Source organism: Coptis chinensis, chromosome 2 (genome assembly GCF_015680905.1).
Source record: "Coptis chinensis isolate HL-2020 chromosome 2, ASM1568090v1, whole genome shotgun sequence".
In the NCBI taxonomy this organism is placed as follows: Eukaryota; Viridiplantae; Streptophyta; class Magnoliopsida; order Ranunculales; family Ranunculaceae; genus Coptis; species Coptis chinensis.
The window spans coordinates 48,368,899-48,513,077 of record NC_141457.1 but is presented as its reverse complement, the minus strand read 5'-3'; the positions used below and the strand labels follow the sequence as shown (position 1 = coordinate 48,513,077).

The following is a 144,179-nucleotide window of genomic DNA, read 5'->3' as shown; positions in this document are numbered from 1 at the left end:
ACTCGATTTCACAAAAATAGCAATCTGTTAGCACCCGCCAGTTAAGTGATGATGTGTCCGTTAAATGATGATATGATGTGCCCATTAAATGATGATGTGTCCATCAGTTAACTGATGGACACAACATCATGTAATGTACACATCATCACTTAACTGATGGGTGCTAACAAATTGTTATTTTTGTGAAATCGGGCATAGTACATTGATACGTTTGTTAAAAAAAATTGTATGTTGATACAAATATTAAGAGGACCTAAGTATGTTGTATATTTATGTAATTAAACAAATTAATTATGATCTCCTACTCCTACTAGAGTCTAGTTATTAGTTAACTAACTCCTTTATTTTGTGGGCATCTCTACACTTATATATGTGTAGATATGTACAAGTTTGCCCCACTCATATCTTATCCATCAAGCAACCTAATCTAGAACCTTCTTGTGCTTTCTAGATTTGAGTGGATATGACCAAGCCTTTTGGGCCAAAGCCCATATCTTTGGAAATTTGAGCCTTTGGTCTTTTGAAGCTTTAGGTGCTTAGCCATTGTCTTGCAAAGGGTTGAGCCCTTGGTCTTTGAAGTCTTTGAGAGTTTCTTGAGCTTTTGAGTTTTTAGACCCTTGATTTGACTTTGACCTTGACTTTTTGGTACTTTTTCTCAGTTGTTCCATGAGGTCCCTTTTATGCTCCTTTCGGCTCAAGAACACGTCTTTTAAGATATTTGGTCTAGAATAGGCTTGTATCCTAAAAAATCAATAAGAACACGAGTTTTCTACATTATTGATCATATAATTTGACTAAATTGAAGCATTATAAGAGAATAAAAATGCATATTTGAGGATTGATCAACTACCCCCAAACAGCATTTTGCTTGTCCCTAAACAAAGATGAGAAATAAGAACAGAAGAAGTCAAATATGTGTTTATTATACTAATCTCATTTCGCAGAGTGCGATTGCATTGAACGTATGCAACAAGGCCTTAAACTATTAGGAATTCCCTAGTGGACAAGCTTAAGCCTCGTGAGAGTTTTCCAGATAAGGTACTCACAAACTTCCTCTATCTAACACAAAGGGCCTTGTCTCCTTATTTATTCTCAGAAGTCCAAACATCTCATTAGCGGGTGAATAAGGACAAGTTCCTTTGAACTTAGGATAACATATGTACAATAATTTAATCATCTAAATATAAAAACAAAAGTAGAGTTGTTTCCGAAACTTTTGGAGAATGTCTTTAAGGTGGGTTCTCACAGGGATGTGTTAAAACACAAACTCTTTGATAGATTCACTCAAGTTTCGTTCTCTCAAATGCAAAGAGCACTTATATCCCTCAGATACACGAATGACGTATAAGAAAAACTAGGGTCGATTGATCACAATTGCCACTTACTATCACACCATCCTATTCCTAGTCGAGCTAGATGTCTTTTATTAGGAGTTGCGGGGCTAAGGTGGTGGTTTAGAAATAAAAATTGAAGGGAAAACAAAATCTGATAAGTTGAGAAATTGGGTATTCAGGATACTTGTGACTAGAGAAGAACCTCGTTTTGTTCTTTGATTCCAAATTGTGATTCATTCTTTAGCCCTTTGGCTTTGTGACTCCATATGATGTTGATTTTTGAAAGTTCTAACTTTGCTTTTGTTTATTTTGAAATCGACTCCATTTGATTTTGAACTTTTCGGAGTTTCGATTTTTTATATGAATCTTTCTTTTATTTTCTTCTCTTTTCGAAACAACTAACTGTTCTATTTTTATATAAGGTATTCTCTTATCTTTTTACTATTCATCCAATTTTTAACTCGTCAACTAGGTAAGATTTTTATTGTTCGTTACATCGGGTTAAGGATTTGATGGCGAAGAATAAAAAGGTTTATTGAATTTTTGAAGGCTAAAAAAGGGGAATCTAGAGGAAAAATTACTTTTTTAGGATTTTTAATGTTTAGTTGGCTATATTGATCCAAAAAGGGTCTAGATTCTCTCATATGATATGGCGTAGTGATCAAGCAAGTGGACGTGTGGTCTTTCTATCCGGACATCCTTTGTGTCATTACTTAGTAAACATACATATGAGGCTTTTGGCAAGATTCTTACTGGATATGGAACTTAACTGTTCTAACCTTGGTCTCAGAAACTTACTGCTATATACAATCAATGATGCTTATTGAAGTAGATCTAGTGTTGAGTATTTCAAAGTTGTATTGAATGAGGTTCACCATAAATTATTTGGAGCTTGAATAATTGGGAATTTTAGAAGGAATGAAGGAAGGTAGGTTTCTTTTAGGACTTGTTTAGTTAACTCTAGTTGAATGAAGAACATTAGAAAAACTTGTTGAATGAAGGATTGAAAGCATAAACATTGAAAGGAAGAAATAACTTGAAGAAATGAAGAACAACTTTAAGGAAATAACTTGATTGAAATGAAACAAAGAAAAAAATAACTTGATTGAATTGAAGAACAAAAAGTAAACAACTTGAATGTAAATGACTTGAAAAATAAATTCCTACACTACTCCTACATGACACTATAATAAGTCTAGGTGCATTCTCTCATCCAACTTTTGAGTTCTTATATCCCTACTTTTACAAAAGACTGATTTGCCCTCTCCTTCTACATTTGAGACACCTCACCAAGTTTGCTTTATGCTTTTCCTTTTTGCTTTTTGATGTCTTCTTGATCAAGCTAGGTTTTAGAGAAAGTCTTCTTTTGTATCAAGGACATCTACCTCTGGTCTTTGGAGTTAAGGATTTGACTTTCAGCTTTCTTGTTTGGAGTCCTTGACCTTTGACTTTGACTTTAACTTTTTCAACACTTTTTCATAGTAGGTTCGAGTCTTCATAATAAGCGCAAATAAGGTTCTTTTATAATAAGTGGTATGAATTGCTCTATAACCTGAAAAAGACAATAAAAGGAATGAGTTATCTTTTCATTATTCGTAAGAAGGGCTGTAATGTAGTAATGTAAGGGTAATAAAACGCACATTTGGGAGTTGATCACCACCCCTAAATAGCATTTTACTTGTCCTCAAGCAAAGATGAGAGAAAAACTAAGATCACAAATGAGTGATTTATTATAAGTTATACTAATCTCGTTTCGCAGAGTGTGATTGCATTGACTATATGCAACAAGGCCTAAAATCACTAAGAATTCCCTAGTGGACGAGATTTAAGCCTCGTGGGAGTTTTCAAGATAAGGTACTCACAAACTTCCTCTATCTAGTACAAAAGGTCTTGTCTCCTTATTTAATCTCAGAAGTCTATACATCTCATTAGCGGGGAATAAGGACAAACTCCTTTGAACTTAGAATAACATATGTACAGTAATTTAATCATCCAAAGATAAATGCACAAACATGAGCAATGAAATGCAAAAGCAGAGTCATTTCCAAAACTTTTGGAGAGCGTCCTTAAGGTAGGTTCTCACAAGTATGTGTAAAAATATAAACTCCCTGATAGATTCACTCAAGTTTTGTTCTCTCAAATGTAGCGGGCATTTATATTCCTCACATACATGAATGACATCCAAAGGAAATCGGGGTCAATTGATCACACTTGCCACTTACTATCACACCATCCTATTCCTAATTAAGCTAGAGGTCTTTTATTAGGAGTTACAGGGCTAGGGTGATGTTTTAAAAAGAAAAAGGAAGGGAAAAACAAAAATCTAATAAGTTGAGAAATTGGGTCTTCAAGATATTTGTAACTAGAGAAGAACCTCCTTTTATTTTTTGCAAACTTTCCAAAAACTTCAAAGTCAGAAATGAATTTTTGCAGATTGTGCATCATTCTTGTTTGAGCATTCATGTCTTATCAATATGCATCGTAACCATCATGGAATTACAATGCAAACTCAGAGCCATGTTCTTGCTGTGGTAGTCCTTATCATTGGGCGTCTCAATGCACATCATATACCGAGTTTGAGCCTCCTATGGAATATTCTTACAATTACGAACCTTAATTTTCAAATTTCCATAGTACCCAATATACACCCCAGAGTTTTCTAATAATGGAGACAATTCATGGGATTCCACCACAACTAGTCAACCATCATTCAATCCATATGGTCAGTCAGAGTGCGGTTTCACCCAAAGCCCATTACCATTCACATCACCATCCATATCTAATTCATATCCCTCTCCACCATCTATCACAGACCAACTTTACCAAGCAATGGTTGAGCAAACAATTCAAATACAACAAATAGCAAAGACCTTTTGATCTCTCCAATCCATTTTAATTAATACTACGTCTGAGACTAATGTTCTTCCCGCCAGTCCAAAAACCAACCAAAAAGAGGAACAAGGTGTTGCTATAACAAAACCAATTGCTAAAGCCCATCATGACATTTATGACCAATTAAAACCCTATCACCATCTACCTGACTATCGTGTGAATTCCAGTTCTTATGATGATTACATGCCTAAAGTTATAGTTTATCTCATTTGTCTTAATACACCCATGGATGAGCCCACTCTGGTAGAAGAAAATCTAGAACATGTGTTGGAAAATGACTCGACACACTTGGACAATAACAAAGAGGACAAAGAAAATGAAGTTTTTGGAGAAGAGGATATAAATTCTAAAGTGGAAAATGGATCTAATTTTAGTTTGGCCGTTAAAGACTTATCGTTGGAACAAATCTGTGACATCCTTAATATTGCCTATAATAACCACAAATTTGTGGAAACGCCAAAACTATATGAAGAATTCTCTGAGTACTCGAGATCAAATGAAGAACCACCACCCGACCATCATTCCCCCAAGTTAACATCTCTCAAAAGCCAACATCCTTTCATAAAAAATCCACCACGAGTTACCATACGAAACAAATTAAAATTTTCAATAGAACACTAATCCACAAAACCATTTGAAGAGTAGGTTTTGGTAGTGGTGAGAAGGGTGTTGAAGTTCATCTTAGACTCTTTGTTTAGAGGAAGGTTTGTGATGGATAAAACACTAACTTTTGTAACTCTTCTCTCCTATTTGGCTTTTGTAATTATTCTCAATCTTAACTTGTATTGAAATGATTTAGAACTTGTATTGAAATGATTAGAACTTGTATTGAAATTATTAGAAAACTTGTATTAAATTGATTAAGAACTTTGGTTTACACTAAAGCTTAAAGAAAATGAAAATGGAAAATAAGGAAATAACAATTTAATTTAAAAACATTAAACCTACTCCTAATGACCGAAGATTAGATCTAGGGTTCTACTCCTAACAAGCCAAATGGTTTGGACCCTAAAACTTGGATAACTATTTCTCTACATCCCTTTGGTTTATATAGGTCACCATTTACAATTATACCCTTCCCTCTAGAAACAAAATTATTGGCTTTTGACCTAAGCCCATACACTAGAAGTCTTGAATTTGGCTTTAGGTCCCTAGGTCAGTAGCTTTTAGTCTTGAGTTCTTAAGTCATTGACTTTGACAGTTGGCTTGACTTTTGTCTTTGACTTTTTGACACTGTTGCTCCCAAGCTGGAATCTTCCCAAGCAGCTTAAATAGCCATCCTTTTTGTGCAAAAATGCAAGTATTAGGAATATGCATCCTAAATGGCTTGTATCCTGCAAATGATAGCAAAAGCTATAAGTTGTATGTTCATTAAGCATAAGAAGGGCATATTTGAAGCATTGTAAAGGTAATAAAAGACACATTTGGGGACTGATCAACTACCCCCAAATAACATTTTGCTTGTCCTCAAGCAAAAGATGAGAGAGAAAAAAACTAAGATCACAAATGTGTGATTTATTATACTAGTCTCATTTCGAAGAGTGCGATTGCATTGACCATATGCAACAAGACATTAAACCACTATAACTTCCCTAGTGGACGAGCTTAAGCGTCATGAGAGTTTTCCAAAGAAGGTACTCACAAACTTCCTCTATCTAGTACAAAGGGTTTTGTTTCCTTATTTATTCTCAGAAGTTTATACATCTCATAAGCGGGGGGAATAAAGAAAAACTCCTTTGAACTCAGAATAATATATATACAGTAGTTTAATCATCTAAAGATAAACATGCAAAACATGAGCGGTGAAATGCAAAAGCAGAGTCATTTCCAAAACTTTTGGAGAGCGTCCTTAAGTTGGGTCCTCACTGTTATATACAATCAAATGCTGACGCATGCCATTCATGAAAAGGTGCAGAAACTATTGTATATATATTAGTTTAAGTTCGAAGAACAAATCATTACTCAATTGCTATAATGAGACTTCTAAACCTTTTATTTATCATAGAAAAAGGAAAACAAAACTTTTAGTACTAAATAGAAAAATATTTTTGGTCTTTTCGAAATATTTTAAGAATGAAAGAAATATAGAAAATCTATCTAATATAAGAAATGCTAATAAATGCCTAGGTTTTGTGAAATGTTACTATACTACCCCTAAATAGAAATATGCTTTGTCCTAAAAGTATGAAGAAAAGGAAAGAGTTTACCATAGGGACATGAGCAAAAATGGCGGGAACCTGTACTCTGTTCTACGTTATGAAAATATACCACCTCCAAACAATTTTGGAATGTGGGTTGATAGAAATAGAACAAGAAATACATGGGTTAATTATACTAGGGATTTAAGTAATTATTCTATTATGAAATACTTAACATGCATGCAGAATTATGCTTAGAAGTTAAGAAATAAAGAGATGGGATAGGCAAGTATGTAAACAACTATCTATTTAAAATGGGTGTGAGTGTGAGTGTGTGTGTGTGTGTGTGTGTGTGTGTGTGTGTGTGTGTGTGTGTGTGTGTGTGTGTGTGTGTGTGTGTGTGTGTTTTTTTTTTTTTTTTTTTTTTTTTTTTTTGAATCCTATTTTTCTCAAAAAGTATCTCTAACCATATAGAGGGTTTTTGCAAGAAGATAAAATCATACGTTTATCCAGTATCATTTTAGTTACTCTGGGGGCATAAGATTTTAATTTTTATATCCTCAAGTTATTGAAAAACTATGTAGAGATGTTTTAAAGATACTCATACTCAAAAGCTGTGATTTCTAATACTAGGTTTGAAAACAAAACAAGTGATCTTAAATTAGGCAACTTTCATGTCGGCTCTTTATTGAACCCAATCTAGTCAGACTGTGGCTTCAGTTATGTTTGTTGTGAGATTTACTGCGTAAAATGTAGTGGGATGGTTTATCTGATTGGACACTAGTGGATGGTGGAACTAGGTCTCTTTGGCGGATTTTGGTAGTTCTGGTTAAAATGGGGTGGAACCAATGCTTTGTTTTGATTGCTGTAGGTATTTTGTCCTTGTCTGAATGTAGTTGGTGATTTGACAAACCCTGGAAGTGGTTGGGTTTGTGGCTTTGGGTGGTGCCTCCATGCTGCATTCGGTATATTGAAATAACAAACTTCTTGATGGTATGTTGGAGCGCAAGGGATAATTTGTATCTATGTAGGTTAAGCTGAGACAGAAAGTGCATGGTGATATGAGCGACCCTTAATAACACATAATTGATCCTCAAACCGCCTTTAGAAGAATGGAGATTGTGTATTTGTAAGGGTTGGTCTATGTGTAATCTATTGTCTGTGTTTGTTTTTGAAAAATCACATAACTATTGATGTATCGATAAACTCTATTATAAGCACAGAAAAAACAAGAACTTTTATGAAAAGTGGAGAGAAGGTTTTTTCTTTTTGGTTTTTTTGGATTTTTGGGTTTTTGTTCCTAAATACTATGACAGAAAAATATAAGCTATAAAACTACTAAGAAAAATCACTTTCAAAAATCACTATGACGAAAGTGATTTTTCTTAGTAGTTTTATAGCTTATATAACTAAGAAGATGCTTGAAATTAAGTGATTCAAATTGAGAACCTGTATAGGGTTTGGCTTACCCTAGATTGTGCAGTTCCTTGTTTTGCAAGAAAGCGAATCTAGTGAAGAGGACTAGTTCTATTGCTAGATAATCTAGTCTTTCCTCTCCTACTCTCTAGTTAGCCCTATTTTGTAGCTATTCCAACCAAAGAGAAAGACGAAGCTCGAAACAATTAGAAATCACCCAAAGAAGGAAAACATTTTCGTAATCAAGGGCTCCAGCTGCCAACCATCCCATGGTTTGACATGCCTATAGAAGACGAGACATGCTAAACAACCATGAGAGATAACCGTAAGACACCTTCACACAATCCCCATCGCCCTCTGCTTTGTTTCACATCTCTTCTTTATAGAGGAAAGACTACTCATCATCAAAGGTGATGATGGAATGAAAGAACTTATGTAAGACAGAAAACTGGGAAATGAAAGTAAAGACAGGAATTGTAAATGATAGGAATAGAAAAGCTATTCTAAAAAGAAGTGTAAAATAAAGAAAAGAAAAATTGTATACTTACTCCATAGGGGTACACTACTCAAATCATGAGTAAAAGTGCAAACAAGGAATATGCAAGTATATGTGGACTCATGGCTCCGGCACTTACAACAACACACTCCAAGTGGAGTGGTCTGGTTACCTTGGTTGATGCACTCCCATGGAATGCACCTGGGAAACATAATATGAATATTTTATAGTAAGATATTCAAGACTATATGTTGGGTCGTTTTAAGTCAGATTCCCCAAGACTATGAATATGAGATAGATGATATGTTCTTAACTATATACTAATATCCTAAACAATTGAGGATCAATATAGAAAAACATAGTAGAGCATTTACCGCCAAACAGAATGATGTGAAGCATGCAGGGTGTAAGATGCATAATGATTAAAGAAAGCTTATATAACGCATCATGGAATTTATGCAATAACCCATCATTGAACTGTCCAAGAGAATGTGAGTGTGGTAGTAGTTATTCTTCATGAGGCTTAGATAATGAGACATACGACAAATTGGGTTTTACAACCACTTGAATAAAAGGATCATCATATGCTCTCAAGAACTCAAATTCCACCTTAAATTCTATTTCCTATTTTTTGGCACTTCAATCAATACGGGGATCTTCTCAACTGGAATGATAGTCTCGGGAGTTTGTATGTTAGGCAAAGTCTCTTTAAGGGAAGGTGATAAAAGTAAAAATGAATAGTCTACCTACGAAATGAACGATGAATTCACAACGTAAGTAAACTTAAACTATTTTCGTGTCTATTATCAAATCTTCTACTCTCGATGCGAATTGCACTAAGTAGAGTAGGAAGTTCGTTCCACTCCTAGTTCCCTAGCATGGATTGTCTTCTAAGTCTAAGAAATCAGCCTTAAGTCAATGAGAGCTTTACGAAATGTTATGCTAACAAGACGCGTTAATTTAAATAACAAGATATAATATAAACTAAAGTTAATCTGAAGAAGCTCACGAAATACGATTGTTTGACTCTAGATAAAGAAATAGAGGGAATTAAATCCACCTCGAATCCAACTTAATAACCTAGTATAGATTGTCGTATCTCGATTCTTATGTTTTAACGGCAAGAATTTCGAGTCTAATCCCTAGTGTTCATGGCATTCCTACCAGATACTAACTAGCATGTGAGGTCGTCCACCCATTCTCATGGCGAAACATGACCTTCTAGAGTGGAATAGATTCTACTACCAAATTCTATACTAACCACTAAGTTTTCATCAAGGCTTCATCAACCCCTCTAATGGAGGTTTAGCCTTGAGTCATCAAACTAACATTTCCCATTGAATCTAAACTAAACATAATGTAAGAAATTGAGATTTACTTAATTAACAATAATGAATCTAATTTAATGGTTGGAATGGAATAATAACAAGAATTTAATTTAGATCTAGAATGGAAATGACGAAATTCGAAATTGACAACTAACTATTTTATTAATCTAATCAATCAAGAACAATCATTCAAAGATTTAATCTAAAACGGGAATTGAAATGGAACTAAAACTTAATCTATTAATAAAACTAGATCTAGAATTCTATATATTAATTTAGGTCTAACTAGCTACCATTAACAAAGAATGAAGCTTTTGTTTTATACATCCAGATCCAAAATCGTGCATGGGCTTGGAGCCATGTTTTGGGCCGAGAATCGGCCCAAAACCCAATTCTTCGGTCCAAAAGGCCTCTTCAGCTGTAGTTCGCTTCAACAGACTTTTCGTCCACTTCTGCTCCTCTGATTGGGTCAAGGCTTGGACCATTGGAAAGCTCTTTCCGAGCCGGTCGTTTTGACATAAGGTAGGCCCAATTCCGAGGTCTGAGTCCAAAGATATGGCATTCGGAAGTTCTCACGACTGTTGTTGCTCCTTTATCTCGCTAAAAAAGTGGCGCAGTTCGCACATAATGGACTTTGAAGCCTGAAATGCATAAAAACACGTAATCAGTATTAACTCTTACTTATTATTCACATAATTGGTCTAACAGTATGATTATTAAGGGGTTAAAACTACAGTTTTGGGCTCTTATCAGAAGGTTTAGAAAATTATGAAGGATTTCAAAGGCAATTGGCTTAAGTATGAGCTTGAGGTTTCTTTAAAATGGTTTAGTGGTGCAGTCCTCATAATTTAGTGGATTTTTTATGAATGGAGGTTGGCTTTCAAGAGGTGTTAACTCGAAGGAATGATGGTCAGGTGGTGGTTCTTTATATGATCTTGAGGACTCAGTGAACTCTTCATCTAGCTTCGGTGTTTCCACAAATTTGTGGTTCATATCTGCAACATTAAGGATGTCACAAATTTGTTCCATCGATAAGTCTTTAACGACCAAACTAAAATTAGGTCCATTTTCCACTATAGAACTTATATCCTCTTCTCCATGCACTTCATTTTTTTTTGTCCTCTTTATCTATAACTTCATAAATTTTCTTGATGTCATCATCCAAGTTTGTCGAGTTACTTTCCAACATAGGTTCTAGAGTTTCTTTTGTTGAAGTGTTCCCATGCATATAGTTACCATCATAGAATATGAAATTCACACGATAGTCAAGTGGATAGTGATGTGGTTTTAATTGTTCATAAATATCAGGATGGGCTTTAGCAATTGGTTTTGTTGTAGTAACACCTTGTTCCTCTTGTTGGTTGGTTTTTGGATTGGTGGGAAGAACATTAGTCTCAGACGTGGTATTGATTGAAATGGATTGGAGAGAATAGAAGGTCTTTGCTATTTGTTGAATGTGAATTGTTTGCTCTACCATTGCTTGGTAAAGTTAGTCTGTGATAGATGGTAGAGTGGGATATGAATTAGATATGGATGGTGATGTGAATGGTAATGGGCTTTGGGTGAAACCGCATTCTGATTGACCATATGGATAAATGAACGGTGGTTGACTATCTATGATGGAATTCTATGAATTGTCTGCATGATTAGAAAACTCTGGGGTGTATTGGGTACTATGGAAATTTGAAAATTGAGGTTCGTAATTGTAAGAATATTCTATAGGAGGTTCGAACTCGGTATATGATGTGCATTGAGATGCCCAATGATACGAACTACCACAGCAAGAACATGGCTCTGGGTTTGCATTATAATTCCATGAAGGTTGTTCCATATATTGGTAAGACATGAATGCTCAAACAAGAATGATGCACAATCTATATAAATTCATTTATGACTTTGAAGTTTTTGAAAAGTTTGCATGCAATGTCTATAGATTAGAAACTATATATGCCCTGTGTGAATTTAACAGTGGGCACGAAACTGGGTTTTGGGAACTACACGCGTCGAGGGAGAAGATCACTACTTCACCAGATGGTGTGCCACCAAGAATCTCACCCATGGTATTTCTGAGGGAGGGGAGTGAAGAAGGTGGTTGGTCTACTAGAATCTGGTAGTTCACTACTCTCTTTGTTCGTGCTAGATGTTTATCCTGATGGACGTGACTAAATTAGCTCTGCTTGGTTGATTTTATTTTTTTAATTTGGTTTATGTAATAAACATTTCACGAAATGTCCGTTCTAAAGTGGAACTTAATCCCACTTTTTGTTCTTTTATGGCTTGGGTTTAGCCTTAGTGTTAAATGTAAAGACGAGACTGAAATATAAATCACACAATCATCCAAGCATGCTTAGTAACACCCAAGTATCCTCTTACACTTTATAGCGAGGAGGTTTAGAAATTACCACTATTCGAAGGCGACGTGGTGGGGTTGACGAAGTGTTTGGTGTCTTAAGTGTCAACCCACTATTCGAGATTTTACTTATGGTTACAAATTTAACATAACTAAGACCCACAAGTCGGGTCGAAATGTTGGTAAAGCCAATAAATTACAATTGATTGCCTTCGTGGGCTTAAACTATGAAAGCGGTAAACACGAAAATTAACTACATTTAACTAATTAAATATTTATTTAATTAAACAAAATATGTAAAAGTTTGGAAAGTGTTCGTCAAAGATTGAAACTTCAACCCCAAGTTGGGTTGTGATGTGCGCGCGTGGTACTACTCTTTCGTGCCACGCATATCTAACCAGTCCAAGTTGGTTGAATCCCCAACTCTTGGTAAGTAAACTTAAACCAAAAGACTAAACTCCCACAGCTTAAACTATTTTGTGTTTAACCAAATTAATATTTTATTATTATTTTTATACTAAAAAAAATAATAAACATAATAAACATAATGTTAAAATATGATATTATCCTAAAAATCTAGCATTTTTTTTTAACTTTGCAAATCTATATACTTTTTATATACAAACAATTGAATTAAAAAAAAACTATGAAATATTAAAGTGGACTTACATATGAAGATTCTAAGCCAACAAAATCTTCATCTAGAAAAAACGAGGTGCAGCACGGGTCTAAGGAGGCGCGATCGCGTGTCATTCATGTCTGATGGAAAACGGTTCGCAGGGGCATGTCTCATGCAGACGCGGGGAAACAGTTCGCGTGCGCATATCGCACGATGGCGTGAGTGACACACGACCGCGCCTCATTTTTTCCAGAAGGCTTGTAGAGATTAGGTATATGTTAAATGTTTTTAAATTAAATTGTTATTTCCTTATTTTAGAGATTAGGAGTAGCTCTATCTCAGTTCATGCATCGCTTGGATGCTTTACAATTCATGCATGAGGGTCAGCGTTTACTACATCAGCAGTTGACTACTATTCAGCAGGAGGAATGCACCTTTCAGGACAACACTCTTCAGATGCTTCAAGAGATGCAAGACAAGTTAGTTCCATAGGCTTCTCCACCTGCGAGCTCGATGAGAGAGAGACTGGAGTAGCTCGAGTTCATCTCGACGTCGTTAGTGTTCGCATAGTTATATGTTTGTTTTTATTGTCGTTGTAGTAATTGTTTTTATTTTTCTGCACTTCTAGTTTTTTTTAGTATTATCTATTATGTTTATTTGTGTTTTGTGGAATGTATGAGGATTTGTGGTATATGAGCAGAAGGACATACAAATACATCATGCCTAAATTTTTCTTATTTTACAAATAAAATTCAAAAAAGCCAAAAATTTCATGTTAGAATAATTACGTTTTTTACCTTTTAGATAAACTATGTATTTCTCGTTCTATTTCTATCAACCCACGCTCCAAAATTATTTAATGGTGGTATATTTTCATAACGAAGAACAGAGTAAAGGTTCTTGCCATTTTTTCTCATGTTCCTGTGGTAATCTCTTTCCTTTTCTTCAAACTTTGAGGACAAATCATATTTCTGTTTGGGGGTGGTATAGTAATATTTTGCAAAAAACTAGGCATTTATTATACAACATTTCTTATATTAGATAGAATTTCTATATTTCTTTCTTTCTTAAAATATTTCGAAAAGACCAAAAATATTTTTTTGTTTAGTACTAAAAGTCTTGTTTTCCTTTTTCTATGATGATTAAAAGGTTTAGAAGTCTCATTATAGCAATAGAGTAAAGATTCGTTCTCTGAACTTAGACTAATATACATATAATAGTTTCTGTACCTTTTCATGAATGACATGCATCAGCATTTGATTGTATATAGTAGTGAGTTTCCGAGACTAAGGTGAGAACAGTTAAGTTATATACCCTGTGAGAATCTAGCCAAAAGCCTCATCTGAATAATTATTGAGTGATGACACAAGGATGTCCGGATAGAGAGATAACACTTCCACTTGCTTGATCATCATGCCATATCCTAGGAGAGAATTTAGGCCCTTTTTGGATCGATATAGCCAAATAAATGTTAAAAAACCCAAAAAGATAATTTTTCCTCTAGTTACCCCCCTTGAGCCTTCACCAAATTCTAAATGCTTTTTTTATTTCTTCGTCATCAATCCTTGGCAGCAGTACCATTTGACAAGAGTAGATGGTGGGAGTTGGGTTTGTTTTTCATCTTAGATCCAAAGGTTGGAGGATGGTTTTGATGGGGAAAAACTCTCTCTCTAAACTCTTCTCTCTTTTCTAATGGTGGAAAACACTAATTCTTTGAATGGGGTATAACACATGAAAATGAAAACAACTTTGATTGAAGAGAACTTGTAGAGAATGAAAACTTGTAGTTAAAGAAGGCTAGCTTGATTAAACTTGAAATAAGAACTTGAAGACAACAATGGAAATTAGGAATAAAGCAAATAAAATAAAATAAAAAGACTTGAAATTAAAATTAGGTTACTCTACTCCTAACAAACCAAATGGTTTGGACCCTAAAACATTGGATAACTAATTCTCTACATCTATTTGGTTTATATAGGTCACCATTTACAATTATACCTTTCCTTCTAGAAACAAACTCATGGGCATTTAACATAAGCCCATACACTAGAAGTCTTAAATTTGGCTTTAGGTCCCTGGGTCAGTAGCTTTCAGTCTTGAGTCCTTGACTTTGACAGTTGGCTTGACTTTTGACTTTGACTTTCTAGCACTATTGCTCCTAAGCTGGAATCTTCCCAAGCAGCGTAAATAGCCATCTTTTTTGTGCCAAAATACATGTATTAGGAATAAGCGTCCTAAATGACCTGTATCCTGCAAATGGTAGCAAAAGCTATAAGTTGACTCTTCATTAAGCACAAGAAGGGCATATATTAACCTATATACAAGTTTGTTGTTTAGAAGGGTGTTGAAATTCATTTTAGACTATTTGTTTTAAGGAAGGTTTGTGATGGATAAAATACTAACTTTTGTAATTCTTCTCTTATATTTGGCTTTTGGAATTACTCTCAATATTAATTTATATTGAAATGATTTAGAACTTGTATTAAAATGATTAGAACTTGTATCAAAATGATTAGAAAACTTGTATTGAATTGATTAAGAACTTTGGTGTTCACTAAAGCTTAAAGAACATGAAAATAGAAAATAAGGAAATAACAATTTAATTTAAAAACATTTAACCTACTCCTAATGACCAAAGATTAGATCTAGGGTAATGGTTTCTCTCTACAACTTTGGGTTATATAGGACACCTTTTACAATCCCTTCCTTCTAGAAACAAACTTATAGGCCCTTGACCTAAGCTCACATAGGAGAAGTCTTGATTTTTGCTTTAGGTCCCTGGGTCTGTAGCTTTCAGTCTTAAGTCCTTGAGTCTTTGACTTTAATAGTTGACTTGACTTTTGACTTTGACTTTTCGACAATTTTGTTCCGAAGTTGGAATCTTCCCAAGCAGTGAAATAGCCATCCTTTATGTGCTAAACTGCACGTATTAAGAATATGAATCCTAAATGGCCTATATCCTACAAACAGTAGCAAAAGCTATAACTTGACTCTTCATTAAACAAAAGAAGGGCATATATGAAGCATTGTAAAGTTAATAAAACGTACATTTGAGCACTGATCAACTACCCTCAAACAACATTTTGCTTGTCCTCAAGCAAAAGATGAGAGAAAAAACAAAGATCACAAATGTGTGATTTATTATACTAATCTCAGTTCGCCTAGTGTGATTGCATTGACCATATGTAACAAGGCCTTAAACTACTAGGAATTCCGTAGTGGGTGAGCTTAAGCCTCGTGAGAGTTTTCCAGGGAAGGTACTCACAAACTTTCTTTATTTAGTACAAAGGGTATTGTTTCCTTATTTATTCTCAGAAGTTTATACATCTCATAAGCCGAGAAATAAAGAAAAGCTCCTTTGAACTCAGAATAATATATATATAGTAGTTTAATCATCTAAAGATAAACGTGCAAAACATGAATGGTGACATGCAAAAGCAGAGTCGTTTCTGAAATCTTTGGAGAGCGTCCTTAAGTTAGGTCCTCACAGAGGTGTGTTGCAATCACAACTCTCTAATAGATTCACTTAAGTTTCATTTTCTCAAGTGCAGAAGACACTTATATTATTCACATACTTGAATGACGTCCAAGAAAACCGGGGTCGATTGATCACAATATCCACTTACTATCACACCATCCTATTCCTAGTTGAGCTAGAGGTCTTTTATTAGGAATTACGGGGCTAAGATAGTAGTTTAAAAATAAAGTGAAGGGAAAACAAACTCTGATAAGTTAAGAAATAGGGTCTTCAGGATATTTGTAACTAGAGAAGAACCTCGTTTTGTTCTTTGCTTGCGAATTGTGATTCATTTTTTTAGCCCTTTGGCTTTGTGACTCTATATGATTTCAAATTTTGGGAGCTCTAACTTTGCCTTTGTTTCTTTTGAAATCGATTCCTTTTGATTTTGAACTTTTGGGAGATTTTGATATTTGAATATTTTCTTTCTTTTCTTTTTTCTTTTGAAGCTTCTAACTATTCTGTTTTTGTACAAGGTCTTCTCTTCTCTTTTTACATATCATCCAATTCTCAACTAGTCAGCTGGGTAAGCTTTTTATTGCGTGTGGTAATAGTTCAGGGATTGATGACGAAGAAATAAAAAAAAACTTTTAGAATTTGGTGAAGGCTCAAGGGGGGTAACTAGAGAAAAAATTATCTTTTTGTGTGCTATATTGATCCAAAAAAAGGCCTAAATTCTATCCTAGAATATGGCATGGTGATCAAGCAAGTGGACGTGTTATCTCTCTATCCGGACATCCTTGTGTCATCACTCGATAATCATTCAGATAAGGCTTCTTTCTAGATTCTCATAGGATATGGAACTTAACTGTTCTGACCTTGGTCTCAGAAACTAATTGCTATATACAATCAAATGTTGATGCATGCCATTCATGAAAAGGTGTAGAAACTATTGTATGTATATTAGTCTAAGTTCGTAGAACGAATCTTTACTCTATTGCTATAATGAAACTTCTAAACTTTTTATTCATCATAGAAAAAGGAAAACAAGACTTTTAGTACTAAACAGGAAAATATTTTTGGTCTTTTTGAAATATTTTAAGAAAGAAAGAAATATAGAAATTCTATCTAATATTAGAAATGCTTAGTTTTTGCAAAATATTACTATACCACCACCAAACATAAATATGCTTTGTCCTCAAAGTATGAAGAAAGGAAAAAGAACATGAGCAAAAACGGCAGTAACCTGTACTCTGTTCTTCATGATGAGAGTATACCACCCCCAAACAAATTTAGAGTATGCGTTGATAGATATAGAACAAGATGTACATGGGTTAACTATACTAGGGATTTATGTAATTATTCTAGTATGAAATTTTTGGGTTTTTTTTATTTTTTTTTCTTTAGAGAATGTTTTTCTCAATCTAAATGTATCTCTAACCATATAGAGGGTTTATACAAGAGAATAAAATCATACGTTTATCCAGTATCATTTTGGTTACTCAGGGACGTAAGATTTTCATTTTTATATCCTCAGGTTTTGAAAACTGTTTAGAGATGTTTTAAAGATAACTCATACAAAAGCTATGATTTCTAATCTAAGTTTGAAAACAAACTACAATAGGTGATCTTAGGCAACTTTAGTGTCGGCTATTTGTTGAATCCAATCCAGTCAGACTGTAGCTTCAGTTATGTGTGTTGCGGGATATACTGCGCAGAACATAGTGAGATGGTTTATCTGATTAGGCACTAGTGGATGGTGGAATTAGGTCTCTTTGGTGGATTTTGGTAGTTCTGGTTAAAATGGGGTGGAACCAATGCTTTGTTCTGATTGCTCTAGGTACTTTGTCCTTGTCTGAATGTAGTTGGTGGTATGACAAAACCTAGAGGTGGCTGGGTTTGTGGCTTTGGGTGTTGCCTCCAGGGTGCATTTGGTACATTGAATGCATATACTTCTTCTGGTGAAAGTGATGGTATGACGGTGAGCAAAGTGAAATTGTAGATTGTATAAAGTATACTTCAAAGTTTTGTAAGAAGTTGAGCTTCATCCTAGATTGTTTAGAGAGACAGGAGTTTTAGGGAAAAAGGTAGACTCTTAGTTTAGGACTTATCTAGTTTAGTTGTGAATGAAAAACATTGAAAAGCAAGTTGTTAAAGATTGAAATGACTCAAAATATTGAAAGCAAAGGATTAAATGAAAGATTGAAACAAGAATAACAAGGAAATATTGATTGATTGAAATAACAAGATTTAAAATGCAAGAAATAAAGAACAATAAAGTAAAACTTAAATTGAAAAACAAGACTAGAAAGTAAAGCAAACCAAATGGTTTGGATCCTAATACAATGGATGAGTTCTCTCTTCTTTGCTTTTTGATTATATACCCCTCCTTTTGCCAATTACAGATTTTCCCTCATCCATTATTTTTTTTTGCTAAAAGGTAATTGATTAATAATAAAATAATAAGAGTTAAATGGAAATGAAATAAAAATGAAAAATAGTAGCTAAGGAAAGGTAACAACAAGTGTGTATCTTTCCTAGTACAAGAGACTCTAGTTGACAAATCTGAAGTAAGTAGTATAGTGGTTATCTAAATTCTTCATGAAAAGAGGTCTGGAGTCCCACCACATACTTTCTCTTTGAAGAAAAGCAGCTCCATGTCGTGCACATCTATCTGCTCCTAAGTTAGTCTCTCTCCATATTGGAGTGACATTGATCCATGCTACTGCAGCCTTCATCCTTTGCCACATAAGCTTGAATCTCAAATGTACTGTATTATTCTAGAAAGCTTTAACCACCGAGGAGCCACATTCCACCCATATATATCTCCATCCCATTTCCAAAGCTTTTTTTATGGCTTGCACAATTGCCATTGTTTTGGCCAAGTAGTTGGTCACTATGCCCATGCCACCAACTGCTGCTCCCAGGAAAATCCCCCTTATAATTTCTGAGGACCAAACCCCATCCTGACCTTCCTAGATTTCCCCTCGAGCATCCATCAGTGTTAATCTTAAGAATTCCCGGATGAGGTAAGAGCCAATAACATTCAAAGATTTTGGGGGATTTGCGAAGTTTGTGCTGAAGATTAAAGCATTTCAGTACCTTTAGATCCTGAATTCTCCATGTGACCTGATGACTTGTGATAGGCTCTTATTGTTGCTCTCCTGATAAAAAAGGTCACTTGCTTGTAACTTGACTCCTTAGCGTCATACATAACCTTGTTTCTATTCTTCCAGAGGCTTACCATGGCTGTCAAAAAGCACGCTTTCCACATGTCCAATATCAATGAACTATAGTGCTTGCTCTGTTGTTGCACATCATTAAAAGATTCCAACTCATTATGAATGTTGAAGATTTCCCTTGCATATTTCCAAACTCTCTTAGCGAAAGAGCAATGGAATAAGACATGAGCCAGAGATTCCACTTGATTTAAGCAAATGCAACATCTTGAGGCGAGATGAATCTTCCTTCGTTATAGCTAATCATCAATTCGAGCTACTCCATGTGCAAGCTTCCATGCGATTCCTTGTGTTATGGGAATGACTTTGCTATCCCGATGAATTGACACCATGGTGGTTTTGCTACTTTTTTCCTGATTGCTTCATGTGCCTCTGACACTATAAATTGCCCTGTAGTGGAAGTTATCTAGATTCTTGAATCTTCTTTAGAGCTATCCGGTTGTGGTATTGAAGATATATCAATTCCTAGCTGTTGTATCACTCGAGTCATTTCATTAGAGAACTGTCATCTATCATCTTGAGTATATTCACAGAGTCTAGATTGAAATTTAGTTATTTCCTTTCTTTCCTCATGAAAATACTCACATATTGGTTTTTGCATCAACCAATTCTCCCTCCAAAGATTAATAGACTCTCCATTACTAACCACCCATCCATGTAGAGGGGATATTTTGGTAAGGGCCCATTTGATTCCTTTCCAAACAGTTGAGGTTTTGTAGTTAGACCACCCACTAGCTCTATTTATATATTTACCTCTCATGAACATTAACCAATCTCCTTCCTCCGTGAGCAAGCACCAGGCTTGTTTCATAAGCATTGAGAGATTAATATCTTTGAGTCGCCTGATCCCTAAGCCTCCTTCTTCAATTGGTTTGCATGATTTCTCCTAAGAGATCGTGATTGCCTTATTTTCTGTTGGATTGCCACTCCATATAAAGTTTCGGATAATGGTTTCACATTTCTTTTTCACTGAGATTGGCCATTTGTAAATGGCCATGTTGTGAACAGGGATACTGTTGAGAACATGTCTTGCCAGCACCACCCTTCCTTGAAATGATAGCAGTTTCCCAGCCCACCCTACCTTTTTTTTTTTTTTTTATTTTATCCACCAAAGGAGTTAAAGCCGCTTTAGTTACTTTCCCTATGATGAGTGGTAACCCAAGGTATTTTTCTGGTAGGGTACCTTCATTGATGTTCAAAGTCTCTTGAATAAGAGTCTTTCTTCTATTGTTCATAGGACTGAGAAAGAGCTTGCATTTTTCCTTGTTGATGAGCTGCCTTGAGGAGTCCTGATACTTATTCAGAATCTTAACCAGTTGCTTGATGCATTTCATGTGAGCATTGCTGAATAAGAAAACATCATCAGCAAACATAAGATGTGGAGGGCTACAATATTTCTTTTCATGAACCAGTTGGCTGATATTTCTGCTTAACAATCCTCGACCAGAGCAAATAACATGGGAGAGAGGGGGTCACCCTGTTTAAGACCTCTTTCTACTGTAAAATGACCTTGGGGACCTATTTTGAGCATGATAGAAAATGAATTGGTTTCAAATTCTCCTTTAAGCCATTAGATCCATGTCTCACAGAATCCCAATTATTGGAGTACTGCCCATAAGAATTCCAAATCCATTGTGTCAAAGGCTTGTGAGATATCAATCTTTATGGCAATGCTACCGCCGTATCTGGGAGTTTGAAGTTCATTGATTAGTTCCGAGGCTAATCCAATGGGTTGTTGTGAGTTCTGTTTGGAATGAATCCATATTGCTCCTTGCTGATAATTTGTTCTGCCAATGGACTTAATATTGTGGCAAGAATCTTAGTAATCACCTTGTAAATGAAGTTAGAAAGGCATATAGGTCTATATTTATTCACATGTTTTGCATTTTTTTCTTTTGGAATTAAAACTATGAAGTTAGAATTAAAACCAAAAGGCAATCTAGATTTCATGAAAAAATAGCTTATAGCCCTTACTAGATCATGTTCCACTATGTCCCAGCAGTGATGGAAGAAGAACCCAGTGAAGCCGTCTGGCCCTGGAGAGCTATTTGTATTAAGATGAAAAACTGCTGATTTGACTTCTTGAGCCGTTGGTAGTGCTGAGAAAGTTACATTGTCTACTTCAGAGATGAGTTGAGGCATTGTGTGAATAAGATCCAGTCGATGTCATGCTTAACTTTTTTGAATTTCTCTGAATAATGCTTAACCAAGAAGTCTCCAATATCTTTTTGAGAGTCCATAGTAATCCTTTAATTATTCTTCATTTCAGTGATCATTGATTTGCTTATGTTGAGGTTGGCTTGGGCATGAAAGAATTTGGTACTTCTATCATTATCGTTATCCCATTTTGATCTAGATTTCAGCCTCCAAAATTTATGTTCTTGTTCCAAAGAACTTCCACTTTGTTTTCTTGATCCAACATTTGAATAGTAAAACCCTCAGACATGTTTCCTTGATCAAATTGTTCTTGCATCTGCTCTAGAATCTGGGATTCCTCTTCCACCTTAGCTTTGATATTGCCATAGACTTCTTTGTTCCAGATCTTCAGAGCCCCTTCCAATCTCCTCAACTTTTGAGTCAGAACAAAAATCGAGTGTCCTAGGATTGGAACTTCCCAACTCTGTTGGACCAAGTCTCTGAAGTAAGGATGAAAGCACCACATGTTAAAGAACTTGAATGGTATATTCTTGGGTCTCGGAATATCAATGCTTCGGCCCACTAATGGAGAATGATCAGAACATATTATGTTGTATACTTTGTAATTCCATCCTGGGTATTTGGAGCTCCATAGTACATTACAAAACATTCTATGCAGTTTACCCATAATTTTAAATCTCCCCACTTGTTTATTCCACCATGTGTGGTGAAATCCATTGCAAGGGACTTCCATAAGATAGGTGTTGCTAACACATTCTCGAAAGTAAGTCATGGCAGCTGCTGATGGTCTGTTACCCCCTTGCTTTTCAGTGTAACTCAAATAAGCATTTAAGTCCCCCAGTATGAGCCATGGCAGATTAGAAGTATTGATGTGTTGTAATTTCGTCCATATCTACCTCCTTTGTATATAGATACAGTGGGCATGGATTATTGTAATAAGAGCACCCTCTACCTCCACTATGAGTTGTTGCTGTGAGCAATGTAGGAGGTTAGGAGGAGTGATAGATGATTTCCAGAAAAGCCATAGATTAGGAACCTGACTATGTCCTGAGTTATGATAAAAAGTTATACTCAGGCCTTGTGATTGGAGAAAAGACATAGAAATATCCTGAGGATTGATCTTCGGTTCAGCTATGCCCAAAATGCCAGGGTACCATTTATTGATTAACTTCGATAATCGATTATGTGATTTGTCATTTCCGATACCTCTAATATTCAAAAAGATGCACCTTATTACGAATATTGGATAGAAAGGTTTAACACCTTTAGTTCTCCCTTTTTCCAGTCCTAGACCTTGATCTAGACCTGGTGGATGGGGGAGTTAATTGTTGAAGCTACCACTATGGTTTCAAGCCACTGTTGGTATTATGGCCTTGTACTTCCCGAGTAGCTGCCATTAGACTTTCTGCATTTTGAACTTGTTCCTCTAGCTCCTCTTCTTCTGTCGTATCTACCCATCTGGAAGGTGCTGAGAGTTCTAGGTTCGGGGGTCTCTCTTCCTCATTAGTGGAGTGATTTTGTGCCACTATAAGTTTAAACATTTTGTTCGCTTTTGAGTCTCCAAGTCTCTTCCCATGAGAGACTTGTGGAGCCAAGATGCTTGAACTACTACTAGTGACTGTGGGACTCACAGTAGAAGTTTGCTCTACTGAGGGTAGAGGTGATTCGTCAATCCTTAGCAACTCTGGATTGGCCACCTGAGGTGCATTGTCTCTAATGGGTTCAGTATTCCCATTGGTTAGTTGTGGCATGTTTTCCTTTTCTAGTATAGTTTCCTCAACTTGATTTGGTACTGTATCTTGCTCTTGTTCTTCTATGTTAGTTACCTCTTCCACTTCCAGCCCCACAAACCTGTTCTGGACTTGAGTGTCCTTTGGCTGCTCTGAGGTTTTCGCCTCCATTCTCCTTGTTTACTGGTTTCAGCTTGATTTTGTTTCCTGCCCCGATTTCTTCGTGACTTATGCCCATTCATTTCATCATTTGGGGTTAAGTCCACAACTGGCTTTTTCCCTCTGGGTTCATTCCCTTTGTCATTCTGCATGTATCCTTTTAATTTTCTACATTCAGTAACAAAATGCCCTACTATTTTACAGTGCGTGCACATCTTTGGGAGTTTTCTGACCTCCACTGTTTGCCAAAATTGGAATTTCTTCGTTCGAACATATATTTGATCAGGAATAGGTTATGATAAATCCACATCCACCAATTTTTTTGCATAATAACCATATTCTCGATTAAGAGTTTTATCATCAATTTGCATAGGATAACCAACTCCTTGCGCTATTGACATTAATGCCTCTAGTTCCCAGTATTCATGACCAAAACTTGGAAAGCGAATCCATACCAAAGAATGAGATTGCCTTTGACAATCCGGACAAAAATTCGGTGTCCATTGGCTGATTCTCATAGGATTTTTGTCGAAATCCCGTGATCCTTTTGGCCACACCTTGTTGAGATCCTCTACATTGGAAAATCTCAGGAAAATATATCCTTTACCTATGGGAGTTATAGCCACGATACAGAGGGTTGCCAGATTTGGTTGGCCAAGGCACACACTTTTTTCTATGGGAACTTTTTGTAGATCAATCTTTCCAACAAGGCAATGTTTGCAGTACAGCAAGCCTTTTTCGTATGCATGCTCTGGAATAGTTATAGTTGGGTAATCCCCCATCTTCTCTAGCACTTGAAGTTCCTGGAATTCAACTTGCTGATGGGTGGATTGTTTTGCGATTTCCAGATAAGACATCTTCTTAGATGTGGTTTGTGTTGTCGAGTCTGCTCCTGCTCTTGTGTTATTTTCCTGATCATATTGATTGATAATTGGAGGAACGCTGTGAACCTTAGTTGGAATCTTGAACTCATAAAGATCCATGTTTACTGTTCCCACTTCAGAACTCACACTGTGTTCAGTAGAGGATTTTACCCGAAGAGAGATTAAACATGTAGATTGAGAAGTTAGGAATACTTTACCCAACCTTTCGGAACTCACACTATTAATAAATGGAGGATTTTACCTAAAAGGGAAGGAAAATTGATGATTGAGAAGATAAGAGTCTTTCACCAAACTTTTTTTAACTAAAAGCAGCAAATTAAGGGAGTACTGGATCATTTAAATAACTTAAGTTATTTCCCACCCAGTCGCCCAGCCTTTGGTCCCCATGAAAAAAAATTGGACGTTGCTTGACCTAAAAATTGGACGTTCCCACCCAGTTGCCCAGCCCTTGGTCCTAATCCATTCTAAAGTAGACACCTCACCCCTTTCACTTTTGCTTTATGGGTGCCTTCTTGACCAATATAGGTTTAGGGATAAGTCTCCATAATTTGAGATAAGGGCCTCCATCTTTGGTCTTCTGATTGAGTCCTTTGACTGTTGACTTTGACCGTTGACTTGACTTTTTCAGCACTTTTCCATAGCAACTATTGGTCTTCATAATAAGCATGATTAATGCTCCTTTTGGTGCTAAGACGCAGCTTTTATGATAAGTGGTCTGAAATACTCCTTAATCTGAAAAAGCCTGTAAAAGCTATGAGTTGTCTTTTCGTTAAGCGTAAGAGGGATTGTAATGCATTAATAAAGGGGTAATAAAACACATATTTGGGAGCTGATCACCGCCCCCAAATAGCATCTTGCTTGTCTTTAAGCAAGGATGAGAGAAAAAAACTAAGATAACAAATGTGTGATTTATTATCAACTAAACATCTCGTTTTGCAGAGTGTGATTGCATTGACCATATGCAACAAGGCCTTAAACCACTAGGAATTCCCTAGTGGACGAGATTTAAGCCTCGTGAGAATTTTCCAGTGAAGGTACTCACAAACTTCTTCTATTTAAAATAAAGAGTCTTGTTTCCTCATTTATTCTCAGATGTCCATACATCTTATTAGCGGTGAATAAGGAAAAGCTCCTTTGAACATAGAATAACATATGTACAGTAATTTAATCATCTAAAAATAAATGTGCAAAACTTGAGTAATGAAATGCAAAAGCAGAGTTGTTTCTGAGAATGTTGGAGAGCGTCTTTAAGGTGGGTTCTCACAGGGGTGTCTTGCAATCACAACTCTCTGATAGATTCACTCAAGTTTCGTTCTCTCAAGTTCAGCGGGCACTTATATTACTCACATACTCAAATGACGTCCAAAGAAACCGGGGTCGATTGATCACACTTGCCACTTACTATCACACCATCCTATTCCTAATCGAGCTAGAGGTCTTTTATTAGGAGTTACGGGACTAGGGTGATGGTTTAGAAAGAAAAAGGAAGGGAAAAACAAAATCTGATAAGTTGAGAAACTGGGTCTTCATGATTCCTGTAACCAGAGAATAACCTCGTTTTGTTCTTTGCTTCCGAATTGTGATTCATTATTTTAGCCTATTGGCTCTGTGACTCCATATGATTTTGAATTTTGGGAGTTCTATCTTTGCTTTTGTTTCTTTTTGTTTCTGATATCGTCTCGTTTTGATTTTGAACTTTGGGAGATTCGATTTTTTACTCCTTTGATTTTTTTTTTTTAGAGTTTTGGTTTTTTATGGGTCTTTCTTTTCTTTTATTTTTCTTTTGGAAGCAAATAACTATCCTGTTTTTGTACAAGGTCTTCTCTTCTCTTTTTATGAAATCCATCCAGTTCTCATCTCGTCAACTGGGTAAGCTTTTTATTGGGTTTTGTAACGGGTTAGGAATTTATGGTGAAAAATAAAAAGGCTTTCAGAAAAAGGTGAAGGCTAAAAAAGGGGTAACTAAAGGAAAAATCTATCTTTTTGGGTTTTTAATGTTTATTTGGCTATATCGATCCAAAAAGGGACTAAATTCTCTCATAGGATATGGCGTGGTGATCAAGCAAGTGGGCGTGTGGTGTTTCTATCTGAACATCCTTTGTGTCATCACTCAATAATCATTCAGATGAGGCTTTTGGCTAGATTCTCATAGGATATGGAACTTAACTATTCTAACTTTGGTCTCGGAAACTCACTGCTATATACATACAAATGTTGATGCATTCCATTCATGAAAAGATGTAGAAACTATTATGCGTATATTAGTCTAAGGTTGAAGACTTCTAGACTAATATTTGTTCATCATAGAAAAAGGAAACAAGACTTTTAATATTAAATAGAAAAATATTTTTGGTCTTTTTCAAAATTTTTTTTTAGAAAGGAATAAATATACTATTATATATAAGAAAATATTCTACTACTATTATAAGAATTGCCTAGTTTTTGCAAAATGTTACTATACAACCCCCAAAGAAAAATATGATTTACCCTCAAAATATGAAGAGATAAGGAAAGAGATTACCATAGAAACATGAGCAAAAACGGCGATACCTCTGTATTCTGTTCTTCATGCTGAAAATATACCACCCCCAAATAGGTTTGGGGCATAGGTTGTTTGATATAGAACGAGAAATACATGGTTTATTATACTAAGGATAATTATTCTACTATGAAAATCTTTTTGGATTTTTGTATTTTTGAAAACTTATGCAAATGCAGAAACAATGGAAAGATAAAAACAGAAAATTTTGGCATGATGTATCTATATTACCTTCAACTCATATACCAAATTCTTTAAAAGAAATGAAACAAGCATATTATAATATATATAATCTAACTTATACTACGTCATACACATGAAAAGAAAAATACAAATAAATATATCCAACTATACGGACACTAGGGAGATTTCCTAGTCAGAATCCGTGCGTGACTCGTCACGGCATCTAGAAGATCTTTCTCTTTGATGCCTAGTCCTAGCATGTCTATCACTCCGCGGAAGCGTATCTCAAATGCTTTGCAATGTTCTAGTGACACTGTGCTGGAAAGTCTGGAAGCGTCTCTGCTCCTGCTGGAAAGACTGCTGCTCCTCCCTGATGTTCTTCTGAACTGCCATGATATCTTGCTGTGTACGCCTGAGCTGGCTAACGTGTTGAACCAGAATCCTCTGGCCTCCATGGAGGAAGTGAATTTCGTCCATGGGCTGGGTGAACACTCAGGTGGCACCTTCAACGAAGTAGTCCACTCGCTCTGTAAGTTGCGCTTACTCGGCTGCTCTAGCAGCAGGGGGATACCAAAACTTCTGGACGCAGTGGCCATAGATGGGACCTAAGGTAGCGTCCTTGACCTCCACTAAGGCGTCCAGTACTTCAAAGCCCCAGTGCTGCATGATTTTCATAACCAGCACTGGTAAAGGGGCTGTTGACTTCTTGGGTTTGCAGAGTTGCTCAAAAAGGAAGGAAATGATGTAAAAACCATTCTTCTACTCTTGAAGAATCCATAAAAGATAGAGCATCACCTTACCTATATCTGAAGGTTTGGCTGAGCCGCTTGTAGGCTGTCCACTGAGATACTGCTAGCTGGTTCTTTCGTAGCGAACTCGGAAACGCACAGTGAGACTTGGGGTTTTTCACCCCCTCGAGAAGAGTCTCAGCCATGAGCACGTCGACTATCTTGTTATCTTGGGACTGTTTCGTCTAAAGATAAGATTTTAGAGGAATCCCCAAAATAGCACTCACCACCTCTTTGGTGAGCTCCAGCGTTCTGCCATCCTTAACAACCTCAACGCGTTCATTCTCCCCTCTAACCATGAAATTATAGAACGAAAGCATAAGAAAAGGAGAATAAACCGCTTCTTCCACACAACCAAGGGTTCCCATCCTCTTCTCTTTATCTCTGCCCTGAAGTGCACTACAAATAGATCGGAATAGAAGAGGTTTTGAAAATTTTGCTCTGGCATGATTTTTAAAACTCAAGCCATTTTAGAGTAGGAATTGATTAAATTGGTGTTGTGATTTGGAATGGGGGTTGAAAATGGAGAAGGTTGTGAAAAATATTGGTGGTAATGTGTTTAGGTGAGGTCGCGGTTGTGAGTCAAGCGCGAGCTGGTGTGGGCGGCTAGGGTTGGGGATTTTGTGATCGAGAAGATGACTATGGGCGGCCGCAAGTTATATATATGGGTTGATGGCACATGCGAGGCACGTGCCTTTTTAAGAAACTCAAAATTTTGGCCCAAACCCATATGAATTAAGGAAATTTCGATCCTGTCCTCAGTGTCTTACAAACTTCAGGAGTCGATCCGCGCTTCGTTACTTGTCCGATCTTGACCCGTGAGGTACCAAAACGATCAACATCGAAAATACAACGTAACAGTAAATGATACACTCACATCCAATAGTAGATGAGAAACAGATGATGGAAAGAACTGTACAGGAACTATAGGAAAATATGTACAGATAACGAAAAGAAATTTTTAATTAATTTTTTTTTTGGGTTTTGAATAAGTTTGACAGAAATTTTATAAAGGTGGGTCATTTTAAGTCAGATCCCCAAGACTTGGAAGTTTTTGAAAACTTGAGTCAATCCCAACCAGATGGCTGGATTACTCTCTTAGACCGAGCATAATGCACTGGAGGATAACACATGTAGACTTTGTAAACATAATTAATATGAGGTTGAAGACCGGGGCAAGTTGGTGTTTGATAATTCGAGCACCAGCCTTCTCTCTTAGCTCGTCTTTTACGTGCGTATGAACTCTTCCTAAACCAGGAATGATTTTCGGTATATGTGTCCATATCTTAAGCTGTAGTTCTCTAGGAAGTGCTTGCACACGATCATTGAAACTGATCCATCTAGTCTTGCTAGGTGGAGGGTTTTTGTTCGCTACATAAGACATTTTTGAAAAGTTTTTCAGAAACGAGAGAGATTTAGAAGGGGAAAAGAATTAAACGAGGGTAGAAAGATTTTTAAGAAAGGAACTTTTTGAAAATTTTGGAAATTTTTGAGTCTTTTAACGTCAGATTCTCGAGACAAAATAGAGAGGTGGAGGAAAAAATATATAATTAAATAGAGAATAGTATCACTTTAGGTTACTTTATTTGTTTAATTCTCGTTTGGAGACACTTTTTTTTTTTTTTTTTTTTTTTGGGTTTGTATTTTCATTCAAAATATATCTCTATCCATATAGAGGTTTTGCCAAGAAGATAAAATTATACGTTAACCTGGTATCATTTTGGTTAATCCGGACGTATATCTTTCGTTTTTTATATCTTCTGCTTTTGAAAAATATGAAAAACTCATACTCAACAGCTGTGATTCTAGATGTTACTACTTTAAAACAAATCATAACATATATTCTTAGGCAACTTTCGTGTCGGCTCGGTGGCGAACCCAATCTAGACAGACAGAGGTTCAGCTACGCAAGTTGGGAGATTTACTGCACAAGACATGGAATGTCCTGACCCGGCGAATAGCTCGGTGATATAGGCGACCCTTAGTAAGTAAAGCTGATCTCAAACTGCCCCTAGATTGCGTAGTTCTAGGGGGTTGGTCTGTGTAAAATCCATTGCCCATATTTGAAAAATCACTGAACTATTGTTGTATCGAGAATCTATCATTAATAGCACAAAGAAATAAAACATTTTTTGAAAAAGAAGTGTAAAATAAAGAAAAGAAAAATTGTATACTCGCTCCATAGGTTCACACTTACTCCAACGACGAATAAAAAGTGTTTTACAAAGAATATGCGAGATATTTTGTGGACTAAGGCTCTGGCACTTGCAACCACACCCTCCAAATCCACCAAAGAGACCTAGTTCCACCATCAACTAGTGACCAATCAGATAAACCATCCCACTAGGTTCTGCACAGTAAATCCCGAAACATATATAGAAGCCACAGTCTGACTGGATTGGGTTCAATAAAGAGCCAACACGAAAATTGCCTAATTTAAGATCACTTGTTTTGTTTTCAAACTTAGTATTAGAAATCATAGCGTTCACTACATAGTTTTTCAAAAACTTGAGGATATAAAAATTAAAATCTTATGCCCCAGAGTAACCAAAATGATACTGGATAAACGTATGATTTTATCGTTTTGCAAAAACCCTCTATATGGCTAGAGATACCATTTGAGAAAAATAGGATTCAAAAAAAAAAAAATAAAAAATAAAGAAAACACACACACACACACACCCATTTCATATAGATATTTGTTTACATACAAACATTTCCCATCTTTTTATTTCTTAACTTCTAAGCATAATTTAGCATGCATGTTAAGTATTTCATAGTAGAATAATTATGTAAATCTCTTGTGTAATTAACCCATGTATTTCTTGTTTTATTTCTATCAACCCACGCTCCAAAATTGTTTGGGGGTGGTATATTTTCATAACGAATAACAGAGTACAGGTTCCTGCCATTTTTGCTCATGTTCCTATGGTAATCTAATTCTTTTTCTTAATACTTTGAGGACAAAACATATTTATGTTTGGGGGTGGTATAGTAACATTTTGCAAAAACTAGGCATTTATTAGCATTTCTTATATTTGATAGATTTTCTACATTTCTTTCTTTCTTAAAATATTTCGAAAATACCAAAAATATTTTTTTGTTTAACACTAAAAGTCTTGTTTTCCTTTTTCTATGATGAATAAAAGGTTTAGAAGTCTCATTATAGCAATTGAGTAAAGATTCGTTCTTCGAACTTAGACTAATATACATACAATAGTTTCTGCACCTTTTCATGAATGACATACATCAGCATTTGATTGTATATAGCAGTGAGTTTTCGAGACCAAGGTTAGAACAATTAAGTTCCATATCCAGTGAGAATCTAACCAAAAGCCTCATCTGAATGATTATTGAGTGATGATACAAGGATGTCCGGATAGAGAGATAACACGTCCACTTGCTTGATCACTATGCCATATCCTAGGAGTTAATTTTGACCATTTTTGGATCGATATAGGCAAATAAACGTTAAAAACCCAAAAAGATAGTTTTTCTCTAGTTACCCCCCTTGAGCCTTCACCAAATTCTAAAAGCCTTTTTATTTCTTCGCCATCAATCCCTGAACCATTACCACACACAATAAAAAGCTTACCCAACAGACAAGTTGAGAATTGGATGATATGTAAAAAGAGAAGAGAAGGCCTTGTACAAAAATAGAATAGTTAGAAGCTTTAAAAAAGAAAAGAAAGAAAAGATTCAAAGATCGAAATCTCTTAAAAGTTCAAAATCTAAAGGAGTTGATTTCAAAAAAAGCAAAAGCAAAGTTAGAACTCCCAAAATTCAAAATCATATGGAGTTACAAAGGCAAAGGGCTAAAAAAATGAATCACAATTTGGAAGTAAAAAACAAAACTAGGTTCTTCTCTAGTTACAAATATCCTGAAGACCCAATTTCTCAACTTATCAGAGTTTGTTTTCCCTTCCCTTTATTTCTAAACCACTACCCTAGCCTCGCATTTCTTAATAAAAGACCTCCAACTCAACTAGGAATAGGATGGTGTGATAGTAAGTGAATATTGTGATCAATCGACCCCAATTTCTTTGGACGTCATTCGAGTATGTGAGGAATATAAGTGCCCTCTGCACTTGAGAAAATAAAAGTTGATTAAATCTATCAGAGAGTTGTAATTGCAACACACCCCTGTGAGGACCCAACTTAAGGACGCTCTCTAAAAGTTTCGGAAACGACTCTGCTTTTGCATTTCACCACTCATGTTTTGTACGTTTATCTTTAGATGATTAAACTACTGTATATATATTATTATGAGTTCAAAGGAGCTTTTCTTTATTCCCATGCTTATGAGATGTATAAACCTCTGAGAATAAATAAGGAAACAAGACCATTTATACTAAATAGAGGAAGTTTGTGAGTACCTTCTCTGGAAAACTCTCATGATGCTTAAACTCGTCTTCCAGGGAAGCCTTAGTGGTTTAAGGCCTTGTTGCATATGGTCAATGCAATCGTACTCTGCGAAATGAGATTAGTATAATAAATCACACATTTGTGATCTTAGTTTTTTCTCTCATCTTTTGCTTGAGGACAAGCAAAATGTTATTTGGGGGTAGTTGATCAGTCCCTAAATGTGTGTTTTATTACCTTTACAATGCTTCATATATGCGCTTCTTGTGCTTAATGAACAATTAACTTATAGGTTTTGCTACTATTTGCAGTATACATGCCATTTAGGACGCATATTCCTAATACGTATTGTTTAGCACAAAAATGATGGATATTTACGCTGCTTGGGAAGATTCCAGTTTCGAAGCAAAGTTGCCAGAAAGTCAAAGTTAAAAGTCAAAGTCAAAAAGTCAAGTCAACTGCCAAAGTCAAAGACTCAAGAACTCAAGACTTAAAGCTATAGACCCAGAGAACTAAAGCAAAAATTAAGACTTCTCTTATGTGGGCTTAGGTCAAGGGCCTATAAATGTTTTTCTAGAAGGAAGGGTATAATTGTAAAAGGTGTCCTTTATAAACCAAAGTTGTTGAGAGAAACCATTACCTTAGATCTAATATTGGTCATTAGGAGTAGGTTAAATGTTTTGAAATTAAATTGTTATTTCCTTATTTTCCATTTTCATGTTCTTTAAGTTTTAGTGTAAACCAAAGTTCTTAATCAATTCAATACAAGTTTTCTAATAATTTCAATACAAGTTCTAAATCATTTCAATAAAAGTTAAGATTGAGAGTAATTCGAAAAGCCAAATAGGAGATAAGAGTTACAAAAGTTAGTGTTTTAACCATCACAAACCTTCCTCAAAACAAGAGTTTAAGATGAACTTCAACACCCTTCTCACCACTACCAAAACATATGCTTCAAATGGCATTTGACAAGAGTAGATGGTAGGAGTTGGGTTTGTTGTTCATCCTAGATCCAAAGTTTGGAGGATTGTTTTGATGGGGAAATACTCTCTATAAACTCTGATCTCTTTTCTAATGGTGGAAAACACTAGTTTTTTGAATGGGGTTGAACACATGAAAATGAAAACAACTTTGATTGAAGAGAACTTGTAGAGAATGAAAACTTGTAGTGAAAGAAGGCTTGATTAAACTTGAAATAGGAACTTGAAGACAACAATGGAAATTAAAAATAAAGAAAAGAAAATAAAATAAAAACACTTGAAATTAAAATTAGGTTACTCTACTCTTAACAAACCAAATAGTTTGGACCCTAAAACATTAGATAGTTAATTCTCTACATCTCTTTGGTTTATATAGGACACCATTTACAATTATACCCTTCCTTCTAGAAACAAACTCATGGGCTTTTGACCTAAGCCCATATACAAGAAGTCTTGAAATTGGCTTTAGGTCCCTGGGTTATTTGCTTTCAGTCTTGAGTCCTTGAGTCTTTGACTTTGACAGTTGACTTGACTTTTGACTTTGACTTTTCGGCACTGTTGCTCCCAAGATGGAATCTTCCCAAGAAGCGTAAATAGCCATCTTTTTTGTGTCAAAATGAACGTATTAGGAATATATGTCCTAAATGGCATGTATCTTGCAAATGGTAGCAAAACCTATAAGTTGTATGTTCATTAAGCATAAGAAGGGCATATTTGAAGCATTGTAAAGGTAATAAAATCGGATATTTAGGGACTGATCAACTACCCCCAAATAGCATTTTGATTGTCCTCAAGCAAAAGATGAGAGAGAAAAAAAACTAAGATCGCAAATGTATGATTTATTATACTAGTCTTGTTTCGCAGAGTGCGATTGCATTGACCATATGCAACAAGGCCTTAAACCACTAGGACTTCCCAAGTGGATGAGCTTAAGCCTTGTGAGAGTTTTTCTGAGAAGGTACTCACAAACTTTCTCTATCTTGTACAAAGAGTTTTATTTCCTTATTTATTCTCAGAGGTTTATACATCTCATTAGCAGGGAATAAAGAAAAGCCCCGTTAAACTCAAAATAATATATATACAATAGTTTAATCATCTAAAGATAAACAAGCAAAACATGAGTGGTGAAATGCAAAAGCGGAGTCGTTTCAAAAACTTTTAGAGAGCGTCCTTAAGTTGGGTCCTCACAGGGGTGTGTTGCAATCACAACTTTTTGATAAATTCACTCAAGTTTCATTTTCTCAAGTGCAGAGAGCACTTATATTCCTCACATACTCGAATGACGTCCAAGAAAACCGGGGTCGATTGATCACAATATCTACTTACTATCACACCATCCTATTCCTAATTGAGCTAGAGGTCTTTTATTTGGAATTACAGGGCTAAGGTAGTAGTTTAGAAATAAAAGGAAGGGAAAACAAACTCTAAAAAGTTGAGAAATAGGGTCTTCAGGATATTTGTAACTAGAGAAGAACCTCGTTTTATTCTTTACTTCAGAAATGTGATTCATTTTTTTAGCCCTTTGGCGTTGTGACTCTATATGATTTTGAATTTTGGGAGTTCTAACTTTGCTTTTGTTTCTTTTGAAATCGACTCCTTTTAATTTTTTAACTTTTGGGATATTTCGATCTTTGAATATTTTCTTTTTTTTTTCTTTATCTTTTCTCTTTTGAAGTTTCTAACTATTCTGTTTTTGTACAAGGCCTTCTCTTCCGTTTTTACATATCATCCAATTCTCAACTCGTCAGCTGGGTAAGCTTTTTATTGTGTGTTGTAACGGTTCAAGGATTGATGGCGAAGAAATAAAAAAGCTTTTAGAATTTGGTGAAGGCTCAAGGGGGTAACTAGAGGGAAAATTATCTTTTTGGGTTTTTAACGTTTATTTGCCTATATCGATCCAAAAAGGGCCTAAATTCTCTGCTGGGATATGGCGTGGTGATCAAGCAAGTGGACGTGTTATCTATCTATCCGGACATCCTTGTGTCATCACTCAATAATCATTAAGATGAGGCTTTTAGCTAGATTCTCACAGGATATGGAACTTAAGTATTCTAACCTTGGTCTCAGAAACTCATTGCTATATACAATCAAATGTTGATGCATGCTGTTCATGGAAAGGTGCAGAAACTATTGTATATATATTAGTCTAAGTTCGAAGAACGAATCTTTACTCTATTGCTATAATGACACTTTTAAACTTTTTATTCATTATAGAAAAAGGAAAACAAGACTTTTGGTACTAAACAGAAAAATAATTTTGGTCTTTTCAAAATATTTTAAGAAAGAAAAAAATATAGAATATCAATCTAATATAAGAAATGCTAATAAATAAATACCTAGTTTTTGCAAAATGTTACTATACCACCCCCAAACAGAATTATGCTTTGTCTTCAAAGTATGAAGAAAATGAAAGATTTTTTTTTTTTGATAAGCAAGCGGGGTTTTTTAATTAAGAGGTCCCCTACCCTTTTCCCATAGGAAAAAAAAAGGATTAGAATTATTACAACCTTACGTACAACCCCATTAGCATCTTCAAACACTATTTTCTTTATATCTTCAGAAAATGAGCTTGGGGTGAGTTCAATAAAGAAAGCATTTGGTACATTCTCTGCTAATTTATCTGCTAATCTATTACATTCTCTAAAAATATGAATAATATCAAATGACTCTAGGCTAGTAATCTGTTTCTTTATGTCTTCTATCATCTTCTTTGCTCTCCATGGTTGCTTTCTATTCTTGATGGAAGATAGCACATTTGTTGAATCTGTTTGCGCCTTAATCTTCTTTATGTTGTGCATGTTTGCTAACTTCAAACCTTGATGTAATCCTTCTAACTCAGTGAATGCAATTGAGTGAAAATGAGACTTCCCTTTCGCTGCTGCCATTACTTGTCCTTGATCATCTCTTAAACTCACTGGCCATCCTCCTTGCATGCCTGTTAGTGTACCATCAGTGTTCAAGTTCACTATTCCTATTCCTGCTTTCTCGCACTTACATTTTTGAACTATTGCACATATGGGTTTGGTCTGAACATTCCATCTCTGCATAAACTCATCTCTTTCCTGCCCTTCCTTCATCTTGTATGTGATCGAGCTGAGCTTTGTCTTTACGTCGTGCATGATCAGCTGTACCATTTCATTGAGAAATCTTGTTCTTTTCTCGAAGATTCTATTGTTCCTCTCCCTCCAAATCCAGTATATGAACACATTTGTTACCAATTTTAGGGCGTCTTTCTTACTCCCTTTTCCTTTGCTCTTCTGACAAAGCCACTCTACTTCATCCTGCCATGTCATCACATTCTGCCTACTGTAGCCTGCTAATGACAGCAATGTACACCATATATTCCGAGTGAAAGAGCACTCAAAGAATAGGTGTTGATGGTTCTACATCTCCCTCCAACATAACACACAGATATCATCATTTATAATGTCTCACTGTCGCATTTTATCCCTTGTTTTCAGTCCTTCATTGAAGAACATCCATCCAATCAAAGAGTGGCATGGAATTCTATTTGGGAACCAAATTAAGCTCTGCCAAGCTGGCGTCTGCCTAACATTCCTTAACCTTTCGTAAGTGTCTTTTAGAGTGAACTCTCCTGTGAACGACTCCATCCATACCACACTAACTTCTCCCCCTTCAATCTCCACCTCCTCTTCCATCACAATCACTATCTCATTCATATGTATTCTGATGTGTTGTGGAACAACCCATTTTTCATTCTCTATAAAACTTGACACTTGAGAAATAAAGTTACCTGTGGAAGCATAACGTAACGCTTGTGGGAACTTGTCTCTGAGTATTCCTGCTGGATGCCAAGGGTCATGCCACAGGTTTGTGTTCCTTCCATCTCCGATCTTATATAAAATCAAATGAGAAGCTTCAGTTCTTAACTTCAGCACATTCCTCCAGCTCCAGGAACAATCACTTGGTATTTTCATTTCCCAAAACCTCTTTTGCTTTATTAAGTTCTTCTTTACCCACTTAACCCAAATAGTTTCCTTATTACTTGCTATCTGCCATACTTGCTTCAGATTTGCTGCTTTGTTTGTTGTTTTCAAGTCACTGATTAGAGCATTAGCTATCTTGAGGTCTGGCCCTTTCCACAAGAACTTTTTTGCATAAGCTATTGATGTCTTCAATAGTCTTCATAGGTAGCATAAAAGAAGCGATCCAAAGATATACTCAATGCTTATTGAGTCTTTGCTTTTACAAGTCAGAATCGCCCTGCGTAAGAAAGTGACTTTCCTTTCCAGCTTTGTATTCTTTTCTCTACTCTTTCATATAAAGACATGCAATCTGAACCTCTCAGTCTTGTTGTAATCAATGGAAGCCCCAGATACTTCACTGGCAGAGTTCCCATAGGAAATTATAATGCATATTGGATATCATTACATTGAGCTTGGTCCATTCCAGAGGAGAAAACTTGACTCTTGTTTATGTTTACCTCTAGGCCTGCACATTGCTTGAATTTCTGGAGGTTTTGGCTTAGACACCTAGCTATGTCCACTTCACCTTTCATGAATGCAAGCAGGTCATCTGCAAATGAGAGATGAGTAATAACTGGATCATGACATTTAATATGTAACTTGTACCTCCCATCCGCAACACTTCTCATCATCAGGTCAGTGAAAAGATCCATAACAAGAATAAAAAGATATGGTGACATTGGATCTCCTTGTCTTATCCCTCTTGTGCTCTTGAAGTACCCATATGGAGTGCCATTTAACATCACTGAGTATGTGGCTGTTTCCATGCACACTTTAACCCAATTGATGAACCTTTTAGGTACACCAATTCTCTTCAATGCAAAAATTACCGCTTTCCATCTCACACAGTCATATGCTTTTTTTAGATCAATCTTAGCCATACATCTTGGAGGATAAAAGTCTCTGTGATAGTTGTGAACCAACTCATGTGAAAGCAATATATTATCCTGTATGCTTCTTCCAGAGATAAAAGTAGATTGGTTATGTGTCACCACTCTAGGCATGAACTCCTTCATTCTTCTAGTTAAAATCTTAGTAATGCATTTATACATAACAGTGCAGCATGCAATAGGTTTGTACTCTCTGAGAGTATTAGGGCATTGAACTTTAGGAATTAGAGTAATACATGTAGCATTTACTTCATTAAGCATTCTTCCTGAGTTAAAGAAGTTCCTTATTGCTTTTACGAAATCATCACCTATGATCCTCCAACAAGCCTTGAAGAATAGTGAATTGAACCCATCCATTCCCAGTGCTTTGTCATTATCTATATCTACTAAGGCTTCAACAATCTCATCCCTCGAGATCTGCTCTTGCATCTAATCTTGTTCCTCTTGTCTTAGTGTTTCCCTTGGTTGCATTCCTTCAAACTCCGCAAAGCTTACCATTTGTAAATCCTCTGGGCTAAATAGTAGCTTGTAATAGTTAACATATTCCTCTCCAATGTCATGCAAATCCTCTAATACCTTACCTTGTGCATCTTTCAAACAAGTAATTCTGTTTGTACTTCTTCTTGTCTTTACAGACTTAAAGAAATACTCTGTATTATCATCCCCCAGAATTATAACTTGATCCCTCGATTTCTGTTTGTAAAAAGACTCTTCTGTTTTTGCTGCCTTCACATACTCCCTAATGGCTATCCTCTCTTCCTTGATAAGATTCTGATTAATTGGTTCCACTTGTAGTTTAGTTTGTACCACATTCAGTTCTTTCTTTGTTACCTCTGATCTTGTTTGTATCTGCCCCACTTCCTCTTTATTCCATTGTATCACTTCCAGCTTTACATTTTTCAGTCTTCTCATGAAGGTGTACATGGGATTCCCTACCACTTAGATTACCCAAGCCCTCTCTACTGCTTCCACAAACCCTCTCTCTTTAATCCAGCAGTTGAAAAAGCGAAAACTCTTCTTCTTATAGTTCCTCTGTGTTAAGGGGTAGACCACCACAAGTGTATGGTCTGAAGTAGCTCCTTGATTCAAGAATTCAGCTTGTGTATCCCCAAATTCACTAACCCATTCCGCATTCACTAAAACCCTATCTAGCTTTCTCCATGCTCTATTCTCTTGCTTATTGCTCCAGGTAAAAAAATGCCCTTTATATCTCATATCAACCAAACCAGCCATTGTAACACAATCAAGTAGGTCTTGAAAGTGTATAGTTCTTGTTTCTGATCCACAAACCGTTTCTTGAGCTTTAAGAACTGAGTTCAAGTCCCCTAAAACAGTCCATGGTAGCGTCGTGTCTGAAATATTGACTAGATCATTCCATAACGTTCTCCTGCTAATCATATAATTTGAAGCATACACCATCATTATCAAGAATTTCTTACCATTATTCATAGAACACTCAATTGTGATGCTCTGTCTATCCTTGAGTATCAGTATCATTCCACAATCATGTGTGTTCCAACACAGCCATACTCTTCCCAGATCATCACTACTGTAATTATGTTGGCATTGCCATCCATTGCAAACCTTATTCAGTATTTGTTCCATATTTCCTTCCTTAACTCTTGTCTCTAATAACCCCATAATACTTAGCTCAAACTTCCTTAACAGCTCTTTCACTTCATAATGTTTGAACCCTTGATTGAAGCTCCTCATATTCCGGCACCTGATTCTTGTCATTAAGATGTTTTGTGAGAGTTCAAGGGACTGTATCTATTCCCTTCTTTTGACGTTCCTGCCCTTTGTCCCCCTATCTGTGCCTTAGTTGTAATAGGAATTATGGTAAATTTCCCATATTTCCTGGTGATTCTCACTTCTGCATTGATGGGTTCCTTTATGGTTCGTTGTTTTATGCATTCTTCTTCTTCTTTTGTCATGCCCTTTTCCTTTCCAGACCCTACAGGCGTTGGACTTCTCTCTTGTTCATGTTCTTTCATCCTCTCATTATTCCCATCTATGGCAGTTTGAACTTGTGGTTTGCATCGGTGTTTCTTGCTAGGTGATATCCATTTATCTTCTTCATGTATGTCATGTACCTCCTGTACTTCGCTTTCTTCTTTATTTTTGGTTTCCTTTATCATGTTTTCAGTATTTGCTTCTCCTTTTTAACCCATACTTCAGTTTTCACTGAATTTTTTGTTGTCTTTGCAAAAGCCTTTGCACATTTACTCTCCACATGTCCAAAAGTGTTACAGTGATTACAACAAGGGGGTTTCCAATTGTACTAAAACCCTATTTTGATTGCTCTCCTCTGATCAATCACTACTGGTAGCTCCTTAGGATATGTGCAATCAACTTTTATTTCAATACAAACTCTAGCATAGATTGTTCTCTTCCTATCTTCAGTTAGTTTATCTGTAAATAACAGATTGCCAATCACACTACCCACCTGACTGAATCCTTCTTCATCCCACAACTCCATTGGGTATCTCTTCATAATAACCTAAATAGGAATCATTTTTAATGCCTCATCATCATCCTCCATGAACAGCTTCCATGGTCTGATAACTACAAGCTGACTCGCAATGTGAAACGATCCTATGTTCAACACGTTCCTTCTGTCTTCCTCATCCTCAAAGTTGAATGTGTACATTGTTTCCCCATACGGTAACATAGTGAATCCATGCTTCAGCCTCCATGTTCGAGAAACAATCTCTTTTACATACCCATATCCATGTCTTTTACCCACAAAACTACCCACCACTAGCTTCTCATACTTCTTGTATAAATGTTCAAACTTTGAAGAGTTTACATGTAACACAGGCTTGCCATTCACTATGGTAGGAGGAACATACTTCAGGTTCCTTTTACCTACATTCGATCGTCCTAACACATCAGCCCAAGATGATTTTGGTGTTGCTTCTACCTTCTCTGGTGCTATTGCTACCCTCTCAGTAGCCTCCACCCCATCTTGTTGTTGTTTACATAGCACTTCATGTTTTCCCGATACCATCGTTTCCTTCCCAGTCTGCATTTCTGCCCTATCAGCCCATGATTGCTTCCTTTTCTGTTAAGTTTTCTTTATTTCCATTACTTTCCAATACTTCCTTTCCCCTTCCATTTGTGTTCAGCCTACCCTCTCTATCTTGCTGGCTTTGCATGATTCCCGATATTTTTTTCTCTTTATCATCTTCCCCCAAAAATTTTGTGGTTTTTCCTTCCAGATTCAATTCTTTCGGTTCCACTGTATTGGGTAGGTCATCACTCGCTTTTCTAGAGATTTGCTTGAAGATTAACCCTCCATCTTCTCCCACTCCGGCAATACGTGCTACCCCTCGTGTCTCTCGTTTCTTAAGCGTTTTGAGTTATACTGACTCTGTGTGTTCCCCCAACTCTTGGACTTCCTTGACCGCCTCCAATAATCTCTGGGCCTCTTTGAGTAATCCTTCTTTCATGTTCTCAGGAGTAAGACTCTCCGGTGACTCTTCATGTGGTCCTCGGTCATTCAGCTTCACTCTAAACTCCTCCAACAGCTTCCTTCTATACCTTTCTACAGAGCCCTCACCATAGCGTGCCTTAATCTCACTCTCAAAGTTGTCCACCTCTAACTCTTCCTCTTCTGATGATGAACTCCCAGTTGGTGTGCTAGGGTTTGCTACCCCTAAAACTCTAAACTCGTGTGTTTTTTCTTGTTTTTCCATAACTTTGAGTAAAGTTACGAAAATACCCCTAATGACATAAAATCTCCCTTAATTTGCCACTATTAAAACTAACTAAGCTAATCCCTAAAAAAAAAAGGAAAGAAATTACCATAGGAACATGAGCAAAAACGGCAGTAACCTGTACTCCGTTCTTCGTGATGAGAATATACCACCCCCAAACAAGTTTGGAGTGTGGGTTGATAGATATAGAACAAGATGTACATGGTTTATCTAAACTATTGATTTACGAAATTATTCAACTATGAAATATTTAACATGCATGTAGAATTATACTTAGAAGTTAAGAAATAAAAAGATGGGAAATGCATGTATGTACACAACTATCTATATGTAATGGGTGTGTGTGTGTGTTTCTTTTTGAATCCTATTTTTCTCAAAAGGTATCTCTAACCATATAGAGGGTTTTTACAAAAAGATAAAATCATATGTTTATCCAGTATCATTTTGGTTACTCTGGGAGTGTAAGATTTTAATATTTATATCCTTATGTTTTTGGAAAACTATGGAGAGAAATTTTAAAGATAACTCGTACAAAAGCAGTGATTTCTAAGATAAGTTTGAAAACAAACTATAATAGGTGATCTGAAATTAGGCAACTTTCGTGTTGACTCTTTATTGAACCAAATCCAGTCAGACTGTGGCTTCAGTTATGTGTGTTGCGGGATTTACTGTGCAGAACGTAGTGGGAAAGTTTATCTGATTGAACACTAGTGGATGGTGGAACTAGGTCTCTTTGGTGGATTTTGGTAGTTCTGGTTAAAATAGGTGGAACCAATGCTCTTTTCTGATTGATGTAGGTACTTTGTCCTTGTCTGAATGTAGTTGGTGGTTTGACAAACCCTGGAGGTGGTTGAGTTTATGGGTTTGGGTGTTGCATCCATGCTACATTTGGTATATTGAAAGCACAGACTTCTTAATGGTATGTATGTTGGTGCGCAAGGGACAATTGGTATCTATGTGGGTTAAGCTGAGACAGAAAGTTCATGATGATATGGGTGACCCTTAGTAACACATAACTGATCCTCAAACTACCCTTAGAAAAATAGAGATTGTGTACTTCTATGAGTTGGTATATGTGGAATCCATTGCCCGTTTTGTGTTTTGGAAATCACATAACTATTGATGTATTGAGAAACTCTATTATAAGCACAGGAAAAACAAGAGCTTTTGTGAAAGTGTGAGAGAAGGGTTTTTCTTTTTGGCCTATTGAGTTTTTGTTCCTAAATTACTTATAACAGAAAAATATAACCTATAAAACTACTAAGAAAAATCACTATGACAAAAGTGATCCTCCCAATAGAAAATGCTTTAAATTAAGTGATTCTAATTGAAAACCTGTGTGGGGTTTGGCTTACCTTAGATTAAGCACTTCCTTATTTTGCAAGAAAGCAAATCTAGTGAAGAGGACTAGCTCTATTGCTAGATAATCTAGTCTCTCCTATCCTAATCTCTAGTTAGCCCTATTTTGTAGCTATTCCAACCAGAGAGAAAGACGAAGCTTAAAATAATTAGAAATCACCCATAGAAGGAAAAAGTTTCGAAATCAAGGGCTCCATCTGCCAACCATCCCACGGTATGGCATGCCTATGGAAGACGAGACATATTAAACAACTATGAGAGACAATCGTAAGATACATGTAGGAACCGTTATTTCATAATATAAATTTCTACAAACTGTGAAAACCATGCGCAGCGGAATTAATGGGGTTCACGATTTTGATTGGAAAACATACCTGTAAATCGGCTAAGATAACTCTGAGAAAATAAGATATATGAATCAGCAACCTCTTGATCTTCTGTTGTATTCCTATCTTTAGATTGGACGTTGTGTAGGCAACGATCTACTAACCCTTTCTTTCTCTCTTTCCTTGCCTCTCTTTTTTTTAATCAAAAATGAAATAATGAATAGTGAATTCGGCCAGGAGAGAAGGGTTTCTATTTATAGGCTACAATAGGGACCATGATGTGAAATTAGGGTTGGGCCTCCTGAAGAGCTTGGGCTTCCCATGTTCGCCCAGAACACATGGCCCAACCCTAATTTCACTAATTTCCCAAGTTCGTCAACAAATGGCTTATTCCACTAAAAGCCATTGTTGCATTACCGCCCTAATCCCAAATTACGTGTTACGTTTATGGGCTCCATATTATATGCTTGTTGATCTCCCCGTGTTTAAGATATTGAATGCTCGTTGATTAAGTCAAGTTACTGACAACTACATCAATCAACTTCTTATGTCCTTCAGTTGTACCACTCAACCTCATTGTCATGTCGGAATAAATCCACCTGTAGGGTTTACATGACAATCCTTATGAGCTCTTCAAGGGGACATCATCAACCCGACTTCCTGTGGGTCACGGATTCCTTCTATAATCAACATCACACCTTACATACAATGTCATTACCCAATCCATTGAGTTTGTTGATTCACAAATGAATCTCACTCATTAATGATTTAAAACAATGTACAATGCACGTAAGTGCTTGTTATTATATCCGGATTAAGAGGACAAACATCCATAATAACAGAGGTGTTTGTTCTCTTATATAATAAGTATAAAGAGAAATAACCTCACTTGGTCCTGTTACACACAAAGTGTACTAGTGTAATCCTATAGTCAAGATAGACTAATACCAGATTATACTACAACCATACCAATGGTTTGTCCAAATCTCTATCTAGGTTGTGAACGTTTACTTATACTTTATAAGGTACTGACAATATGATCTTCTGTTTGTCACCACACACCATATCATTTACAACATAAAGTATTAGACACATGCATATAACTAATAACATATATAATATGCATAACATTTGCCCATATAATTCTCATTCAAAATATAAAGAATTAGAGTTAATACAAAAGTAATGCTTTTAGTATATAACCCTATCAACACCTTCACTCAATCCCCATCGCCCTCTGCTTTGTTTCACATCTCTTCTTTATAGAGGAAAGACTACTCAGCGTGAAAGGTGAGGATAGAATGAAAGAACTTAAGTAAAATAGAAAACTGGGAAATGTAAATAAAGACAGGAATTGTAAATGACACGAATAGAAAAGTTATTCTAAAAAGAAGTGTAAAATAAAGATAAGAAAAATTGTATACTTGCTCCATAGGGGTACACTACTCAAATAATGAGTAAAAGTGCTAACAAGGAATATACAAGTATACGTGGACTCAAGGCTCCGACGCTTACAACAACACACTCCAAGTGGAGTGATCTGGTTACTTTAATGATGCACTCCCATGGAATGCATCAAGAAAACACGATGTGTCTTTTTTAGTCAAGACTATATGTGGGGTCGTTTTAAGTCAGATTCCCTAAGACTATATGCATATGATGAATGATATGTTTTTAGCTATATACTAATAATCTAAACAGTTGGGGATCTTTATAGAAAAACATGTAAAAGTATACACCCCCAAACGTAATGAAAACATCCATTTGGAGTGTAAGATGCATGATGATAAGAGAAAACTTATGTAACGTATCATGGCATTTATGTAATAAACCATCATTGAATTGTGCAAGAGAGTGTGAGTGTGGTAGCAGTTGTTCTTCATGGGGCTTAGATAATGCGACATATGGCAAACTGGGTTTTTCAACCACTTGAATAAAAAGATCATTGTATGCTCTCAAGAACTCATATTCCACCTTATATTCTATTTCCTCTTTTTTTGGCATTTCAATCAATGCGGGGCTCTTCTCAACTGGAATGATAGTCTCGAGAGTTTTGTATGTTGGGTAAAGTTTCTTTACTGGGAAGGTTTAGAAAATTATGAAGGATTTCGAAAGCAATTGGCTTAAGTGTGAGCTTGAGGTTTCTTTGAAATGGTTTAGTGGTGCAGTCCTCAAAATCTGGTAGATTTTTTATGAATGGATGTTGGCTTTCAAGAGGTATTAACTCGGGGGAATGATGGTCGGGTGGTGGTTCTTCATATGATCTTGAGGACTCAGATAATTCTTTATCTAGTTTTGGTGTTTCCACAAATTTGTGGTTCATATCGACAATATTAAGGATGTCACAAAATTTTCCATTGATTTAACGGCCAAACTAAAATTAGATCCACTTTCCATTATAGAATTTATATCCTCTTCTCCAAGCACTTCATTTTCTTTGTCCTCTTTGTCATTGTCCAAGTGTGTCGAGTCATTTTCTATCACATGTTCTAGATTTTCTTCTGCCGGAGTGGTCTCATCCATGGGTGTATTAAGACAAATGGGAGACACTATAACTTTACACATGTAATCATCATAAGAACTAGAATTCACATGATAGTCACGTGGATGGTGATGGGGTTTTAATTGGTCATAAATGTCATGATATGCTTTAGCAATTGGTTTTGTTATAGCAACACCTTGTTCCTCTTTTTGGTTAGTTTTTGTACTGGTGGGAAGAACATTAGTCTCAGACTTGATATTGATTAAAATGGATTGGAGAGAACAGAAGGTCTTTGCTATTTGTTGTATTTGAATTGTTTGCTCGACCATTGCTTGGTAAAGTTGGTCTGCGATAGATGGTGGAGAGGGATATGAATTAGATATGGATGGTGATGTGAATGGTAATGGGCTTTGGGTGAAACCGCACTCTGACTGACCATATAGATACATGAATGATGGTTGACTATTTGTGGTGGAATTCCATGAATTGTCTATATGATTAGAAAACTATGGGGGTGTATTGGGTACTACGGAAATTTGAAAATTGAGGTTCGTAATTGTAAGAATATTCTATAGGAGGCTCAAACTCGATATATGATGTGCATTCTGCCCAATGATATGGACTACCATAGCAAGAACATTGCTCTGGGTTTGCATTATAATTCCATGACGGTTGCGATGCATATTGATAAGACATGGATGCTCAAACGAGAATGATGCACAATCTGCAGAAATTTATTTATGACTTTGAAGTTTTTGAAAAGTCTACATGCAATGTCTGTAGATTAGAAACTATGTCATGTTTGAATTTAACAGTGGGTGCGAAACTGGGTTTTGGGAACTACACGCGTCGAGGGAGAAGATCACTACTTCACGAGATGGTGTGCCACCAAGAATCTCTCACCTACGGTATTTCTGAGAGAGGGGAGTGAGGAAGGTGGTTGGTCCACTGGAATCTGGTAGTTTACTACTCTATTTGCTCATGCTTTATCCTGATGGACGTGACTAAATTGGCTCTGCTTGGTTGATTTTATCTTTTTAATTTGGTTTATGTAACAAACATTTCATGTAACGTCCGTTCTAAAGTGGGTCTTAATCCTACTTTTTGTTCTTTTAGGGCTCGAGTTTAGCCTTAGCGTTAAATATAAAGATGACACTAAACTATAAATCACACAATCATGCAAGCATGCTTAGTAACATACAAGTATCCTCTTACACTTTGTAGCGAGGAGGGTTAGAAATTACCACCCAGGGTTTGCATACATGACCCATGGGGTGAAGGCGACATGGTGGGGTTGACGAAGTGTTTGGTGTTTTGTCTGTCAGCCCACCATTAGATCTTTTCCTTATGGTTACAAATTTATTCTAACTAAGACCCACAAGTAGGGTCAAAATGTTGGTAAAGCCAATAAATTACAATTGATTGCCTTCGTGGGCCTAAAACAACTTTGCCTTCATGGGCTTAAACTATAAAAGCTGTAAACACAAAAATTAACTACGTTTAACTTAATTAACTAATCACTTAATTAAACAAAATACGTAAAAGTTTGGAAAGTGTTCATCAAAGATTGGAACTTCAACCCCCAAGTTGGGTTGAGATGCGCGAGCGTGATGTTACACTATTTGCCTCGCACATCCAACCGGTCCAAGTTGGTTGAATCCCCAACTCTTGGTAAGTAAACTTAAAACAAATGACTATACTTCCAAAGTTTAAACTATTTTGTATTTACCTTAATTTTTATTTTATTATTATTTTAATACTAAAAAAATAAAATACATAATAAAGATAATATTAAAATATGATATTATCCTAAAAATCTAACATTTTTCAAATAAAGAAAATTAACTAATTTATCTGATTGGACACTAGTGGATGGTGGAACTAGGTCTCTTTGGTGGATTTTGGTAGTTTTGGTTAAAATGGGATTGAACCAATGATCTGTTCTGATTGTTGTAGGTACGTTGTTCTTGTCTGAATGTATTTTATGGTTTGACGAACCCTGGAGGTGGTTGGGTTTGTGGCTTTGGGTGTTGCCTCCATGGTATATTTGGTACATTGAATCCACATACTTTTTCTAGTGGAAGTGATTGTATGATGGTGAGCAAGGGACAATTGGTATCTGGTTTAAACTGGGACAGAAAGTGCATGGTGATATGTGCGACCCTTAGTAGCACATAACTGATCCTCAAACCGCCCTTAGAAGAATGGAGATTGCGTACTTCTAAGGGCTAGTCTATGTGGAATCCATTGCCCATGTTTTGAAAAATCACATGACTTGTGTTGTATCGAGAAACTCTATTATAAGCACAAGAAAAACAATAATTTTATTAAAGAAAGAAAGAAATATTTATTTTTGGCTTTTTGGTTTTATGTTCCTAAATTACTATGACAGAAAAATATAAACTATAAAACTACTAAGAGAAATCACTATGTCGAAAGTGATCCTCCCAATAGAAGGTGCTTGAAATTAAGTGATTCTAATTGAAAACCTATGTGGGGTTTGGCTTATCCTAGATTGTGCACTTCTTTGTTTTGCAAGAAAGCGAATCTAGTGAAGAGGACTAGCTTTATTGCTAGATAATCTAGTCTATCCTCTCCTAATCTCTAGTTAGCCTTATTTTGTAGCTATTCCAACTAGAGAGAAAGACGAAGCTTGAAACAATTAGAAATCACCCATAGAAGGAAAATGTTTTCAAAATTAAGGGCTCCTGCTGCCAACCATCCCATGGTTTGGCATGCCTATGGAAGACGAGACATGCTGAACAACCATGAGAGACAACCGTAAGACACCTTCACTCAATCCCATCACCCTTTACTTTGTTTCATATCTCTTCTTTATAGAGGAAATATTACTCAGCGTCAAAGGTGAGATTGAAAGAAAAATGCTTATGTAAAAATAGAAAATAGGTAAATGAAATTAAAGACAAAAATTGCAAATGACAAGAATAGAAAATCTATTCTAAAAAGAAGTGTAAAATAAAGAAAAAGAAAATTGTATACATCTTCCATAGGGGTACACTACTCCAACTTAGTTGATTAGCCCCCAAATGTCCATTTTATTACCTTTACAATGCTTCAAATATGCTCTTCTTATGCTTAATGAACATATAACTTATAGCTTTTGCTACCATATGCAGGATACATGCCATTCAGGACGCATATTCCTAATACGTGTATTTTGGCACAAAAAGGATGGCTATTTACGCTGCTTGGGAAGATTCCAGCTTGGGGGCAATAGTGCCGGAAAGTCAAAGTCAAGGACTCAAGATTGAAAGCTACTGACCTAGGGACCTAAAGCCAATTTCAAGACTTCTAGTATATGGGCTGAGTACATTTAGCACATTTAGCACTTTTACTCGTAGTTGGAGTAGTGTACCTCTATGGAGCAAGTATACAATTTTCTTTTTCTTTATTTTCAATTTCTTTTTAGAATAGCTTTTCTATTATTGTCATTTACAATTAATATCTTTATTTTCATTTCCCTGTTTTATGTTTTTACATAAGCATTTTTCTTTCAATCTCACCTTTGACGTTGAGTAGTCTTTCCTCTATAAAGAAGAAATGTGAAACAAAGCAGAGGGTGATGGGGATTGAGTGAAGGTGTCTTACGATTGTCTCTAGTGGTTGTTTAGCATTTCTCGTCTTCCATAGGCATGCCATACCGTGGGATGGTTGGCAGTAGGAGCCCTTGATTTCGAAAACTTTTTCCTTCTATGGGTGATTTATAATTGTTTCGAGCTTTGTCTTTCTCTCTGGTTGGAATAGCTACAAAATAGGGCTAACTAGAGATTAGGAGAGGAGAGACTAGATTATCTAGCAATAGAGTTAGTCCATTTCACTGGATTCGCTTTCTTGCAAAACAAGGAAGTGCATAATCTAGGGTAAGCCAAACCACACACAGGTTTTCAATTAGAATCACTAAATTTCAAGCATCTTTTATTGGGAGGATCATGATAAAAGCATAAAATTGAATATTTTTACTAATGAATAAAGCGATGAAACTCTAAACACAAGTAAAACTAAAACTGAACTATACTTGTGATTATCAAAGATTTCTACTCTCGATACTATTGAAGTAGAGTTGGAATAGAAGATTCGTTCCACTCTTAGATCTTTAGCATTCAAGTTTCCTACGACTATCAATCCTACCAAAGTCAATGAGAGTTTTACGAAGGGAATTCTAAGAACAAGATACTAACAATAATGATTCAACTACGAAATGCTATGGGATATTACGGTTTGAATCTAGAATAAGAATTAGAGGGGAATTGAATCCACCTTGAATCCAACTTAATAGACTAGCATAGATTGTTATAATCCAATTCTCACGTTCTTACGGTAAGAATTGGTCGTTCTAATCCCTACTTATACATCGCATCTCTACCAATTCATAACTAGCATGTGAGGACGTCCACCCATTTTCATGGCGAATCAACGACCTTCTAGAGTGGAATAGACTCTTACAATGATTCTACACTACACAATCAAGTTTTCATCAAGGTTTCATCAAACCCTCTAATGGAGGTTTAGCCTTGATTCATCAAACTATCATTTCCATATGAAATTAAACTAGACATCATATAAAGGTTCTAACTTTACTAAATTGAACTAAACAATAATTCAAATCTAAATTAACAACTAAGAAATCATTAATGACTAAGAATCGAAATTAGATCTAAGCAATTTTAAATAGCAAAATCGAAATTATCAAGAACTAACTATTTTATTTATCTAATGAATGATAAACAATGATTCAATACTGAAATTAAAACAAGAATAACAACTAATTAATTAATTGAAAAACTAGATCTAGAACTAAGCTTTAATGGCTACTCTAATGGCTACTTTCTATCGTAAGCTAATTGATACTTAAGAGCTAAGTCTTGTGTGTGGAAATGGAGGAGACCAGATCCACATTTTCGTGCATGGGCTGATGGTCCATGTTTTTGGCCGAAAAATCGAGCCCAAAGCCCAATTTCTTCAGTCCACAGGGCCCTTTTCAGTTGGCTTTGACTTTAATAAGCTTTTCGTCCACTTCTGCTCCTCTGATTGGGTCATGGTTTGGACCATTGGAAAGCTCTTTCAGAGACGGTCTGTTTGACATAAGGTACACCCAATTCCAAGGCCTGAATCCAAAGATACAGTCTTTGGAAGTTCTACTGACTTTTGTGTGTTGTTTATGCCTGTCTTAGCCTTTAATCGCAGAACTTCTTAACAACCAACCCTTGCTCCTTTATATCGCCAGAGTGGCATATTTCTGCACATAATTGACTTTAATGTCTAAAATACATAAAAGCATATAATTAGCTTTAACTCTTATTTATTACTCGCATAATTGGTCGAAAAGTATTATTGTTAAGGGGTTAAAACTACAGTTTTGGGCTCTTATCAAACCACCCCCAAACAGTATTTTGCTTGTCCTCAAGCAAATATGAGAAATTATAATAAGTGACCAAAAATGGAGTTCTAACTAATCTTGTTTCGCTGAGTGCGATTACATTGATCATATGCCTCGAGGCCTTAAACCACTAGGAATTCCCTAGTGGACGAGTTATAGCCTCGTGAGAGTTTTTCCAGTGAAGGTACTCACAAACTTTATCTATACTACAACAACTCAGAAATAAAACTATTGTTTCCTTATCTATGTCTCAATTATCTATACATTTCACTAGCAATGAATACAGAATAATCAAGTCGAAACCTAAGCTAATATATACATAATAATCAATCATCTACGAATAAACATATATACAATGAGTAATACTATGAGATAAACTAGCAGGTCCGTTTATGAAAACTGGAAATAGCGTCCTTAAGTAGGTCCTCACATAAATGTCAAGACAAAAACCACTCTGATTTTTCTGCTCAAGTTTCGCTATTCCAGTGTGCAGTGGGCACATTTTACCTTACAAACTCTATGACACACAAGGAAGTCGGAGTCGATCAAACACATCTGCCACTTACTATCTGATAAATGTAAAATGAATAGTTTACCTACGAAATTCAACGATGAATTCAATCCGTAAGTAAACTAAAACTGTTGTTTTACGAGTCTCAATTATCTATCAAAGCTTCTACTCGATCACGAATTGCACTAAGTGGAGTAGGAAGTTCGCTCCACTCCTAGTTCCCTAGCATGGATTGTTTTCTAAGTCTAAGAAATCAGTCTTAAGTCAATGAGAGCTTTACTTAAATGTTATGCTACGATGCAATATGAAATTGATTATTTGAATTTAAACTACTTAATGCTATGGAAATATGATTGTTTTGAATCTAGATAAAGGATTGTAGGGAATTGAATCCACCTCGAATCCAACTTAACAACCTAGCGTAGAATGTTGTATCTCAATTCTCACGCTCTTCTTATGGAGAATTTCAAGTTCTAATCCCTAGTGTTCATGGCATTCCTATCGGATACTAACTAGCATGTGAGGTCGTCCACCCATTCTCATGGCGAAACACGACCTTCTAGAGTGGAATAGATTCTACAACCAATTCTATACTAAACAACTAAGTTTTCATCAAGGCTTCATCAACCCCTCTAATGGAGGTTTTAGCCTTGAGTCATCAAAACATCATTTCCCATATTATTATAACTAAACATAATATCAAGATTCGAAATTTACTTAATTTAAACAATAATGAAATCTAATTTAATGACTAAAATGAAATAAGGACAGGAATTGAAATTAGATCTAGAATTGGAAATGACAAAATCGAAATTAACAAATAGCTATTTATTTATTAATACTAATGAAGAACTATGATTCTAATAGTTTTAATCTAAGACAAGAATTTGAATTGAAACTAAACTTAATTAAAACAATCAAATCTAGATCTAGAAGCTATTTTAATGGCTACTTTTTACTCTAACCTATCTTCCCTAATTCTCTACTAATTAATCTACCATTAACAATGAGCTAAGCTTTTGTTTTTATACATCCAGATCCAAAAATCGTGCATGGGCTTGGAGCCATGCTTTGGGCCAGAGAATTAGGCCCAAAACCCAATTCTTTCAGTCCAAAAAGGCCTCTTCAGCTAGATTTGGCTTCAATAGACTTTTCGTCCACTTCTGCTCCTCTGATTGGGTCAAGGCTTGGACCATTGCAAAGCTCTTTCTGAGCCGGTCGTTTTAACATAAGGTAGGCCCAATTCTGAGGTCTGAGTCCAAAGATATGGCATTCGGATGTTCTGCTGACTTTTGCTCCTTTATCTCGCTAAAGTGGCACATTTCTGCACATAATGGACTTTGAAGCCCTGAAATGCATAAAAACATGTAATCGTATTAACTCTTACTTATTATTCACATAATTGGTCTAACAAAGATGATTATTAAGGGGTTAAAACTACAGTTTTGGGCTCTTATCAAACCACCCCCAAAAAAGATTTTGCTTGTCCTCAAGCAAAGATGAGAAATTAGAATAAGTGACCAAAAATAGAGTTCTAACTACTCTCATTTCACTGAGTCGCGATTGCATTGACCATATGCAACAAGGCCTTAAACCACTAGGAATTCCCTAGTGGACGAAGTTATAGCCTCGTGAGAGTTTTCCAGTGAAGCTACTCACAAACTTCATCTATACTACAACGACTAAGAAAATAAAACAATTGTTTCCTTATTCATGCTCAACTATCTATACATCTCTAGCAATTGAATAAGAATAACCAAGTCAAAACCTAAGTTAATATATGCATAATAATCAATCATCTAAAATAAACATATACACAATGAGTAGTACTATACAATGTTTAGCAGGTTTGTTTCTGAGAACTCGGAATAGCGTCCTTAAGTAGGTTCTCACAATAATAGTCAAGAAACAACACTCTGATTTTTCCACTCAAGTTTAAGCTACTCCAATTAATGCGATGGGCACACTTTACCTTAAAATCTCAATGACAACAAGGAAGCCGGAGTCGATCAAACACATCTGCCACTTACTATCACACTAACCTATTCCTAATTGAGCTAGAGGTCTTTATTAGGTGTTACGGGGATTAGGAGATGGTTTAAGAAGGAAGGAAATGGATATTCAAAAGGACAAGTCTGAGATAATAGAGTCTTCATATTATGTAACTAGAGAAACCTTGTTATTTACTTTTGCTTCTACACTTTGTTTCCATCCTTAGACATATTTTTCTTTTTCTTTTCTTTGGCTTTTGACTCCCTTTTATTCTATTTTTGGAGTTTTTATTTTATTTCTATTTTTATTTTTCTTTTCTTTGGATGGAAACTTCTTTTCTTTATTTTCTGAAGCAACTAACTAATTTTTGTTTACACAGGTTTTTCTCTTCTTCTTTCTTCATCATTCTATTCTCAGACGTATTCTAAATTGGGTAGGTTGATTTTTTTTTTCTTTATTTTGTTTTTGTAACAGGGTAAAGGAATTGTGGTTTATGGAAGGGCTAATGAAAGGCTCGATTAGGCTTACTAGCTTAAAATATACTTAGGTCAGAATTTCTAGCTATATCGATCCAAAAGGGCCTAAATTCTCGCTTAGGATATGGTTTAGTGATCAAGCAAGTGGACGTGTGATTTCTCTATCCGATTTTGCTTCTCCCTTGTGTCATTTCTCAAATGTTTCGGCTTTCATATAAAGGCTTTTTAGGCTATATTCTCACAGGATTTGTAGAATAAGTACTCTAGCCTAGATTTCAGAAAACTTATCGCTAACAATCATAGATACTTTCGTGTAATATATTTATAGATAGATGCAAAGATTATTACCTACACATTAACCTAAGTTTCTAACAATTATTCGATGCAAATGACTACGGAGACTTCTAGATTGTTAAGAGCATGGAGAAAGAAACAATACCAATATTCCTAAGTGTATAGCATAACTTATTTATTTATATTTTTGAATTTTTGAAATTTTAACTAGAAAACAAATGCATATTATACATATTTATATCCTAGCAGATGTCTTAATTACACGTGTTTCTATGCCCCCAAACAAGAAGCATGCTTTGTCCTCAAAGCATTTAAATAAAGAGGGTAGGAAAAATACCATTGAAACGCTGCGTGAAATTCAGAAACATCCGCAAAACAAGGTTAGAACGTGCTAATATAGGAAATAAAACCGACGCTTGACTCTATAAGAGTTCCACCCATTATGGGGTTAACAGAATTAAATTGCTTGGGACATAAGCGCACACTAACGTAAACTAAAACTTACCTCCACTCCGCTGTTATTCGTCATCTTCGCCATCCTCTACTTCTATAAAGAAGTGAGGCTCCTTCAGCCCCTGCCATGCTATGATAATTTGCCGTGCTTCACGCCATTTATCATCTATGGTTGCTAACCTATTAAGTGCCACTTGGTCCGATGGGGTGTAGGGTGCAACCTGGTGAGGTTGTATCCGCCACCCTTGCCAAGTCATTGCACGGAAAGATCGAATAATACTATTGGTGGGTCGCGACCGTCTATCCTAATCCAATCCGTGAAACGTGTACAAAAACAGGGAAAGAAACATAGCATAATACGTGAAATTAGAACAGGCATAAGAAGGTACTTATGCCTCATGGTATGGGCTCGTGCTAAACTAGACATCAAAGTTCGGGAAGGTCATAGAACCCGGCGCCCCGTGGCTAAAGCAAGGAAAAACGCTGCAAGTGGCGCCATTCACGTAAGAAAAACGCCATTCCCTAAAATGTTTAGCATAATCCAAAACATAACAATTCCTATGTTCATGGACAAGCTACCAAGGGCAACGTTATAGTCCCCTTGGTCCTCAATACGGAAAATGCCTGCCCCATAAGCCTCGTGCAAAACTCATAAGTGTAGACATGCATATTATCGACCCAATAGCACCATGGGTCTTGTATCTCAAATGGGGCATAGCAAGTCCAAGAACAAATGCTAGCAAGAACCCGGTAATTTCCATTGGTTCATCGTCAATGTTGATGGAGAACACTTGTTCTCCATCCGGTCTCTCAAAGAAAATGCAGTTATTATAAAAAATAAGATGCAAGTCTTTGAGAATAAAGTTCAGCCGGTCTTACCATAAGAGGTTCCCAACCAACGATGTGATCACCTCAAAACCAAGCACCGTAAGTAGTGCTTTGGAACAAATCTTCGAAAAGACTGTTCGGTATTATTATAGGAGATGTCATCTCAAAACTACGCCTCGGAACAGCTGCAAAACAACCGGGCACAACTCGAGGAAAACTGGAATTTTTCTGGTCCACGGAAGTCAGGGCGCGAACGCGCTCAACTAGGGCGCGAGTCGCGCTCTTTGTATTTTGGAATTCCAGTGTTTGAGCCGAAGTCGCTTGACTTGAAGCGCTGGGCGCCTCGAGCAAAATTTTCGTCGAGGAAGTGTAGCGCGCGAAGGCGCTCCTCCTGGCTCGGGGCAAGCTCGAAGTTGCAGATTTGCGAAAATGGAGACGAAACGTGGGAATCGCGGGTGTGAAGGGTGCGTGATGGAAGTTAGATGTAGTGTGAGTTGTGAGTGTAGAATGTATGAAGTTTATATAGGTTTTAAGTTGCTAAAACGGATCGGGAAGTTGCCACAAAGTATTTACGGCAGTTTCCGGAAATCCTAAAATTTCCAAACCCTAAAACGGAAACAACTCATTTTCTTGATTCTAATTCAAACCCAGTATCTTTTAGGTTGATTTTATGATTGAATGTACCTATTTAATCTAGATTTCATCCTACAATGATTCTCAATCATAGATATGCCTAAACGGCCATATTTTCACCTTACTCCGTAATAAATTCTAACACTAGGGTTATATAAAAATAAAGCTTGAATTGATAAAACCACCCCCAAACAAGTTGGGAAGGTGGGATCAATATGAAACAACCACACATACTGAAAATAACCCCTTATATTAAAATTTTCATTCGGAGTACCTTTCGCTACAAAATTCAAATTACGAAAATAAAAGTTACATTACAATAAAAACAACAAAAATAAATAAAACAACAACCACTATCAATCCTCACACTCTCTAAACACCTCGCCACCGGGTGGCGGAGGGCACACTCTCTAGTGGTGGCTCCGGGGCTCCGGAAGGTCCAGCAGCAGTCGTCCTTCGCCGACGACGCCATGCCTCGTAGCTGTGTCCTCGAGAATCAGAGTCTGTATGAGGTGGGAAGCGTGCAAGCATATCCACTCTAAACCGGCACGGGCTTCCATCTCACCCCTCGCTGTTCCCATCTCATCATCCTCTCTGCGGGTGCGGATCTCGGTTGTGATGAATAGTCGCCTGTCGATTCGGAGGTCTGCCGCAGATAGTGTTTAGTGAACGATGCCCCTATGAAGCATAGCCATGCGTTCTGCATCTGATCAACACCTCTGGAAGGCATCCGTATCAAAGCAAGTCACGTCCTCCTCATCCTCATCCGAATCATCCTCATCCTCCTCCTCTATCTCATCTTGTTCCCTATCCGCGGGCAATATCCAGCGTTGTTGGACACACTCCCTATAGATACGCGGGTTACGGTGCAGGGTAATGTAAATCCTATCGACGGAGAGTCGCTTCATCTTCAAAGATGATCTTGGTAATTAACACGGGAAGAGGTGTCAAAGACTTTCCGACCCCCTAATCATGCTCAAGCAAAACTCCAAGATACAAAAATCGTGACTTCGCTCCTGGAGTACCCATAAGATGTGGAGGCAGGCGGACCGATGTCAATGACCTTGTCCTTCCCTAGGACATTCCGACCAATCCACCGAAGCAGAGCCGGTGGTTTGGTCCCCCGAGGATGCTGGCGAACACAATGGGAGTTTGTATTGTAGCTCCCATTGATGACAGTCACGCCCATCAAAGGCTCTACCCGTCAAAACCGGGGCTCCCCGTAAAGTGGCATCAGATGGATTCTAGGCGAATGCCTAGAATCTCGACCAACAATCGATGAGTCAACTCCTTCCTCTTCTTCCTTACCAACACAAAATCCTACTCCCCTCCAACTCCCTGGTGTTGTAGAACCGTCGGACCAAGTCTTCGTGGTAGAAGGCTTCGGTCGAGTACCACAAACTACTCCAGTCTCTACTAGCCATTTCGTCACCGTAAAACGGCGCGAAGTGGTCGGCAGTGAAAACTTGCTCCGGTAAAATTCGGCGTTGTTGAGCCATCTAGTGTTTGGAATGGAGTGAGGGTTGAAATGTGATGTGGTGGTGGGATTTTAATAGGCCGGTTGAAGCAACAGGTGGTGGTGGTGGAGTGGTGGCGGCGCAAAGACAAAAATTATGAATTTTCGGTGGGTTTTAGTGATGGAAATCGGTGGGGTTGTGGTGGTATTGTTTTAGAAAGATTTGGGTTGGGATTTGATTTTGGGCGGGGTTTATTGTATTTTCTTTTAATTTTTTTTTTGTTTTAGGTTTTGGAGCTTTGTTAATGGCGGAATGGAGGAAGAAACGATGAACTGTAGGTGAAGGTAAGGGCGCGGTCGCGCTGTCGGTGGGCGCGGGTTGGACCCAAGCCCAAAATCGAAATTTTTGATTTTTTTCGATTTTTTTCGCGAACTTCAAATCAAAATTGCCGCTTCGTTACCGGTCCGATTTTTGCGAATGAGATATGGAAATGATCAGGAGAGAATTTACTATCCAATGATCCATAAAACACTCTATTCCGACTTCAGATGACATAGGAGATAGTGGAAAACGCCTCGAAGTGCGTGCATGACGTAAGTTATGCGAACGAATGAACTCTAAATTAATAGATTATGTCAATCCGAATCGTAATACAATAAAACGGCCTAAGCAACTCTAATTGGACATAAAACCTTTTAGTATGCGAACATTTAACACCCCACCCCCAAACAAATTTTTACAACGAAGCTTAGAAAATTTGTTTTTAGCAGTGGGTCTTTTAAAGTCAGATTCCCGAGACTTCCTAGATTACTATGTTTATTTTTATTTTTTATTTATTTATTTATTATTTATTATTTTTTATTTATTTATTTATTTTTATTTTTATTTTTATTTTTATTTTAGAAGGAAAAACAATAAGCAATAAAGACATAATTCACACCATAGAGAAACATGACTCAAAAATCCGAGAAAAACATGCAAGAGTGGAAAACGTGAACTATGTGAACCGTGGACTTAGGATCCGTACTTACAGCCACACACTCCATAGGGAGGGCCCGTTACCTTTAATGGTGCACTCACCAATATATTAAAGTGAAAGGAAGTGCACCAAACACAGAAATTGAGTCGCTTATAGTCGATACTTTCGAGACTTTATCTAAAATATATGTATGAACATGCAGTTGATCATATATCAACAACCGAAATAGTTGTGGATCATTCCATAAATAAATATCACAGAAAACATATCCAAACACAATCAAGCACCAAGATTTCCTACGACGCAGCCTAGTGGAATCCAAACGAAGTCGGATAACCCTATTGTGTAACATATCATGCACCTTCTTTTTAATTTTTGAATGTGTGGGTGTTTTAGTAAATAAGTGTGGAAAAGTGAATGGTTGTGGAGAATATGGTGGATATGGATAAGTTGTAGAAAGACAGCCTGTACACAATGAGGATGTGGTTTTAGCACCAACTCATTCATTATGTGTGTGTAGGGGACTGCCTCAATTCTGAAAATGAAGGTGTCAAATAGTTTGTCCTTCCTCAAGTATCTGTTTGCTAGGAGGATTTAAAAAATTATGAAGCACAGGAGAAACAAAAGGATCGAGTGCAAACTCGAGATTCCTTTGAAAGGGTGGAAGGAGGGGAGTCGAGGTGGATGTTGTGCAAGTTAGTTCTTGATAGGGTGAATTGTCACCTACTCGAAAAAACTCATCAATTCCTCATCTAGATTGGTCATATCCACATTACTATGGTAGTCCTCTACATCTTTGAAAAGTCATCTATCCCGGCCCTCATCAATAATATGTGTATCGACTAGTGTAGGAATAAAAATGTTGGAGTCCTTTTTCCAAAGGAAAGAATTTTGGGAATATGATTATCGGGGAACGTGTTGTTGAAATAATCTCGGCGAAGCTCTCGATCATGCTAACCTCTCCATCCATAGGATCGAATCGGTAACGCGTGTCCTTGTTTTAAAAACATTGACTTCAACACAAGATGGCCAAAAGACATGGACATTGAACCATCACGGCAATTAATGAGTGCATTGGCAGGTTGCCGTGAAAGGACGCCCTAAAATGATCGACCAGTCGTTAGCGACTTTCAGTATCGAGGACTACAAAATCAGCCGATATAGTAGAAATCCCGAACTTTTACCAAAGACATTTTCGACTACACCTTTAGGATACTTAATAGACCGATCAGCTAATTGCAACGTCATTTTAGTGGGTTGCATCTTGTCTAGACCTATTTGTCTATACAAATAAAATGGGAGTAAGTTAACACTAGCCCCCGTGTCTAATAACGCGATCGTCGTATAGGAATCTCCTAAGGTGCATTATGCAAGAGATGGGGCGACTAGGGTCCTTGTACTTAACAATTCCATTATTTTCGGATAAGGTTGGGAATTGTTTAAAAAAAGGCCTTTTGGTATATTTGTATTACGCCTAGTAGTACACAATTCCTTAAGAAACTTAGCATGATGTGGTAGCTTTTTAATAGCTTCGAGGAAGGGAAGGTTTATAGTTAGATTCTTGAAAACGCGTCCTAATCTCCTCGTAATTTGTATCCCTAGTTAACATGGCTAATTTTTGTGGAAACGGTGGTTTCGTCTATATTTAGCAATGGTATCACCCGGATGTTTACCCGTGTCTTTCTGTTTCTTAGGTTGTGTTTGTAACCGGTACCTCTACGTGGTAGGCTCTTCAGTTTCTATTTCGGTATCTAGTAAAATAGCGGTGTAGGGTTATCTTGGTGGGGGTAACTATAGGTATAGTTACCTTGTTATCAACCACTCTGCGGAATCGAGCGGTGGTGATGGCATTTATCTCACCTACATTTTCATATTCATTACTAGTATTATCGGTTACCTCAAAGGTCGTGTTTGTTGCTTTAGGATTAGGTATTGCGTGACTGGCAACACACCTTTGGTTTGGGCTTTATCTTGAGCCAACAGTTGGGTTAAATTATTAACGGATTGTAGAAGCTGTTGGTTAGATTGAGCCATGGTTTGGAAAAGTTTTTGGCTCACTTGTATGAAGGTGTCAAGGCGATCCGGTTGTGTGGGTGTAGTAGTCACGGGTGGTGTGTATTTGGAACTATTTCACGTGAATTATTTATGGGTGGATTTTGATAATTATTATTGACCTAACGATACCTCTATTAGCATTATAATTATTATAATTACCTTGACCTTGTGCTTGACCTTGTCGAGGTTGCACTTGGTTGTTATAATTATTAAAATTACCCTGACCCTGTCCTTGTCGTGGTGGAGCTTGGTTAAAGCTGTGCGTGGGCCTAACATATTGATTATTGTACCCTTGAGGTGTGACTTGTTGGTTATTTCTCCAACCGGAGTTGGGATTTTGTCTCCAAGGGGCGTTAGGTTCACTATTAATGGAACAAGCCTGTTCATAGGCTATAGGACGCGATGGGAGTCGGGATGCTCGGGGACTCCAAATGAAACTACATGGGTTTGAATTTACATTCATGACGGGGGATAGGCTTTTGTTGTACAGAAATGGCCTCTACCTTTTTAGTGAGTGATTCGATTAGAGTTTTAAGCTCGGAATCGTGTTTAATTTCAAACATACCGGCGGCCTTAACTGTATTAGTAGAACTAGCGGAGCGGGGGATATCATCACTACCCCCCCAATTATTATTCCGTTTAGTTTGGTCTTCTAAAAATTTATAAGCCTCCGAGGCTCCTTTACTTAAGAAACTACCCCCATTCATTATGTCAAGGACTTCTTTATGGTGGTGTAGAAGACCTTTGAAAGAGGCACGAACTAACGTGTCTTTCGCTAAGTTATGATGTGGACACTCTATAAGGAGATCGGTGAAACGATTCCATGCCTCAGAAAATGATTCATGAGGATTCTGTCAGAAAAAATGAATCTTGGAAAGCATCTTATCCGTCTTTAGGGGTGGGTAAAAATGTTCCATAAACACCTGAACAAGTTTAGCCCATGAGTCCACAGAATTAGGCGCTTGGGCAGTTAACCAAGACGCCGCCTTATCGGCTAAGGTGAAAGGGAATACCCTTAATTTAATTTGTTCCGTACCAACCGTAGGATGGTGGAATGTTGTTAAGACTTGTTCAATCCTACGCATGTGCTGACAAGGTTTTTCATGGTTTCATGGTCTAAACCATGAAAAACGGGTAACAAATTAAAAATATTTGGAGGTATTCTGAAATCCCCCGCTGGGTCTGCTAGAACGATGCAAGATTTGGGGCTATCGCTCAAGGCTTTGTAGAAGTCCGAGAGAGGAGTCTCTCTTTCTTCCCCCATTATATCAGGTGGTATGTGTGAAATAGTAGTTAGAGGTGTAGTGGGTGGTATACTAGATAGATTTGATTGTTGATGTTGTTGTGTATTTACGTTCGGTGTTTTTGTTCGGCCGGACCTTAATCTCATGCAAGACTAAGTCGAACTTAACTAAACATGCAACACTCCAAACAATTCTGATATACTAGTAGAAACCTCTAACTGGAGATGCGAGGTGTGGAAGAAAGGAATACCTGATTGCGTCCTTGCTTCGCTTATGAATAGCGTCTTGTTTACGCTTGTTCAGTGTATAGAAGCAGGTTAGAACACCGAAAAATATGAAAGATCAAAGTTCGAATCAAAACCGCCGAATTCGGAAAAATCAGCTAAGCGGCGGAAGTAGCGCTTCCTTGAAGCGGTCGCGCTTCGATAAAGTCAAATTCCAAGAACTTAGCTGGTCGCGCTTGGTTAGAAGCGTTCGGCCTTCGGTGTAAAGTCAAATTACAGTAACTTAGCGCGGGTCGCGCTCAGTGTAAAGTCAAATTACAGTGTTTGAGCGCGGGTCGCGCTTGGTATGAAGCGGGCTGGTGGTGGGTAACGAAAATTCCAAGAACTTAGCTGGTCGCCCCCTTAAGCGCTGGCGCCCGTATTTTCTCGAAATTTGTCAAAGCTGAAATGGGCAACCACAGTATGAAACAACCAAGGGTGGGTGGGTTTAATGGGACTTAAAAATGACTACTTCTACTATGAAAACAAAGCTAAAGTGCAACTAAGATGGCAGCGGCGCCATTTGATAAATGTAAAATGAATAGTTTACCTACGAAATTCAACGATGAATTCAATCCGTAAGTAAACTAAAACTGTTGTTTTACGAGTCTCAATTATCTATCAAAGCTTCTACTCTCGATGCGAATTGCACTAAGTGGAGTAGGAAGTTCGTTCCACTCCTAGTTCCCTAGCATGGATTGTTTTCTAAGTCTAAGAAATCAGTCTTAAGTCAATGAGAGCTTTACGAAATGTTATGCTACGATGCAATATGAAATTGATTATTTGAATTTAAACTACGAATGCTATGGAAATATGATTGTTTTTGAATCTAGATAAAGGATTAGAGGGGAATTGAATCCACCTCGAATCCAACTTAACAACCTAGCGTAGAATGTTGTATCTCAATTCTCTCCGCGTTCTTCTGGGGCGAGAATTTCTAGTTCTAATCCCTAGTGTTCATGGCATTCCTACCGGATACTAACTAGCATGTGAGGTCGTCCACCCATTCTCATGGCGAAACACGACCTTCTAGAGTGGAATAGATTCTACAACCAATTCTATACTAAACAACTAAGTTTTCATCAAGGCTTCATCAACCCCTCTAATGGAGGTTTTAGCCTTGAGTCATCAAAACATCATTTCCCATATTATTATAACTAAACATAATATCAAGATTCAAATTTACTTAATTTAAACAATAATGAAATCTAATTTAATGACTAAAATGAAATAAGGACGAGAATTGAAATTAGATCTAGAATTGAAATGAAAAAAATCGAAATTAACAAATAGCTATTTATTTATTAATACTAATGAAGAACTATGATTCGAATAGTTTTAATCTAAGACAAGAATTTGAATTGAAACTAAACTTAATTAAAACAATCAAATCTAGATCTAGAAGCTATTTTAATGGCTACTTTTTACTCTAACCTATCTTCCCTAATTCTCTACTAATTAATCTACCATTAACAATGAGCTAAGCTTTTGTTTTTATACATCCAGATCCAAAAATCGTGCATGGGCTTGGAGCCATGTTTTGGGCCAGAGAATCAGGCCCAAAACCCAATTCTTTCAGTCCAAAAAGGCCTCTTCAGCTAGATTCGGCTTCAATAGACTTTTCGTCCACTTCTGCTCCTCTGATTGGGTCAAGGCTTAGACCATTGCAAAGCTCTTTCCGAGCCGGTCGTTTTGACATAAGGTAGGCCCAATTCCGAGGTCTGAGTCCAAAGATATGGCATTCGGAAGTTCTACTGACTTTTGCTCCTTTATCTCGCTAAAGTGGCACATTTCTGCACATAATGGACTTTGAAGCCTGAAATGCATAAAAACACATAATCAGAATTAACTCTTACTTATTATTCACATAATTGGTCTAACAGTATGATTATTAAGGGGTTAAAACTACAGTTTTGGGCTCTTATCACTATCACACTAATATATTCCTAATTGAGCTAGAGGTCTTTATTAGGTGTTGCAGGGATTAGGAGATGGTTTAGGAAGGAAGGAAATGGATATTCAAAAAGGACAAGTCTGAGATAATAGAGACTTCATATTATGCAACTAGAGAAATCTTTGTTCTTTACTTTTGCTTCTATACTTTGTTTCTATCCTTAGCCATATATATATATATATATATTTTTTCTTTTTCTTTAGCTTTTGACTCCTTGATTCTATTTTTGAAGTTCTAACTCTTTATTTTCTTTTATTTTTTTTAAAATGGAAACTTACTTTTCTCATCTGAAGCGACTAACAAATTCTTGATTTCAAGCCCTGCAAGCAAGTCTGCCGGCTTGTTAGCTTCCCTGAACACATACGCAAAAGAGCAGTATCTGAATTTTGCAGCTTGCTTTGATATCAAGGCTTCCAAATTCGAACAAGCCCATGGTGGTTTTGCAATTTTTGTGATGATATTCACTGCTGTAAGGGAGTCAATTTCAACTTCCACCTTTTTATATCCTAGTTCATAGCATAGCTCAAGTCCAATTGCAATTGCTTTCAGCTCCTGGTAGAGTACAACTTGCACATCACCGCTTCCCGTATAGGCTGCTACCACCTCTCCTTGACTGTTCCTGATAATACCTCCATGGCCGAACCGCTCAGCCTGTAATGACTTAGTAATGTTTACTCCTCCCCTAGATAGAGAATTGTATAGACTCATAGAGGAGGATGCTATAGGTACGATCTATGTAAGACTTGGTTGATTTATACAGGTGAGGGTCAGCCTAACCCTAGCTTATCTTAAAAAAAAAAAAAAAAAAAATCTTGATTTCAAAGGTTCTTCCTTTTTCTATTATTTATCTCTATTCTCAGACTTATTCAAAGAATCGGGTAGGTTGTTTTTTTTTTTATTATTATTATTATTTTTTATTTTGTTTTGTAACAGGGTAAAGGATTTGTGGTTTATGAAAGGCTCAAGAAAGGCTCAGAGGGGCGACTAGCAGAAAATAATTCATAGGTTTGAATTTCTGGCTATATCGATCCAAATAGGGCCTAAATTCTCGCTTAGGATATAGTATGGTAATCAAGCAAGTGGACGTGTGATTTCTCTATCCGGATTTTACTTCTCCCTTGTGTCATTTCTCAAATGTTCACTCATATAAGGCTTTAGGCTATATTCTCACAGGATTTGTAGAATAAGTACTCTAGTCTAGATTTTAGAAACTTACTGCCAACAATCATAGATAATCATGTAACATATTTATAGATAGATGTAAGGATTATTACCTACATATTAGCCTAAGTTTCTAAAAACTATTCTAATGCAAAAGCTACGTGAGACTTCTAGATTATTGAGAGCATAGAAAAAGAAAACAATACCAATATTCCTAAGTGTATAACATACTTTTTATTTATATTTTTAAAATTTTTTTTTGGATTTTTTTATCTAGAAAACAAGTGCATATTATACATATCTATATCCTAACAGATGCCTTAATTACATGTATTTCTATCACCCCCCCCCCCCAAACAAGAAAAATGCTTTGTCCTCAAAGTATTTAAATAAATAGGTTAGGGAAATACCATTGAAACGTGTGAAATTCTGGAACATCTGCAAAACAAGGTTAAACATACTAATATAGAAAAGAAAAACTGACGCAACTCTATAAGAGTTCCACCTGTTATGGGGTTAATGAGAAATAATTTGCTTGGGACATAAGAAAACACTAACTGAAATAAAAACTAACCTTAACTCCCGTTTAAGCATTTCCCTCTCCAAAGAGAGGAGGTTCCTTTGCATCCTGCCATGCCATGATAACTTGCCAAGCCCGCCGCTGTGGGTCGTCAACTTGTGCTAACCTGTCTAGTGTTTCTATGTCTGATGGGGTGTAAGGAGCAACCAAATGAGGTTGCACCTGCCATCCCGGCTAAGTCATTACTCGAAATGAGCGAACCAAACTGAAACAGGCATAAGAAGATACTTATATCGCATGCTTTAGGCTCTCTTAAGACTAGCCACTAATACTCGGGGAATGTCATACCAGTGACGTCCCTCAGCTAAAGTAAGGAAAACGTCACCAGCGGTACTATTTGCAGAGGTAAATTGCCAATCCCCTAAAATATTCATCAGGATGAATAACATAGTGGTGCCTACATTTAGGGACATGCTACCAAGGCCTATGTTGTAACGCCCTTGGTCCATTATACGAAATACCCCTCCCCCATAATACTCATGGAAATATGTATAGTCATAGAGGTATGCATTATCGGTCATATATCCCCACGTGTGAATAGGATCAGGTATTGGTATTCCCGAAACTAATGCTACCATATACTTATTGAATTCTAGGGGTATGTCATCAACCATGACGGAGAATTCTTGTTCTCCATCCTGGTTACAATAGAACTTAACATTATTGTAAAAATATTCAGGAAGCTTACATGAATACGAGTGGTCTTCACTTACCAGAAGATGCCTCCATCCGAACTGCATGATCCTCTCGTGGAACCAATGTCCATAAGACTTGCTCCCCAACAAGTGTTCGAAAGACTGCTCCGGTATTACTATAGGAGAAGTCATCACAAAACTACTCTCTAGAACAGCTGCAACGATCCTGGAACAACCCACACAAAATTGGAATTTTTCTTGGCCACGGGGTGCGCTCCACCTATGCCTGGGTAGTGTGCGGGGTGCGCCTTGGTGATTTTCGAGTTCTAGGCACTTGGGCACAGGGCGCGCTCACTTTTAGCCTGAGATGGGCGCGAGTCATGCTCAGGATGAAAATTGGAATTCCAGTGTTGTGGGCGCAGGTCGCTCATCTCGGGTTGGTTGGTGCTGGTCGCTCCGATGAAATTCTGTCGACGGTGCTAGAAGCGGTGTAGCTCCATTGGGGCGTAGTCGCGCTCCGAGCTGCTGATAGTGCTAAAATGGATAAGAAAGATGGGAACCGTGGCAGTGAAATGTGAGAGATGAAAGTGAGGTGTAGTGTGGGTTGTGAGTATAGAATGAATGAAGTTTTTATAGGTTTTAAGTTGCTAAAACGAATCGGGAAGTTACCAAAAAGTTGAAGGCAATTGCCGGAAATAAAAAATTTCCAAAACCAAAAACGGAAACAACTTATATTATTGATTCTAAAACAACTCTAATATCTTTTAGAGTGAATTTAGGATAGAAACTTCCTAACTCATCGAGATTTCATCCTACCATAATATCTATTCATAGGGATGCCCATATCGGCAATATTCTCAACCCTCATTCCAGCACAAATTCTAAACTAGAGGATCATATCAAAAATCATGCTAGAGTAAATAATACCACCCCCAAATAATTCGGGAAGGTTGGATTAATGATAAAAACAATGCACAATTTGAAAAGAACCATATTATATTAAAACTGAAATTTAAACAACATTTAACAACCAAATTCAAATTTAAATATGAAATTCATAAATTAACATCCGAACTAAATAAAAAGCAAATACAAAATAACATTAACTCATAATATTCCTAAACCACTCGTTGCTGGTAGTGGAAGGGACATGGGAAGGTGATGGCTCCTGAGCTCCTAATGGGCCAGAGCCATCTGTCCTGCGGCGACGACGCTGGTGCCTCATAGACTGCTACTCTGAAGAAGCAGCCCCCTGGGGGTGGAAAGCGTGCAAGCATATCATCTTGAATGTTGCGCTGAACTTCCATCTCGGCCCCCGTCTGTTCCCACCGCTCATCCTCACGCTGGGCACGAGTCTCGAAGTTATGATGCATGGTAGCCTACCGAGTCCGGAGGTCTTTGCAAATAGTATTGAGAGAACGCATACCACGATGAATAACAGCCATGTGTTTTACATCAGACCTACACCTCTCCAAGGCATCGACATCAAAACATGATGTGTCCTCCTCATCCAGATCTTCGTTATCAAAACAGGGAGAGGTGCAATACTCTTCCTAACTCCCTTAATTATGTTACTCAAAAACTCCAAAATACCGAACTTATACTTCTGCTCCTGGAGTATCCATAGAATGTGAAGGCAGTTCAGACTGATGTCACTGACTTTCTCCTTCCCTATGACATTCCAACTAATCCACTGAGCTACAGCCAGCTGGTTGGTTCTGAGAGACGACTGGCGAACACAATGCGAGCTCGCATTGTAGTTCCCTTTCGAAACAGTCACGTTCATCAAAGGCTCGACCCCAGTAAATTGGGAATCTTGTAATGTGGCATCGAGATGGCGTCTAGGCGGAATGCCTAAAATCTCAGCTAGCAACCCAGTAGATACTTCTCTCCTCCTTCCAGCCACCTTAACAAAAATCCTATTTCCATCAAACTCCCTCGTCCTATAAAACTGTCGGACCAAATCTTCATGGTAAACATCGTCTATTGAGTACCACAAACCACTCCAATCTCTCCTAACCATCTTGTCACTGTAAAACGGCGCGAAGTGGTCGGCAGTAAACTCGTGCTCCGGCAAAATCCGACGTCTTTGAGCCATTGAGACTTTGGAACGATTTGGGGGTTTAATTGGAATATGGGGATGGAGTTTAAGACAACCTCACTAACCAAACAATGGTGGTGGCGCGGCAGTTCAAATTCCTCAAATTTTTTTTGTTTTTTCTAATGTTTTGGTTATGGTAATTTGTGGGGGAATGATTTGGAGAGGAATTGAGATTGATTTAAATGTTTGGCGTGGGTGTAGTTAGTTTTTTTTTTTTTTTTTTTAAGGTTAGGTTTTTAAGCTTAATGGTTGTTAATGGCGGTTTTGGAAGGTGAAATCGCGACTGTTATGTTGAAGATGGAGACGCACGTGCGTTGCAAGTGTGCGCGAGATTGGGCCCAAGCCCAATTCGAACTTTTCGATTTTTCACGCAACTTGAAACTAAATTTTCCGCTTCGTTACCAGTTCGATTTTTGAGAATGAGCTATGGAAATGATCAGGAGAGAATTTCCAATCCAATGATCCATAAAACACTCTATTCCGACTGTGGATGACATATAAGAAGATGGAAAATGTCTCGAAGTACGTGCGTGACGTAAGTTATGAGAACGAATGAACTCTAATTTCATAGATAATGTCAACCCGAATCAAAATACAATTAAACAGCCTAAGCAACACAAATGGAAAGTTGAACAATCCAGTATAGAAACGAACACCCCACCCCCAAACAAAATTTTGGAAACGAAGTTTAGAAAATTTGTTTAAAAGCGGGTCTTTTAAAGTCAGATTCCCGAGACTTCCTAAATTACTATTTTTATGATTTTAACAATTTTTATTTTTATGAATAAGATTTAATATAAGAAAAACAATAAAGAAATAAATGCATAATTCACACCATAGAAGAACATGACTCAAAATCCGAGAAAACATGCAAGAGTGGAAAACGTGAATTATGTTTAACGTGGACTTAGGATTCGGTACTTACAGCCACACACTCCATAAGGAGGGCCCAGTTACCTGAATGCTGCACTTACCAATATATGGAAATGAAAGGAAGTACACCAATGAAAAAGGTAAGTCCTCATAGACAGGTCCTGGAAAAGGACTTCCTCTACATCAGGGGACAATAGCTCGTGAAAATGTTTCAACCGTTGGCCATTGACTTGAAAGGTACTGTTGTCCTTGGGATTTACCAAGGTGATTGCCCCATGAGGGGTGACTTCAGTAACCAGAAAAGGACCAGACCAACGGGTTTTTAATTTCCCTGGAAAAATATGTAGACGGGAGTGTAAAGCAAGACTTTTTGACCTACCACAAACTCTTTGTGCAAGATTTGCTAATCATGAACACGTTTCATGTTAGCTTTATAATCCTTCGCGAGATCATAAGAATTGCTACTGATTTCTTCAAGCTCATTTAATTGCAACTTGCGCTTGACACCCGCCTCATCGACATTGAAGTTAAGGCTTTTTATAGCCCACATAGCATGGTGCTCCAATTCAACGAGCAAATGACAAGGTTTCCTAAATACAAGTCTAAAGGGAGACATACCTATAGGAGTTTTGAAAGCCGTCCTATATGCCCATAAGGCATCAGATAGACGCTTTGACCAGTCTTTCCTATCAGGATTTACAGTTGTTTCTAATATTTTTTTGATTTTCCTATTAGAAACTTCTACTTGTCCGCTAGTTTGTGGATGATACGGAGTTGCTACTTTATGTGTAACTCCATACTTTTTCACTAGAGATGCAACAACTCTGTTCCAAAAATGTGTTCCACCATCACTAATGATGGCTTTGGAAATGCCAAATCAACAGAAAATATATTCTTTAACAAAAAACACAACTATCTTATGGTCATTGCTACGGCAAGCCATGGCCTCTATCCATTTAGACACGTAGTCCACGGCGACTAGAATGTAAAGAGAGTATATTACGCTACCATGATTCGCCCAAGTATTACGCTTCGTGATTCGCCCAAGTTAATGGCATCAAAGTGACCCATGAAATCAATGCCCCATACGTCAAAAATTTCTACTACCATGATTGGATTTAATGGCATCATATTACGCTTCGTGATTCGCCCAAGTTGTTGGCAACGAATGCACATCTTGCAATGCACTTGGGTATCTTTAAAGAGAGTAGGCCAATAAAACCCATATTGAAGAATTTTAGCAGCTATTTTCATACCTTTAAAATGGCCACCACACTCTTTGTCGTGGCAGAATGAGAGAACTTCATTATATTCCCATTAGGGAATACAACGACGAATAATCTGATCCGCACAATACTTGAAAAGGTAGGGCTCATCCCAGTAGTATAGCTTAACTCTGGCCAAGAACTTCTTACGTTCATTTCTTGACCAATCATAAGGAATAACATCAGACACTAAAAAATTCACAATGTCAGCATACCAGGGTGCAGAAAAAATAGCATACAGATGCTCATCCGGAAAAGAGTCCGGTATGAAGTCAGAATCACTATCATCGTCGTTTGTAAGTCTAGATAAGTGGTTGCCAACCACGTTTTCGACCCCTTGTTTGTCTTTTATTTCTAATGTGAATTCTTGTAGGAGAAGAATCTATCGGATTAATCTCTGCTTAGCATCCTTCTTTGCGAGAAGGTACCTAAAGGCTGCATGGTCCATGTAAACTAGAGTCATAGAACCAACCAAATAAGGACGAAACTTATCTAAAGCATAAACGATAGCTAAGAATTCTTTTTCAGTAGTTGTATAATTCCTTTGAGCATCGTTTAGAGTTTTACTGACATAATAAATAACAATGGATTTATTATCTAGTTTCTATCCCAAGACAGCACCAAGTACATAATCACTAGCATCACACATGAGTTCGAAAGGTTTAGACCAATCGGGAGGCTATATAATGGGTGCAGAAGTTAAGGCGGCTTTTAAAGTTTCAAAAGCCTGTTTACAGTTAAAATTAAAATCAAAGATGGCATCCTTTAAAAGCAGATTAGTTAACGGCCTAGCTATTTTCGAAAAATCTTTGATAAAGCGCCTATAAAACCTGCATGGCCTAGAAAGGCTCTAATATCATGGACAGTCCGTGGTATAGGTAGAGTCGCTATCTTATCTAGTTTGGCCTTATCTACTTCGATGCCATCACTAGATACGATGTGACCTAGTATTATGCCTTTTTTCACCATGAAATGACATTTTTCCCAATTTAAAACGAGACTCTTCTCTTCACATCGTGTTAAAACTTTAGATAGGTTAGAGAGGCATTTAGTGAAAGAGTCTCCATAGATAGAAAAATCATCCATGAATACTTCCATGAAACGCTCTACCATGTCACTAAATATATGAAGCATACACCACTGGAAGGTACCAGGAGCATTACAGAGGCCAAAAGGCATTCGTTTATAGGCGTATGTTCCAAAAGGACATGTGAAGGTAGTCTTTTCTTGGTCATCAATATCAATAATAATTTGGAAATAGGCAGAGTAGCCATCCAAAAAACAATAAAAGGCATGACCAGCTAGACGTTCAAGCATCTGATCTATAGAGGGTAAAGGAAAATGATCCTTTCGTGTCATGGCATTTAAACGTCTGTAATCAATACAGATCCTCCATTTCATAGGACCATGCATGGCAACATATTCACCCTTGGCGTTACGTACCATGGTAATCCCTGATTTCTTTGGAACTACATGAATAAGACTTACCCATTCGCTATCAGAGATTGGGTATATGATACCCGCATTAAGTAACAGTAAAACCTCTTCCCTGACCACTTCTTTCATGGCAGGGTTTAAAAGACATTGAGGTTCGCGAGAAGTCTTTGCGTTATCCTCTAAATGGATACGATGAGTGCACACATTAGGGTCAATTCCCTTAATGTCGCTTAGGGACCAACCAATCGCAGAACGATGTTCCCTAATCACCCTGATCAACCGTGTCTCTTCCTCCTTGGATAACAGAGAAGATATAATTACCGGATGACTACCATTCGGATCAAGGTGAATATATTCCAACTCAGGAGGAAGAGGTTTAAGCACCGGGGTGGAAGGAATATCGATAAATGCTTCTGGAGGGTCCTCATCTTGAGTAATGAATACTTGCTTAGGCAACAGGTCTTCAAACTCTGTATATGGAGCAACCGAAGGGTCTACAATTTGTGTAGACTCGAAGATGGTGTTGACTTCCTCTACGTAGGAGTCATCGACAAAATCTGAACTTCTAAAAGAAAGGAATTTATGCATATGGTTTTCTGGAAACGTGTTACTAAAGTAATCTTGAGCTAAGCTCTTGATCATGCTAATCTCTCCATCTATAGACGAATCTGGTAACTGTTTCATCATTTTAAAAACATTTACGTCAACCGAAATATGGCCAAAAGACAAGGACATCGAACCATCGCGGTAGTTTATAAGCGCGTTGGCAGTCGCCAAGAAGGGACGCTCTAAGATGATCGGAACAGAGTCGTTAGCGACTTCTGTATCGAGGATAACAAAATCAGCAGGATAGTAGAAATGCTGGACCTTAACAAGAATATTTTCAACCACACCCTTAGGGTACTTAATAGATAGATCCGCTAATTGCAATGTCATTTTAGTAGGTTGCATATCTTGTAGACCTATTTGTTTGTATAGATAATACGGGAGTGAGTTAACACTCGCCCCCAGGTCTAGTAAAGCGGTCGTCGTGTGGGAATCTCCTAAGGTGCATTGTACAGTAGGACGACCAGGGTCTTTGAACTTAACGATTCCATTGTGTTCCGTTAAAGTTGGAAACTATTCAGTTAAAAAGGTGTCTTTAGGAATATTTGTCTTACGCCTTTTAGTGCACAACTCTTTGAGAAACTTAGCATGGTGAGGTAATTTTTTAATTGTGTCCAGAAAAGGTAAGTTTATCATTAGATTTTTAAAAACTTCCCTAATCTCGTCGAAGTTTGTATCCCTGTTTAACATAGCTAATTTTTGGGGAACCGGTGGTTTCTCTCTATATTTAACATATGGATCAACTAGATGTCTAACATTTGCTTTCTATTTCTTAGGTTGTGGTTTAACTGGTACCTCTACAGGGGTAGGCTCTTCAGTTTCTATTACGGTATCTAGTACAATCTCCGGTGTAGAGACAACTGGTGGGGTAACTATAGGCATAGTTATTTTGTTATCAACCACTCTCCCAGAACGGAGAGTGGAGATGGCATTTAGCTCACCTACATTTTCATTTACCGTGCTAGTATTACCATTTACCTCAAAGGCTGTGTTTGTTGTTTTAGGATTAGCTATCGGTTGACCTGAAAACACACCTTTGGGTTGCACTTTCTCTTGAGCTAACTGCTGTAAGGAAAGTTGGATGGCTTGTAAAATCTGTTGTTAAGATTGCATAAAGGTATCAAAGCGATCCGGTTGTGGAGGAGTATTAGCTATAGGTTGTGTGACAGGAACTATGTCACGTTGATTATTAATTGGTGGATTTTGATAGTTATTATTGATTGGAACGATACCTCTATTAGTATTATAATTATTATAATTACCCTGACCTTGTCATTGTCGTGGTTGAGCTTGGTTGCTATAATTATAATTACCCTAACCTTGTCCTTGACCTTGTCGTGGTGGGCCTTGGTTATAATTGTTTGCTGGCCTAACATTTTGATTATTAAACCCTGGAGGTGTTACTTGTTGATTATTTCTCCAACTGAAGTTAGGATGTTGTCTCCAAGGGGTGTTAGGAATAGGAAAACTATTAATCGAGCAAACATTATCTTGTTGTGACTGTTGTTGTTCATAGGCGAGAGGACAATAGGAGTCGGGATGCTCTGGACTCAAACAGAAATTACATGGATTGGAGTTGACATTCATGACAGGGATAGGCGTTTGTTGAACAAAAATAGGCTCTACCCTTTTAGTTAGAGATTCGATTAAATTTTTAAGTTTCGGATCGGGTTTCATCTCAAACATACCGGCGGCTTTAACTGTTGTAGAAGAACTAGCAGAACGGGAGAAATCGTCACTACCCCCCTAGTTATTATTACACTTAGTTTGATCTTCTAAATTTTTTTAAGCCTCTGAGGCTCCCTTACTTAGGAAACTACCCCCATTCATTATGTCAAGCACCTCCTTGTGGTGGTGTAACAGTCCCTTGAAAAAGGCACGAACTAGCGTGTCTTTCATGAGGTTATGGTGTTGACACTCTATAAGTAGATCGGTGAAACGATTCCAAGCCTCTGAAAATGATTCATGAGGATTCTGTTGAAAGAAATGAATCTTGCAAAGCATTTCATCTGTCTTCAGTGGTGGGTAAAAATGTTCCATAAACAGTTGAACAAGTTTAGCCCATGAGTCCACAGAATTTGGCGCTTTAAACGCAATTTGATAGAAGGATAAAATTGAATAGTTTTACTAATGAATAAAGTGATGAAACTCTAAACGCAAGTAAAACTAAAACTGAACTATACTCGTGATTATCAAAGATTTCTACTCTCGATACTATTGAAGTAGAGTTGGAATAGAAGATTCGTTCCACTCCTAGATCTTTAGCATTCAAGTTTCCTACGACTATCAATCCTACCAAAGTTAATGAGAGTTTTACGAAGGGAATTCTAAGAACAAAATACTAACTATAATGATTCAACTACGAAATGCTACGGGATACTAAGGTTTGGATCTATAATAAGAATTAGGGGGGAATTGGTCGTTCTAATCCCTAATTATACATCGCATCTCTACCAATTCATAACTAGCATGTGAGGACGTCCATCCATTCTCATGGCGAATCAATGATCTTCTAGAGTGGAATAGACTCTTACAACGATTCTACACTACACAATCAAGTTTTCATCAAGATTTCATCAAACCCCTCTAATGGAGGTTTAGCCTTGATTCATCAAACTATCATTTCCATATGAAATTAAACTAGACATCATATAAAGGTTCTAACTTTACTAAATTGAACTAAACAATAATTCAAATCTAAATTAACATCTAAGAAATCATTAACGACTAATAATCGAAATTACATCTAAGCAATTTTAAATAGAAAAATAGAAATTATCAAGAACTAACTATTTTATTTATCTAATGAATGATAAACAATGATTCAATACTGAAATTAAAACAAGAATAACAACTAATTAATTAATTGAAAAACTAGATCTAGAACTAAGCTTTAATGGCTACTCTAATGGCTACTTTCTATCCTAAGCTAATTGATACTTAAGAGCTAAGTCTTGTGTGTTGAAATGGAGGAGACCAAATCCACATTTTCTTGAATGGGCTGAGGGTCCATGTTTTGGGCCGGAAAATCGAGCCCAAAGCCTAATTTCTGCAGTCTACAAGGCCTTTTTTAGCTGGGTTTGATTTCAATAGGCTTTTCGTCCACTTCTGCTCCTCTGATTGGGACAAGGTTTGAACCATTGGAAAGCTCTTTCCGAGCCAGTCATTTTTACATAAGGTACGCCCAATTCCAAGGGTTGAGTCCAAAGATACGGTTTTTGAAAGTTCTACTGACTTTTGTGTGCTGTTTCTGCCCATCTTGGCCTTTAATCGCAGAACTTCTTAACAACCAACCCTTGCTCCTTTATATCGCCAAAGTGGCACATTTTTGCATATAATTGACTTCAATGCCTGAAATACATAAAAGCATGTAATTAGCATTAACTCTTATTTATTACTCGCATAATTGGTCTAAAAGTATTATTGTTTAGGGGTTAAAACTACAGTTTTGGGCTCTTATCAGATCACTTTCGTCATAGTGATTTTTCTTATTAGTTTTATAGTTTATATTTTTTTGTCATAAGTAATTTAGGAACAAAAACACAATAAGCCAAAAAGAAAAACCCTTCTCTCACCCTTCCATAAAAGTTCTTGTTTTTCCTGTGCTTATAATAGAGTTTCTCGATACATCAATAGTTATGTGATTTCCAAAACACAAAACGGGCAATGGATTCCACATAGACCAACCCTTAGACGTACGCAATCTCCATTCTTCTAAGGGCAGTTTGAGGATCAGTTATGTGTTACTAAGGGTCGCCCATATCACCATGCAATTTCTGTCTCAGCTTAACCCACATAGATACCAATTGTCCCTTGCGCACCAACATACCATCAAGAAGTTTGTGCTTTCAATATACCAAATGCACCATGGAGGCAACACCCAAAGCTACAAACCTAACCACCTCCAGGGTTCGTCAAACCACCAACTACATTCAGACAAGGGCAAAGTACCTACAACAATCAGAACAGAGCGTTGGTTCCACCCCATTTTAACCAGAACTACCAAAATCCACAAAAGAGACCTAGTTCCACCATCCACTAGTGTCCAATCAGATAAACCATCTCACTACGTTCTTTGCAGTAAATCCCACAACACACATAACTGAAGCCATAGTTTGACTGGATTGGGTTCAATAAAGAGTTGACACGAAAGTTGCCTAATTTAAGATCACCTACTATAGTTTGTTTTCAAACTTAGCTTAGAAATAACTGCTTTTGTACGAGTTCTCTTTAATAGTTTTTCAAAAACTTAAGGATACAAAAATGAAAATCTTACGCCCCCAGAGTAACCAAGATTTTATCTTTTTATAAAAACCCTCTATATGGTTAGAGATACCTTTTGAGAAAAACAGGATTAAAAAAAAATACACACACACACATACACATACACACACACACCCATTTCATATAGATAGTTGTGTACATATATGCATTTCCCATCTTTTTATTTTTTAACTGCTAAATATAATTCTGCATGCATGTTAAGTATTTCATAGTAGAATAATTACATAAATTCCTAGCTTAAATAAACCATGTACATATTGTTCTATATCTATCAACCCACGCTCCAAACTTGTTTGGGGTAGTATATTCTCATCACGATGAACAGAGTACAGGTTACTACCGTTTTTACTCATGTTCATATGGTAATATCTTTTTTTTTCTTCATACTTTAAGGATAAAGCATATTTCTGTTTGGGGGTAGTATAGTAACATTTTGGAAAAACCAAAAATATTTTTTTGTTTAGTACTGAAAGTCTTGTTTTCCATTTTCTATGATGAATAAAAGTTTTAGAAGTCTCATTACAGCAATAGAGTAAAGATTCGTTCTTCGAACTTAGACTAATATACGTACAATATTTTTTGCAACTTTTCATGATTGACATGCTGATAAGAGCTCAAAATTGTAGTTTTAACCCCTTAATAATACTACTTTTAGACCAATTATGCGAGTAATAAATAAGAGTTAATGCTAATTATGTGCTTTTATGTATTTCAGGCATGGAACTCAATTATGTGCAGAAATGTGCCACTTTGGCGATATAAAGGAGCAAAGGGATGGTTGCTAAGAACTTCTGTGATAAAGGCTAAGATTTAAGGAGACAAAGCCTTTATAAAGCCCAGTCAAAAGCTGAAATAAAGCCCAGACAAAGCCTTTATAAAGCCCAGGAGTAGATTCAAAAAACATTTCAATGGGGACCAAGTTGTGGGCGACCAGTAGAGACTTAACATAGTTTTCTCATGATCCTGTGGTCCTTGTTAGTTCCTCTTTTAGAAAAAATTAGTAGGTAACGATAGTTTTATCCTTCTTTTCCTCTCTTCTTTCCTATTTCGGTAAAATCCTGCACTGGTGTACAGTGTTAGTTCGTATAGGATAGGAAGCTTCTTCTTGGCCCTTTGTTCTTGTTACTCGGCTTTTCTGGGGGTTCCTTATGGCTGGTCTTGGGTCTGCTGTTGATGGTCCCTCGGTTATGGGAGGACAGGGCTCCTGGAGAGATTTGTCTTCAGCTGGAACAAGCTCACGAAATACTTCTCTGAGAAGGTTTGAGACTCATCAGGTGGATGGGATAGCGGAAATTCCAGCAAACATTGTTGAGAAAGGTGTCTCTATGTGGAGTGAATATGTGGTGGGGTTTTTTGTAGAAAAACGGCTACCTTTCCCAATAGTGAAAGCTGCTCTGGCTCGGCAGTGGAAGGTTAAAGGCAGTTATTCAATATCTACTGATCGTGAGCTATTCTACTTTAAGTTTAACCAGGACGAAGACAGAAAACAGGTGTTGGAAGCAGACTCGATATTTATAGCAGGCAAGCTATTTGTGAATCGTCAATGGTCTCGAGAAGTCGAAGCTCAAAAGACCAAGATAACAAGTATCCCAATTTGGGTAAAACTTATGGATTTGCCTAAGGAATTGTGGACAGACGAAGGGTTGGGATATATAGCTAGGTTAATTGGTGAACCCTTGCGAACTGATGAGGCCACCATTGAAAGAACTAGATTGATGTTTGCAAAGATCTGTGTAGTTGTTCCTATAGACTATGAATATAAGAGTTCGATTCAAGTGAAAATGGGGAATGAGAAAGTAGATATAAAACTTGAATATCCCTGGGTACCTCTGTCATGCTCTAGGTGTAATATGTTTGGTCACAAGCTTTCAAGCTGTCCCCCTCGGCCAAAACAAGTTTGGCGTGTTAAGCCTGTAAACTGTACAGGGAACACACATGAGGAAGTTCAAGAGCAAGAGGATACTACTGATGGGGGCTCTAACTATGCAGAATGTGAAGATGAAGGGGCAGGAGAACTACAAGGAAATGGATTGAGTATGGTAAACTATGTCCCATCTTCAAAGGAAGGAACAGGCAGTCCTATACTAGTGGCCCAGCAATTAGTTATGTCCGACATTCCTCGAAGGGATAGCATGGCTTCAGTCCAGAGGGGATTAGAACTAGTGATCCATCAAGATACTCCAGCTGGTTCTGATCAGCTCCACCAGATAAACCTGGAAATTAGCCAAAAGGAACAGTTTCTGAAGGAACAAAATGCGTTTCAGGTGTTGGCGGCCAGTGACGAAGAGATTGAGAACGATATTTCTGAAGGAAATTCTGTAGAATTCTTCACAGATCATGAGTTGGTTAAGGAAAAGGTGGTGAAAGCTAAAACCAGGGCACAGAAAAGAGCAAAAATCAACGAGATAAACAATGAGGATGGAAGTACAGCTCAGGGTAAGCATGCTCAGGTATCTGAGAGGAAGCAAAAAGGTAGACCAAAGGGGTCCGGTAGTAACAAACATTAAGCAAAATGATCAAGATTGGAACATGGAATATCAGGGGACTAAACGAAATAAAAAAAAGCGAAGGAAGTGAATAAATTCATTCTGAAGAATAATCTTTACTTGTTGGGGATTCTGGAAATGAAAGTCAAGGAGGTGAAGAGGAAAAACATTAGTGATATATATGCTCCGAATTGGCATTTTGAGAGTAATTATAGTAGTAATCCTGGGGGTAGAATATGGATTCTTTGGAACCCAAATTTTGTGGACGTGAGTAAGATTCAAGAGACAGCTCAGTTTGTACACTATAGGGTGACTATTCGTCCTAACTCAGCTAGCTTCCTATCAACGCTTATCTATGCGAGTAATAATAGCCAGGAGAGATTAGGGCTGTGGCAGGATTTGTGGCAGCTTCACAATAGTTTTACAGGACCTTGGTGTGTGCAGGGAGACTTTAATAATGTGCTCTATTCTCATGACAGGATAGGGGAGCTAGTCCATCCTCGAGAAACAGTTCCTTTTAGGGACTTCCTAGTCGATACAGGGTTGTTTGATTTAAAAGCATCAGGGTGTTATTTTACGTAGACTAATTATGGAGTAGGAGCTAATAGGAAATGGTCAAAGATTGACAGGGTTCTTATCAACATCCTCTGGTCGTCTTTGTTTGTGCATGCCTTAGTTGAATTCCTTCCGCAAGGAATTTCGGACCATTCTCCCATGATAGTCTGCTTGGTTGATGCTGAAAAAGGGAGAGTTCCTTTCCGGTTTTGTAATTCATGGGCCCTTCATGACAATTTCAAAGAGTTGGTTCAGCAAGTTTGGGCTACAGAGGTGACGGGCAGTTGTCTATATATACTGGTCCAAAAATTGAAGATTCTTAAGTCTAAACTGCGAGGATGGGCAAGGGTGCATATGTCCGATATTCATATAAAAACTGAGGCAGCAAGGGAGGATCTTCACAGATTACAGAAAGAACTACAAAGTTCCCCTACAGACCTCCAGTTATGCGAAAAGGAAAGAAAAGCTAGAACTCTCCTGTGTAAACTGATTGAGATGGAGTATATGGAACTTAAAGCCAAAGCTGAAAATGATTGGCTAGATTACGGCGATAAAGGAAATGCATTCTTCCATCAAGCAATAAAAGAAAGAAGGAACCGTAATTTTGTGTGGACTGTTTCAGATATGGGCGGGGTAAAACATGAAGGAGTAGCACAAGTGTCCAACGCCATCATCGGTTTCTTCGGGACCTTACAGGGAGTTGAGGCAACGCAGGCACAGCAGCGGCAATCTTGGGTTGTTGTTGGAGGACATATCAGTTAGGGGGGTGGTGGATTCGGTACAAGCAGCTAAACTGTCATAAGAGGTTACAAATGTGGAAATTACACGAGCTTTATTTGATATGGAGGACTTTAAATCCCTAGGGCCTGATGGCTATATAGCATTCTTCTTCAAAGATTCATGGGACATAGTCGGTGAAGATTTCCTAAGAGCTTTCAAGGAAATGTTCGGTCAAAACAAAATTCATAAAGGTACTAATGCAACATTTCTATGTTTGGTTCCTAAAAAGCCTGTTGTTTCACAGGTTGATGAATTTCGTCCGATTGCATGCTGCAATATTACTTATAAATGTATTGCAAAGGTTCTCAGTAATAGGATGAAGCCTTACATGGAACAGTTGATCGCTCTTAATCAGTCAACATTCGTTCCTGGAAGATGTATATAGGACAATCTTCTACTGGCTCATGAATTGCTCAGAGGATACAACAGAAAGCATGGGCCGCAGAGATGCACTATCAAAGTTGATATCCAAAAAGCTTATGATACTGTTAGCTGGGAATCACTACTGCTGGTGCTCAAGAGATTCAGATTCCCCGACAAGTTTATTGGTTGGCTAGTTATGTGCTTCTCTTCTCCTTGCTATTCAGTCCTTGTCAATGGTAGTCCGTATGGCTTCTTTGAAGGGAAACGAGGGTTAAGGCAAGGTGATCCTTTGTCTCCGTATTTGTTCGTTCTGGTAATGGAACTGTTAGGTGGTCTGCTGAAGCAAGGGCTCCTGTTGAAAGGCATCCAGCCTCATTCTAGATGTAAAAGACTTGCAATAACTCATCTGAGTTTTGCTAATGATGTGCTACTTTTTTGTAAAGGGGAAGCTGGCTCTATCTTGGCTGTTAAGTCGGCAATCAATTATTTCTCTTCTCTCACAGGGCTGAAGATAAATACTCTGAAGACGTCTATACTCACTGGTAGTATGACAAATGATGATGGGCTAGCTCTTGCTGGTTTGTTGGGGGTTCAATTGGTCACCCCTCCTATAAAATATCTGGGGCTGCCGCTCACTTCTGCTAGAATCAGCACCAAGGATTGCTTGCCACTGATTGAAAAAATCACCATGAGAATGTCCAATTGGAAGAACAGGTCTTTATCTTATGCGGGCATATTACAGCTTATACAGTCTATCCTGTCCTCGTTTCATATATATTGGGCGAAGACTTTTATCATTCCAGTTGGTGTCTTGGACAAGGTCGCTATACTCTGTAACAGATTTCTGTGGTCTGGAGATTTGATGCAAGTGAAGATGCATAAAGCAAGTCATGTAACTTTGAGGTTGCATAAAGAGGAAGGTGGACTGAGTATTATTGATCCTAGGGTATGGAACAAAGCAGCATACTGTGGGTTGGTCTTTAAGGTTGCTACTAAGGATGAAACTCTGTGGACGAAGTGGACTTGGGAGTACCACATTCGACAGAAACATTTATGGACTATGAAGATTCCTTCGGATTGCTCGTGGGTGTGGAGGAGTATACTGAAACACAGAAAGATTGCTCGGAAATATATTAGATGCTTGATTGCTAACGGAGAAGGAACTAGTTTATGGCACGATCCTTGGATAGCCTCTATGTTGCTAATCCACAATGCACAAGCTAGAAATTTCATCCATGAACCAGATGATGCTAAAGTAAGTGAGCTGATTACGAACGGTACTTGGAACGATAAGGTCCTCAACTTGCCAGACGGTGAGTTGAAATCAAAAATCTTACAGACTCCCATCAATGTCAATATGGCTCAGGATTTGGTAGTGTGGACTGCTACAAGTTCAGGTTGGTTCTCCACTAAGTCAACTTACATGTCCATCAAGAAGATGAGAGAAAAGGTTGGTTGGTATAAATTGGTGTGGGGCAAATATAATGTTCCGAAACATTCTTTCATCACCTGCCAACTGTTTGCGGGATGTCTGGCAACACAAGATCGGCTGATTCATAGGAAGATTCTCCCTCATTCAGAGTGTTGCTTGTGTAACGACAAACTCCCAGAAAATTCTAAGCATCTCTACTTCAATTGTGCGTTCACAAAAAAGATTTGGGCTGTCGTAAAAGATAATCTGGGGCTGGGAGTGGTGCGTGAATCCACTGCTGAGTGGCAGTTTCTGTTGCGCACGACAAGATCAAACTTGATCTCAAGTGAGATAACAAGGGTGATGATTTGTGCAACTGTGTATGGGATTTGGAACGAGAGGAATAGCAGGAGGTTCAGGAACAGAGCACATTCTGCAGAGTCGATTAGTAGCTACATCATGGAGAAGATGAAAACCTACTTACAACGAGTAATCAAGTCCACTGAGGACTCTTCTTCAGCGACAAGGAATTTGATTGCGAGACTTGGTATTGAGATCACTATAAGGCAGCGAGCGTCTGAGCTAGTTAAGTGGACCAAACCACCTTTTGGGTTCGTCAAGATTAATTTGGATGGGTCGGTGACTGAAGATAGTGCTGGTTATGGCGGTATATTGAGGAACCATGAGGGGTCTCCTATACTCTTATACATGGGAAATGTGAACTTACGATCGGTGATTATCCAAGAGTTAAAAGGAATTGAGGCGGGTCTTCTGGCAGCTCTCAGTGTTAACCGTAATATGATTACGGTTGAATCCAATTCTCTAAGAGCGGTCAAGTTATTAATGCAGGAGAGATGAGCCCTTGGTAATGCTTCTCTCGATCTGATGGAAGGCATCACGGAGGCTAATCAACCAGTGTGGGTCGGTTAGTGTGTCCCATGTGTATAGGGAAAAGAATAAAGCGGCAGACTTGATGGCTAAGTCTAGTACTACTCGGGATAGAATTATAAATCCTGGAGTTACTTTTGTAAGCATGCCTCCTCTTACGTATGAGCTTAATGTAATAGTAGAGGAAGATGCTATTGGTAAGTTGTACCAGAGAGTTTGATTAATACAGGTTGGGGTCTGCCAAACCCCTCAGAAACATTTCAAAAAAACAAAAAAAAAAACCTGAAAAGTCAACACGGGCAGAAATAGTGCACAAGTCAGCAGAATTTCCGAAGACCATATCTTTGGACTCAAGCCTCGGATTTGGGCCTACCTTACGTCAAAACGACCGGCTCGGAAAGAGCTTTCCAATGGTCTAAGACTTGGCCCAATAAGAGGATCAAAAGTGGATGAAAAGTCTGCTGAAGTCAGAGCCAGTGGAAACGGGCTCTGTGGACTGAAGAAATTTGGCTTTGGGCTCGATTTTCCGGCCCAAAACATGGCTCCTCAGCGCATGCACGAAATTGTGGATCTGGTCTCCTCCTTTACATAAAACAAGACTTAGTTCTTAAGAAAGATATAGTTAGATAGCTTAGAATAGAAAGTAGCTATTAGAATAGCTTGTAGATCTAGTTTTTGAATTTGAACTAGTTAAATAATTAAGTTTCATTCCTTGTTTTAGATTAATTATTTGAATCATTATCTTTCATTAGATAAATAAAATAGTTTATTCTTGATCATTTTGATTTTTTCATTTACATTTGTTTAGGTCTCATTTCAATTCTTAGTTGTTATTCATTCCTTAGTTGTTTAATTTTGAATTGAATTCTTAAGTAGTTAAATTAGTAAACTTCAAATCTTTATATTATGTCTAGTTTTAATACAATTGGAAATGATAGTTTGATGAATCAAGGCTAAACCTCCATTATAGGGGTTTAATGAAGCCTTGATGAAAACTTGATTGTGTAGTATAGAATCGTTGTAATAATCTATTCCACTCTAGAAGGTCGTTGATTCGCCATGAGAATGGGTGGACGACCTCACATGCTAGTTATGAATTGGTAGAAATGCAATGTATAATTAGGGATTAGAACGACCAATTCTTACTGTAAGAACGTAAGAATTGGTTTACAACAAATCTATGCTAGTTTATTAAGTTGGATTCAAGGTGGAATCAAATTCCCCTATTTCTTTATCTAGATTCAACTCTTAGCATTCTGTCATTCCGTTATTTGTATCTTGTTATTTGAATTCACATCGTAGTATAAATTCCATTTGTAAATCTCTCATTGACCTTGGATAGACAATCAATTGTAGAAAACTTTAATGCTAAAGGACTAGGAGTGGAACGAATCTTCTATTCCAACTCTACGTCAATAGATTCGTGAGTAGAAAACAAATATCTTTGATAAGTCTAGTATAAGAAACAGTCTATAGTTTTACTTTCGTTTAGAGTTTCATCTCTCTATTTGTGAGTATTCCCGCCTGTCACGCGGGTGACCCTAGTTCGATCCCTGGCAGCAGCGTTATTTGATAATTGTAAAAAGATAGTCTTACTCACAAATAGAGCGATTACTCTCGAAATTATCATCACAGGCGTCGCTGCCGTCTTAGTACTCTTTAGTATTGTTTTCTTTAGAATTGATAGTTTTTCAAAGTCCCATAACCCACCCACCCTTGTTTGATTCTCACTGTGGTTGTCCATTTCAGCACTGAAATTTTCCTTGAAAAATTACTCAGAGCGCGACCCACACCCTGGGCAAGCCAAATTAGAGCGCACCCTGCGCCCACAAGCCTGGAATTCCACTTTTTGCCTGAGCGCGACCGGCACCCTACCAAGGCTAACTTGGAGCGTGACCTGCGCCCACACGCCTGGAATTCCACTTTTTGCCTGAGCACGACCTGCACCCTACCAAGGCTAACTTGGAACGTGACCTGCTCCCACACTCTTTGGAACTCCCAACTTGACTGGCGTGACTGCACCCGACCTAGGCCTATTAAGCCGACCGCTTCCCTCTGCTGGCTTGCGATTTCCACAGGTTTGATTCAAACTTCCATTTCTTCAAGATTTTCAGTGTTCTAACTTGTTATATACACTGAGCACGCGTAAGCAAGACCCTATTCATAAGCGAAGCAAGGAGGCTTTCAGGTACTCTTTTCTTCCACACCTCGCATCTTCTGTTAGAGGTTCATACTATCATATCAGGATTGTTTGGAGTGTTATTGTGTTTCATTAAGATTGGTCTTAGCCTTGCATGAGATTAAAGTCAGGCCGAAGAAAAACACCTAATGTAATTAACCGACAACAGCAACAAATACGTCTTTCTAGTATACCACTCACTACACCTCTAGCTAGCATACCACACACCACACCTGAAATTATGGCTGAAGAAAGAGAGTCTCCTCTCTCGGACTTTTACAAAGCCTTGAACAATAGCCCTAAATATTGCGTCATTCTATCAGACCCAGTAGGGGATTTCCGAATTCCCCCAAATATATTTAATTTGTTACCCATTTTTCATGGGTTAGACCATGAAAAGCCTTATCAGCACATGCGTAGGATTGACCAAGTCCTTACTATATTTCACTATCCTACGGTTGGTGCTGAACAAATTAAACTAAGGGTATTTCCCTTCACTTTAGCCGATAAGGCGGCGTCTTGGTTAACTACCCAAGTGCCAAATTCTGTGGACTCGTGGGCTAAACTTGTTCAACTATTCATGGAACATTTTTACCCACCACTGAAGATCGATGAAATGCTTTCCAAGATTCATTTCTTTCGACAGAATCCTCATGAATAATTTTCAGAGGCTTGGAATCGTTTCACCGATCTACTTATAGAGTGTCCACATCATAACCTCGCGAAAGACACGTTAGTTTGTGCCTTTTTCAAGGGACTTCTACACCACCATAAAAAAGTCCTTGACATAATGAATGGGAGTTTCTTAAGTAAAGGAGCCTCAGAGGCTTATAAATTTTTAGAAGATCAGACTAAGTGTAATAATAACTGGGGGGGGGGGGGGGTAGTGACGATATCTCTCGCAACGCTAGTTCTTCTACAACAGTAAAGGTCGCTGGTATGTTTGAGATGAAACCCAATCCGAAACTTAAAAATTTAATCGAATCTCTAACTAAAAAGGTAGAGGCTATTTCTGTTCAACAAACACCTATCCCCGTCATGAATGTCAACTCCAATCCATGTAATTTCTGTTTGAGTCTAGAGCATCCCGACTCCTATTGTCCTTTCGCCTATGAGCAACAACAATCACGACAAGATAACGTTTGTTCCATTAATAGTGAACCTAACACAGCTAGGCGACAAAACCCCAACTTCGGTTGGCGGAATAATCAACAACCTCCAAGGTTGTTTAACACAAATGTTAGGCAAACAAACAATTACAACCAAGGTCCACCAAGGCAAGGACAAGGTCAGGGTAATTATAATTATAACAACCAAGCTCAACCACGACAAGGACAAGGCCAGGGTAATTATAATAATTATAATAATAATAATTATAATACTAATAGAGGTATCGTTCCGGTAAATAATAACTACCAAAATCCACCCATTAATAATCAACATGACATAGTTCCTGTCACACAACCTAAAGCTAACACTCTTCCACAACTGGATCATTTTGATACCTTTATGCAATCTCAACAACATATTTTACAAGCCATCCAACTTTCTTTACAGCAGTTAGCTCAAGAGAAAGTGCAACCCAAAGGTGTGTTTCCAGGACAAGCGATACCTAATCCGAAAATACCAAACACAGTCTTTAAGGTAAACGATAATACTAGTAACGAAAATGCAAACGTAGAGGAGATAAATTCCATCACCACTCTCCGTTTAGGTAGATTGGTGGATAACAATGTAACGTTGTCTATAGTTACCCCACCAGTAGTCCCTACACTAGATATTATACTAGATACCGAAACAGAAACTGAAGATCCTACCCCTGTAGAGGTACCATTTAAACCACAACCTAAGAAACAGAAAGCAAAGGTTAGACATCTAGTTGATTCATACGCTAAATATAGAGAGAAACCATCATTTCCTCATAAATTAGCTATGTTAAACAAGGATATAAATTTTGACGAGATTAGGGAAGTTTTTAAAAATCTAGCGATAAACTTACCTTTCCTTGAAGCAATTAAGAAGGTACCTCACCATGCTAAGTTTCATAAAGAGTTGTGCACTACTAGGCGTAAGACAAAGATTCCTAAAGACGCCTTTATATCGGAACAGTTTCCAACTTTAACAAAACACAATGGAATAGTTAAGTACAAGGACTCTGGTCGTCCTACTGTACAATGCACCTTAGAGGATACTCACATGACCACTGCCTTATTAGACCTCGGGGCGAGTGTTAATTTACTCCCTTATTATTTATATAAACAAATAAGTCTACATGAAATGCAACCTACAACAATGACGTTGTAACTAGCTGATAGGTCTATCAAGTATCCTAAGGGTGTAGTGGAAAATGTGCTGGTTAAGGTTCAGGATTTCTACTATCCTGCAGATTTTGTTATCTTCAATCTACGTAAGTAAGCTAACGATTCTGTTCCAATCATTTTAGGACGCCCTTTCTTGGCAACTGCCAATGCACTTATAAACTGCCGCGATGGTTTGATGTCCTTGTCTTTTGGCCATCTTTCCATTGCGGTTAACATTTTTAAGACGATCAAACAGTTGCCTTATACAAATATTGATGGAGAGGTTAGCATGATCGAGAGCTTAACTCAAGATTATTTCAAAACAACGTTTCCGAATGACCAAAGGCACAAATTCCTTTCCTTTGGAAGTTCCAAATTCAACAAATACTCCTTGGACGTAGAGGAAATTGAGGAAGATTTCCTTCAACTCTTTTGCAACTCTTCCCTACCACCTCGTGAGTCCTACCTTGCCAACATCCCTTTATCCCTTAACGCTATGATGGAAGATAAATTTTTCACCCTCTATCCCAGTGATTCTTTTGACCCACCTATTGAGGAATGTCTGGCATATCTCAAGGCTTCTAATGATCTAGACCTGAGAGCTCTAGCTGACACTCAGTCATCTTCCCTCACTAATATTCCTTACCTTCCACCCTTTCAAAGGAACCTAGAGATTGCGCTTGACCTTTTTGTTTCTTCTGTACTTAATGATTTTCTAAATCCTCTTAATACATAAATAATTCCCAAGGGAAAGGCACTTAACACCTTCATTTTCAAAATTGAGACAGTTCCCACCTACACCATGAATGAGTTTTGTGCCAAACCTACATTCTCATTTCTTCTATTCCTTACATCTAAAATTCATCCATATCCACCATGTCTTCCACAAACATCCATTTTCTCACAATCATTCACTTGGAAACCCTCTCGTTTAAAGGTGAGAAAGAAAGTGCATGCGTAGTTACATTCTAGATCCATCAGACTTCGCTTTCATTTCAATAAGTTACGTCGTAAAGAATCTTGGTGCTTGATTCTATTTGGGGGTGCATTCCATGGTAATTATTTATGGAAAGACCCACAACTCTTTAGGTTGTTAATATATGGAAAACTGCATGGTATATATATTAATATATCCAATTAATTGTTAAAGGTCTCGGGAATCTGACTTTAAAGGACCCATTGTTAAAACAAATTTTCTAAACTCTGTTGTCTAAAATTTGTTTGGGGATGGAGAGTTCGGGTTTCTTTCATTGATGGTCAAACTTTCCATTTATGTTGTTTAGACCGTTTAATCGTATTCTGATCTAGGTTAACATTATCTATGAAATTAGATTTCATTCGTTTGCATAACTTATGTCATGTACGCACTTCAAGGTATTTTCCATCTTCTTATATGTCACCAATGGTCGGACTAGAGCGTTTTATGGATCATTGGATTGGAAATTCTCTCATGATCATTTTCATACCTCATTCGCAAAAATCGGACCGGTAACGAAGCGGGAATTTTAGTTTGAAATTGCGCTAAAATCGACAAAAAAATCGAAAAATCATTTTGGGCTTGGGCCCAACGCACGCGCGTGCGTCTCCTTCCTCCAAAACAAACAGAATCGTGATTTCTTTCCAATTCCGCCATTACCAAATTGAAAAACCTAACCAAAAATAAAAATAAAAATAAACCTCAATACACCCACGCCCACAATACAATTCCAACTTCAAATCTTCTCCAAAACACTCCTCCACCAATCTCAAAAATTTCCACTATCGAAAAACACCCAAAACTCCAAGAAACTCGAACTGTCGCGCCACCCCCGCGCCACCACTACTATTTTGTTAGTAAGGGAGTCTCAAACTCCATTCCCACAGCCCTTTCAAACCCCAAATCGTTCTAAAATATCAATGGCTCAAAGACGAAGGTTGTTACCGGAATAAGCATTTACGGCCCCCCGACCGCTTCGCGCCGTTTTACGGTGACAAGATGATTAGAAGGGGTTTGAATCGGTTGTGGTACTCGACAGATGATTTCTACCACTCCGATTTGGTCGAACAGTTCTATAAGAAGAGAGAGTTGGACGGTCAGAAAATTTTCATGAAAGTGGCTGGGACTAGGAGAGAATTATCGAGTGAGAAGTTGGCTGAAATTTTAGGCATTACGCCTGGACACAACCTAGATGCCACCGTGCAGGAATCCCAGTATACTGGAGTTCCTGTATTGATGAACGACACCCTCATGGAGGGTCAATATAATACGACTTCTCATTGTGCTCGATAGTCATCTCTGCGAACCAGCCAACTGGTTGTAGCTCAGTGGATTGGTAAGAAAGTCATTGGGAAGGAGAAAGTGAGCGACATCGGGTTCACATGTCTGCACGTTCTCTGGATATTGCAAGAGAAGAGGTATGAATTCTGTATCCTCAAGTTTTTGCTAAATATGATTAGAGGAGTTCGGAAGAGTATCACACAATTTCCTGTTTTAATTACGAAGATAATGTTGTCTTGGGGGAATAAACCAAAAACTGAGTGGAGGATGTTGAAATTGCATGCAAATGAAATCAGTTATAAGGAGTGTATCCAAAAGACTTGGATGTTGCCGGAGGATAGGGTGGTGGATTCTGATGATGAAATGGAGGAGATGACATGTTTGGATGAAGATGCCTTGGAGAGGTGTACGTCTGATTCAGAACGCATGTCAGTGTTGCACACTAGCGTGCGTTGCATTTACGCTATTTGTGAAGATATACGAGATAGGTAAATTATAGTTTGAAATAAACAAATGAACCTTCAGACGAGTTTAGAAGCGCTCAAAAAGGTTTAGGAAGATATCTTGTGTAACATGGAGACTATCCACCAGTGTCACCAGGCCCAATATATAGTAATAAAGGCTGAGATGGAAGCACAACGCTTGTTATGAGTAGAGATTCTACGACGCATGCCACCCTTGGAGGGTTCTATTTCAGATGAGTATAAGCGGCATGAGCGTCGTCGCCCAAGAACGGATGGCTCAGGTCCTTCTTCATTCCAGGCCTAATCTCCATCTCAGGATCCATCTTCATCACTTGGCTAGGTTTTCTAAAAATTTGTGGTTTCGATGTTATTTAGTTGTTTTTATTGTTTTTCTTAGTTTGGATATTAAGTTGTTTAAATTCAGTAGTTAAATTTAAATTCAGTAGTTAATTGTGTTTGAATTTGAATTTTAATATACTTTGGTTCATTTCGAATTATGCGTTGTTTTTATCATTAATCCTACCTTCTCAAATTGTTTGGGGGTGGTATTATTTAGCCTAGCATAATTCGTTATATGATCATCTATTTTAAGAAGTTGTTTTGGAGTGAGGGTTGAGAATATTGCCGATATGGGCATCGCTATAAATAGATATTGTGGTAGGATGAAATCTTGATGAGTTAGGCAGTTTCTATCCTAAATTAAACCTAAAAGATATTAGGTTTGTTTTGAAATAGAGAATATGCGTTGTTTCCGTTTTTGGTTTTGGAAATTTTTTGTTTCCGGAAATTGCCTTAAAACTTTTTGGTAACTTTCCGATTCGGTTTGGCAATTTAAAACCTATAAAAACTGCATTCATTCTACACTCACAACCCCAACTACATCTCACATTCATCTCTCACATTTCATTCCCACTTTACCTTATTTTTCCTTTGCACTTCGGCCTAACAGCTCCCCGAGCGCACCTGCTCCCCAGTGGAGCGCCACCTGCGCCCTCAACACTGTCAAAGGAATTCTACCCTGAGCACGACCTGCGCCCTCTCTAGCCCAAACCTGAGCGCCACCTGTGCCCAAAACATTGGAATTCAAGTTTTCATCCGGAGCGCAACCTGCACCCATCCCAGGCTAAAAGTGAGCGCACCCTGCGCTGAAGTGCACGGAACTTCGAATTTTAACAGAGGCAGCTTGGCCCCATGCCAGCATACCTTGAGCGCTGCTACCGACCCCGTGGGCACCAAAAATTTCTAGTTTTCCGAGGATTGTTCCAGGATCCTTCGCAGCTATTCCAGCAAGTTTATTGGGGATGACTTTCCCTCGTATCATACCGGAACAGCCTTTTGAAGACTTATTCCAAAGTGACACCTATGGTGCGTGGTTTTGCGAAGTGATCATTCTAGCAGGATGGGAGCCACTATTAGTAAGTCCTAATGAACTTTATTCTCCCGCACTTACATTTTATTTTTATGATAATTGTAAGTTCTTTGATAGACCAGATGGAGAACAAGTGTTCTCCATCACCATCGGGGATGAACCAATGGAAATTTCCAGGTTCTTGATAGCCTTTGTGCTTGGACTTGCTATGTCGGCCGAAATACAAGACTCATGGGCCTATTTGGTAGATAATATGTACATGTATAACTATGACGATTTGCATGAGCATTACGGGGCAGGAATCTTTAGGATAGAGGACCAAGGGGATTATAACGTCGCCCTTGGTAGCCTGTCTATGAATGTGGGCACTGTTATGTTTTGGATTATGCTAAACATTTGAGGGGAATGATGTTATTCTTCTGCGAATGATGAAACTGTTGATATTTTCTTTACTTTAGCTAGGGGACGTACACTCTATGATATTCCCCAGACCTTAATGTCTAGTTTAGCCCAAGCCCATGCCAAGAGGCATGAGTACCTTCTTATGCCTATTTTAATTTGCCGTATAATGCTATGTTTCTTTCCTGTTTTTTGTGCCCGTTTCACGGATTGGGTTAGGGTCGACATTGTGAGACCCACCAATTGTATTATACGATTGTTCTGTGCAATGACTTGGCAAGGGTGGAGGATACAACCTCATCAGATTGCGCCTTACACCCCATCCGACCAAGTGGTGCTTGACAAGTTAGCTATAGTAGATGATAAGTGGCGTGAAGCTTGGAAAATCACCATGGCATGGCAGGATGTGAAGGAACCTCATTTCTTCATTAAGGATGAGGAGGAAAATGTTTAAACGGGAGTGCAGGTAAGTGTTAGTTTCAGTAAGTGTCTGCTTATGTCCCAAGCAAATTTGTTTCTCATTAACCCCATTACGGGTAGAACTCTTATAGAGTTCCGTCAGTTTTCTTTTTTATATTAGTATGTTATAACCTTGTTTTGTAGATGTTCCAGAATTCCACGTGTTTCAATGGTATTTTCCTACCCTCTTTATTTAAAATACTTTGAGGACAAAGCATGCTTCTTGTTTTGGGGGGGGGGGGGCATATAAACACATGTAATTAATGCATCTGTTAGGATATAGATATGTATAATATGCACTTGTTTTCTAGCTAAAAAATTCAAAAAATTTAAAAATATAAATAAAAATTATGCTATATACTTAGGAATATTGGTATTGTTTTCTTTCTCTATGCTCTCAATAATCTAGAAATCTCACGAAGCTTTTGTATTAGAATAGTTTTTAGAAACTTAGGCTAATATGTAGGTAATAATCCTTACATCTATCTATAAATATGTTACATTAGTATCTATGATTGTTGGCAGTAAGTTTCTGAAATCTAGGATAGAGTACTTATTCTACAAATCCTGTGAGAATATAGCCTAAAGCCTTATATGAGTGAACATTTGAGAAATGACACAAGGGAGAAGTAAAATCCGGATAGAGAAATCACACGTCCACTTCCTTGATTACTATACCATATTCTAAGCGAGAATTTAGGCCCTCTTTGGATCGATATAGCCAGAAATTCGAACCTATGAATTATGTTCCGCTAGTCACCCCTCTGAGCCTTTCTTGAGCCTGCCATAAACCGCAAATCCTTTATCCTGTTACAAAACAAAATAAAATAAAAAATCAACCTACCCAATTCTTTGAATAAGTCTGAGAATAGAGATGAATAATAGAAAAGAGAAGAACCTTTGAAATCAAGAATTCGTTAGTCGCTTCAGATAAGAAAAGGAAGTTTTCATCCAAATAAATAAAAGAAAATAAAGAGTTAGAACTCCAAAAAACAAAAAAAAAAAAAAATAGAATTAAAGGAGTCAAAAGCCAAAGAAAAAAAAAAGAAAAATATGGCTAAGGATGGAAACAAAGTGTAGAAGCAAAAGTAAAGAACAAGGGTTTCTCTAGTTACATAATATGAAGCCTTTATTATCTCAGACTTGTCCTTTTTGAATATCCATTTCTTTCCTTCTTAAAACCATCTCCTAATCCCCGCAACACCTAATAAAGATCTCTAGCTCAATTAGGAATAGGTTAGTGTGATAGTAAGTGGCAGATGTGTTTGATCGACTCCGACTTTCTTGTGTGTCATAGAGATTGTAAGGTAAAGTGTGCCCACTACACACTGGAGTAGCGAAACTTGAGCGGAAAAATCAGAGTGGTTTTTGTCTTGACATTTATGTGAGGACCTACTTAAGGGCCGCTATTCGAAGTTTTCAGAAACGGACCTACTAGTTCATCTCATAGTATTATTCATTGTATATATGTTTATTCGTAGATGATAGATTATTATGCATATATTAGCTTAGGTTTCGACTTGATTATTCTGTATTCATTGCTAGTGAGATGTATTGATAATTGAGACATAGATAAGGAAACAATAGTTATTTCTGAGTCGTTATAGTATAGATGAAGTTTGTGAGTACCTTCACTAGAAAACTCTCACGAGGCTATAACTCGTCTACTAGGGAATTCCTAGTGGTTGAAGGCCTTGTTGCATATGGTCAATGCAATCGCACTCGGCGAAACGAGATTAGTTAGAACTCCATTTTTGGTCACTTATGCTAATTTCTCATATTTGCTTGAGGACAAGCAAAATGTTGTTCGTGGGTGGTTTGATAAGAGCCCAAAACTGTAGTTTTAACCCCTTAATAATACTACTTTTAGACCAATTATGCGAGTAATAAATAAGAGTTAATGCTAATTACGTGCTTTTATGTATTTCAGGCATGGAACTTAATTATGTGCAGAAATGTGTCACTTTGGTGATATAAAGGAGCAAAGGGATGGTTGCTAAGAAGTTCTGTGATAAAGGCCAAGATTTAAGGAGACAAAGCCTTTATAAAGTCCAATCAAAAGCTGAAAAGTCAACACGGGCAGAAACAGTGCACAAGTCAGTAGAACTTCCGAAGACCATATCTTTGGACTCAAGCCTTGGATTTGGTCCTACCTTATGTCAAAACGACCGGCTTGGAAAGGGCTTTCCAATGGTCCAAACCTTGACCCAATAAGAGGAGCAAAAGTGGACAAAACGTCTGCTGAAGTCAAAGCCGGTGGAAACGGGCTCTATGGACTGAAGAAGTTGGGCTTTGGGCTCGATTTTCCGGCCCAAAACATGGCTCCTCAGCCCATGCATGAAATTGTGGATCTGGTCTCCTCATTTACATAAAACAAGACTTAGCTCTTAAGAAAGATATAGTTAGATAGCTTAGAATAGAAAGTAGCCATTAGAATAGCTTATAGATCTAGTTTTTGAATTTGAATTAGTTAAATAATTAAGTTTCATTCCTTGTTTTAGATTAATTATTTGAATCATTATCCTTCATTAGATAAATAAAATAGTTTATTCTTGATCATTTCTATTTTGTCATTTACATTTGTTTAGGTCTCATTTCAATTCTTAGTTGTTATTCATTCCTTAGTTGTTTAATTTTGGATTGAATTCTTGAGTAGTTAAATTAGTAAAGTTCAAATCTTTATATTATGTCTAGTTTTAATTCAATTAGAAATGATAGTTTAATGAATCAAGGCCAAACCTCCATTAGAGGGGTTTGATGAAGCCTTGATGAAAACTTGACTGTGTAGTATAGAATCGTTGTAAGAATCTATTCCATTCTAGAAGGTCGTTGATTCGCCATGAGAATGGGTGGACGACCTCACATGCTAGTTATGAATTGATAGAAATGCCATGTATAATTAGGGATTAGAACGACTAATTTTTACCATAAGAACGTAAGAATTGGTTTACAACAAATCTATGCTAGTTTATTAAGTTGGATTCAAGGTGGAATCAAATTCCCCTAATTCTTTATCTAGATTCAACTCTTAGCATTATGTCATTCCGTTATTTATATCTTGTTATTTGAATTCACATCGTAGTATAAATTCCCTTCGTAAATCTATCATTGACCTTGGATAGACCATCAATTGTAGAAAACTTTAATGCTAAAGGACTAGAAGTGGAACGAATCTTCTATTCTAACTCTACGTCAATAGATTCGAGAGTAGAAAACAAATATCTTTGATAAGTCTAGTATAAGAAACAGTCTATAGTTTTACTTTCATTTAGAGTTTCATCGCTCTATTTGTGAGTAAGACTATCTTTTTACGGTTATCACATGCATCAGCATTTGATTGTATATAACAGTGAGTTTGCGAGACCAAGGTTAGAACAGCTAAGTTCCATATCATTTGAGAATCTAGCCAAAAGCCTCATCTGAATGATTACTGAGTGATTACACAAGGATGTCCGGATAGAAAGATAATACGTCCACTTGCTTGATGACCACGCCATATCCTAGGAGAGAATTTAGGCCCTTTTTGGATCGAGATAGTCAAATAAACGTTAAAAACCCAAAAAAATAATTTTCCTTCTAGTTACCCCCTTGAGCCTCACCTAATTCTAAAAGCCTTTTTATTTCTTCGCCATCAATCCATGAACCGTTACCACACACAATAAAAAGCCTACCCAGCTGACGAGTTGAGAATTGGATGATATAATGAGAAGAGAAGGCCTTGTACAAAAACAGAATAGTTAGAAGCTTCAAAAGAGAAAAGAGAAAGAAAAGATTTAACGGTCGAAATCTCCCAAAAGTTCAAAATCAAAATGAGTCGACTTCAAAAGAAACAAAAGCAAAGTTAGAATTCCCAAAATTCAAAATCATATGGAGTTACAAAGCCAAAGGGCTAAAAAAATGACTCACATTTCGGAAGTAAAGAACAAAACGAGGTTCTTCTATAGTTACAAATATCCTGAAGACCTTATTTCTCAACTTTGTAGAGTTTGTTTTCCCTCCCTTTATTTCTAAACCACTACCTTTGCCCCGTAATTCCTAATAAAAAACCTCTAGCTCAACTAGGAATAGGATGGTGTGATAATAAGTGGATATTATGATCAATCGACCCCGGTTTCCTTGGACGTCATTCGAGTATGTAAGGAATATAAGTGCCCTCTGCACTTGAGAAAACAAAACTTGAGTGAATCTATCAGAGAGTTATGATTGCAACACACCCCTGTGAGGACCCAACTAAAGGACTCTCTCTAAAAGTTTCGGAAACGACTCTGCTTTTGCATTTCACCGCTCATATTTTGCGCGTTTATCTTTATATGATTAAACTATTGATATATATTATTTTGAGTTGAACGGAGCTTTTATTTATTCCCCGCTAATGAGATGTATAAAACTCTGAGAATAAATAAGGAAACAAGACCCTTTGTACTAGATAGAGGAAGTTCGTGAGTACATTCTCTGGAAAACTCTCACGATGCTTAAGCTCATCCACTAGGGAAGTCCTAGTGGTTTAAGGCCTTGTTCCATATGGTTAATGCAATCACACTCTGCTAAACGAGACTAGTATAATAAATCACACATTTGTGATCTTAGTTTTTTCTCTCTCGTCTTTTGCTTGAGGATGAGCAATATGTTGTTTAGGGGTAGTTGATCAGTCTCCAAATGTTCATTTTATTATTTTTACAATGCTTCAAACATGTTATTCTTATGCTTAATGAACAGACAACTTATAGCTTTTGCTACCATTTGCAGGATATGATACGAGCCCAAAACTATAGTTTTAACCCTTTAACAATATTATTTTTAGACAAATTATGTGATTAATAAGTAAGAGTTAGTACTGTTATCGTGCTCTTGTGTATTTAAGGCATTGGAGTCGAATATGTGAAGAAATGTGTCCCTTCTGCGAGTTAAAAGAGCAAAGGTTGGTTGCTAAAAAGTTCTATGATTAAAGGCCAAGATTCAAAGAGAGAAAGCCTTTTTAAAGCCCGGTCAAAGCTGAAAAGTCAAAGTCAACGCGGACAGAAATAGCGAAAAGTCAACAGAACTTCCGCAGGCCGTATCTTTGGACTCAGACCTCAGAATTGGGCCTACCATATGTCACAACGACCGGCTCGGAACGAGCTTTCTAATGGTATAGGCCTTGATCCTCAGAGGAGTAAAAGTGGATGAAAAGGCTATTGAAGAAATTTCTAACATAAAACCCCTTTGTGGACTGAAGTAACGAGGTTTTGGGCTCGATATTTTGGCCCAAAACATGGCTCCAAAGCCCATGTATGAATTTGTAGACCTAGCCTCTTCTATATAAAGAGGACTAAGGCCAAACTCTGATGATATCCTGGTTTAGATAGAGAGTCCTAGATTAGATCCATAATATAGATTAGATTTAATTAATTAGTCAGTACTTAGTTTTAATACAGTTTTGAATCATTAGACTCTTTCAATTAGATTAATAATGCAATTATTATACTTTCAATAATGTCTTGTTCTTATTGTTCTTATTCTATAAATGATAGTTTGATGAATCAAAGCTAAACCTCCATTAAAGGGGTTTGAGGAAGCTTTGATGAAGACTTGATTGTGTTAGTGTAGATATAGTTGTGATAATCTATTCCACTCTAGAATGTAGTTAGTTCACCATGAGAATGGGTTTAATTGCTTCACATGCTAATTATTAGTTGGTAGAGATCACCATGAATAATTAGATATTAGAAATACCCAACCTTTATGTAAAAATGTAAAGATTAGGATTACAACAAATTCTATGCTAGTTTATTAAGTCGAATCAAGGTGGAATCAAATTCCCCTAATTTCTTCCCATATTCACATCGTAGTATTTAATTGCTGTAGTTTAAATCATAACATCTAAATTAGTTAAATCACCGTCTTAGCATAATTTCAATCCATTACTCTCATCGATTTTGTTAGAATTAATTAACTAGGAAATTTTATGTTTAAACGAACTAGGAGTGGAACGAATTCTCTACTCCACATATTGCATTGATACGAGAGTAGAACTTTGATACATTAGAGTAAAATTCATTTAGTTTTACTTATTCTTGAGTTTAATTAGTTAAGTCTAGGCAAAACTATACTTTTTACATTTATCAAATGGCGTCGCTGCCATCTTAGTTTTGTTTAAATTCATTTCCTTTAGTATCGTTAATCCTACCAAAATCCTATTAAACCCCCACCCACCCTTGTTTGGTTATAACTGTGTTTGTTTAGCTCAGAAACTAATTTTTTTCACAGGAATACAAAGAGCACACCATGCGCCGTTCTTAGCCAAATCCTAAGCACGCCCCGCACTAAAGTGCCTGGACATCGTCCAAGGCAAGAGCGCGCCTCGCGCCCTATTTAGGCTAATTCCAAGCGCGTCCCGCGCCCTCTTCTGAATAAGCCCGATTTCACAAGTTAGTTCAAACTTTCATTTGTTCAAGTTATTCAGTGTTGCTATCTGCTTGAATACACTGAAATCACGTATACAAGATGCTATTCAAATGCGTAGCAAAACATTCAGGTACTCTTTCTTCCACTCCTCGCCTCTCCTGTTAAAGGATTTATTCTATCATATCAGGGTTGTTTTGACTGTTGTGGCATTTTATTTAACTTTGGACTTAGCCTTGCATGTGATTAAGGTCAGGTAAGGAAAAAAAGAATAACGTGATCTATCGTGAACGACAACACACACACCTATCTAATATACCACACACTACACCTGAATCAATGGCTGAAGAAAGAGAGACTCCTCTCTCTGACTTTTACAAAGCCCTGAACGATAGCCCAAAATCTTGCATCGTTCTTGCAGACCCAGTGAGGGATTTTCGAATCCCCCCAAATATATTTAATTTCTTACCAGTTTTTCATGGGTTAGACCATGAGAAGCCTTATCACCATATGCGTAGGATTGAACAAGTTCTTACCACATTCCATCATCCTACGGTAGGCGCGGAACAAATTAAACTGAGGGTGTTTCCTTTCACCCTAGCCGATAAGGCGGCGCCTTGGTGAACTGCCCAAACGCCTAATTCTGTGGACTCATGGGCCAAACTTGTTCCATTGTTTATGGAATAGTTTTACCCACCACTGAAGACAGATAAAATGCTTTACAAGATTCATTTTTTCCACCAGAATCCTCATGAATCCTTTTTAGAGGACTGGAATCATTTCACTGATCTTCTTATAGAGGGTTCACACCACAACCATGTGAAAGACACATTAGTTCATGCCTTTTTCAAGGGGTTTTTACACCATCACAAAGAGGTCCTTGATATAATGAATGGGGGTAACGTAGTTTTCTCAGTAATGAATGGGGGTTTTTAGAAGATCAAACAAAGCGTAATAATAACTGGGGGGTAGTGACGATATCCCCCGCTCCGCTAGTTCTTTTTCAACAATTAAGGCTACCAGTTGTTTGAGGTTCAATCCGATCCTGAGCTTAAAACTCTAATTAAATCTCTCACTAAAAAGGTAGAAGCTATTTATGTTCAACAAAAGCCTACCCTTGTCATGAATGTCAACTCTATTCCATGTAATTTATGTTTGAGTCCTATACATCCCAACTCATATTGTCCTCTAGTCTATGAACATCCATCCGCACAGCGGGACAATGTTTGTTCCATTAATAGCGAACGTAACGCACCTTAGCGACAAAACCCTAACTTCAGTTGGCAAAATAATCAACAAGTTACACCTCCTGGGTTTAATAATCAAAATGTTAGGCTAGCGAACAACTATAACCAAGCTCCACCACGACAAGGACAAGGACAAGGTAATTATAATAATTATAACAATAATAATTATAATGCTAATAGAGGTATCGTTCCGGTTAATAATAACTATCACAACCCACCTGTTAATAATCAACGATAGTTAGTTCCTGTCACACCACCTGTAACAACTACACATCCACAACCGGATCATTTCAACGCCTTCATGCAAACCCAACAACAGATTTTACAGTCCATCCAGCATTCCTTATAGCAGTTAACCCAAGAGAAAGTACAGCCAAAAGGTGTGTTTCCAAGTCAAGCTATACCTAATCCTAAAACATCAAACACAGCCTTTGAGGTAACCGATAATACTAGTAATGAAAATGAAAACGTAGGTGAGTTAAATGCTATCACCACTCTCCGTTCTGGCAAAGTGGTTGATAACGCCATAACTATGCCTATTGTTACACCACCAGTAGTCATAACAAATGAAAACTTACTAGATATCGAACTAGAAACTGAAGATCCTACCCCTGTAGAGGTACCAATTAAACCACAACCTAATAAACAAAAGGCCAAGGTTAAACATCTTGTTAATCCATATGCTAAATATAGAGAGAAACCACCGTTTCCTCATAGATTAGCCATGTTAAACAAGGATACAAATTTTGATAAGATTAGGGAAGTTTTTAAAAATCTAACGATAAACCTACCTTTTCTCGAAGCTATTAAAAAGTTACCACAACATGCTAAGTTTCTAAAAGAGTTGTGCACTACTAGGCATAAAACAAATAATCCTAAAGACGCCTTTTTAACTGAACAGTTTCTAACTTTATCCGAGCATAATGGAATTGTTAAGTACAAGGACCCTGGGCGTCCTATTGTACAATGCAACTTAGGGGATACTCACACGACAACTGTTCTATTAGACCTGGGGGCGAGTGTTAACTTACTCTTTTATTATTTATATAAACAAATAGGTCTACAGGAGATGCAACCTACTAAAATGACGTTGCAATTAGCTGATCGGTCTATTAAGTATCCTAAGGGTGTTGCTGAAAATGTGCTTATTAAGGTCCAGGATTTCTACTATTCGGCTGATTTTGTTATTCTCGATACAGAAGTCGCTAACGACTTTGTTCCTATCATCTTAGGGCGTCCTTTCTTGGCTGCTGCCAACGCGCTCATAAACTGCCGCGACGGTTCGATGTCCTTGTCCTTTAGCCATCTTTATGTTGAGGTAAATCTTTTTAAAACTATGCAACAATTCCTAGATACGACTGTCGATGGAGAGGTTAGCATGATCGAGGGCTTAGCTCAAGATTATTTCGACAACATATTTCCTAATAATCAGATGCACCAATTTCTTTCCTTCAGAAATTCCAACATTGACGCCATGACAGAAGAAGAATTTTTCACCCACTATTCCAGTGATTCTTCTAACCCACCTATTGAAGAATGTCTTGCATATCTAAAAACTTCGGATGATATAGACCTGAGAGCTCTAACTGAACACCATTCACCCACTTCACATTACCCTGTCACTCAGTCACCTTCCATCAATGTTCTCTGCCCTCCACCTTTTCAAAGGAACCTTAAGTTTGCACTTGACCCTCTTGTTTCTCCTGTGCTTCATGATTTTCTAAACTCTCCTAGTAAGAAATTACTACCTAAAGTGCCACCCGATATCTTCATGTTCAGATGTGTGATAATACCAACACATGCCACAAATGAGTTTTATGCTAAAACCACATTCTCATTTTTTCCATTCCTTACTTCTAAAATTCATCCATATCCACCACATCTTCCACAACCATCTATTTTTTCACGATATTTCACTTGGCCACCCTTTCGTTGGTGGAAAAAGAAGACTTTGCATGCTAGGTTAAGTTCTAGATCCATCAGTATTCACTCTCATCCCACTGGGCCACGTTTTGGGAAATCAAGGTGCTTGATTATGTTTGGGTGTGTTTCCTATGATCATTATTTATGGAATGATCCACAACTATTTCGGCTGTTGATATATGGTAAACTGCATGTTCATTATATACATATATTTTAGATAAAGTCTTAAGTATCTGACTATAAAAGACTCATTTTATTCTTTGGTGTACTCGATTCCAATCTTATATTGGTAAGTGCACCATTCAGATAACCGGGCCCTCCCTTTGGAGTGTGTGGCTGTAAGTACCAGATCCTAAGTCCACGTTTAACTTAATTCACGTTTGTATTTTCCTACCCTTCTTATTTCTATACTTTGAGGACAAAACATACTTTTGTTTGGGGGTGGCATAGAAACAAGCGTAATTTAAGGCACTTGTTAGGATATATATATGTACAATATGCACTTGTTTTCTAGAAAAAAAAATCAAAAAATTCAAAAACATAAATAAAAAGTTTATGTTATGCACTTAGGAATATTGGTATTGTTTCTTTCTCTATAATGATAATAATCTAGAAGTTTCACATTAGCTTTTGCATTAGAATAGTCTTTAGAAACTTAGGTTAATATGTAGGTAATAATCTTTGCATCTTTCTATAAATATATTGCATGAGCATCTATGTTTATATTGGTAGTAAGTTTTTGAAATCTAGGCTAGTATACTTATTCTACAAATCCTGTGAGAATATAGCCTAAAGCCTTATATGAGTGAAATATTTGAGAAATGACACAAGGGAGAAGTAAATTCCGAATTGAGAAATCACACGTCCACTTGCTTAATCATTATGCCATATCCTAAGCGAGAATTTAGGCCCTCTTTGGATCGATATAGCTAGAAATTCAAACCTATATGAAATTATTTTCCGCTAGTCGCCCCTCTGAGCCTTTTTAGTCTTTTATAAACTGCAAATCCTTTACCCTTTTATACAAAACAAATAAAAATAAAAAAATCAGCATACCCATCTTTGAATGAGTCTGAGAAAAGAGAAAAGACCTTCGAAATCAAGAATTTGTTAGTTGCTTCAAATAAGAAAAAAATAATTCATCCAAAGAAAAAACTAAAAATAAAAATAAAGAAATAAAAAGTTAGAACTCCAAAAACATAATCAAAGGAGTCAAAAGCCAAAAGAAAAAGAAAAAGGGGGGGGGGGGCTAAGAATGGAAACAAAGTGTAGAAGTAAGGTAAAGAACAAGGTTTTCTCTAGTTAAATAATATGAAGACTCTATTATCTCAAACTGGTTCTTTTTAAATATCCATTTTCTTTATTCTTAAACCATCTCCTAATCCCCGCAACACCTAATAAAGACCTCTAGCTCAATTAGAAATAAATTAGTGTGATAGGTAAGTGGCAGATGTATTTGATCGACTTCGATTTCCTTGTGTGTTATTGAGATTGTAAGGTAAAGTGTGCCCACTGCACACTAGAGTGAGAGAAACTTGAGTGGAAAAATCATTGTGGTTTTTGTCTTGATATTTATGTGAGGGCCTACTTAAGGACGCTATTCCAAAGTTTCAGAAATGGACCTGTTATTGCATTTCATAGCATAGTTCATTATATATATGTTTATTCGTAGATAATTGATTATTATGCATATATTAGGTTAGGTTTCCACTTGACTATTCTGTATTCATTGCTAGTGAGATGGATAAATATTTGAGGATAAGTAAGGAAACAATAGTTTTATTTCTTAGTAGTTGTAGTATAGATAAAGTTTGTGAGTACCTTCACTGGAAAACTCTCATGAGGCTATAACTCATCCACTAGGTAATTCCTAGTGGTTTAAGGGCTTGTTGCATATGGTCAATGCAATCGCACTCGGGCGAAACGAGATTTGTTAGAACTATATTTTTGGTCACTTACTTTAATTTCTCATATTTGCTTGAGGACAAATAAAATGCTGTTTGGGGGCGGTTTGATAAGAGCCCAAAACTGTAGTTTTAACCCTTTAACAATATTATTTTTAGACCAATTATGTGATTAATAAGTCAGAGTTAGTACTATTATCGTGCTCTTGTGTATTTCAGACATTGGAGTCGAATATGTGAAGAAATGCGTCCCTTTTGCGAGATAAATACCAAAGGTTGGTTGCTAAGAAGTTTTATGATTAAAGGCCAAGATTCAAGGAGAAAAAACCTTTTTAAAGCCTATTCAAAACTAAAAAGTCAAAGTCAACGCAGGCAGAAATAGCACACAAAAGTCAACAGAACTTCCGCAGGCCATATCTTTGGACTCAGACCTCGGAATTAGACCTACCATATGTCAAAATGACCGGCTCGGAACGAGATTTCTAATGGTCTAGGCCTTGATCCAATCGGAGAAGTAGAAGTGGAAGAAAAGTCTATTGAAGCCATTTCCAGTAGAAAACCCCTTTGTGGACTGAAGTAATGAGGTTTTGGGCTCAATTTTATAGCCCAAAACATGGCTCCAAAGCCCATGCATGAATTTGTAAACCTAGCCTCTTCTATATAAAGAGGACTAAGGCCAAACTCTGATGATATCCTGGTTTAGATAGAGAATCCTAGATTAGATCCATAATATAGATTAGATTTAATTAATTAGTCAGTACTTAGTTTTAATACAGTTTTGAATCATTAGACTCTTTCAATTAGATTAATAAAGCAATTATTATTCTTTCAATAATGTCTTGTTCTTATTGTTCTTATTCTATAAATTATAGTTTGATGAATCAAAGCTAAACCTCTATTAGAGGGGTTTGAGGACGCTTTGGTGAAGACTTGATTGTGTTAGTGTAGATATAGTTGTGATAATCTATTCCACTCTAGAAAGTAATTAGTTCACCATGAGAATGGGTTTAATTGTTTCACATGCTAATTATTAGTTGGTAGAGATTACCATGAATAATTAGGGATTAGAAATACCCAACCTTTGCATGAAAACGTAAAGATTAGGATTACAACAAATTCTATGCTAGTTTACTAAGTTGAATCAAGGTGGAATCAAATTCCCTTAATTCCTTCCCATATTCACATCGTAGTATTTAATTATCATAGTGTAAATCATAACAGCTAAATTAGTTAAATCACTGTCTTAGCATAATTTCAATCCATTGCTCTCATCGATTTTGTTAGAATTAATTAACTAGGAAATCTTACGTTTAAACGAACTAGGAGTGGAACGAATTCTCTACTCCACATATTGCAATGATACGAGAGTAGAACTTTGATACATTAGAGTAAAATTTAATCGTTTTACTTATTCTTGAGTTTAATTAGTTAAGTCTAGGTAAAACTATAGTTTTTACGTTTATCAGGATACATGCTATTGTGGACACATATTCCTAATACGTGCTTTTGGCACAAAAAGGATGGCTAATTACTCTGCTTGGAAGATTCCAGGTTGGGAGGAACAGTTTCGGAAAGTCAAAGTCAAAAGTCAAGTCAGCTGTCAAATTCAAGGACTAAAGGACTCAAGACTGAAAGCTACTGACCCAGGGACCTAAATCTAATTTCAAGACTTCTAGTATATGGGCTTTGGTCAAAGGCCCATGAGTTTGTTTCTAGAAGGAACGATATAATTGTAAATGGTGTCCTATATAAACGAAAGAGATGTAGAGAATTTCTTATCCAATGTTTTAGGGTTTGATAATACATAAAAACAGTTAAACACTAATATTAATATTAACAACACTAATACGTAATATTACCATTTTTATGTTATCAATTATATTTTCTTATTCTCTCAAATAATAATGAAGCAATGTAGATAAGAGTATGGATTCATTCCACTCTTAAACTACTAAGACTCAATAGGATTCAACTAATTAAATCAAGAGGAAAGTGGTGAGAGTAATAATTATATTGATAATAAACTAATTATGATTATGTGATTAATTAAAACGTAAACTAAGTAAACTAAACTAATATTAATAAGGTTTTGATGGAAAAGAATAATATAGAGGAAGTAATAAATCCACATATGTAAGTTTATTCATAATTCATTTAGTTCATGTATTAATAAGTCATCATCTCTATCAAATTCCGTAATGCAATGAAATAAAGATTCCTACTTTGTAAGATCCCTAATCAACTATTACTTTCTCTAGTTAATAATTAATTAGCATGAGAGAATAGTACTTCTATCAATCTCTTGTATAGAATTACTAAACTCTAGTTCAAAACTAACAATTTCTATCTCTAAAAATATGAAAGCTTCAAACTTTAAACGGATAAACACAAATAACCAACAAAATCATAAACAATCCTCACACAAGCTTCATTAAAACTCCCTTTAATGGGAGTTTTAGCCTTGATTAATTGGACTGAAATTAATTAAACAATAAAGGGAAAACATAATAAAAGAACTTGAAGTAAGAGGAGAATTGGATATGATAACTAAAGTCTTTTTATTGAAAGGTTTAATGGAGGCTTTAAACTAAATCTAAACTAAACTAAAAGGGAGAAAGAGAGAACCCTAATTTATTCTAAAGTAATGCGGGAGTAGCCAATCTTTGTTTTACCCTTAGCCCTCTTTATATAGGAGAGGGTTAGGTTACAATTTCGTGCATGGGCTTTTCGGCTAGGTTATAGGCCCATAAATCAAGTCCATAACCCAATTGGGTAAATCCAAGACTTCCAATTCTAGTCGTGTTACTGTAGCACACGATTTTACCAACTTATACTGCTATGATCGAGTCAAGGCCTGGACAGTTGGAAAGAGTTTTCTGAGCCGGTCATTTCGATATAAAATGGGCCTAATTTCGAGGCTTGAGTCCAAAGATATGGTCTTTTGAAGTTCTGTTGATTTTTCTTCAGCTTTCTAATCCGGTTTGACTTAGGCTTTTTAAGGGCTTTGTTCCATGAAACTTGGGCTTTCTTCATAGCACTTTCATAGCAATCACTTTAGCTCCTTTTAGTGCATAATTAGTAACAAATTTACATTTATTCAACTCCGAAACTTGAAATACTCAAAAGTACGTAATTAGTGATAAACCTATATTATTAATAACATAATTGGCTAAATAGAAATACTAGTAAAGGGTTAAAACTACAGTTTTGGGCTCTTATTAGGGTCCAAACCATTTGGTTTGTTAGGAGTACAGTAACCTAATTTTAATTTCAAGTTTTTTTCTTTTATTTTATTTGCTTTATTCTTAATTTCCATTGTTGTCTTCAAGTTCTTATTTCAAGTTTAATCAAGCTTTCTTTCACTATAACTTTTCATTATCTACAAGTTCTTTTCAATCAAAGTTGTTTTCATTTTCATGTGTTAAACCCCATTCAAAGAACTAGTGTTTTTCACCATTAGAAAAGAGAGAAGAGTTTAGAGAGAGAGTTTTTCCCCATCAAAACCATCCTCCAACCTTTGGGTCTAAGATGAACAACAAACCCAACTCCCACCATCTCAACTTGTCAAATGGCGCCGACGTCATGGATTCAAATGGGAATAGGAAGATGGAGGAAAGCAACAATCATTGAACCCTTTTTCTCAATCTTCATTTCAAATTTAAATTTTTTTTTTCTAATTTCCGTTATTAATGTTTCGTTTCTGTGTATTTTCAGTACATTTCTACGTAAACGGAGCCCAACAGTAGCACGAGGAGACCCACCAGAACTTGCTGTAGAAAAAGAGTGCAAATAGAGAAAAAGGACATGTGCCCATCCCTACTACATGTGTGCCCACGTGCAAAACGCACCCGCGAACCGTTTCCCATCGGACGCGAATGACATGCTACCGCGCCGCGCCTCATTTTTTCCAAATGAAGATTATGTTGGCTCAGAATCTTCATATGTAAGTCCACTTTAATATTTCATAGTTTTTTTTAATTCAATTGTTTGTAGATAAAAAGTAGATAGATTTGCAAAGTTTAAAAAAAAACAAAAAAATAGTTAATTTTCACTATTTGAAAAATGTTAGATTTTTAGGATAATATCATATTTTAACATTATCTTTATTATGTTTTTTATTTTTTTTTAGTATAAAAATAATAATAAAATATTAATTAGGTTAAACACAAAATAGTTTAAGCTTTGGGAGTTTTGTCTTTTGGTTTTAGTTTACTTACCAAGAGTTGGAGATTCAACCAACTTGGACTGGTTGGATGTGCGTGGCACGAAAGAGTAGTACCATGCGCGCACATCACAACCAAACTTGGGGGATGAAGTAGTTCAAGCTGAAGAGCCTCTCTGTAGTTTCTACACACCGTTACAAGATGGACCTCCATCTTGTATACGACTCACACAGCTCAGTAGCGATTTCCGCATCCCACCTAACATGTTCAATCTCTTACCAGTCTTTCACGGTCTCGAACACGAGTTACCATACAAACACCTATGCCGGATACATGTGGTCTGCAGTACGTTCAATCATCCGGGCGATTCTGATGTTCAAGTTTAACTGAGAGTGTTTCCCTTCACTCTAGCTGGTAAGAACCACGTATGGCTTCTATCGCAGAAGCCCGATTCGTTCGACACATGGGAAAATGTAGTGTTCTCTTTCATGAAGAAGTACTTTCCACTGAAGAAAACAGAGGAAATAGTAAGCAAGATACAGTTCTTCAGACAGAGTCCAAGTGAGACATTCTCCAAAGCATGGGATAGATTCTCTGATTTGATCCATTCATGTCCTCACCATAAACTGAAAAAATCCACTCTTGTCCAATGTTTCTTCAAAGGTCTTCTCCATGAACACAAAGTCACATTGGATATCATGAGTAATGGAAACTTTTTAGATAAAGGTGCTACAGAAGTTCTAACTTTTCTAGAAGACCAAGCTGAAAAGAGTACTCATTGGGGCGACACAAATAATTCAAGAACATCCCAGCCCAGTACTTCCAAAGCCAATGGTATATTTGAGGTAAAATCCGATCCAGAGATGAAAACCCTAATCGAAACCCTCACTAAAAAGATAGATGCCCTTGCAACCAAACAAAAAGACCATACTCCCTAACCAGTCATGAACATCGATATAGTACCATGCACTTTCTGTTTCGATCTAAATCACCTATCTACCCATTGTCCCTTGCTCAACAACATAACATCACTTCAACCAGAAGAAGTATGTGCTTTCAATATGCCAAATGCACCATGGAGGCAACACCCAAATTTTCAATGGAACACTAATCCACAAAACCAACCACCTCTAGGGTTCACAAATCATGTAAAACCACAAAATGTATTCAACCAGTTCAGACAAAGACAGGGTACCTACAACAATCAGAATAGAGCAATGGTTCCATCCAACTTGAACCAAAAGTACCAAAATCTACCAATTAACAACCAAAGAGACTTAGTACCAGTTGCCCAACCTACTAATGTCCCACTAGACAAAACATCCGAGATGATGCTATCCTTGATGCACTAATAATCTCAATAAATTTTGGTGTGCATACAACAATCTCTAAGCCACCTAACTCAAGAGAAAGCCCGAATAGGTGTGTTCCTAGGACAAGCAGTTCCTAATCCTAAACAAGCGAACTCAGCCTCGGAAGCTACAAGCACCTAAATTCTCTGTTTTGTGATGTATTTCCAATCCTTCCATTCTTTTACATCTGTTTTCTTTGAGTACATCAGAAAAGGTAATCAGACCACTCCACTTGGAGTGTGTGGTTGTAAGTGCCGGAGCCTTGAGTCCACGTATACTTGCATATTCCTTGTTAGCACTTTTACTCATAGTTTGGAATAATATACCTCTATGGAGCAAGTATACAATTTTCTTTTTCTTTATTTTACACTCTTTTTGTTAAAATTAGCTTTTCTTTGTCATTTTTATAAAATTTCATGGTTTTTCCAGTTTTTATAATAGAGGATTCTCGACACAACACTAGTCATATGTTTTTGTTTCAAAACAGGCAATGGATTCTACACGGACCAACCCTTAGAAAATCACAATCTAGGGGTAGGTTGAGATCAGTTTTGCTTATTAAAGGTCGCCTATATCACCGAGCTATTCAAATGGGTCAGGACATTCCATGTCTTGCATAGTAAATCCCCCAAATCGTATAACTGAAGCTCTGTCCGTCTGGATTGGGTTCACTCAGACCGATATGAAAGTTGCCTAAGACAATCTGTTATGGTATGTTTTTATCACTGCTTTTGTAAGAATCTTTTTTATATATATATCTCTACATAGTTTTCAAAAACTTGAGGATATGAAAATTTAAATCTTACATCCCACAGTAACCAAAATGATACTGGATTAACATATGATTTTATCTTCTTGCAAAAACACTCTATCTTGTTAGAGATATCTTTTAAAAAAAAAATCTCGACGAGAGAGTCGACTTCTAGAATTAACCAAATGGTGTAACCCATAGTGAAACCATTATTTGTTAATTCTATCATGCACTTCTCTATTATTGTCACGAGAATCTGACGTTAAACGACTTATTTGGAATAAAAAAAAATCAAAAATTTCCCCCTATTTTCTAAAAATTCTGAAAAATTTCCAGCTGCTAAAAATTTCAAAAACTTCTTTTCTCCACCCCCCCACCCCCCACCCCCCCCTCCTCTCCCCTCCTTCTACAAACCATTCAATATGTCTAAGGACAGTTCTTCTCCCCCTGAGCAAGGGTTAATGGAGACATGTACCCTACGATGCAGAAGTTTTTGCCTCTCTTCCGATTGATATAAAACATGATATCTGGAAGAGAATTCACACCACGACGCCTGGTGTAGGAAAAAGTTCCTACACCCGCAGACGACATGCTATCAGGTAGAACTGGTGCTTGAGATGTCAAACACCAGATTGCTCTGGGCTTCAGCCGATAAGCGAAGGTTCAGTATTTACAGTCTACATGTGCCTTACACCAAAGCACAGAGCTCAGCTTCATAGAGTCATCAAACCATCTTGTTGGGATTGACTTGAGTCTTGGGGATCTAACTTAAAACGACTCGCATTTTTTTTTATAGTTTTTAAAAAATCCAAAAAAATTAATTAGTCTTTAATTTTAAGTTTGTATATTCTTTCCACCATCCGTTCCCTTTGCTCTCGTTCCCTAAGACCCGTTTATATTTTTCACCACCCAGGCTAAGACCCGTTTACTATATCTTACACTCTAAATGCATTATTTTATTCTGTTTAGGGGTAAATGCTTTCATATATTTTTCTATAAAGATCCCCACCTATTTAGACTATTAGTATATAGTTAACAACATATCATCCATCTCATATGCATAGTCTTATGAAAAATATATTCTTTCCACCATCCGTTCCCTTTGCTCTCATTCCACCACCCAGTTGGGGATCTTTATAGAAAAATATATGAAAGCATTTACCCCTAAACAGAATAAAATGATGCATTTAGAGTGTAAGATGCAGAGTGATAAGAGAACGCTTATGTAAACCATCGTGGAACATATGTAATAACCCGTCATAGTTGCATTGTCCAAAAGAGTGTGAGTGTGGTAGTAGTTGTTCTTTATGAGGCTTAGATGATTCGACATATGGCGAACTGGGTTTTTCAACCACTTGAATAAAGGGATCATCGTATGCTCTCAAGAACTCATATTCCACCTTAGATTATATTTCTTCTTTTTCTGGCACTTCAATCAATGCGGAGCTCTTCTCAACTGGAATGATAGTCTTGGGAGTTTGTATGTTGGGTAACGTCTCTTTACTGGGAAGGTTTAGAAAATTATGAAGGATTTCGAAGGTAATTGGCTGAAGTGCGAGCCTGAGGTTTCTTTGAAATGGTTTAGTGGTGCAGTCCTCAGAATTTGGTAGATTTTTGATGAATGGAGGTTGGATTCCAAGAGGTGTTAAATCGGGGGAATGATGGTCGGGGGTGGTGGTTCTTCATATGATCTCGAGGACTCAGAGAATTCTTCATCTAGTTTTGGCGTTTCTACAAATTTGTGGTTCATATCGGCAATATTAAGTATGTCACAAATTTGTTCCATCGATAAGTCTTTAACGACCAAACTAAAATTAGATTCAGTTTCCACTATAAAATTTATATCCTCTTCTCCAGGAACTTCATTTTCTTTGTCCTTTTTATCTAAAACTTCATAAATTTTCTCAATGTCATCGTCCAAGTTTGTGGAGTTACTTTCCAACACAGGTTCTAGAGTTTCTTCTTCCGGAGTGGTCTCATCCATTGGTGTACTAAGACAAATGGGAGAAACTGTAACTCTAAGCATGTAATCATCATAAGAACTGGAATTCACACCATAGTCAGGTGGATGGTGATGGGGGTTTAATTTGTCATAAATGTCAAGATGGGCTTTAGTAATTGGTTTTGTTATAGCAACACATTGTTCCTCTTGTTGGTTGGTTTTTGGACTGGTGGTGAAGAACATAAGTCTCAGATGTGGTATTGATTAAAATGGATTGGAGAGAACAGAAGGTCTTTGCTATTTGTTGTATTTCAATTGTTTGCTCGACCATTGCTTGGTAAAGTTGCTCTATGATAGATGGTGGAGGGGAGTATGAATTTGAAGTGGATGGTAATGTGAATGGTAATTGACTGTTAGTGAACCCATATTCTGATTGATCAGATGGATATATGAATGATGGTTGGCTATTTGTGGTGGAACACCATGAATTGTTTGCATGATTAGAAAACTCTGGGGTGTATTGGGTACTATGGAAATTTGAAAATTGAGGTTCGTAATCACAAGAATATTTCATATGAGGCTCAAACTTGGTATATAAAGTGCATTGAGACGCCCAATGATACGGACTACCACAACAAGAACAAAGTTCTGGGTTTGCATTGTAATCCTCAGGACATTGAGAGGAATTTGAAGAACTGATACCTCTTAATGTCCCTATAGAAATTCCAGTTCCTAAACTATCATCTCCCCCACCTGACCCAGTTAAGAAATATAAACGAAAGGCACCATTTCCTGCACGCCTGATGACACCTAAAGATGATGAAAATTTTCTTGAAATCAAAGAGACATTCAAGAATCTAACCATAAATCTCCCCTTTCTTGATGCCATCAAACATTTACCCAAACATGCCAAATTCCTTAAGGATATGTGCACCAACAAACGAAGAACTAACATTCCAAAAGATGCCTTCCTTACAAAACAATTACCATCCCTCACAAAAACCAATGGAATCGTCAAGTATAAAGTTCATGGTTGTCCGACCATTCCTTGCACTATAGGAGATAAGCACACAGCTACTGCTCTACTCGATCTTAGAGCAAGCGTTAATCTCTTTCCATACTACCTGTTTAAACAACTCAGTTTTCATGAGCTTGCACCTACAACTATGACATTCTAATTAGCCGATCGCTCTATTAAATACCCAAAAGGCATAGTTAAAAATGTCTTATTCAAAGTAAAAGATTTTTACTACCCTGTGGATTTTGTCATCCTTGACACTGAAGTAGCTCATGATTCCATACCTATCATCCTAGGGCATCCCTTTTTGGCAACAACCAACGCCCTTATCAATTGTCATAATGGATCTATGACCATGTCTTTCGAAGATCTTTCAGTGGAAGTTAATATTTTTAAGATGATGAAGCAGTATATGGAAGAGGAATTAGCTAGAAGAAGAAGTGAGTATAATAGAAGATGTTGTCCAAGAATATTGCGACAAGACTTTCCCAGAAAATGATGTGCATCAATTTTTATCCTTTGGAGACTCTGATTTCGACACAGATCATTATATGGAAGAGACCAGTAACAACTTGGCATCCATTCCCTTGTACAATTCGAATGATGATCCACCCAAACATATAGAAAACCTACCAGCCCAAGTGTTCACTGTGGAAGAACAAAAACCTATGGAAACCCTGTTACCCAAATCACCCACATCTGACTTAAAAATTCTCCCTCCTGATTTAAAATACATATATCTTGATTCTGATGGCACCTATCCCATCATCATCTCATCCCATCTAACAAAAAAAGAAGAAAAACGTCTGATCAGTGTGATTCAAAAACATCGTTCTGCAATTGGTTGGTCTCTTGATTATATAAAGGAATTGGTCCAAAGATTTGCACTCACAGAATTCATCTAGAAAAAATTTCTAAGACTTCTAGAGAACCACAACATCGGTTAAATCCAGCTATGAAACAAGTAGTGAGGGAAGAGATCTTACGATTACTGGATGCGGGAATCATTTATCCTATATATGACAGCGAGTAGGATAGTCCTATTCATGTGGTACCAAAGAAATCTGGGATTACTATGGTCTGTAATATAGATGGAGAGTTAATTCCAGAACGAGTTCCTATCATGTGGATGATTTGTATTATTTACAGGAAGTTAAATGTTGTGACAAGGAAAGATCATTTTCCCCTGCCATTTATTGATCAGCTATGCCTGAACTCCTAACAGGACATGCTTATTACTGTTTCTTGGATGGGTACTTAGGATATTTTAAGATTTTAATTGATGAAACCAATCAAGAAACACTACAAGAAAATAGGTTTTAAGCCACGGTCCAAAATCGTGGGGAAAGGGCTTTTCCCATGGTTTTGAACCGTCGGAGGACCGTGGGCTTTTTGTGTGTCGGGAATGGTCTGCCGACAGCCATGACCGTCGGTAAAACCCATCAATAGCGACGGTCTTTGCGACGGTCATTGCCGTCGGTATTGCCACGGTTTTAAACCGTAGGAAAAGCCGTCGGAAAAGGTCAGTATTTCCCACGGTTTGAGTCCGTAGGTAAAGATTAGTTTAACTGACAGTTATAGTCCGTGGGAAAAGATATTTCCTACGGTCTTAGTGTGTGGCCTTTGGTGTTTGCGTCGCGAATTTTGGTTTTTGGCTTGTTGTTATTTGACCGTGGGTAAAGTGGACGACTGTGGGAAAAAGTTCTTTTGTGATGGCTATGGGCTGTGGCTAAGTTATTTATTTAAAAAAATATATTGATATTTTAATTCCTGTTGGGTCATTTCACCTGCAATCAATCAACAGAGACCTAGCAAAACTCCCATAACCATCCTACACCTCAAAATCACCATTTCCATTCATCCTCATCATCTTGAAAGAATTGTGGTTGAGCTATAAAAAATATATATAATTACAAGGTACGGAGAAAGCAACAAAGGAAATAGAGGACATCTCAAGTAACTAGCCAAATTAACCAATCACCGAGAGGCAGGAAGCCATAAAAAATGCATCAAGAGATACCCACAATGCTAAAAAATGATGCATATGCTTTTCGAAAAATAGCATAAATTACACTAACACAAATTTCAATATAAAGTAAGGTAAAAAAATGCACTTTGGTTCGTTGCTTATTTATTTCGAGCTGCAAATACATCTCTAATTATTACACATGAGAGGATTCCCTGCTACTTCCTCTATTGAAGAAAATTCATTTTTCCGGTAAAAAAACAAAGGAAAAAAGAAAAGAAAAAACAGGGTCCACGGATGCGTTCCTACTGAAGAAAGTACAATCTACCAACTTCAAAGATCCCATCACCTATTATCCTAGAAAACAGTTTTGCTAAAAGAGCCAACCACTAAAAAATGTTAAAAAACTGAGAAAGATTTGTCTTTTTCTTTTATTTCACGTGAAGAAAACTAAATTGGAATACAAGAGACAAAACAACATATATAAAGGGCAGTATATAGAAAGAGTAAAATTTTCTCAACTAAAGAAAGTAAAGAACAGCTAGAAGAAGCATTATACTCTAGTAATGTTCACGACTCACTTTTGGTGATGATCCATGTTGATGAATGTTCAAGATTCTCCTCCTAAGATCTACAACGAAAATACAAAGGACATATAAGAAAAGAGTCAAATACTAATATAAAGTATCTCCCATATATTGTTGGAGGTCAACAGCCCAAGTGAAAAAATTAATTGGAAAAAACGAAAATGGAAGCCTTATTCGGTGTTTAATAATAGAGTACCTTCTTGAATAGCTTCTTTTACATCTCTCTGTTGCTGGAGATCTGCAACTTGTTTACTCTTGAAAAAAAAAACAGGAAAAGACATTAATCTACTGTGTCCAAAGGTAATGGGGATTGCAAGAATAAGGTTATCACTACTCTCGATCGATGGGAAGCGAGAAACCAATGGAAACAGGTAAGCTATGATAGGGTATAAAACATATTAACTAATCAAAATTAAATAACCAATATCTTTGAATCGGTAAGAGGTAACAGAATTGCGAGAATGAAGATGTACAACATCTATAGTTTATCTATAGGCAAAGCGGATGTGGGATATTATCTATCACCATTATCAACTTATCATAAAAAGTATAAGCCATCATACCTCAATTTCAAGATTACACTGAATTGTCGCAAAGGGATTTTGCAAGATCGGCATTAAGTAGTCTGCAACATCATTCAATCTTTAGTGATGAGAAAACAGCAGTTGAAATCAACACAAAGTAATAAACTACATGTTTCGCAAACACTAAAGGTCTGGAGCACAAGTCTAGAGCACAAGTCTAGAGCAGATAGATAATAACCCAGCTATAAACATAAGCGCGAATATATAGACAGACCTCAAGTTTAGTCAACCGAGTAAATGCTTCCATCCTAGTGTAACTATGTTTCTGCTTCTCCAAGTCAACAACATTCATTGTTTCCATCATAGTCATCTACATTTCTGAAGCCTGATATCACAAAAGAGATACAAGTGAGAATACACACACAGATAAACATGAACACGGACGTTAATAATAGACTATGGATTCCATTAAGAGTAAAATAACTCATCCTTTTTCTCATTGCTATTCAAGTTATACAAAGTATACAATAATGCTATCTAGTCATAGGGTGGGACGTCTCAAATAAAGACAATAGCATACCGGGCGGCGAGGGTGACTTGTTTTTCCCTTTGAGCCTACTTCATGGGATCTCCAATCACATAGGTGGGGTTGCCGTCGATTAATAAGCCCTTTATCTAAGGCAAAAGTCCCATCCCCTCGACGTATCAACCACTTGTCTCCTGTTAAGTGGCTTTGTCAGAAGATCGGCCAAATTTAACTCGACTTCACATAATCTAGAGCCACAACTCCAGATTCCAAAATTTTGCTTTATAGATCTGTAGTCTCGGGGCGAATATGCCTTTTCCCATTATACAATTTGCTCTTTGCCTTTGCTCTTTGCGGCTGACAATCCATACAATGCATAGGAATGCAATTTGGAGGCGGTTTTGTACCAATAGGAAGATCTGCAAAGAGGTTTCTAAGCCACTTTCGGCCTCGGCACTTGCTTTATCTAAAGCAATAAGCTCGGACTCCATGGTTGAGCGAGCTATCAAGGTCTGCTTAGAAGATTTCCAAGCGACGGCGCACCTCCACCTAGGGTGAAAATATAACCACTAGTGGACTTGATATCATGAGAATCGGATATCCGGTTTGCATCACAATAACCCTCTATCACGGTGGGTTTGTCTAAACCTTATGCCGTAATTCATTGTTCCTCTCAAATTGTACTTGGCTAATCTCTCTAACGCTCCAATGTTCCCGACTAGGACAATGAGTGTATCTGCTTAACTGCTAACTGCATAAGCAATGTCGGTCTAGTGCAATTCATCAAGTACATCGACTACCAATAATTTGGGCATATCTAGATCGAAATTACACCATGTTGAGCATTTTTCCGAAGTTCACTATTTGCCTCATAAGGTGTCGACCGCGGGCTTACTATCATAAAAAGTTAAACTTCTTCAAAAACTTCTCAACATAATGCTCTTGTGAAAGCGTATAGCCATCATCAAGTTTTACGATGATTTTGATTCCAAGAATCACATCGGCTTCTCCCAAATCCTTCATTTCAAATTGGGAGGATAAAAACATCTTGGTGTTTCTCCATGACATCAAGGCTAGGACTCATGATTAACATGTCATCCACATATAGACAGGATAATCACATATGAATTCACATCAAAAGATTTGAAGTAAATACATTTATCGGCATCATTTATGTGATATCCATTAGACATCATGACAACATCAAAACTTTTCATGCCATTGTTTTGGCTTGTTTCAACCCATATAAAGACTTAACTAACTTGCATACTTTATGCTCATTCCCCGTACTATCGTCGTGCCTCCGGTCTGCATCATATATATTTCTTCATCAAGATCACCATTCAAAATGCAGTTTTACATCCATTTGATGAATAAATAAATTATGAATAGCAGCTAGAGCCATTAAACTCTTATAGAAGAAATCCTAGTTACGGGGAGCATAAGTATCAAAATAGTCAATGCCTTTCTTACGGAGAACCCCTTGACTACAAGTCTAGCCTTGTATTTCTCAATGGAACCATCTAGTTTCAATTTCTTTTTGAAGATCCACTTGTAGCGTATAGGTTTAAGCCCGGAGGTAGATCAACTATCTCCCATGTGTGATTAGCTATAATCGAATCTAGTTACGAGTGTATAGCATCCTTCCGAGAAAGGAGCATCTCGAGAACCGATTGCCTCATTATCGTCCGCGGGATCATCATCAAGAAGAAATGTGTAAAAGTCATCACCAAAATTGGTGGATTTCATCTCTTTTACTCTTCCGAATTTCTTGTTCGAAATTTCGAGGATCTGTTGATTGTTGTTCACTAGGAGCTACCAACCTCTCAATGCCAATTTTCAAAGGAAACAAATTCTCAAAGAAATCAACATTTTTACTCTCTATAATAGTGTTAGCATCGACAAGGTTATTATCAGATTTTACTACTAAAAATCTATATGCAGCACTATTATGAGCATAACCAATGAACATACAATCAACAGTTCTAGGTCCCAATTTTCTCTTTTTAGGTTCGTTCACAAGAACCTTAGCAAGACACCCCCACATTTTTAAATATGTCAGGTTAGGTACATGACCTTTCCATAACTCATATGGTGTCTTATTCCCTGTTTTCTTGTTGGGTATCCTATTATGTATATGGCAAGCAGATAGGATTGCTTCCCCCACAAGTTCGGGAAGCTCGAAACTTTAAGCATAGCATTCATCATCTCTTTTAAGTGTTACGTTTTTCCTTTTCGGCTACTCCATTAGACTCGGGAGAGTATGGTGGAGTAGTCTCATGAATAATGCCACTCTTGTCACAAAAGTCCCGGAAGGGGTTAGACTCATATTCTCCACCCCTATCGGACCGAAGTCTCTTAATCTTACTGATTAAAATTGGTTTTCAACTTCACTTTGTACTTGAGAAACATCTCACCTGCCTCATGCTTGTGTCTAAGTAAAAATATACCATGGTGTACCTAGAGAAGTCATCTATGAATGTAATATAATAAAACTTCCCCCCCTCTAGACATGGTACTTTGAATTCACCCAAATCCATTATGAATAAGAGTTAGTAATTCAGTTTTATCTCTAGACCGCAGTTTCTGAGGGGTTTCTTCGTGGCTTTAGTCTCAAAGACATATTTCACATTTATCATTAGAAAAATCAGAAATATTAGACAATAAACCACATGCTTTCATCCTTTTCATATCTTGAACATTCACATGTCCTAGTCTACCATGCCATATATTAAAAGAGTCAAGCAAATAAAGCGATGCGATTCATTCTTATTAATAATAATGTTGTCAAGTACATTCAACATGAAAAGACCACTGTTATTACAATAACCTTTACCAACAAAACCCTCATTCTTTGTCGAACAAACTTGTCACTCTCAAAAGTCACCTTGGCCTTGACTTTTCCTAGTAGGGACCACGAAAATCAGATTCCGGCCGAATCTCGGGAACATGAAGAACATTACTAAGTGAAAGGGTTTTCCACGAAGTTAACTTCAGAAAAACCTTGCTGTTCCCTCAACAGAAACAGACCTAGAGTCACCCATATAGACCTTTTCATCTTTCACTAGTATGTAGTCCTGAGAAGGCTTCAACATCACCACCGGGGGCGTGGCGGGGTGGCACCGAATCTAGTACCCAGTTCCTCTTCCCAGTGGCTATGAACACTTGTGACACGACAGCAGACAACAATATCATCTCCCTCAACTAGATTAGCATTGGGAGGATCATCGGTGTCTTTCTTGTGTCTGCACGAAAAGCCCTATGTCCGGTTTACCACAAACATAACAATTTCCATTGCCCAGTACCACTCCTTTTAAAAAGAAGTGCCTTTGACCTTGAAATTCTTATTTTTGTTGGACTTCTGCTTCTTAGAGGTTTTGTTAGATTTGCTGGGATTACCTTCAACGATATTGGCTTTAGAATGAAATTCCTTAGACAACACCTCATCCCGAGTCTTGTTCTTTTCCTCTATGTGAATGTGAATGATCACATCCTCAAGAGTCATCTGCTTACGCTTATGCTTCATACTATTTTTATAGTGTTTCCAAGACTCGGGGAGTTTCTCAATCAAACATCCAGCAACAAAGGATTCGGGTAAATTAATACCCTCAGTTTTCAAATCATTAATCAGCACATGAAAATCATGGATTTGAGACGTTACATCTCTATCCTCTCTCATATGGAACTTTAGAAAATTCCCAATAGCATATTTCTGAGTACCAGCATCCTCTATTATGTATTTCTTGTTCAAACTCTCCCATATATCATGTGCATTCTTATTTGAACAATAAATATCAAAAATCTCATTGGACAAGGTACTCAAAATAGCATGACGACATACCTTATTCCCATTGAGCCAAAAGCGACTTTGATTTCTTTGAAATCATTAGAACCTCCACGGGTCTTTGTATCGATGAGATACTTTGCATAGTTGAGTACATCTAGGGCTGTGAACACCCTTTCTCTCCATCTCTTGAAGTGTGAACCGTTGAAGGATTCAATCTTGGACACATTAGGTAAATTCGCGAGCATTCAGAGGTGCGGGGATCTCTCATAGGCGAAGTTACTTCCATGACTCGAATTAGTTTCTTTGATCGGTGGTGTCAACGGTGTAGACATCTTGTTCTTTCCTTAAGATTGATGTTTGCGGATAAAAACAAACAATAGAAGACAAGGACGAGAATAACGGTAATAACCAAAGGCGGATTAAGTCGTCCTTAAGGAAAGATTTAAGCCCCTTCCAATGGTGCGAGAAAGCAACGATGGCGTCTTCCTCCACGAGGATTCAATGGTTAACAGCGATCGACTTTGCACTAGAACAGACTACCCTCTAGAACAGCAATATAACTCTCTCTGGCGGCTGACAGGAAGAAGAGAAGAAGATTTAAGTAATTGAAGACTTAACTGTTTCGTGTATGGTGGAGAGAAGGGAGTATCCTCTGTTTCGCTGGTGTGTATGGAGGCAGCACGACTTCTGTCTTCTCTCTCAATATAGAAGCAGCAGCAGCACTGTATACAGTTCTCTCTTCTGCGTCTCTCTCTCTCTCTGTTCTGTAATTCATCTCTCTTATGAACACAGCAGTGTTTATATAAAGGTATGATCGAATCATAGATGGAGAAGGACACCTCTCTAATTCGGTTTCACAAGACCAAATCGAAGTAGAACTCTAGCTTAGCCGAAACTTGTTGCAAAAGCAAAACCAAGTTTAGGCAATTGGTAATCCACTACCCACTAGACAAACAGCCCAAGCCCAAGCCCACGCCACGCGACGACGACTTCGGGGGTTCGGTCTTGGCGGCTGCAGCAGCAGCGAGGTGTCTTTGGGTGAGTCCTCCCTCCTAACACAAAAGCCTTTGTACCCTAAGGGCACGCCCTTATGTTAGAGGTTAACCTCATATACCTCACTTCCTAGTGGTGGTTCACCAATGTGGGACTAAACAACACACAAGTATTTGAAATACACATGAAGATTCCAACAAATAATACATCAGCGAAAAAATAGAGTTGTGTGGTATGACCTCTTGTGCCTATTGCTTAGCGCGTTCTTCAAGTATCTTCTCTAAGCTTTGCTTCTCTCCTTCCAACCTGGCAACAATGTTCTCGTGTTCTTTTATTACCTCAACAGCTTTAGTAGCTGCTTTCACAGCCATAACACATTCCCTTCTCCTTTCCCTTCGTGCCTTCTTTTCACGTTCCTTTTCAGAGTCCAATGCAAGTCACTAGATATAGAGCTCCTAACATTTGACTCAGGCTCATCTACACTAACACCCTGCAGCGATAGTATTCCAAGTGACGGTATTCACTTCGCTATTCAATATCTGCATCGTCTCAAACAACTCAAACGCATGATCCCACATTCCCAAAGAGGCAGACATACCTGATCATAAAATGGGTGGAAGTCAGAGAAGCAAAATGTTATGTAGCCTAATGTTAGTAAAATGTTATGTAGCCTAATGTTTATGTACTTGCCCCTGGGGACTCCTGAAGTGGAACTAAACCATGTGATGTGCTGCTAACCATTGTAAATTACCTGATATTAAAAAAAAATGCATTATCAAACAAATAATCACACATGGGACGTACACTAGACAATGCCACAATAGCTAATAATATTTTCAGCAGGTCAAATGTTTTATGCGGACTACAAGTCAAGATGTTTAAAATTGAATAGATGTCCTTACAGAGTTAAAATAGACATGCAATGCATCAAACAAAACAAATGCATATGTAAAGGAAAAAGTTTAAAAAAAAAAAAAAAAAAATACACTTATTTTAAGTTCCAATATAAAGATACATACATTCACTTCTTTCTAAGTCTTTTTCTTTTCCTAGGAACTTCAACAGCCTCAACCATGTCTTCTTGGTCATTAAATATCACTTCGTCTTCTATTCTAATTGGCTCTTGATTCACTAGCCCCACGAAGGATTCATCCACAACTACATCTTCCGACGCCAATCTTGTTGCATCTAGATCAGAGTATACCTTTCTTGGAACCTCAATCACCGCATGCCAATCAGGATTCACTGGGTCTTGAGAGTAAAAGATTTGTGATACGTGCTCATCAAGAATAAATGGCTCGTCACTCCTTTGGGATGACCCATATATATTGGACAAATTGACCAACAACAACTTTGATTCATTATCGACCTTCACACCATGTTGGAGCTTAACCCAGTCACACTTGAATATAACTGGTTCATAGTCAATACTCCGGTACTCTAATTGAATGATTTTTCTAATAACACCATAGTATTCAGCAGACCCATCTATTGGATTCTTATCTTTAGCACTCGAGCGAAAGGTAGTTGGGCACTTGGTAGAAACTCCACTGTTCTGATTTCGTTTTGTCATCTCGTAATCATTGGTAACAAATAAAAACCCATTCACTGTCTACTTATCGTAAGTTCTGGCCTCTCGTGTTGGTCCCCTTGCTATTTGTATGAGCTCATCATCTTTCGGGTTTTGAGCGTCAAGTTGTCTCCTTAACCATGCCATGAACTCGTCTTTTTCAGGTACTCTATACTGCCCTGCCCTTCTCCCCATGGTCCTCCTACATGTTTTGAGGAAGCTATCGTACTCCCTAAAGTGAGTAAATTTCTCATGTAAAACACATACAATACAAAAATAAAATATGGAATTGAAAAGCACATCCACAATGTAACAACACGAAAAATAAGTACTTTTTCCACATATCATACTTGGGGTTGCTTTTCAATATCCATTGTCGTGCTTGTTCCCACTCAACACCTTCTAGAAGATAACATTTCTGAGGACCAAGAGGACCAACTTCGTTTTCCTCACTAACACTAAGAATCGAACCTGGAGGTATTGTTACCGTAGAACCTTCAGCATCTTCATCTAGTTTTTGAAGGATGCCACCCCCTCCTTCATATCCTCCACAGTATGTCATTGTTTCATCCTTCAAATATCTCTCTGCAATGCAACCTGTTGGACGTGCTTTGTTCGTGACAGAGTCCTTGTAGGTTTTCATTAACCTTCGAGTGCTAAAATGAATTAGGAAGATTCTATAAAATAAATTCTAACTATTTATAAAAAATAAAAATGATTGTGCCTTTCGAAAACATACATCCACCGGTAGAACACGGGTCCCAAAACACGGCCCTCATATGCCAAATGAATAGGCAGATGCATCATTATGACAAACAATGAAGGGGGGCACATTTTCTCAAGCTCACATAAGGTTCATACCATACCCATCTCAAGTATAGTCAGTGACTCAACATCAATTCTCCTCGAGCATAGAGCTCGGAAAAAGGTACAAAAACTTAGTAGAACATTTCGAGCCTCTTTCCTATCTTTATACGCATGTTAGATTAATACCGGGAGCAAATGTTGCATTAAAATGTGATAATCATGAGACTTCATCCCTTTCAGCTCCATAGACGATCCCTCATTGGCGATAATCTTCCAATTACTACTAAAACCAACCGGAACACGCATATTCCTTAAAGTAGTAAAAAACAACTTCTTCTCCTCAGGTAATAGACACAAAACCCCACGTTTCTTCTTACGAGCATTTTCAGTCAACCAATACTTCTTTTTAATCCCTAAGAGCTCCAAGTCTTTGCGTGCATTAATGTCATCTTTGGTTTTACTGTGTCCAACATCATAGCAAGAAGTATTTCGCATACGTTCTTCTCAATGTGCATTACATCAAGATTATGAAAGATAGGAAGCTCCTCCACATAGTCTAGCTCCTTCAAAAATATTGACTGCTTGTAGAAACAAGAGTCACTGGTATCATATTCCTCCTCAGAATCATCACCCTTCCCTTTCTTTCGTTTTCCCCATTTCACTTTAAGATGCTCGGTCAGCTCTTTAACCTTCTTACCAGACAATCTGTCTGGTGGTGCCCGATGTTCTTCTTTCTTGTTGAAAGTCGATTCTCTCACATCAAATCTGCTTGGATCCGATTTCCCTAGAAATCGCCTGGAATTAATCAAGATAAACATTTTTCCTCCCATGAACGAGTCTCAAAGTGGAAGTATTAGGACCACAAGGGGGGCAAGCAAATCTCCCCATAGTCCTACAACCAGAGATGTTTCCATATGCAGGGAGGTCATGAATTGTCCACAATAACACCACACGCATGGTGAACACATCTCCCTTATTAGCATCTTTAACTAACACTCTGGTATCCCACAAAGACCGCAACTCAGCAACCAATGGCTGCAAGTAAACATCAATATCTTTTCCAAGCTGTTTTGGACCCACAATAAGCAATGCAAGCATAGTGAATTGCGGTTTCATACACAACCAAGGGGGGAGGTTGTATGTGACACACATTACCGGCCATGAACTATGCGAAGTGCTTTGCATTCCAAACGGATTGAACCCATCAGTAGAAAGACCCAATCGAACGTTACGAGGCTCTGATGAGAAACTTGGGTATGTTTTATCAATATGTTTCCAAGATGAGGAGTTAACTGGGTGACCAAACTCACCACCCTTCAATCGGTTTGTAGAGTGCCAACACATTGCTTTTGCTACCCAATCAACACTGTACATTCTCTTCAACCTATCTGCTACAGGAAAGTACCGCAATTGGTTTGCAGCTTGCCTAACACGTTTTTTTTTTTCTATCTTGAATTGTTGCAAACTTGTATCTGTATGAGTTACAAGTAGGACATTGTTCCAGGAATTCGTTATCTCCCCAATACAAGGTGCAGTCATTCGGACAAGCATCAATCTTCTGGTAATTCAGCCCCAAATCCTTAACAAACTTTTTTGCTCGATATGTATCTTTCAGGATCTTATTACCATGCGGTAGTACAGCTTTAAGTAACTGAAGCAACTCTGTGAAACCTATGTCAGACCACCCACGCTTGACCTTAATTCAGAATAGCTTAATTACAAACTTCAAGACAAAGAAAGTCTTTACAGTCAGGGTATAAAGCACTTGTGGCCTCTTCAAAAATTTTATCTGACACCAATGGCTCTGCTTCATCATCATCGACTAGTCCCTCTTCAGCACCACTTCCCAAACCCCCAAGAAATGCATCCAAGTTCAGCACCACTTTAGCACCACTTCAGCACTTCACCACCAAATTCTTCTACTACAGTGGCAAATGCATCATTCATATTCTCGAACACATTAGAATTCATATTGGACTCTACATGTGCATCTTGTCTTTTTTCACCATAAAAAATCCAACGTAAATATGTTGGATCAAACCTCCATTTATAAACATGAAATTTCATGGTTTCATGTGTCAATGCCTTCCCCCCATTTCTACATATGCAACACGGGCACGGTATCAATACCTTATTATGATGGTATTTTTTTGCAAACTCTAGAAACTCATCAACACCCTTTAGAAAGCGTTCGTCATGGTGATCTAATTCAATCCAACTTCTATCGATTGGAATAGAACCCTCCATGGTGTATCTAGGAATAAATAAAAGATACACACAATATTCAAAAATGTTAGACATAATAATATATCACCATGCATATATACCACATTAATCCAATCTTGTTCGTATCTACAATACCAAAATGCCTAGAAGAATGTGTCGTACAAATGAATCTAATGAATGTGCAAATGGCGTCTGATTTCATGAGTGCTATTCTAGCTACAAATTTCAAACTTCCACAAGTAAAACTAATTAACTGGAGATTATTTCATGGATATGTCCAGACTAGTAAAACTAATCAACTAAAGATTAACTCATAGCACATGCCCAAACTCTAGACTAGTCAAACAAATCAAATATTCATAACACCTGTCCAAACTAGTAAAACTAATCAAACTTTAAAAAGTAAGTAAAGTGACTAGTAATGACTAATCACCAATATCTCCAATTCGACCTTCTAAAATCCATAGGCTATCTCACAAATTTATAGACAATCAGAACATTATATCATAAGTGAATGTATCGACACTTATCCCTGAAATTACAGCAACCATTTTTTAAATTGACACGAGCAGTTCTATACGGGGGATGGTTGGTAGCTCTAATGTTCCAACAACAAGCACTACAAGAAGTTTTATACGGGGAATTTGGTATTACATAAATACAAAACATAAATAGAAATTATTTACCTTGAATAAAGGTTGCAGTTTGAGGACAATCGAACAATCTGAGGTGTTTGGTCGAGAGATAGATTAGGTCTTGATTACTGCCCATAACACCAACATCTAATATTAGATTAAAAACGAAAAAAAAAATCAAATAAAAAATAAATCTTTAATAGCATAATAAGTCACCTTCAATTTGTAATGGAGGAATCGCGTTCGGAGAAGAGAAACGAAGCTTGTAATCCCTTTCCCACTTAGTAAATCCTAAGAAATTAAAATTGAAAAATTAGTTCTCCCAGTTTTGGCAAAAAAAAAATCGGTGCTTGAAATACAATTTTTGCTTCAATACCTTCTTGAGATGAGAGAAGAAGAAACAGAAAAGAAAAATGGGGTTGAGTGGCGGTGGGGGATGAAGGCTATGTGGGAGGAGGAAAAAATAGAAGTTAGAACAGTCCGGTCTTTTCTTTCTTTTCTTTTGTCGAAGTGTTTTAACTGTTGGGAGAGGGAAGAAAGTGGTCAGCCCGCCCACACTTTTTAGCCCTAACCCCACGGTCAAACCACGTAGAATAGGTGTTGATAAGAGCCCAAAACTGTAGTTTTAACCCTGTAACAGACATACTTTTAGACCAATTATGTGAGTAATAATTAAGAATTAACACTGATTACGTGTTTTTATGCATTTCAGGCTTCAAAGTCCATTATGTGCAGAAATGTGCCACTTTAGCGAGATAAAGGAGCAAAGGTCGGTTACTAAGGAGTTCCGTGATTAAAGGCCAAGATTCAAGAAGACAAAGCCTTTCTAAAGCCCGGTCAAAAGCTGAAAAGTCGACGCGGGCAGAAACAGCACACAAAGTTAGAAGAACTTCCGAAGGCCATATCTTTGGACTCAGACCTCGGAATGGGGCCTACCTTATGTCAAAACGACCGGCTCGGAAAGAGCTTTCCAATGGTCTAAGTCGTGATCCAATCAGAGGAGCAGAAGTGGACGAAAAGTCTGTTGAAGCCAACTGCAGCTGAAGAGGCCTTTTTGGACTGAAAGAATTGGGTTTTGGGCCCGATTCTGCGCCCAAAACATGGCTCCAAGCCCATGCACGATTTTGGATCTGAAAGTATAAAACAAAAGCTTAGCTCTTTGTTAATGGTAGATTTTTTAGTAGAGAATAGTAGATTTTTAGGTTAGAAAATAAAGGAGCTTAGAATAGAAAGTAGCCATTAGAATAGCTTCTAGATCTAGATTTAATTGTTTTAATTAAGTTTAATTTCAAATCCAATTCTTGTTTTAGATTAAACTATTAGAATCATTACTCTTAATTAGTTTGATTAATAAAATAGCTAGTTGTTAAATTTCGATTCTTGTCATTTACATTTGTGTTAGATCTGATTCATTTATTACTTTGTATTCAATTCTTAGTTATTAATTCGATTTTAATTATTGTTTAATTTAGATTAGTAAATTTCAATTCTTTATATCATGTTTAGTTTTAATTTAATCGGAAATAATTGCGTAATGATTCTCGGCTAAACCTCCATTAGAGGGGGTTGAGAAGCCTTGATTCCGATTATCGTAGAGTCGTCGCAATTTCCCTTCCACTCTAGAAACGATTAGTTCACCATGAGAATGGGTTTGATCGTTCACATGAGAATAATTTTTAGAAACATAGGTTAATATGTAGGTAATAATCTTTGCATCTATTTATAAATATATTACATGAGTATCGATGATTGTTAGCAGTAAGTTTCTGAAATCTAGGCTAGAGTACTTATTCTACAAATCCTGTGAGAATATAGCCTAAAGCCTTATACGAAATAAACATTTGAGAAATGACACAAGGGAGAAGTAAAATCCGGATAGAGATATCACACGTCCACTTGCTTGATCACTAAACCATATCCTAAGCGAGAATTTAGGCCCTCTTTGGATCGATATAGCCAGAAATTCAAACCTATGAATTATTTTCCGCTAGTCGCCCCTCTGAGCCTTTCTTTAACCTTTCATAAACCACAAATCCTTTACCCTGTTACAAAATAAAATAATAATAATAATAATATTCAACCTACCCAATTAAGATAAGTCTTAGAATAGAATGAGGAAGAAAGAAGAAGAGAAAAACCTGTGTAAACAAAAGTTAGTTAATTGCTTCAGAAAATAAAGAAAAGAAGTTTCCATCCAAAGAAAAGAAAAATAAAAATAGAAATAAAATAAAAACTCCAAAAAAAAGAATAAAATGGGAGTCAAAAGCCAAAGTAAAGAAAAGGAAAAAAAATATGGCTAAGGATGGAAACAAAGTATAGAAGCAAAAAAGAAAATAACAAGGTTTTCTCTAAGTTACATAATATGAAGACTCTATTATCGCAGACTTGTCCTTTTGAATATCCATTTCCTTCCTTCTTAAACCATCTCCTAATCCCATGACACCTAATAAAGACCTCTAGCTCAATTAGGAATATGTTAGTGTGATAGTAAGTGGCAGATGTTTTTGATCGACTCTGCTTCCTTTGTTGTCATTGAGATTGTAAGGTAAAGTGTGCCCATCACAAGACTAGAGTAGAAAAACTTGAGTGGAAAAATCAGAGTGTTGTATCTTGACTATTATTGTGAGAACCTACTTAAGGACGCTATTTCGAGTTTCAGAAACAGACCTGCTATTGCATTTCATTGTATTACTCATTGTATATATGTTTATTGTAGATGATTGATTATTATGCATATATTAGCTTAGGTTTCGACTTGATTACTCTATATACATTGCTAATGAGAGGTATAGATAATTTGGAGCATGAATAAGGAAACAATAGTTTTATTTCTTAGTCGTTGTAGTATAGATGAAGTTTACGAGTACCTTCATCGAAAACTCTCACGAGGCTATATAACTTCGTCCACTAGGGAATTCCTAGTGGTTTAAGGCCTTGTTGCATATATGTCAATGCAATCACACTCAAATGAAATGAGAGTAGTTAGAACTCCATTTTTGGTCACTTATTCTAATTTCTCATCTTTGCTTGAGGACAAGCAAAATACTGTTTGGGGGTGGTTTGATAAGAGCCCAAAACTGTAGTTTTAACCCTGTAACAGACATACTTTTAGACCAATTATGTGAGTAATAATTAAGAATTAACACTGATTACGTGTTTTTATGCATTACAGGCTTCAAAGTCCATTATGTGCAGAAATGTGCCACTTTAGCGAGATAAAGGAGAAAAGGTCGGTTACTAAGGAGTTCCGTGATTAAAGACCAAGATTCAAGAAGACAAAGCCTTTCTAAAGCCCGGTCAAAAGCTGAAAAGTCGACGTGGCGTAAAAAGAAGACAAAAGTCGTGAGAACTTTTCGAAGGCCATATCTTTGGACTCAGACCTCGAAATGGGGCCTACCTTATGTCAAAACGACCGGCTCGGAAAAAGCTTTCCAATGGTCTAAGCCGTGATCCAATCAGAGGAGCTGAAGTGGACGAAAAGTCTGTTGAAGCCAACTGCAGCTGAAGAGGCCTTTTTGGACTGAAAGAATTGGGTTTTGGGCCTGATTCTCTGGCCCAAAACATGGCTCCAAGCCCATGCACGATTTTTGGATCTGAAAGTATAAAAACAAAAGCTTAGCTCTTTGTTAATGGTAGATTTTTTAGTAGAGAATAGTAGATTTTTAGGTTAGAAAATAAAGGAGCTTAGAATAGAAAGTAGCCATTAGAATAGCTTCTAGATCTAGATTTAATTGTTTTAATTAAGTTTAATTTCAAATCCAATTCTTGTTTTAGATTAAACTATTAGAATCATTACTCTTAATTAGTTTGATTAATAAAATAGCTAGTTGTTAAATTTCGATTCTTGTCATTTACATTTGTGTTAGATCTGATTCATTTATTACTTGGTATTCAATTCTTAGTTATTAATTCGATTTTAATTATTGTTTAATTTAGATTAGTAAATTTCAATTCTTTATATCATGTTTAGTTTTAATTTAATCAGAAATGATTGCGTAATGATTCTCGGCTAAACCTCCATTAGAGGGGGTTGAGAAGCCTTGATGAAAGCTTGATTCCAATTATTGTAGAGTCATCGTAATTTCCCTTCCACTCTAGAAACGATTAGTTCACCATGAGAATGGGTTTGATCGTTCACATGCTAGTTATGAATTGGTAGGAATGTCATGTGTAATTAGGGATTAGGAAGAACCAATTGTTCTGCGAAGCAGTTCAATTCGGATTACGACGATTCTTCGTTAATAGGATTATGTCGAGTTATGGTGGAATCAATCCCCCTCTAACTCCTTATCATCGAATCAATGTAGCATTCCCATAGTTATTTTGATAACCGACTAGTTGCATCTTGTGGGTAGTTGCATCGTAGTCTAGTTGCCACTTCGTAAATCTCTCATTAGACCTTAAGTAGAGTAATTACACGTGATAACACAGCATGTGGAAGGACTAGGAGTGGAACGAATCACTCTACTCCACTATATCTCATAGGATTGAGAGTAGAAATCTTTGATAAATTAGGCACGTAAATAAGCGTTTAGTTTTACTTACGTTTAGAGTTTCATCGCTTTATTTCGTAGGTAAAACTATTCATTTTATGTTTTATCAGGTGTCATCATTAAAAAAATTGTACCCGACGGTTTTGGCCGTAGCTCCACCCACGACCCAATTAAAGAGATAAACCGAGGCTAAAGGTATCAAAGGCACGAAACGAGGAAAAACGTATTTGCTACGGTCAAAATTCGTAGGAAACTATGCCAGGGTTTAGGACCGTGGCTAAAAATACCGGGAATCCGTGGGAAAAAGTCGATTTTCTTGTAGTGAAAAGACCACCTTCACTTGCCCTTTCGGAACCTATGCTTATGCACGTATGCCTTTCGGTCGCTGCATGTTACACATTTTTAGTGATATGGTGGAGAGATTCATGGAAGTTTTTATGGATGATTTTTCTCTCTATGAGGATTCCTTTGACGATTGTCTATCCAACCTTTCTAAAGTATTGGCGCGTTGTCAGGAAAAGAATCTAGTCCTCAATTGGGAGAAATGTCACTTCATGGTCAAAAAGGGAATAGTGCTAGGTCACATAAAACCTAAGAATGCGAAAGAATGAAGACTGAAGAAATTATACCCGAGAATTGCTCCTTTTGTGTGTTAATTAAGCGATGCTATCAATTATGGCAAGCCTGTCACCAGGACTTGAAACTTTGAACAAGAAGTTTGATCAGTTCTCTATGAATACTCCGAAGCAAACAATTTCTAAGCTAAACCTCAGCCATCCAAGCCTTGTTATGTCATTTGTAAGCTATGTTCTGATGAAGGCCACCCACTGAAGAGTGTTCGTACTATTTGGATACTAATGCAGAGGCATGTAGTACCAACTCTTTAGGAAGAAATAATCAGTTCAATCAGAGATAAAAATATTGGAAGCCTGATAACCCGTAAAAACTCAACTAGATTACTCTAACCTTATTCTTACAGTATCAATTATTTATTTCCTACTCTCACATATAGATTTATACAATATATAGAGTGCGGAATCGTTCCACTCCTAAACTACCAAGACATAATAGAATCCAATAATCAAACACAAGGAACAATAGAAGTGAATTTATACTATAAAACTAAATGTATGAATTTAACTTATACTAATTTAACTAAGCAATTTAATATGACATGAATAAAATATGGAGAAGAAATTAGGGGGATTGATTCCACTTTGATTTATTCCTAATATGCTAGTATAGATTATTGCAATCCTAACCAATTAAGATTAAGTATTTGATCCCTAATTATTCAAGCCAATCTCTGCCAACTAATAATTAGCATGTGAGGAAGTTCAACCCATTCTCATGGCGAATCAACTAACCTACTAGAGTGAAACTCTTAAACAAACAATAATTCTAACTAACATATCAAGTCTTCATCAAGCTTCATCAAACCCTTCTAATGGAGGTTTAGCTAGAAGTAATTAGACTAACATAAATATAATAATAAATAGAAGACATAATGAAGAACAATAACTTGACTTTTATTAATCTAATGGAGGCTACAAACTAAACTAATTAACTAAAACTAAACTAAATTAAAAAGGGAGTAAGAGAAAACCCTAATTTAAAACTAAAGTAATGACGGGAGTAGCCAAGTTTTGTTTAGCCTTAAACCTCTTTATATAAGAGAGGGTTAGGTTTATAATTTCGTTCATGGGCTTTGGATCCATGTTTTGGGCCATGAAATCAAGCCCAAAACCTAATTACATATGTCCAAAAAGGGTTTCTCTATGCAAAATTACTTCAACACCCTTTTATTCTACTTATACTACACTGATTAGGTCACATCTTTGACCATTAGAAAGCTCTTTCCGAGCCGGTCGTTTTGAAATATAGTAGGCCCAATTCCGAGGTCTGAGTCCAAAGATACGGCCTGTGGAAGTTCTGTTGACTTTTCTACTCTTTTTCTACCTACACTGACTTTGACTTTTCAGCTTTGACTAGGCTTTAAAAATGTTTTTTCTCCTTGAAACTTGGGCTTTAATCATAAAACTTCTTAGCAACCAACCTTTGCTCCTTTCTCTTGCAAAAGTGGCATATTTCTTCACATATTTGACTCTCATACCTGAAATTTACAAAAACATATAAATAGTACTAACTTTTATTTATTATACACATAATTGGTCTAAATATAATATTATTAAGGGGTTAAAACTATAATTTTGGGCTCTTATCAAAGCCATAAAATACAACTCAAAGGAATTTTCCTCCAGGATTCCAGAATCAGTCTAATCAGTTCCAGAATAACCAATATTAGTTCCAAGACCGCTAGCAATCATACAGAAATTAATAGTCATACCAGAACCAGCAATACCAAGCCAATACAAACGGAGAGTTAGTACCAGATCTTATGAGTCGATACATTGCCCCTACGCCTCAGTCGAGCAAAGCAGTTATCCTACATTTGGAAAAAGCTATCACCACCATTGTCAATGAGCTTAAATAGACAAATCAAAGAACCCAGAAGTTGGAGAATAACTTTAGTGTCATTCAAGGCAAGATAGGGCAAATCGCTGCCGCCTTGATGGAAAGATCGAAAGGAGCATTACCAAGCTAGCTGGAGCCAAATCCGAAAGGAAGAGGTGTCTTGCAGGTGGATAACATGGAGATTACTCAGTCGAATGACCAAGTTAATGCTATCACCACTCTGAGGTCAGGCAAGAAAGTTGATAACAAGATTGTCTATAAACCAGAAAAGGATTCTGTGGAGCCTAAGATAACTTATGACCCCACCATCCTACCTAGTTCTAACACTCTAGATATATCTAGTGTTGTGCCACCTGCTGAAGAAACTATTGCAAAAGAAGTTGAAGGAACTACTGTGGAAGTAAGTCAGAAGAAGCCATCACGAGTGACTCCACCTGTCACTCCATTATCTATTACCAAGCCAACCGAAACCAAAAGAAGAGAACCGATATTGAAGAATTCGCCAGCACCGTTTCCTTCGAAACTAGTGAATACTAGAAAGGATGACCAGTACAAGGAGATTTGCAATGTCTTTCAGAATTTACATATTAATATCCCATCTCTGACAGCCATCAAGCAAGTTCCCTCGAATGTCAAGTTCATGAAAAATCTAGTGAAGAAGAAAACCAACATTTTGAAAGAAGCCTTTATCGCTCAAAGATGTTCATCGTACCTACAGAATATAGCAGTTGTGAAACTAAAAGATCCTGGAAGTCCAACTGTTACATGCAGAATTGGAGATTCTTTAGAGGAGCAAGCTTTATTAGATTTTGGTGCAAGTACGAATCTTCTACCTTATTTCGTCTACAAGAAGTTGGGCTTGAAGGATCTAAAACCGACTGATATTACTTTATAGTTGGCAGATAGATCAGTGAAGATACCTAGAGGAATCATTGAAGATGTCATAGTCAAGATCGAAGATTTCTATTATCCGGTTGATTTCATAGTACTCGACATAGAACCTACATCTTGTAGGCAGATACCAATCATTCTAGGCAGACCATTCTTAGCCACTACATATGCACTCATCAACTGACAAAACGGTAATATGACGTTATCCTTTGGTAATATGAGAGTCGAGACAATGTTTTCCATATGTTACAGCAACCACAGGAGGTGTGTGCTTTGAACGAGGTATGCATGATTGAAATGTTAGCACCGGATTATCTGACTCATTCATATCCTGTTGATGAATTGTTGAAAACTCTGACAGACTTAGACTATGAGGAACTTAGTGTCTAGGTAATCAATACGATCTTGGATTTATCAGTTGTCATGGATAACAGCAAGTTCAAAGAAAAGTTTGAATCGCCTATGCCTAATGGACCATCTAACTAGCTTAAGAAAGAGCCGCCTAAGCTACAATTGAAGCCTTTGCTGTCTACACTCAAGTATGTTTTCTTGGGAGATTTGGGAACCTACCCAGTAGTCATTGCATCATATTTGACTGAGGAGCAAGAAACCATGTTAGTAGCACTTTTAAAGGAATATAAGACAACTATAGTTTGGACAATTGATGATATCAAGGGCATCAGCCCTATGATAGTTCAACATAGGATTCATTTGGAAAAGTATTCCAAGACTTCTAAGCAATCACAGACGAGGCTTAATTTGAAGATGAAGGAAGTAGTTTGAGAAGAGGTTGTCAAACTCCTTGACGCCGGCATTATCTACCCTATTTCGGATAGTTAATGGGTTAGTCCAGTTCAAGTTATGCCGAAGAAGTTCGGAACCACAATGATTGAAAATGAAGACAATGAGTTAATTCCAACCAGGATTCAGACTGGATGGAGAGTTTGCATCGATTATAGGAAGCTGAATAACGCATCGAGGAAAAATCATTTTCCATTGCCTTTCATCAATCAGATGTTAGAAAGATTAGCTGGACAAGCTTACTACTACTTTCTTGATGGTTACTCAGGATATTTTCAGATCCATATTCACCCTGAGGACCAAGAGAAGACCATATTCACATGTCCGTTCGGAACATTTGTCTACCGTCGTATGCCTTTTGGTCTATGCAATGCACCGACCACTTTTTAGCGATGCATGATGAGTATTTTTTACGACATGGTGGAGAAATACATGGAAGTTTTTATGGACAATTTTTCAGTTTTTGGATCATCTTTAGAGGATTGCCTGCACCATCTCTCCTTACTCCTTAAACGTTGTTGCGATACCAACTTAGTTCTGAACTGGGAAAAGTGTCACTTCATGTTAAAGGAAGGGATACTGTTGGATCACCAAGTTTCAAAGGAAAGAATTCTAGTAGATCTAGCAAAGATTGATATTATAAAGGATCTACCCATACCGAGAACTGTCAAAGATATCCGTGCCTTCCTAGGTCACGCGGGATTCTACCGTTGATTTATCAAGGATTTCAATAGAATCGCATGACCGCTGTCACATCTATTAGGGAAATATGTTGTCTTTGATTTTGATAACTCATATGTCAAAGCTTTTATGAAGTTGAAGGAAGCACTCACTTCAACACCAATCATTCGTGTGCCTGATTGGAGCCAACCGTTTGAGATCATGTGTGATGCATCTGATTATGCTATAAGAGTCATTCTAGGACAAAGAGATAAGAAAGTGTCATACGTAATCTATTATGCTAGCAAGACTCTAAATGGAGCTCAGATTAATTATTCTACAACTGAGAAGGAGCTCTTAGCTGTCGTCTATTCTCTTGACAAATTCCGTCAATATCTGATAGGTTCAAAGGTAATAGTCTATACTGACCATGCTGCCTTGCATCATTTACTCACTAAGAAAGATGCCAAGCCTAGGTTGATCCAGTGGATACTACTTTTACAAGAATTTGATTCAGAGATACATGATAAGACAGGAACAGAGAATGTCGTTGCTGATCACCTTTCTAGATTGCTAGTGGAAAATAAGAAAGGAACAAGAATCCATTCTATCATTCTGTTACGATCAGCCTTGCGGAGGACACTTTGGCCCACAATGTACTGCAAACAAGGTATTACAAGTTGGATTATATTGGCCTACTCTTTTTAAAGATGCAAATGCTTATTGCAAAGCATGTTTGAGATGCCAATTTTTGGGTAAGACCTCAAAAAGGTTCGAGTGGCCTAAACAATCGATCCTTATCTCAGAAATCTTTGATGTATGGGGTATAGATTTCATGGGACCATTTTCGCCTTCTTTTGGTTACACCTACATTCTATTGGTTGTGGACTATGTTTCAAAGTGGATTGAAGCAGTTCCTACAAAGACCGCCGATCATAAAGTCATCATGGACTTTCTGAAGAAGAACATTCTACCAAGATTTGGAGCACTGAGAGCCATCATCAGTAATAACGGTTTTCACTTCTATAACCATATATTTAGGAATCTTATGGCAAAGTATGGAGTAATTTACAAGGTAGCTTTACCATATCATACTCAGACTTATGGCCAAGCAGAAGTTTTGAATAGGCAAATCAAGAGTATTGTGGACAAGATAGTTAATCCTTCTAGGAAAGACTGGTCTCTTAGACTCCAAGATGAACTATGGCCATACAGAACAACATTCAAAACACCTATAGGGATGTCACCCTATCTCTTGGTATGTGGAAAGGCGTGTCATCTACCTGTTGAGTTAGAACATAATGTAGGAACTGTTATTTTCAGAACGAATATTTCTACAAACCGCGAGAACCCATGCGCAGCGGAATTAATGGGTTCTCACGCTTTTGGATTAGAGAACATACCTTTGAGAATCGGTTTAGATGTAATCTATGAGAATCAAAGCTTAATCAAATCCGAAATCAACCCCTTGAACTTCTGTTGTATTCCTTTAGAACAGATTGGACGTTGTGTGGGCAACGATCTACCAATCCCCTTCTTTCTCATAGAGCTAGATCTAATTTTGGATCTATCTTTCCTTGCCTCTTTTTCTAATCCAGTGAATAGTGAATTTTGACCAGAGAGAGAGTATTCTATTTATAGGCTACAACAGGGACCATGAGGAGAAATTAGGGTTGGGCCTCCTGACGGGCTTGGGCTTCCCATGTTAGCCCAGAACACACGGCCCAAGTCTGTCAATAAATGGCTTATTCCACTAAAGGCCATTGTTGCACTACCGCCCTAATCCCAAATTATGTGTCAGCATTTATGGGCTCCATATTATATGCTCATTGATCTCCCCGTGTTTAAGATATCGAATGTCCGTTGATTAAGTCAAGTTACTGACAACTACATTAATCAACTTTTTATGTCCTTGAGTAGTACCACTCAACCTCATTGTCATGTCGGATCAAATCCACCTGCAGGGTTTACATGACAATCTTTATGAGCTCCTCAAGGGGATATCATCAGCCCAACTTCTTGCGAGACACGAATTCCTTCTATAATCAACAGCACACCTTACATACAATGTCATTACCCAATCCATCGAGTTTGTTGATTCACAAATGAATCTCACTCATTGATGATTTAAAGTAATGTACAATGCACGTAAGTGCCCATTATTATATCCGGTTTAAGAAGACAAGCATCCATAATAACAGAGACATTTGTTCTCTTATATAGTAAGTGTAAAGAGAAACAACCTCACTTGGTCATGTTCAATACTCACAAAGTGTACTACTGTAATCCTATAGTCAAGATAGACTAATACCAGATTATACTACAACCGTACCAATGGTTTATCTAAATCCATCTAGGTTGTGAATGATTACTTATACTTTATAAGGTACTGATGATATGATCTTCTGTGTGTCCACACCATATCATCTACAACATAAAGTATTAGACACATGTATATAACTAATGACATATATAATATACATAAAATTTGCCTATATGATTCTCATTCAAAATATAAAGAATTAGAGTTAATACAAAAGTAATGCTTTTAGTATATAACCCTATCACATAAAGCCTATTGGGTAGTGAAAGAGATGAATTATAGCCTTGATCAAGCAGGAGATAGGAGGAAGCTTCAGATCAGTGAATTAGAGGAATTGAGAAGTGATGCTTATGATAAGTCAAGAATTTACAAGGATAAGTTAAGATCTAGATGGACTGGACCGTTTGTAGTAAGACATGTCACACCTTTTAGAGCTATTGAAGTAGAAGACATAAAGAGAAAAACTCGTTTCAAAGTTAACGCACATCGACTGAAGCCTTTTCTGGAGTTACCTACTGGAGACGTGGAGGCTATTTTTCTCAAGGAGCTTAACCCTTATATGACAGAGAAAGATCAAAATATTGATATTCGGCATCAATTGTAATATCCTATCTTTTTCTCATCTATTTCATTTACTTCTTTATACATTGAGGTTAATGCATGCATAAGTAGGGGGGGGGGGGTGTACTTGAAAAATGAATTCCGAATATCAGTTTTCAAAAACAAAAATATTTTTGTTTCTATATCAGTAGGATGAGAAAAATGAATTTTAATGATGAGTCTGGGATATATATTCTATACTGCTTAGACTATTTATTATGCTTGGACCTAGTTCTTGTTGATAGAATTCTTTATCAAGGCACCACCATAGTACTTGGTCAGTTTTGTGTACTTTTGCTAAAAGAGAGATTTAACCCCTAGTAAATTGGAAGTAGATTTTTTAGACTTAGCTCGTGAGACTTGAGCTTTATACCCATTCTTTGGAGAGTTCGTACGAAAAATCCGAGTTTTAGTAACTCAACATCTTTCAGTTCTTTATGTCGTTGTAATATAGTCTCATTATTCGTTGATTTGGTTAATCACGAAGTGACATCAACTAGGGAGATAGCCATTAGGTCTTGTAGTCTATTCGAAATAGAGTATCATACTAATAAGTCAAGTAGTGAACCCATTCAACCTTTATCCCACCTAGTAGGACCATCATGTTAAACCCTTTTGAGCCTTACAATAAGCCATTTTCTTTCATAAAACCATTTACCCTTTACCCAACTCCAGACAAGGAGTATAGCCAAAATCTTTATCAGCCATACCCATTTGTTTCTGAGAATACGTGGGGAACAAGGAGGAAGAAAAAGCACAAAAGGAATATTACAAGGAAATATCAGAGAGATTCAATGAAGACCATCATTCTATTCTAAGTGAAAGAAGCTAGTGGAAAACAAGCATATCTAGTACTAATCAAGGATATACCACTGAGCTTAAGAAAAATAAAATAAAAATAAGTTGAACAGAATGGATGGGAAAGCTAAGACAAAGGAAGAATTTTCTCTACAATACAGAATTTGAAGAAATCTTCCAAAAAAAGAAGTAAAACCCTTAGTGTTTTCAGAAACAACCTTTGAATCCTTTTTACCTGTCCATCATAAATCAATACCCAAGCCAAGTTGCAACCCATGACTTGTCCCTACAGTATGGTATGGAGTCTAGAATAGGTAAGAGGATGCTAAAGTGAAGGACCCGACACTTCATACGTGGTTGACATTCTTTCCATGAGACTACTTTAATTCAGAAGTCCATTTTTTAAGGTAGTCTGTGGGATGTTCGTAATCATTATTATTTTCCCCACATACATGAGGTAAAATAGTAAACCATCTTCTAAAAAATTCTTTTATGAGAGTATGACCGGTGAGGATTGAAAATTGAGATTATATGTCTAAAGGTAAACTAGGGATTCCATTTTTTTGGAAAGGAGAGTATAGGAGATTGACTGAGTACATATATAAGCCTTGATTGAGAATTTTGTCAATTTTTACTATCTCCCATCATAATCTATGAGTCTTTGCAGCAATGTAGTTAGCAATGGAGACCGTCTACTGGAGTAAGCACTAAGTGGGTAAGGAATTTCTTTCTCTGAAAAATACTATCATTCTTGAACATGCTATTGATTGATTTTGTGGGTATATCACCTGAAAACCCTCATGATACTATAACTCATCTTTTTTAGGGAACTTAAAGATTTAAAGCCTTGTTGCATATGGCAAATGCAATTGTGATGCCTGTGAAAGTGAGTTAAGATTTTATTTTTGTTATTCGGATGTGATTTTGATCACTTATCTCTTTTTATCTTATTTGCTAAGAGACTAGCAAAAGGCTAGTTGGGGTTATGATAAGTGCTCAAAAATTACATTTTAACCCTCGATTATACCTCTTGTTTAGCCATATTAGTGGACTAACAGTGCTTGTAAGTCATGTTTTATGATTCTATAGGTGAAAAAGAGAGTTTTGTAGAATATTAGAGAAAAGGGGTAAAATGGAGCAATTTGGAGCATTAAAGATCACATGGGAAGCCCGTGGACAATCATGGAGAAGGCCAAGAAATTGAAGCTATGAAAGATGTGACTTGGACCTATTTTAAAGCCTATTTGGAAGCCCAAGGCAAAATGATTCGTTGCTTGGACCAAAGCCTGCAAAAGAGGAAAGAAGGATGGAGCAAAAGAGGAAAAACAAACTCTTGCGTCTGGGACACAAGGCCGGTACATCTACATGCACTCTTGCATCTGAGACGCTAGGCCCATGCGTCCAAACGCATGAATCGACACTGTAGCCCCCCTCTTTTACTGTTTTGGAAACTAAGTTAGACTCTAAAAGAAGTTTATTTGTAATATGAAGCTGTAGGAACCGTTATGGTTGCATCAAATGATTTACAAACTGTGAAAACTCATGCGCAGCGGAATAAAGGGTGTTCACGATTTTGGTTAGAATCATACCTTTGATCAGCTGTGATAACTCTGAGAATCCAAGCTCCTAGAATCAGCAACCTCTTGATCTTCTGTTATATTCCTATCCTTAAAATGGATGTTGTGTGGGCAATGATTTTCCAGCCCCTTCTTTCTCTCTTGGCCTCTCTCACTCACAAGATCATAACTGAATTTGGAACTTGTCTTTCTTTAGAAAACACTTAGTCAATCGCCCAGAGAAAGAGGGGTTTCTTTATATAGGCTACAACAGGGACCATGAGGAGAAATTAAGGTTAGGTCTCCTGACAGGCTTAGGCTTCCCATGTTCGCCCAGAACATATAGCCCAAGTCCGTCAACAAATGGCTTATTCCACTAAAGGCCATTGTTGCACTACCGCCCTAATCCAAAATTACGTGTATGAGCTTTATATTATATGCTCGTTGATCTCCCCATGTTTAAGATATCGAATGCTCGTTGATTAAGTCAAGTTACTGACAACTATATTAATCAACTTCTTATGTCCTTGAGTAGTACCACTCAACCTCATTGTCATGTTTGATTAAAATCCACCTACAGGGTTTACATGACAATCCTTATGAGCTCCTCAAGGGGACATCATCAGCCCGACTTCCTGCGGATCATGGATTCCATCTATAATCAACAACACACCTTATAGACAATGTCATTATCCAATCCATCGAGTTTGTTGATTCATAAATGAATCTCACTCGTTGATGATTTAAAGCAATGTACAATGCACGTAAGTGCCTATTATTATATCCGGATTAAGAGGACAAGCATCCATAATAACAGAGGTGTTTGTTCTCTTATATAGTCAGTATAAAGAGAAACAACCTCACTTAGTTATGTTCAATACACACAAAGTGTATTAGTGTAATCCTGTAGTCAAGATAGACTAATACTAGATTATACTACAACCGTACCAATGGTTTGTCCAAATCCATTTAGGTTGTGAACGTTTACTCATATTTTATAAGGTACTGATGATATGATCTTCTGTGTATAACCACACACCATATCATCTACAACATAAAGTATTAAACGCATGCATATAACTAATAACATATATAATATGCATAACATTTGCCCATATGATTCTCATTCAGAATATAAAGAATTAGAGTTAATACAAAAGTAATGCTTTTAGTATATAACCCTATCAGAAACAAGCCATGGTTTGGGATGTTTCTAGAACTCATTGTAACCCTTATAAATAGAGGACCTAAGTGCCTCTTGAAACTCGCCAATTCACTTACATTATTGTCTCCAAAACTTGAGGAAGAGAGAGATTAATAATAAAATATTCAGTTTTAACTAGTCGAGTCTTAATAAATTACTCTTTCTAGTCTTAGGTTCTTCAACTCTTTTTATTCTCGTTCTTCGTGTTCTTCCTTCTTTATGGAAGGCTAATCTTCTCCTCCAAGGGTGAAGATGAAGCCGGTGCCTAGGGTTTGATTCTTCTGCTTCATGGTGTTCTCCAATCAGGTTAGTTCTTTATGTTTTTAGTTATTAGTTCCATTACCAACACTAGGTGATGGAAGTATAAAATAGGGTTTATGTTTTGCAATATTAATATCATGCTAGTGTTCTTTACTTTTCTTCTAGTAGTGTAGTTCTTTAGAGTTAGGGAAGTATTCTTTGTGTTTCCCTAGAAGGGGTAGCTCAGGGAGTGGCTGCCTAGGGGAAGTATTCTTTGTGTTTGCCTTATGTGGTAATTCATTAAATGGCCGCCCTATTAAGAAGTACTCCTTGATGTTGCTCTTGATAATACATTGAATGGCTGCCCGAGATTACATAAAAGGAGAGAAGATATCAATAGCATAAACATAGGAATAACCTTAAGTAGAGTTATTCGTTAACGATGTTTCATCCAAGAGGGCATCGGCACTCACTCGATTGTCTAATTGTAGTCTACTCGTGAGAACAACCATAGAGCAAAAGGTCACATATTAAAGGTAGCGGTGGATTCTAATCTCTTGAATTCTCTCTCTTATAAATTCTCAATAGTTTAGTTTAGTTTAATTAAGCAATTCACAATATCTATAATCATAGT

The 144,179-nt window shown here is 37.2% G+C and overlaps 1 non-coding gene across 1 annotated transcript; it reads left to right on the top strand.

Annotated features, from left to right (window-relative positions):
• Positions 1–61,666: 61,666 nt before the first annotated feature.
• On the top strand, positions 61,667–61,773 carry LOC147516346 (small nucleolar RNA R71). Its single transcript, XR_015214553.1, has one exon. It is a non-coding gene; the product is annotated as a small nucleolar RNA R71 (small nucleolar RNA).
• Positions 61,774–144,179: the final 82,406 nt, after the last annotated feature.